The 130116-nt window shown below is 40.0% G+C and overlaps 3 protein-coding genes across 13 annotated transcripts in view; 1 reads left to right on the forward strand and 2 right to left on the reverse strand.

Annotated features, from left to right (window-relative positions):
- The window catches only part of AIFM1 (apoptosis inducing factor mitochondria associated 1), a 28766-nt gene extending 1666 nt beyond the window's left edge, over positions 1-27100 (reverse strand). Inside the window, exons 1-14 of one of the 2 annotated variants that reach the window (XM_020889702.2) lie at positions 26807-27100; positions 18606-18736; positions 15517-15616; positions 14447-14571; positions 14197-14327; positions 12544-12634; positions 8027-8111; positions 7377-7453; positions 6369-6477; positions 5497-5604; positions 5078-5166; positions 4481-4621; positions 2727-2869; positions 1153-1277 (exon numbers count right to left, since the gene is read on the reverse strand). In XM_020889702.2, coding sequence (XP_020745361.1) covers positions 1153-1277; positions 2727-2869; positions 4481-4621; positions 5078-5166; positions 5497-5604; positions 6369-6477; positions 7377-7453; positions 8027-8111; positions 12544-12634; positions 14197-14327; positions 14447-14571; positions 15517-15616; positions 18606-18736; positions 26807-26912 — 1561 coding nt within the window. In that variant the 5' untranslated portion in view covers positions 26913-27100. Of the gene's footprint in view, positions 1-1152; positions 1278-2726; positions 2870-4480; positions 4622-5077; positions 5167-5496; positions 5605-6368; positions 6478-7376; positions 7454-8026; positions 8112-12543; positions 12635-14196; positions 14328-14446; positions 14572-15516; positions 15617-18605; positions 18737-19917; positions 20061-26806 lie in introns of both variants that reach the window. The other variant, XM_020889701.2, reaches the window with a different exon arrangement.
- A 5026-nt stretch (positions 27101-32126) lies between these two features.
- Positions 32127-42555, forward strand: RAB33A (RAB33A, member RAS oncogene family). 2 transcript variants are annotated; one of them, XM_070462290.1, is made up of 2 exons: positions 32127-33247; positions 41967-42555. In XM_070462290.1, exons 1-2 carry the CDS (start codon positions 32978-32980, stop codon positions 42420-42422), a joined length of 726 nt encoding a protein of 241 aa, XP_070318391.1. In that variant the 5' UTR covers positions 32127-32977; the 3' UTR covers positions 42423-42555. The 2 variants fall into 2 exon arrangements, with proteins under 2 accessions (XP_070318391.1, XP_020745396.1); XM_020889737.2 differs by having other exon boundaries at positions 32306-33235.
- Positions 42556-59678: 17123 nt separating this feature from the next.
- ZNF280C (zinc finger protein 280C) lies at positions 59679-121033 on the reverse strand. 9 transcript variants are annotated; one of them, XM_020889710.2, is made up of 18 exons: positions 120886-121032; positions 112688-112733; positions 112518-112571; positions 104964-105104; positions 101968-102077; positions 93887-93998; positions 89633-89742; positions 87900-88120; positions 83758-83915; positions 82970-83070; positions 82057-82203; positions 75803-75934; positions 71422-71741; positions 70811-70951; positions 66036-66098; positions 61969-62087; positions 61484-61520; positions 59679-61358 (listed from the first exon to the last, which is right to left on the reverse strand). In XM_020889710.2, exons 3-18 carry the CDS (start codon positions 112546-112548, stop codon positions 61349-61351), a joined length of 1953 nt encoding a protein of 650 aa, XP_020745369.2. In that variant the 5' UTR covers positions 112549-112571; positions 112688-112733; positions 120886-121032; the 3' UTR covers positions 59679-61348. The 9 variants fall into 9 exon arrangements, 8 of the variants coding, with proteins under 8 accessions (XP_020745369.2, XP_020745365.2, XP_020745364.2 ...); XR_011485925.1 differs by having other exon boundaries at positions 61484-62087; positions 120886-121033; XM_020889706.2 differs by adding an exon at positions 106790-106854 and having other exon boundaries at positions 59679-62087; positions 112518-112564; positions 120886-121033.
- Positions 121034-130116: the final 9083 nt, after the last annotated feature.

The following is a 130116-nucleotide window of genomic DNA, read 5'->3' on the forward strand; positions in this document are numbered from 1 at the left end:
CACTAGAGACACTCTGGCCAAAGCAGAAGGCACTTCCAAATGGAAAAACCATAGTGCAAGTGTTTCCTCCTGGGTGGGGTGGTGGCAGCAGCCTGGGGAGAGGGTACTTTTGTCTTCTGAGAACCAGGCTTCAGGTAATACTGCCCAGTGGACAGAGCAGTGACCTGGAGTTTATAAGTCCCTGGGTCCTCCTCCAAGGATCCACTTCCCAGGAGAGGTCCAAATTAAGGAGTAATAACATAATCCACTTAGATTATACATGAACAAGACCCTCATATCCATATAATGTCTTGCTTTCTCCTTCTTAAAGAGCAATTTGTCCTTAAAATGCCTCTAATAGGAGGACACAGAGGTTAAATAACTTCAGCCAAGGTCACGAAGGGAGAGAGAAGAGGCCTGAGAGTTAATGAAAGAGATGTGTGTGGGAGAGACATTCATTTCAAGAGAGATGTTCTTTGCCTCCTGTCTAAAGAAAACCTGGTGTTCAGATCTGACAACTGGAACTAGAGGCAGTTCAAGAACTACCTGGGCTTCCCAGGTGGCCCTAAGAATCTGTCTGCCCATACAGGAGATATGGGTTCAATCCCTGGGTCAGGAAGATCCCCTGGAGGAGGGCATGGCAACCCACTCTAATATTCTTGCCTGGGAAATCCCAGGAGCCTGGTGGGCTACAGTCCATGGGGTCGTGAAGAATCAGACATGAATGAGCAACTGAGTATGGAAGAAGTACTCAGCCCAGTTCTTCTCTGTCCAAGGTACACTGTCCCACACTAAGGTTCTTAGGCCTAGTGCTTGGGATCAGCAGGAAGCAAAAAAGGGGGGGGGCATTGAAAAAGTACAAGTTTTCTTCATCACACCAGTCTTCCTAGTCCACCCAGAAAAACTAGACTTCCAGAGTAATTGAGTTACCTACCGTCCAGAGTCTAGGATAACACCCACTGTATCCATCTATGCTCTGACCAGGATACCTGATTTCACCAGCTCTCTCAGACCACTAAAGAGTAAGGACTTCGGGTCTGGTGTATTTTAAAACACACCATGAAGAGTGGCTTTCAGACAGTTACCCCTGGCCAATAGAGAAAGCCCTTGTTCGGGAGGATTTGGACCACGGCTTCTCAATACTCTTCATGAGAAGAGGCTGGGCTTCCTTACCTGACTGCTCTGTGGCAGATTTGGGGTTGTCCTCTGCAGTTGCTTTTGCAAAAACACCGACTGTGGACAAGCTACTGTCCACCAGACCAATCGCTTCATAGCCAACATCGGGGCCCAAATCACTCCTGGGGAAGGAGAGAGAAGGTGTTCTGTCAGAGGACTGTCAAGAATGATGTGGCAGAATGTTTTCTCTAAGACAACAACCGTGCTTTCGTGCCAACCAAAGAACCTGGTGGCAAGAGAAATCCCAAAGTGATCTCTCGCCTGCTAGGGCATCTGGGGACAACTGTGGGAAAGCACGATTATCCCAAACAGTTTTAATTTTTCCTTAACAAGCCACTATGCATATCGCAGATCCACACTGCGATCTATATGTTTTAAAATTTTATCATGTGTTTATACCATACACCACATCTGGGGTGGGACGGCATCCCCACATTTACTATTCACTACTTCCCTTTACCTCTTTTCAAAGCTGCCTTTTTGAAACTTTAAAGAGTGCTCCATATTTTGGAACTCAGAATGTGAAATATTTTGTGGTTTTATTAACTGATAAACTTCCTTACCTTACTTTGTATTGTATTATTTCCTCTTAGCTTTCATTTTCTCAAAGCTGAAATGCTTTTCTACAGAGGCACCTTGGCTCACTTGGTCATTTTATTTTCTTTGTTCTTCTTGGAAGCTTTTCCTATCATCATCATGCTAGGAAGTTCACAGAATATTGGTGGCAGAGGCACGCCATGGTTTTGTAATCATCTCAGCGACTTGAGCTGTTTTGTTTCTGGGGCCCTATATTTTGTTATCTTCTTGGCCACAGAAGCTCTTTGGACTGGTGTCTTCAGGGAACAGTCTACAATGACTTCTTGGATTCTGTTCCTGGAAACTGATAATTGTAGAGCTATTCTTTTCCTAAGTGTATTATCTTACACATGTTGACCCTGAGATCCATCTATTATTTGTTTTGCTGCCCACTCATGAAACTGTGTGTGATCATCCTGAAATGTACTCCCATCAGCTGAGAATTTTCTCAACAGGAACGGCTTAGAGGTTTCTGAAACCTTGAATTTTTTTTTATGTATCCCATCTCTCAAATTAAGATGAGTGTGGGCCAAACAGGGCCAGCTCCAGCACTCAAGAATATCCATTGCTAACTTTTCACTATCCAGAAAGCTGCCTATATTTGTCTGACTCTTAATTGCTTATTTCAAGGGTTATATGAGTGGGCTGTCTTTGGCAGTAGGTTGGGCTCCTGAGAGTCAGCAGCAAAGAACAAAGAAAATATACTTCTGTCTGTATCTAAGAGCACACTTCTGTCCTACATACTGTAGCTCCAACTCTGAGCTATTTTAGCAAAAGTTCTAGTGCCATCTCCATTCATTCACCTGTTCAAACTTAGGTCGAATGGAACCCTTTTACCAGAAGATGGCTCAGGGATAGAATGCACAGACATGAGATGTAATTTTTTTACCCTCTGTATGAAGCTAACTGGCCCACCAGGAAACCAAACCACATGACTCTGGCTCCATTAATTCTGTGTTCTAACCGATTGAGTCCTCAAGGCACAAAACTATTACCAGAACATTGACTGATGCCAGTACGGTTTAGCAGCTCCAGTCATATTCTCTCCAGCCAATCTTCCGCTCACAACAGCATGATCATGGTGCTCTACCCGCCTCCTACCCAACTTTATATCGTAGAAACATGCGGCATCTCCTGCCTTTGGAGACAAATATGTTACATGAGCACATGATTTTAAAAAAGCAAGTTAAGGACAGAAAATAAACTTTGGGGGTTCAAAAAAATGCTTGTGACGTTAACTAACATTTTCCATCCACAGGTCGGAATCATACCTACAGTATCAAAACAGGTACACTTCCATTTTTAAAAATACATCAGATGCTTCTCCAAAGCTAACCTCAGTCCTGCATGCTCCAGCTTGCACTTATTTCTTCTTGTTCTGCCCTTTAGCAGAAACAGGGTATTTAATAACCAGGATTTGCAGAATATTTTTTCCTGTGTGGAAACCAGTTTTTAGATGTGACTGCCTCTTACCTAGAAATCTTTTCCAAGGTGAGATTTCTTTTTTGGTCATTCAATATTCATTCATTCATTCAGCAAGTACTTCCGGAGTATTTACTCTGTACAGAGCACCATACTGTCTGAGCTGCAGAGACATGCCTGACACAGACCCTGCCCACGAGGAGTGCACAAACGCTGAGGAAGGTATGGCACTGTTGCACACGATGGTGTGCCACACAAGAGGAATGCAGTGAGTGAGTTCAGTGTTTCAAACAGAGAGAGACCCCCCTGGCTGGAGGTGAACAAGGCCAGCTTCACGGAGGATGTGGTGGCATGTTAGCTCTCACTCTTTGTTCATCTTTGTGGCTATTCAGACACCCCCAAAGCAACCTAAAAATCCAACACATGAGCAGTGGCGAGATAAACTCTGAGATCCACCAAATGGAGTATTATACAGTCATTACACTGTTCACAGAATTGGAAGCAATGTGGAAAAAACTTACATCCAATGTTAAGTGAAGGAGAAAAGAATACAAAGGTTTATATATAGCATGCTTGCCATGACTGTCTACAACAAAGAAAAACACCTATGTGCTAGGAAATGAAGGGAAGGAAATAAACCCAAATATTCGTGGTTGCTGCAAAGGACTCCCTTTCTCCTTTTGGGCTGCGTTTTCCACACAGAGCATGTATTGCTTTCATAACAATTGTGAAAAATCCAGTACATTGTATCTTTAAAAAAAAAGCTTTAAGGGAAAAACACCCTTCAAAGTTCCTACGTCCTTGGTTGCAGAGTCCATAATCAAACACAATACACTTGTTATGATCTAACAATAGGGAAATTACCTCATGTTCCTACATACTATAGTCTTGTTTGTGTTGTAACAGATTTTTAAAAACACCTAAAAATAGTACTCAAGGAAAATGAAAATGGAGTAATTTTCCTTTCCAGAGAATGCTACAAAACTGGACTCGTGTTCAGGCAAAAGGAACAGCAGATCAGTCTGAAAGCTGCACACACGCCCGTCAAGGGGATGCTGATGGCTGCTGCCAACAGCGGAACCGGGAGAGGCCTACTTCTGTGGCCATGTGCGCCATTCACTTCCTTTTCCAGAAGCTTGTGGCGTGAGGCCAGACCTGATCCTGTAAACCGAACAGTTCACAAGCTTCTGCTGTCTACCCTCAGCTTCCAAACACAGAGACCCTATTTTAGAAAGCTGCTGCTGAATCTCTGAGCAACACCGGGCAGACCTGCGCCCAGGCCCGAGCCAACGCACTGCGTCTGGTCCAGTCATCACCGCACACTTACCACCCAGATGTTAGAGCGGGCCTGGAGCTCTGCGTTTACCCGGAAGCCACCAAAATCAGAGTCTATCTCTAATCCACCAGTCTTGGCCAACTCAACATTGGGCTCCAGGCCCACGGCTGCCACTATGTGGTCAGTTTCTACCTGAGGACAGAAAGAATTCAGTCAATGATCACAGTTTCCTCGTATACCTACGGTTGGAGCAACTGTACATCACGTCATTAAAAGTTGGGGCTTTACCAAAAAATCACTGATTTTAACTCTGATAAAAAGGTTCTAAGTTAAATTTCATAAAGTGTCACCCCTGCACACGTACATACCCCCTTCCATCTGAACAGAAATCTGCCACCCTAGAAGGTCTCAAAAATGTGTGATACACACAGGAAGGGGCTATGGGAAATGGTTCCCGGGTGTCTACGCCGGCTCCCATCATTCTTATTTTAGTAGAGGACAGTTCATTCAGAAAATTATGACAAGTTAATGGCGACTGCCAAGACAACTAATCTATGGGTATCAAATGAAGGAATAAGAATGAGGAAACAGGGCAGGGCAGGGCAGGGCAGGGTTGGAAGGTCTGGCAGCCTGTCTTCCCCTCCTTACCTTCCGGCCATCTTTCAGCTTGATGAGTAACCTGCCACCGCTGACTCCAACTGATTGCACAATAGCACTGGGCAGCACCTTAACCCCCTCTGTGAAGGCAAATGAGACCTGAGGCTGAGCCTGTGTGCCCACCACCTTCACAACAAACGAGAGGCATCCCCCACAAAATCAGGACTTGTCAGCACACAGGCGGCCTTAAAGAGCCACCGGCACCCACACCCACAGTTCATTTCCGGCTCTTCCAGGAATCTGCTGCATCAGATTCATAACACCTACATGAAGCCAGCTGACAGAATGGTGGACACTTCTCACCTGGCAGCTGGTAAGGCTTATGTACAGGGGGTTCCCAAAGAAGCAAACTCTGCCAGTTCTAACTAACTCTAGACAAGAGTGGGAGCATATGGAAAGAGTGTCTCTACCTCGTTGAACTTTTTCCATGGTCCAGTTGCTGAGGTATTCGGGGAGGACCTTCCCCATATTTCCTTTCTCAGGGAAAAGCTGAATCACTTCTGTGCCTGAGGTTCGAGCTGGGAAGAAGAAACAGAATAGGTAAAGTAGGAGGCAAAGGCCAATCCCAGGAAGAGAAGTAAAGGGACCAGCGGTAGCCATCCACTGCACACAGGGCAAGGCCGTGACCTGGGCCGGAGCACACATTTCTGGGCCACTGGGGCACAAGGCCACTCACACGGCAAACACAACAGGTGCCAGAACCTGTCCCTGGATTCAGGGACATACAGTGAACTCAGTGCACCTACACCTAGGCTTACACAGTGCTTTCCAAGCTCTGAATAGTATGCACCCTCCTGAGAAGATGCTATGATTTCACACAGCTGAAAAATCACGCTAAGAAAAAAAATGATTGCCGTGAAACATCTGAACTGGAACTCACAGATCAGTCAAGCTGTGAACCATCATGTGTCAGAAAGAAGTCTTTGACTTTTACGGGGAGCAGCAGTTCAAAGATACATGCAGTTCTTTAGTCTACATTGCCCCTACCATCTTAAAAACTCACTTTCCTTAATATTTTATTTCTAAGGAGTTCTGGCCTAGAGGTGAGAGGAAAGGAAAGAAAGTGGCACTGCTCAGCTGCTTGGATGACAGCCTTTCAATCACTAAGGTGACCCACATCAGACCTAAGCTCCGTGATTAGTTTTTCATCACGTAAACCTTAATTGACCCCTTTCTACTGATGCTAGCAAATGCATCTATGAAAAGCATGTGCTATAAAACCAGAGAAAGTAAAAGAAAAAAAAACAGAGAAAGAAAATGGAGGTCACTCCCCAATACTCACCCTTTCTGCCAAGAGCACAGGCCAGTTCGCTACCAAGAAAGCCCCCACCAATAATCGTAATCGACTTGACTTCCCGGGAAATCTTCTCTAAGGTTCTAAAATCTTCGATCTGTAGAATCACACCAGTTTATCCATTGATTTCTCAAAGGGGTATACAATGATAATACTAGGAAATATTTTCTGATAAATCTTTGACAACAGTAATTTGCACATAAAATCTTCTCCTTGTATGAAGTGGCTCAATTACAGCTTCTATTTTATTGATGCAAATTTCTTTCTCCAATGTAACACTATTAGTAGCTCTCAACTGGGGACAGGCATGCCCCCTCTCTCCCAGGGAACATCTGACAATGTTTGTGACATTTTTGGCTGTCACAGTTAGGGTGGGGAGGTACTACTTGAAGCTAGTGGGTGGAGTCCACAGACACTGCTAAACACCCTACAATGCACAAGACAGCCCCTCACCACAAACAGTTATCCAGTCCAAAATGCCAAGAGTGCCCAGGCTGACAAACCTTGTTGTATTAAGAACTTAAAGGATAGTAAAAATCTTTTCAAATACCTATAGAAGTAGCTGAAATTTTTCAGTTTTCATAAGTAGAACATGGTGTTAAGAAGCAACTCCTTCCTCTTTTTCACTTAGGTACTCTTAACTTTTCTCCCCAGTCTCCACAATAGCATTTGTAGTGAAAAATGCCAAGAGGCTCTAAGGAGTTCCAATGACTCAAATGCATCAGAAAAAAAAAAAAACAACTGTGGAAGGGAAATCGGAAGGAACTATAACAAGCAATAAAAATCGCTAAATGTATTTTTCACCTAGGAGCTCAAAACTCTTGAGTGAGGTATTTGAGGTGCAGAGAGAGGAAGTGATTTGCTCAAGGCCAGATAATAAGTCTGTAGAAGAGCCATAGATAGAACCCGGATCTCCCAATTCCCAGGTGGGTACTTGGGGCCACAAGATTATGCTACCTCTTCAAAACCGACAAAAGCACTAAAGCTGACAATTACCTTTCTGAAAAGTGTTGTTCTACTCTTCACCTCTGCTCCAGCCCTATCAATGGCAGAGAGACTTCTTGGAGTGCCTCCTGGAAATCAGAGGAGAAAAACCCTTTAGCCCAACAAGCAGGAGCTGGCCCAACAGCAGCATCAACTTGCTACAAGGCTTTGTTTTCTTCCCACTCGTCCCCGCAGCAGGCTTTTATCAATTTCCTTTGAAAAGCAGATTTGAGAGTCTCTCTTCAAAGGGCCCACCCTCCCTTTATTTTGCTCCCATTCTCTTCTACGTTTTCATGAGGATTCACCAGAAAGCACAGTCATGTTTGTTGAAGCAACTGCTTCAAACCCCTCTCTTGATTTCCGGTTGAAAGTGGCAATGAAGCCATGAGGTTATATCACTTTCAGGGCAGAGGGCAAAGGTGAAGAAGGGCAAGGGAAAAAAAGGCAATCCTTTTCAATAGCCACCCCTGCCTTTAGCAGAGGGAACAGTAAGGACTGTCCAGAAGGGCTATTGCTCAGATGCTTGTAGTTAGCTAGCCACGCTTTGCATCAAGGGAAGACATCCACTTCAGAGTCTGGGTTTCAGTTTTCTTAGTAATGTCTTTACACTAAAACTTGAGGGAGCTCTATCAGGGAATGAAGCTATCTCCAGAAGTACTCACCTGTTGCAATCAAGCACTTTTCATAGGTTATTTGAGAGCCATCATTAAGTCTTGCCACATTGCCTCTCACATCCAGCTGTACTACCTGGTCCCGCCAAACATACACACACAGAAAGGGATAAATTCACTTTAAAAATTTTTATTGAGATATCACTCACACAACATACAATTCACCATTTTTAAGTGTACAATTCAGTGGGTTTTTAGTATATTCACAAGTTGTGCGACCATCATCACTATATAATTCTGGAACACTTCCATCACCCTCCAAAAAACCCTGTACCTGGCAGTCATCAGCCCAATGAGAAGAGTTACTTCTTGACCTAAGGTGATCCTTAAGAAACCTAATCACTGGTACCAGTTTCTTCAAGGAGTCATAATTTCTTAAGTGGCCAACATCACAGTAAGTTCTTAGTGTCCCAAAGCTCATGCCCAATTTGTGGGAATGGAGAAGAGGGACAGACTTTTCTTCCTGCCTCTTTGGAACGCTTCTTTAAAAAAAAAAGTGGCAGTGCTGGGTCCTAGTTGTGGCCTCCAAACTCTTAGTTGTGGCATATAGGATCTAGTTCCCTGACCAGGGATTGAACCCGGGCCCCTTGCATTGGGAGTGTGGAGTCTTAGCCACTGGACCACCAGGGAAGTCCAGGGACCCTTACTTCTCTGTTAACAACTCTCTCATATCCTTGACATTCTTAAAGGATGCTTTCTCCCAATTTCTAGCTTTCACTAAACCTGAGCTCCCCCCACCAGCAGAGGACAGCTCATATGTACAGATTGCTCACTCACCCACACTCCTCCCCATCACGAGGAGAGGATTATAGCTGCTGATGGTTCCGAGTTACTTTCACACCCTCATCCCCTCTGGAGGACACTGACCTATATCCCCTACAACTCAAGTGTTATCTGGCCTGCTCTTGGTCACCCCTCAGTCACTGAAGTCCTTGGCACCTGGCTCACATTTTCCCTCTAAGCCACATCCAAATCCTCTCTTATAAACTTCCACATCAAATATCTCACTCTTTGGCCACAGTCTGCCATCCTTCCAGCTTTCTCTCAGTCCCACTGGTGGCACCTTTCCTTGCTGCTGATTTTCTCCATTTACCCTGTGGGCTGTTCCATTCCATCTAATCTGGGCCAATGGTAGATCTCTCAAACCCTGCTCTTGCCAGCATCCTTCATTTCCATGCACCCCGCTCCTTATGATTAAGAGCTTGAGTTTTGCAGTCAGGGAGACTAGGGTTTCTGGCTCCTCTCTGCTCCTTACAAGCGGTGAGACCATTCATTCAAGACATATTTATTAAACACCTAGTATGTGTTAGGCTTCCCTGGTGACTCAGATGGTAAGGAATCTGTCTGCAATGTGGGAGATGTGGGTTCGATCCCTGGGCCGGGAAGATCCCCTGGAAAAGAGAATGGCAACCCACTCCAGTATTCTTGCCTGGAGAATTCCAAGGACAGAAGAGTCTGATTGGCTATATAGTCATGGTGTCACGAAGAGTCAGACATGACTGAGTGAATAGCACTTTCACATGTCAAGTGCTGTGCTAAGTGCTGGGGACACAATGTTGGAAAAAACAGATACCTTGCTGCCTTCAGAGTGCAGCAGCCAAGACAGATAATTTAATAAGCACTATAATCAAACGTGAGAAACACTCTAATAAGGACAGGGCAGGTAGTGCTAGAAACATGTGACAGGTGCACCGAGTCAAGCTGTCCAGGAGGCCATGATATAAACAGATGGGATGGGTGAGTAGCTACTAGAGCCACCTTTGATTTGTCCTGGGTAAGCTCCCTCCTCAATCCAACCCCTCGACTCAAACCTCTCAGGTAACCCACCTGGTATCCTAGTTTACTGCAAACACAAGTGAAGCCCTTAGATGTGAGCTTCCTCAGCTTCCCATAATGGTTCCCACCTCCTAACCCCTGAATACGGACTTCACTTCCTGTCTTCCAGTTACTGGGATGAGGTGGCCTTTCTGTCTCGTTTCTATGCCTGACTTATACCACTTCCTCTCTCTCCTGTTAGTCAGCCGCTCATTCCCCCATCTCTCTTCCCCCCCACCCCCCATCTCTCTTGTGACATCTTCTACCTTAGCCCACTGACATGTTTAAGTCTGCCCCATCCTAAATGGCCCACTTTTGATTCCTCTTCCAGCTGTTGCCCAATGCCATCCCCATTTTGTCATTTAAACTTTCGGAAAGAGTAGTTTCTCCTCTTTTCTAACTTCACAATGATATCTGAACAGCTAAATGTAATGGGTCATTTTAGAATTCCTTTGTTAGCAGATTATTTTGCTGTGGTAATACTCTGGCTCACGTCCTCCTTCTTGAAACTCTCTCCAATCCTGGCCCCCGCCCTGGGCTCACCTCATCCTGCCCTTTTAATACTTCTTTCCTAGTCTCCTTTTAGGACACTTTTTCTTAAGCCTGTTTCCTGAAATTTGGGTTCGGCAGGGCTCCATCTTTGCTTCACTCCTCTTCTGACATGACTACCTCAGTTCTCCATGGGGGGGCCTCACCTACTCTCATGGTCTCAATTCTGACTCGTATGTGGACGATTCCCCAATCCATATCTGAGCCTCCTCTGAACATTACAGTCGTGTATCCAACACTACCCTTAGGGCATATCCACACAGATATTCCAGTTCATACTTAACAGTCCAAGATGAAATGTCATGTCCCCCTTAAACTAGGTCTTCCTCTTGCAATGTCTCTCTCACCTGGGGGTGTATTACCATCTACCACACAAGATGAAAATCAGAAAGTCATCTTCGCCCCTCTCCTATGTTCTTCCTCCAATCGGTCACCACCACACCCCACCAAGTTTGACTTTATGCTTTCAGTCTGTTCCCTACTCTTCATCACCTTTCTGTTAGGAAGCTATACAATGATGGTATTAAGAGCTTGGGCTCCAGAATCCGAATTCTCCAATCAGAGAGATCTGGGGCTCAAATTCTGCCTCTACTACTTATTAACTATGTAATCTCAAGCAAGAAACTTCACCTCTTTTAAATCTCCATTTCTTTCTCTGTAAAATGGAAATATTACTAGTACCCACCTCATAAGATTATTGTGAAGGATAACGTGATGTAATTAAACACACATAAAGCATTTTAACACTGTGCTTACTTCTTCTTAATCAGCAGCACTACTGCCCTTATGTGGACTCCCACCATCGCTCACGTGGATTATTAAAAAGTCTTTGAAATGGTCTCTTTCTAGTCTGCTTTCTCTGAAATCCATTCTCCTCACAGCCAACCGAGTGATTACTTAAAATTCAACCCAACTGCTTTATATTGTTGTTTAAAGCTCAACAGCTCCTCAGGGCCAATGCCATAAAACTCAAGATCTTTCACATGACAGAGCTCGACCATCAGGCCCCTGCCTAACTTCCTGCTTTCTTGTCTCCTGTCACTCCTTAACTTTCTGCTCTATCAGTCCCGAGCTGCTTGTGTTTCCCTGCACCAAACAAGCTTTTTCACCCCCTCGTGCCTTTGCTTATGTTATTCTTTTTCACTTGAATGCTCTTCACTTTTCTCTAATCTGGTGAATGCTACTTCATTCCATCATATTTCCCATTCTATAGAAGGAGACTGCCTTCTCCAGGAAGCTTTTCCTGAAACCATCATTATACTGGGCACACTTCCCAGGAATTCCCACAATATACCGAATTTGTTTCTTATTCTAAATCTATGTTATGATTATCTGCTCACATTTTTGCCTAATACTGTTAGCCCCTAGAAGGCAGGGCCTGTGTGCTACACATAGGGGATACTTAATAAAGTCTTCTTAGCAACTTATCCACCAACCATACCCATCTTCTCCACTTAACATCCCTGTATAGGAGAAATGAACCTGTCCTTATCAAAGGTCAGTGCCTCCACTCAAGCTTTGGATCCCACCTCTTCTGGGCCTTGCTCCTTCTGATAGCCCTTAACTCTCTACTGGAATGTTGCCAGTAGTTTACAGACACACTCTAGACCTCCCTCCTGTTAACAAACACAAAACCAAATACAAGCAAACAAAACCCTCCCTGAACCCTAAATGCCCTCCAGTCACTGCCCACCCCTGTATTCAGGCACTCACCTTTGTAAAGTCCAACAATATTTTCCATGCTGATGTCATGACTGAATTATTTTTACTATCCTGAATAATATACATTTGCCAATCTCCTGTCATCAATAACCCCAAAGAAATGTTAGTGTGGAAAAACAGGAGGAAAGGCAGAGGAGCCAATCAGAAGAAGGAACAGCCTCAGAGTCATGGTCCCCAGTGATCTGACTTCCCTGGGAAGGTTTAGTTAGCCTGCTACTCTAGGCTAGAGACAGTGCTTTCCCCAGGGAGACACACTAATTAGTACAGACTGGCAATATTAAACCTTAAAATGACTTGCTCTTTCTTTGATGAACTACAGTGACAGACAGATGGAAGTGGTAGTGGGAATGCAAGTCACCATCCTTGCTGCCCTTGTGTGCACATAGGTGGAGCTTGACTAAGAAAGCAACCTACTAGCTCACCTTCTTTCCAGTGAGGACGGCCACACCACCATTTTCAACGTGAGGCAGGTCCTGAGCAGAGACGTAAAAAGAAGGTGGCTGGAAATATATGCTGTATAGAGAAAAGGGAGAAAGTTTTATGGACGTGGAATGGTTATCAAGTTCCCCCAGAGGTTCAGAAAAATTGGTTCCACCAAGGAAAGCTTTCAGGAATATTTTCTCAAGCAGGTGTCCAAGGGCACTAAATCTTGGGCATGGGAACAATCTGGATACATTCTTGGCTCCAACAGCTTTGCAGGAGGGATGGTTCTGGTATCTAGCGGGTAGAAGCCAGGGATGCTGTGAAACATCCAACACTACGCAGAACAGACCCCTAAAGCAAAAAATTATCCAACCCTCAATGTCAACAGTGCCGAGGTTGAGAAATTGTGCTCTGCATTTAGGTTCCTTTCAAAGTCAGGACTAGAGGAGTGGCCGAGGAACTGGTACTCACATCCACCCACACAAGCTGTCCAGGATGGCACTGATCACTGGACAACTTGGTCTAGCTCCTGAGATGATCTCATCCCAAACAGTAGATACTGTCTATGAGGGATTAATTATGGGATGGGTAACCTGGAAAACTCCATGGGCAGAGGAGCCTGGGGGAGGCTATAGTTTGTGGGATCGCACAGTCAGATGCGACTGAGCACAACAACCTAATTGAAGGGCTTCCCAGGTGGCTCAGTGGTAAAGAATCCACTGGCCAATGCAGGAGATGCAGGAGACGTGGGTTCGATCCCTGGGTCAAGAAGATCCCCTAGAGGAGAAAATGGCAACCCACTCCAGTATTCTTGCCTGGAGAATACCATGGACAGAGGAGACTGTTTTAGTCCAAGGGATGCAAAGAGTTCGACACAACTAAGTGATTAAGCATACACACATAATTGGAAGTATGCATCCTGCTTGATAACAGGACATGATACGAGTGAGGGAGGCAGGTAGATTTCTAAAATTTAGTCCAGTGTCAAAGGGATCCACTAACGAGGAAAAAAACTGATACCCAAGAACATGGTACTGGACTCAGGAGATCCAAGGAGCCTTTTAAAGGAAAGGGCTTCTTGACCTGGATTCCTAAGTCTCTCATGCAAAGATTTTTTTTTTCATTTATTTTTATTAGTTGGAGGCTAATTACTTTACAATATTGTAGTGGTTTTCATGCAAAGATTTTAATAACAAGTTTCTTCCTTAGTGTTCCCACTGTATCCCTGCAATTCTGAATGTTTCCTGGGGCGTCAAAGAAAGTGCCATAGAACAGTGTCTTTTGTTCTGCTTTTATGGGACATGCCTAGGCAAGTTTGAGGATGTGACAACACAGGCTGAGCTGCTCTTCAAAGTCTGATACAAGGTTCTGGGAACAGGGGCATTAGTACTTCAGAGGCCAACATTATAACTTCAGCTATTGGTAGCACTGGTTAACAGAATCCAGGACTCTTGCCACTACAGCCTGATGTTCACTCTAAGCTGTACACGCGCTCTAAGCGTGTACTGCAGTGGACTCCGGAGTGCTGCCAAGTCACCTGTCTTATGTGCTGTGTGCAGTTTCTGCTAAATCCTGTCCTATTATCTGTGCTGAAGAGACAGTGCAACCAGCTGAAGTTGCTGGTTGAGCCCATTTTACATAAGTGAACAGACCTTCGCTCTTTTCCATTCCATTGTTTGAATCGCAGTGTCTTTGTGACATTCGGGTCATCTGAAAACCACAGTTCTTTTGAAAGAGGAGGTCTCATGTAAGGCAGCTCAGGATCTTCAGATACAATCAGTACCTTTGGACACAAAATAATGATACTTATCACAGCCAAGTTGTTTAAGAGGCAAATGTCAAAGTGCTCACGTTGGCTAAGTGCTCGTGGACCACACCTTCCATGTCAAGCGTGTGCCTTACCCTGGCTCCAGGATCCCGAGCCCGGATGGATCTGGCTGCAGCAAAAGCAGCAGTGCCTCCACCAATGAGCAGGAATGGAACGTGACTTGGTATCCTAACTTGGGGTTCTGGCTCTCCTTCCAGAGCTATAAGCAAAAGATCAGACAAGGTGAATATTTTTTAAGTCTCAGATGACTCCTTGCCACTACTTTAAAAAAATCACCTTGAACTTGACTCAATCCTTTATATAAAAAGCTAGCAAAACACTGCAACTACATTAATCTTAACAAACGTCACATCTTCTGAAACGACAGGAAAAGGAAGCGTCCCCGTGATAAGTGAAGGATACTCAAAAAGAGGTGAATGATGTGGCCAATGACACTGACTCACTAAGCCTCTCAGAACTAGAACCTAGCTTCAATGTTTAGCTATTTCTCAAATATACTAGAAAGTACATATTAGAAGGCTTCTGCCCTGCCCATTTAATTTCTTAATGGCCAACAGGAAAATATCAAGTTCAGTTTCACCTTTTGTTAGTAATAATGGGGGAAAACTGAGCAGATCAACTGGGGATTAGTAAACAATGTTCAAGAATAAGGAGGTGTTATGGCAGAAAGCGATAGAAATGGGCCTACCTGGAGTTGTGGGGTTTATTAAAGGATTAAAACATCCCTGAGAAATCAAGCCAGGAGTGTGGGATGGAAATGATGGCTAGCACTATATGCTTTAGGCAAACAAACACATCTTGAACAACTCCGAACTCCAAAGGCTCACAAGGGGAACAAAACAGACCAAAAGAATATCCTCACTGGGGGAAAAAAGGCTTTCATCTCTTTTCCAATAAGTATCTTTGCCAAGCTTGCATTTTTTTAATTTAAAGCTTGCCTTTTAAGAGTTTAATATAAAGAAAAACAACCAATCACTAATCAATAAGTTTATACTCTAATCTAAATTACAGTCAAACACTTGTAATATCATAGTTTCTGGAAGTTTACAATCTCACAGTATCATCATGTCAAAGAGATACCTGCAAAGCACAGCAAATTGTCTATAACTTTCGCTTTATATATTAAGTCTCAAATCATACTCACCAGAAGATGTGGCTCTTTTCTGTTTCTCTTCTGGTGTCAGCCCTAACCCTGAAATTCTTTCATTGTATCTTTTTTTGTCATCTTTTATTGTCTTGTAGGCCTGTAGACCCAAACATGGAGAAAATTTATTTCATCATACAGCTAGCTAGCACACATCATAAGTAACATTCATTATCTTTCAATTAAATGAGAAGCTTTTGTCTATACGAAGTTAGTTCTTCTGTGTTAGAATCACTAAGGCAAAAATATTTTCTTAAGAAATAAAAAAATATTTAGTGTGTACACACTTGGTGTGGAAAGAATACAGGTAAGCAGATGAAAATGTTCCAGTTTCAGATTTCCTTAAGCTCTATGTCAAGAATTTTCCTCATGTTTAATTCTGAAGGTACAGCTGAAGAAAAAAGAAAAATACTTTATATTGGAAGAATAAAGTGCTAGGAAGAGCTAAACTTTATAAAAGAGGTTTTGGACTCTGCTGGATACTAGCTGTGAAACCAATCTATAGGGTCCTGGGTAGGAAGCTGGGCCATAAGTTCTCTTGGAAGATGTCCCAGGTTATCTAAGTATCACAGGACTTAGATAACACCCTGAAGCATGACCACCAGTATGCCTGTCTCATAGAATAACCCATCTTTCCCTCAAAGGCCTATTCTTTAATGACACTCAGATACTTAATGGGCAAACATCTCACTTAAACAACCATTGTATTTAAAATATACTATCTTCTCTATCCTTTCAAATTGAAGAGCTCTTTTTTGAATAGTTTTCTTTTTTTAATTCAGCATCAGAATTTATTGAAGATCTTTTTAAAAAACAGTAGGCAAGAACAACTTGTTTTCATGATAACACTTTTGCTCTTTTTGTACCCCACAGGGTCAACAAGACAGGAATTTAAGTGACCATATGTCAGCTGAAATCCCACATTATTAATTAACTGGAGGAAAAAGTAAGGGTAATCAGAGGAAGTAGCATAAAATATGTTTTAAGAATAATATAAAAAAAAAAAGAATAATATGAGCCCCTTACAGAGCAACCCACTAGGCAATGTACTGCATTAAGGAATCTGAAATCTCAGATTTGCACTTGACATTTATCAGCCTGGAAACATCTAATATACAATATGAATGGATTAGAAAATTAAGTGCTGTATGTTAAAAGATAATGGTTATTCCTTGAATTTACCACTAAATTCATCAAGTTCATAAACTGAATTCAAGTAACACTAATTTCAGGAAGAGTTCTTTTTTTAATCTTGGCAGCAAATATTATATTCAAGTCCAGCATTTACTCATTCCTTAAAAAAATATTTATTTTAAGAAAGGGATTTCTACCTAAAAAGATGGCTTAAGCTGGTCACTGTGAGTGAACAGAGAAATAAACTTGGGTCATGTTCACACTGAGACAGATATCCAATAATAGCCTAGGCCCTCTCACACCTATTGGCTTCACACATCGGGGAAGAGGAGACCAAGAAATACCTTGAGGTTTACTGGGGAAAGAACAAGAAAGAGGTTTGTCATATATTTAGCTTTTAAGTAAATGTTCTGATATAAAAATAAGTTACAGACCTACTAAATAAAAATTAACTTTTCCCCCAAGTGTCTCTGTCTCCCCAGTCTGCAGATTTCCAGTCGGTGACATGAATACATGTCAGGTGACAAAAAAACTACAAAATTCTGAAATACGTTAGCAGACAACTGTTCTAAACAGATGAATATAATGCCATCTATTCCAGTTGAAGGAATATGAAAGGTAACAGTTCATTTTCTGAGTGAGGCAATGTGGTCCTATCAGTTGAACAATGGCTCAAATACTAAATCTCATTAAATACTCTGAAGGCCACTTTCGCTCTGTGCATGTGTGTGTGTGCGCACGTGCACGCTCAGCAGTGTCCGCCTTTTTGCAACCCCATGGATTGTATGTAGCTCACCAGGCTCCTCTGCTCACTGACAAATCTAAGTCACCTCAGATCATGTTTTAAATGATTTAAAATGTAATCTAAAACAAAACACAATAGTTTGATAAGTTGCAGGTAGACAAAAGCTTATCATTTAACCTAAAACCACCATAATACAGCAGTTTTTATTATTACCAGTGTTGGATAAACACAGAGGGCAATGAGGCATTTAACTGAATGGCTTGAGAGGAACTTGTGCTTCACAGACATTTCTAAGACAAGAGGAAGCAACAGTATGAGTGGCCCTGTCCTGTGGCCTGGCATTAAGAGATCTGCCTGGCCAGCTCTGTGCAGGCCATCCAACTCTGGTGCAGCAACATGAACCAGAGGTTTAATGGGTTTCAAATGTTACAAACATACCAGATACGAACAATTTAAATCTATTTCTGAATGAATGGGGTGGAACTGATGGGAAAAGTTGAGAGAGCTATGAAATGGAAAAGTTAAGGTTTAGGGGGTAGTATCTAAATAATGAAAGAGAGGCATTTAAGAAAGCAGTTGACACAAATGCATTAGCTTATACTACTTCAGCCACTAGTTTGACCAAATTACAGATTACAAAAGGGACACTGCCAAATGAATTCAGTTGAAATAGAGGCTGGGGGTGAGTGTGGAGAACACTGCAATTTCTATGGCTTTTTGGACCTCCTCAGAAGCATTCAATAAAATGCCCTTTCACAATAAAAGTAGGGTTAATTTACTGTTTCCCACAAAACACAGAAATTATATTTTACCTAAAATAATTCAAAATGGATGGTGTTAAGTCACCTTTACTTGCTTACTCAATGTTTACTCTTTGAGGCTATCTTGTTAGGTATGCAGCACTAAAGCACAATATAATTTTGCATCATAAAAAAAGAATTATGAAATTGACAAAAGTTTCAAAGACAGGGTTGATGATGAGGATTTATAGCAATCATTAAATGTATGGCTTTAGATATTTCCGGTAAGACTTTAACAGTTTGAAGAATGAGATTTAAGGACTCCCTAGTGACTGACAATGTCCCTTTAATAAATACCTAGAAAGCACATGCCGTGAATGTTTCATCATGTTCTAATGGATCAAGTTTTCATTAGTGCCATGGTCTCACCCACCCTACCCCCAAAATACATTTGAGTGTAAGTATCTTACATAATAAACTCCTGCCCCAGTGACTGTTGCTCCTACAATTAAGAAGTATACTAGGCTGCTGCCATCTTTCCCAGAAGCACCTGTAGACGCTAGTGATCTAGAAGGGGGTCCTAGGTGATGACACTGCACAACTGTAGGTAAAGATAAGGCCAAGAAAGAAACAAAGGGAAATAGAAAAAGCACTAAGTATTAATCAAAAACATTCAATATAAAGGCAGGGAAGTGTTTTTGGTTACCCTGTGCTAAAAAAGAAAAACAAGTGCTGTTCCAGGATTGGAGGAGAATGTGTATTTCCTCAAAGTCTGTCACCAGATAGAGCTCACCTAGTTTTCACTCTGATTCAACTCACAGCTGGCAAGAGCTATCTACTTTCCTTGTGTATTTGGAGTTAGGTCAGAGAATGATCATCTAAGTGACTTCAAATAATTTTCATGTCCCCCCCCCTTTTTAACACAGTGATTGAGTAACAAAGATAAGTTCACCCTCTTACCAATGTAGAAAGAACTAAAATTGTAATGTCCAACCATTTGCTCTCAATAAGTAAAATAAACAGTTTCCTTCAATCAAGGGCGTTACTAGGTGTTATCTAAGTTGGTTCACTCAACCTTACATGATCCAGCTTTAGACTGATCTGCTTAGTCACAGTAAACTCTGCCAAGTTAAAAAAAAATGCCCACAGAATAATTCCTCTGTCACCAGCTAAGCTGATCACAGTTCATTTAAGGGGATATTATTGTGGTAATACTACATAACAGTTTAAAGCACATTTCTCACCTCACACAAACTCCATCCTAAACCTGGAGATACTAGACCTACTTCTATAATTTAGTCTTTGGATGAGGTTCCTGGATAAGTTTTCCTTTCAGGAATGCTGAACTGAAGGTTATTGTTTTTAATTGTTTATCATCCCAAGCCAAGGAAAAATACAATATTTGGCAAATGGGTCGAAATCAAATATTGTGCTAAGGAGCTGCAATGAATTTTGACCTTATTCATAGGTTAGTGCATTATATCCAAAAGAAAATGTACAATTCCATAGATTAGTCAAATCTAAGGAAACGCAGAAGCTTTCAAGTAAAGAGTAAAAAGACAAGTGCAAAGAGCAAAGATCATCAACGAGAGATTAAATTTCAGTCATTCCCAAATTGGTTCTCACAGACTATTAGACAATAGGCACTCTAAAGAAGGCTCTTTGGAAATTCTTCCAAAAAGAGAAAGGGGAATTAGTTGTAAGTCTTAAAGCAGAGTAGTACTGAGTCTATTAATGGGAGCTGTTTGGCAGCTTCTTTACACGAGCTGCTTTTCTACTTACATATGCACCAGCTCCTATTGTTGATAAGCCCACAATAAGGACTAATACAGAATTATCGATTTTGCCCCCTGATGGACCAGAGCTAGCCATTTGTCTTGTCATCTGGAGTTCTAGAGGAACATGCCATCGCTGGAACAAGTTGCCTAAGGAACACAATTTATTAAGACACACACACATACAAAAATAAAATAGTTAATACATGTTTATGACTAAACGTCAATGCATTGCACAAGTAAAGACTTAAATGCACATTGGGCTGTGTCATATTCACTGTCAAATGACCAAAGGGAAAAAAAACTTAAAACTGTACACACAAATACAACAGATATCAGAATGTACACTCTAAAGTTGTTGGAGTTTTACAAGTATAATTTAATGCTGTCCAGGGAGGAATTTATAGCTTCCAGAAAAGGTAATGAAAAACACGGGCAGTTCATCCAATACTTCTCTCTTCATATCTTCACCATAAATGAAGCAAACACGGAGAGATGACTGAATAGACAGATATAACAAGTTAACTACAGGCTACCTGGGACACTCTAACAATCACTTAAGGAGTAATTTAAATGGCTGGCTCAAACCTTGCACAAATAGACTCCAGCAACACACTCTAACCAGAATAGAGTTTAGCCTTGCGTGAAAGGTAATGTGTCCTGGAAGACAGAAATGCTAAATCCCAGAAGAAAACCAGGAAAAAAAATTAGGTGAATTTATCTCCCCCAAAGAACTGAAGAATTTTGGATTATATTTTTTAGAATGACAAAATTCAAAATATCCTCTGACTACTTGGCTCTTAGTCCTCCAAAATAATACAAAGATTATGTTGATGTAGAAACTCGGAATGGCTATTAAGAATCTGAGGATCATAACAACGCTCACACATGGAAATGTCAGAGTTTCATAGACTTCTTTCTCCAGGAGGATGCTGGCATTTTCAAATGAAGGAAGAAGGTCCCAGCACCTTCCCTGCTTCTGACAGTCTTCATGTTGACTACTGACCTAGAACAGGGCTTTGCAAATTTTTTCTGTAAAGAACCAGATAGAAAATCTTTTCAGCTTTGAAGGCCACACAGTCTCTGCTGTAACTACTTAATCCTGCTGATGTTGTGCCAAAGCAACCACAACATAAAAATGAATGGGTGTGATTGTGTCCCAACAAAACTTTGTTAGCAGACAGTGAAATGTGAATTTCAAATAATTTTCAAAAAATCGTCTATTAAAAAATTTTTTGAGCCATCTTAAAAATGTAAAAACCAATTTTAGCTCAAGGGGCATAGGAAAGTACGTGGGTTTGGCCTGTGGGCCGTAGTTTGCCAATCCTGATCTAGAGCACTGGTTCTAAAACTTGAGTGGGCATCAGAGTCCCCCAGAGGGTTTATTAAAGCATGGAAGGCCAGACCTACACCACCCCCACCCCAGAGTCTCTGAGCTGGAGGATCTGGGATAGGGCTCAAGAAATTGCATTTCTAATGAGTTCCGAGGTGATACTGATGCTGCCAGTCTACACTTCGAGAATCACTGGTCTAGAGGCAAATAGGTATGTTCTGATCTGACCAAGCTTTAAAAGACAAACACAAGAGCGCCAGTAGCTGGTCTATATGTACTTGTAGAAATTAAAAATAGAGAGCTTTTCCACAGCTTTCACAATTACAGGGCTCAGAGGGATACAAACATGTCCAAAACACAGCTGCATTCTCTTACCTGAAATCCTTGGGAACATGGGCATCCCAGAGCTTAGAATTATTAGGTGGGAAGTATATAATGCATATACCATATAGTAACACTCAGCACAATAAGCGGCAGCAACCCAGTCACACGCATTAATGTTTCTATGACCGATCACAATGAAGAGAATAAACAAAAGATTCTAAGTTAACTTCTCTCCAGTTCAGGTTACAAAAACTTGACAAATGAGTTCCAAAAATTTGATTTTTTAGTCCTATTTTTATTTCTAAATTAGAGATAAGAAACTATGGATCTATATTCTTAGAACTGGAAATGTATTTTTCTCTACTGTTCTTATTTCTTACCTGTTTTAGAGTCTTTCATCACTGAATAAAGTTAAATGGCTTATATTTGCGAACAACAACAAATCATGAAAATAAAAACATGGGCAAGGGTTGAGAAACTTATCTCAATCTGGGCAAGCTTTGTTCATAAGTCCATAAAAATGATGAAGCATCAGAAATAGAAACTGACAAATCTCAGAGCTTAGAAAATGAAACTGGGTAGAAAAAGTTCCACATGGTTAGATATAGTACAATGAATGTAGTTGTCTCTTACCTCTGTCCCAAGTTTTTTTTTAACCAAAAATAAATGTTTTTAAAATTCCATTTATTCCTCTAGAAGATCCTAAATCTAAAAACCATAACAACTTTGTTTTAATATAATAATTTAAGTTCAGCAGTTTTTGCCTCAATTTGCAAAAAAAAGACATTTAAAAGCAAACTGACTTTTAAAAAAGGAAATGGGTTTACATTTACACTATTGCTTGAAAAGAAATATAACACAATACAGTCATTAACAAACCAACTTTTTACATATCTAGTGACTTTAATTTTGTAAAAGATGATAATATGGTATGGATGTTCATATTTCCCTCCAATTTTCTTTTACCTATAAAATTATTCCCACACCGTGCCGACCACAGCCTCAGTTTTAGGAAATCTTACATAAAGACTGAAACATGCCTTTTCACTTGTCTTACTAATGTGGGAAAGCCCCCTTACCCCTTGACTTCTCATTGCACCAATCTACTTATTTTAGATTTTCTGTAGTTAGACCACATGTACCAAAGTAGAGCTTTCTTCCTCACACTTATGATTTTTTTTTAAACTGATCATTTATACATAATAATATGATTGCCATTTTTGCGATAATTAGAACCTCTACCATGTCATATAATTATCATTTCTTTGGAGTTGTTGGAATAATTAAGATCTAGTTTCTTAGCAAGTCTGATATTATAATACAATATTATTGTCTATATTCATTATATCATGCAAGGATTCAATTCCTGTAGGAGTTTGCTCAATAAATATTTCATGAATTAATGAATAAAATAAAGAAATAGAAATTCATCCCAGTTCTACTGATAAGGACTGAACATTTTGAAGAAATTTTTGCAAAGAAGTTTTGAATACCACAGGCTAGCATTAGAATAGTACCTAAATCACAAATTCACTGCTGTAGGTTTCATAATCTCCTATTTTTCCATACACCCAGAAGCCCTTTTCCACAAATACATCCATACAATTGAGGCACCCAGAAATTTCAAGTGGTTGGGAGGTCTAATATGCTCTTGAATCTTGTTTTCTGAACATCAAACTTATTCTTCTGACATGTCTAAAACACAGGATCAGACAAGCCTAGGTAATCTGTCCATTGCAGCTAAATGCCTCTTGTGTGAAACACTCTGAGGAAAGGCACCAGAAGAAAAATGATTTTGATGACACACACAAAAATCTAACTCTATTCTGCAAAGTGAAGTCCTTCACAGTACTAGGGCTCAGTCACTGAGAATTTACCATGTACCAGACTGTACAAAATGCTGAGGACACAAAACTAAATGTGACACAATTCCTGTCCTTGAGTAGTGTACAGTTTAGGAGGGGAGAATGGCGATAACTATTCTGAGTATCAGAAAAATGGGCTTGACACAAATCACAAGAGATTCAAGGTCGCTCAGTTTGGCTTTTTAATCCTTAGGTCAGTGGAACAAAAGGGAGTCATTATTCACTCAGAATAGCAGTTTCCAAACTTGCCTGATCATTCGAATTATATCAGCAGCCTTGTTAAATATAAATTCCCACGGCTCTCTTTCAAAGATTCTCATTTGGTACAGCTGGGGTTGGCCCTACACTTTAACTTATTCGACCAGGCAAGTTTTGGAAACATGAAAGTTGCAATATACAGAAACTCCCTTAAAATAGTAGCAAATGTCTAGAAGAAAAGGTTGACTTGCTAAAATTTTCTTCAGGAAAGTTCTGTCTCAGCAAAAAGAGTGGGTAAAGGCTTGTCTTCTAGGCTTCAACAAAGTATCATTTGGCAGCGTCCAGGAAGTCTGGATCATTGCCCACAAGGAATACAGTTTCTTTTTTAAGAGGGTGGAAAGTGTTCTGAACAGAGCAAAATGTTCAAACATTTGACCCTCAGGTCCGGATCCCGGGTCAGTGATGAGTTTGACCATATCGATAGCACAATGTTTGATAACCAAATAAAAAACTATATAACAGAAAACATCTATTACCTACCTAACCCATATGCTCCTCAATTATGAATGCTGACACAAAGTGGTTACTATAAATTACCTTCAATCATTTCTGGAAAGAGGCAGAGCGTCCAAATATAGTAAATAACCAGAGAGTAGCAATGATCGTTTTAAGGCACAGGGCAACATATAATGCAAATGAACTGGACAATAGTGACAGATATGGATGACATGTTCCAAGGTAGGTTTCTTTTTTTTGTGAAGTTCTAAGTCCTCTTTATTTTTTTTTTCCATTTATTTTTATTAGTTGGAGGCTAATTACTTTACAACATTGCAGTGTTTTTTGTCATACATTGAAATGAATTAGCCATGGATCTACATGTATTCCCCATCCCGATCCCCCCTCCCACCTCCCTCTCCACCCCATCCCTCTGGGTCTTCCCAGTGCACCAGGCCCGAGCACTTGTCTCGTGCATCCAACCTGGGTTGGTGATCTGTTTCACCCTAGATATACATGTTTCGATGCTGTTCTCTTGAAACATCCCACCCTCGCCTTCTCCCACAGAGTCCACAAGTCTGTTCTATACATCTGAGTCTCTTTTTCTTTTTTTGCATATAGGGTTATCGTTACCATCTTTCTAAATTCCATATATATGTGTTAGTATACTAAGGTAGGTTTAAAGTTTGCTATAATCCTGGCAAAGAACTAGTGAGGAGGGAGGGGAAAACAGGAAGGGGAGATGGCCTATCTACAAACATGCCTCTCCCAGATCTATGTAAAAACATACGGTAAACGCTACTATGGCCAAAAGAATTCAGATTAAGAGCAATTAGTCATTAAGCCACAAAACAAGGTTAATTCCTAAAACGACAGAATCATTTCTTTTTGAAATTGTAACCCCACCCCCACCCATTGCTAAAGACAATAAGGTTATCCTCTGGTGCTTGGCCAAAGGGCAAATAACTGTATACAAAGAAAAGGATGGATCTGTCAAGAAGTCAGAATATACTCTACAGCAGACTGCCTTAAAACAAAGTCATGCAATGGAAAAGAACACTTTTAGTGAGTATTCCTCAGTAGTTCTAATATCACCAACCATCTCAAACGTCTCTTAAATCAATTCACCTTTGCAAATCCACACTTAATTGATGAGAACGTTTGTTCAGACTTCAGAATATTGGCAAAAGTTGTGACTTTTAGGCAAAATAAGTACACAGTTTGAAAGCCCAGTGTGGATGAAAATCGTCAGTTTACCTAAATTTCTGTCCAACTTACCTACAGCATCCTCAATTCAACGCACAAAACCCATACAGATGACATCATAGACAGGATGTTAGTTTTTCAAACCTAATCTAGTTTTTCAAACCTCTGTTAAGGCAGAAGTGTTTTAAGTTTCAAGAGCAACACTCCTTGGGACATACCTCAGGTACACCCATCAGGAAACATTTTCTTGAGGGATAGCAACTGGAAAAACTATTCAAATGTACAGTTATAAAGACTCTCACAATCTAAGGGAAATATTTTCCACTTTTTAAAAAGCACCCAGCAAGCAGTTCCATGTTGAAAAGGCCTCAAGGCAGTTCTATACTGACACTGCTAATGTGAATATCCTTGGGTGACCATTCAAAGATTACTGATGAAAAAAAAATAAACCAACAAAACCAAGCACCTTCTACTGGTGGATAATTCTTCACCCCCTTGAAGTTGTGCAGGTTGAAAATTGGCAGGTTCAAGACAGGTTTAGATAAATTCAAGGATATCCGATGCCCAATGAGCTTAAAGGGGAACCAGATTTATCCTTAACCTTTTGAGATCAAACTTTAGGAAGCAGTGTGGAGTTGGGGCAAGAGTATTAAGGACCTAGAGGCTGGCAAACTATCCTCTGCTCTACCTATTAATTAGGTATATGACCTTGAGCAAGTAATTTCACCTCTCTGTACCTCGGTTTATTATCTATAAAATAAGCGGGTTGAATTTTACCATGAAATCCCTTCCAGCTCTAAAATTTGCTGAAACAAGTTCATGGGCGGGCGGCAAATACAATGCGTTCTGCAAACTGTTTCTTCGAAACATTAGAGACCATCAAGAATTACACTGACCAGGCAACTCAACTCAAATGAATTCTGGGCCAACTCTTTCCGGTGGCTGGCGCACAGCGGACAGACTTCTTACTTGCATTGCACTATTTCTGCTTCCCAAGGGGACTCAAACCTGTGACTCTCATCTGGGGTTTGGAAGGTAAGCAGGTTATATGCTCATTTACAGAAGAACTGAGGCGCAGGGCTTGTGTCCTGCTTCAAGTCTCACAAATCGATAAATGACAAAGTCTACTTGACCTCACTGCTCTAAAAAGGCGAACTGGGGGTGGCCGGGAGGTGGCACTGGGCAATACAAGACAGCCAGCTCTTCTGTTACCCCTGAACTGCCAACCCTCACAGGAAGAGGCCTCAAGCCGACTACCGGGCTCAGATCCTTTGAAGGTCAGGTCGGCACGGCTTGCGAAACTCACGGTCTGGATCCCGCCAATTCGGAATTCACACGATCGATCGTGAGTGTGTTTAGTTTTTTTTTTCCCCAGGGATGGGGGTGGGGTGGGGGAGCCCTGAGCGGCACAGGGAGCCCGTGGAACCCAGGCCCTTGGTCTTCAAGGTGGGGGTTGCCTGGGATGGGTCAGTCACCTGGGAGCCGGTTCCTCTGCTTCGGGCCTCGGACGTACACTGTCCGCACCAAGGGCGCCAGCTTCTGCTTCAAAGCACCCGCTGCCAGGCCTACACACCGGAACATTTCGGCAACCGCTCCCCTGGACCTGCTCCTCCTCTCCTTTCTTCTTACGCACGTACCAACGGGTCAGACACCCTGGGCCCTGACCCGCTCCCCCAGCTCTCTTCACACGCACTCTACGCAGACTCCTCCTCCCAGCTCCGGGTGTGCATTGGCCAGCCAAGCCGGCCGGAGCTGGAGAAGGGGAAGCGCGGCCGGAGGCCTACTGCGCAGGCGTGGCGCTCCGCGCAGCATTGCGATTGGCCCGCACGGGGAGGAGCTGGGCGCAGGCGCCTAGCTGTCCGAACACTTGGCAAGACCCCAGGCGGAGTTGCTTGCAAGTTTCCAAGGGCTGGGGGCACTGCGTTCCGCTAGGCGAGCTCAGAAAGCTGTCTGAGGAGGGGCCGGTGAAGCCGCTTTGCTGGGCGGTGGTGGCCGCTGCTGCCGCTGTGTCGATAGCGGGAACCTGTAACGGCACCTTACAAAGCGTGGCCCCAGCACAGTTTGTTCTTCTGTTTAAGCCACTGATAATACTAGGTCCTAAGCCTTCCGGTTTCTCTGACGGTAGTCCACTTCCAGTCTTTGCGGAGGTCCAGCCGGGGCACCTGGCTATGCAGATTCGGAGTGGACTTCCTTCTTTTACAAGTTGCTGGCGCTTTCCCACCCAGCCCTTGTTTCCTGGAGGACGAATCATTACGTGCTCTCTTTCCCAAATCTGTCGTTGTGCAGTTCTGTGTCTTAGACGCTGTCCCAGGTGCTGCGGATAGTCTCCTGCTTGTTATGGCTTCCATGCTTGAGGGCAGGATGCTGGCAAAGAGTTCGTGTTTCACAGACTTTCTGTGAGAGAAATCCTAAGCGGGATTTTAAGAATTATGGGAGGAGTAGGATGAGGGACTGAGTGTAAATAGGTGTTTTGACTCCACCAAATGTAAAAATATATTTTTGGCAGTATGCAAAACATACCTCTTTTTCAAAGTTTTGAGTTACATATTTTTAATTGGCATATAATTGGAAATATAATTGCTTTACCATATAAATAATATAGTGCATTTAATAATGAAATATTATAAATAACAATGAAATATAATACATACAATAAAGTAAATTTATTATATGAATATAACATTGGAATATAATTGCTTTACAATGTTGTTAGTTTCTGCTGTACAACAATTAAATCAACTATATATATATATATATATATATATATATATATATATATATATCTCCCCTCCCTCTTGAGCCTCCCTCTCCACCCCCTTGAGTTACATGTTCATTTAACAAGTATTTATTGAGCATTTGCCACTTGGACTGTGCCATGAAAGGAACTCTGGGGGATATGAAAAGTATAGGAAGTGGTCACTGTCTAGTTGGGAGATGAGATATATTGGTCATTTAAATAATAACATCTGATGTAGTGCCAGAGCAAGAGAAAATAGTACAGGATGGAATAGCTAAGGAAGGACTTCATGTAAAAAGTGTTACTTGAGCTCTGTCTTGAAGAATGAATAGTAAAATTAACATAGAAAGTGGAGGAGACAGAATGATGTTTCAGATGGTGAATACTTTGGACCAAAAGTAATATTTTCAGTGGTGAAGCATCATTAAATTTGGATCCAGTCTGCTCCAGGTTTGAATCCTGGCTCTGCCACTTGGGGCAAGTCACTTATGCCTCACTTTCCTCATCTACCAATCCCATAGGGTTGTTGTGAAGATTAAATGAACTAATATTTGTAAAGTATCTTAGAGGAAGCACCATGCCATTTAAAATGCTTGGAAGAATAAAACAAACAAAACCCACCACATTTTCATGGGACAGTGGCAGTGAGTACATACTAGGAAGTAAATAAGGACAGGTGAATGTGGTGGGGCCAGATTCAAACAGGCAAAAAAGTTTGGCCCTAATATTGTAGGTGATGAAATTATCATTTTTAGTGGAATTAGGGATCGAGAATGAAAGTACAACGTCATTTTAGGAAGTTTAACCCAGGAAACAATATTTATTGGGAGAAAATGATTCAGGGTCCCCATCCTCATTAAGAATAGGTTAATGTCCAGAAGTGCAGGTAATAGTTGACTTTTAAAGTAGGGCTGTTTGAGGGGGATAAATATTGAAAATATCAATTCCCCAATAAGGTAAAAAAATTTCTATTTATTTCATATTTAAAGGCCTTGCACACATGTACCCCAATGTTCATCACAGCACTGTTTACAATAGCCAGGACATGGAAGCAACCTAGATGTCCATCAGCAGACGAATGGATAAGAAAGCTGTGGTACATATACACCATGGAATATTACTCAGCCATTAAAAAGAATACATTTGAATCAGTTCTAATGAGATGGATGAAACTGGAGCCCATTATACAGAACGAAGTAAGCCAGAAAGATAAACAACAATACAGTATACTAATTCATATATATGGAATTTAGAAAGATGGTAACGATAACCCTATATGCAAGACAAAAAGAGACACAGGTGTATAGAGCAGACTTTTGGACTCTATGGGAGAAGGCGAGGGTGGGATGATCTGAGAGAACAGCATTGAAACATGTATATTATCAAGTGTGAAACAGATAGCCAGTCCAGGTTGGATGCATGAGACAAGTGCTCAGGGCTGGTGCACTGGGAAGACCCAGAGGGATGGGATGGGGAGGGAGGTGGGAAGGGGGTTCAGGATGGGGAACACATGTAAATCCATGGCTGATTCATGTCAATGTATGGCAAAAACCACTACAATATTGTAAAGTAATTAGCCTCCAACTAATAAAAATAAATGAAAAAAAAGGCCTTGCAGACATTGACATTTATTACTATTTCTAAAAGTCAGTAATGAACAACGGTTGATTAAATACAATGTTAATCCTATCTGGTGGTGAAAGAAACTTTGGAAAACACTCAAAATCTTGACAATCAGGTACCTCTGAAAACAATTGAGTGTATTTGAAAGACAATCATTTAGTGATGCAACATTAACACAAAAGGACATTGTGCAGGGCTTCCCTGGGGGCTCAGTGGTAAAGAATCTGCCTATCAATGCAGAAGACAGGGGTTTGATCCCGGATCCAGGAAGAGCCCACAGGCCGGGAGCAGCTAAGTTGTGTGCACGACTTTTGAGCCTGTGCTGCAACTGCTGAAGCCCACATGCCCTAGAGCGGTGCTCTGCAACAGGAGAAACCACAGCCATAAGAAGCCCGCGCACCACAACTAGAGAGTAGCCCCCACTCACCACAACTAGAGAAAAGCCCAGGCAGCAAGGAAGACCCAGCACAGCCAAAAATAAATAAAATTATCTTTTAAAAGGCATTGCACAGCTTAGTTATTAATACTTTTGCAATAGGTGCAATGAGGTACTTTTCTTGGCCTCTTAATAAAATACCATTTTTTTGGGGGGGGGGGAACAATGTACACATATTGAGTAACTCCAAAAATACGAGTGAAAGTTCCTCAAAAATCTCACTTCACAGACTTTTTATTAGGGCATGTGCCCATTTTGATATACCACATTCCCAGAAATCAATGTTTCTACCTTACAAATATAATGAGAGCTCTGACTCAGTGACAAGTTTTTGCTGGAGGCATGAGTCTAAATAATCTTATGTGGATGTAATATTTTTTATATCTCTCAGAAAGTTAGCATTAATTAGGGGTATAATGAGCAGAACTTACTTTCACTCTTACCTCCTGGATATACTTGTGTGTGTTTGCGCGCATGTGTGCTCAGTTGTGTCTGACTTTTTGCGACCCCATGGACTGCACCCTGCCAGGCTTTTCTGTCCATGGGATTTTCCAGGCAAGAATACTGGAATGGGTTGCCATTTCTTTCTCCAGGGTATGGATGCCCAGGGATGGATGCCAGATCTCCTGCATTGGCAGGTGGATTCTTTTACCACTAACCACCTGGGAAACTTAGTTAATAGTTCTCTCTCTCTCTCTTTTTTAAAATAGCTACTCTTCTGTAGATAATGATCACCAGGAGCATTAGCTTCAAATACAGAGGAGAATTATCTGGCAAGCTATTTAGACATCAACCAATCAAAAACAAAATACAATGAGGATTGCTATTCACACTATACAATGATAATAGGTATTCATAATGATGACCTTGGATTAGTCAATGAAGATTAAATCCTTCTCGAAATGGTTTTAACATTGAATAGTATAATCTAGAGTTTTAGAAATGGGTGACCCACATATGTGCTAAAAGAGTTAGCTATAAATATATCTGCTAACTCAACTTAAAAAGTTTACTAACTAGAAGACTCCATTTTCCCAGCCATTTTGAGTAACGTGGAAGTGGCTGAGCAGTCACATTGCAATTTGCTTACAGATCTGTCACTGATACTCTGAATTGTTTTCTTTATGGTGGGAATGGATTTAGTCCTGTTTGTCTCTTCTGCCGCTCAACCTCACACCCAAGTAAGATGGCAACTCACGTGTGCTTCCTGGGATCCCTGACCTTGATGGCATTAGCAAATAACTCGGAAGTCGGTGCTCTTGGTATGTGTCATTAATACCTGAATATTTCATATGCAGGAGGAGGGATAAAGTCTTAAAAGGAAATGTAAACGGGCACATTTTATTGTATGTAAGTTGTACCTCAGTAGAGTTGATTTCAAACAAATTCTGAACCTGCAAATCACTTTTGGCAGAGGGAATTGGTCTTGACCAAGATGTGTAATGCTTATTAAGCCTTGGGAAGCTGCCCCCAATACCGTAAGAAAGTTCTGTTCATTTATCATCTTCCAAGCATAATCTAGGCTTCTGGCAAATTAGACCCAACCACTTTGTTCTACATTCAATTGCAGAGGGGTGAACGCTCCTAGGGGTTTCCACTTCCTTTTGAAACTCCACCATCCTGCAAGGTTTTGTGATTCTATGGAGAGCCCAGGAGTGCAAGACACTGTGAGGTTTACGCCATGTCCCAGGATCCCTCCACCTGAACCTGTCACGTTTAGCCCCGGAAACAAAGTCCCCTTTTGCTGAAGCTGCCAGCACTAGCTTCCCCCTTCTCTTACCCCACCTACAGGCCCGCTGCCGCGGCGGTCCTTCCCCATTGGCCAGCCAAACACAACCGACAGTAGCAGCCAATGGGAGCCACTCTCCTGAACATTCAGAGGATGGGTGCTCGTGGTGTGATGAGGGGAGGTTGGCGCCTGGCACGCGCCCCCCTACATCTGGCAAGTCTGTGACAGAAACAGTAACTCGCCCTACACACGCACACCCGTGCCCCTGCCTTCCCCTCTCAGCTGCGCGGGCCCCCACAACCCCTGGCGCGTCTTGGCAGCGCCCTCCCCGGCTCCCTGGGGCGCGCGAGCGCACCTGCTTTCTCAATAAGACAGAGCATCCCTTTATCTTAAGACTTGGGAGGGGGCCGCGGAGGCGGGGCGCAGCTGCCCGCCGCTGGAGAGGTGAAAGAGGTGTCTTCGCCCCACATCCCACCCCCGCCGAGTAGTGTCGCTCGGAAGCCAAAGTGCTCTAGAGACGCCCGAGGGTGCAGCTCTCTTTGTCTTCCCCAGCTGTGCTCCCAGCCCGCTGACCCCGAGCGCTCTGAGAAAGTGGGAGTGGGGAGCCCGGAAGCTATAAAATAAATGGGGGCAAGGAAAAAGGAAGACCATCCCGAGCTGGTGTGTGCGGATCTCCCCACCCACCCTCTCCTCCTTAGGCTTCCTCCCTCCGGTGTGTCCCTGGGGTCCCGGCAGGGGAGGGTTTATGCAAAGGCGCGGTGTTGGCAGAGGCGGCCTGGGGGGCGCCTTAGGATCGCAAGCCTGAGGACACAGGCGCAAGGAGAAGGCTTGCCGGCTCTCCTCCATCTCTCCTCCCCTCCCCGGCTTTTGTGTCGCTGTCTCTGAGCTGCTAGGAGGGTGCGCTGGAGGAGGGGGGCTGGGGTGAGAGGCACCCCCTTCACGCGCGCGCGCGCGCACACACGTTGCCGGCGCACGCACACACGCGCGGGCACACACTCACAGACACGCACGCACACACATACACACGCACAAAGCTCGCTCGCCTCGAGCGCACTAACGTGGCCGTTTTCTTTGTGTGGAGCCCTCGAGGGGGGTTGGGGCCCCGGTCTGGTCCGGGGGAGATGGCGCAGCCCATCCTGGGCCATGGGAACCTGCAGCCCGCCTCGGCCGCTGGCCTGGCCTCCCTGGAGCTGGACTCGTCGCTGGACCAGTACGTGCAGATTCGCATCTTCAAAATCATCGTGATCGGGGACTCCAACGTGGGCAAGACCTGCCTGACCTTCCGCTTCTGTGGGGGTACCTTCCCGGACAAGACTGAAGCCACCATCGGCGTTGACTTCAGGGAGAAGACGGTGGAAATCGAGGGCGAGAAGATCAAGGTGATTCAGACGGTCAGGTCCAGAAAGGGAGGGATCTGGGAGGGGGTATTGCCAGAGGTATCGCTCTCGTGGTTGTAAATGTCCAGCGTGTGGTTGTGTCACCGCTTGCTGAGCCTAAGACCCTCCGCAAGTCCTCATCCCCTTTCGCCTCTCTCAGTGGCCCAGTTCCCACTTCACCCCCCCCTCTTTTTTTTTTGAGGGCTGGAGGGAGTGGTTGCATTCATGCCCTTTGCCCTTGCCTGACAGCTCCTGCCAGGAAAAGCCGGTTCAAACCCATCCTGGACCCTGAGCCGGGAGCAGCGGCACCTGTGGGCAGAGGGAGGCATGAGGGATCTCCGTCCTGGTCTGTGGAATGGATCCCAAAGCACTTCACATATCTTGAGGTCTCTTCTACCTCCTGAGTGCCAATAGGTTGCACAAACCTGCTTTGGCTAAGCCCTCAGGCCTTGGCAGTGGGCAGGCCGCGGTGGGGGGTGGGGGGGGACGGAAATCCATAAAGAATGAAAAGTACTGTATTTTAAATTAAAATTTATAGTTGAGATTAGGGCTGGTTTGGAATAGGAGTGGTGTGCAGTTGTTCTGGCACAAAGCCATGAGCCCTTTGAAAGAAATTGACACAGGGTTACCTGCCGGCACTTCATAACAGATAAAACTAGTTCTTTTGGAAGAGCACCCCTCAAATGATAGCTTCTTTATTTGTCTGGGGTACCTAATGCCTGTTACTCATTCTGTTGGTATTGTCTTCAGTGGGCCTTTGTAAAGATGCAGAGCGCCTTATGTGAGGGCTCAGGAAAGTGTCTTGGTGCCCCCCTCTCATTAGTTTGTCAATAAGTACAGATATTCTTGTCTGACCATTTGTGCTCATTTTCAGGTCAGAAAAGGTAGAAACTCAAGAGGACAGGAATATTTCAATGTGCAGAAGATGGAGGGAGGGAGGACATGGCAAGGGCAGCTTCATGTGTCAGGGGAGCAGAGGGGGCAGGGTTATGGGCAGAAAAGACACCTCGAAAGGCACTGGGCACTAAAGACCAACTCCTCTAGAGCCGCAGCTGGCCTTTCTCAAGCCTGTGGTCAGACACTGTCAGGTGAAGTTAACCCTCCCTTTCCATTGGGCAAACAGCCCAAATGACCCCAGGACGTCTCTCCTGAGTGATGTAGAGAGAAGGGCTGAGTAACTGGGGAGGGTGATGAAATGCTCTAAACCGTACAAGATTCCTGACTCCTTCGTTATTAAAATGAACAGGTTTTAAAATGGCTTCAGAGACTGGTCCAAGGCACTTGATGTCAGGAAGATAGGCAGCTCAGTACTGATAAGGGAGTGCTCTTGAGAACAACTGACTCCAGGATCAGAAAAATAGGGTACTGTTTTGAAATAGTGATCTTTTTTGCCCCTCTCATTTTGCCAGGCAGCAGGAGGGGGGATGGGGGGTGGGGATTGCTACATTTCCTTTTAAAAGTCAAAGTAGGTATCTGTCTCCATCCTTCCCTAGGGCTCTTATGTCAATGTCTGTTTGGCCAGGACTTCTTTAATGTAAGGTTCTAAGACTCTGGAATTTCTAAAACATGCCTCTTAAAATCTAAAATAGAAATATACTTATGGGTGTGTTCTTAAACCCTCAAAACCTTTTGAATCTAATGCTATCGCTTGTTTAACATCATGTCACATTGAGCCAAAGAGTCGTTTACATTTAAGAGAGGGGTAAAGAAGTCCACTTGAAATTTAGATGAAGGAAAAAGGAAGTGTTTGGGAGTCTAGGAAAGGAGAAGACGGGGAGAGGAGAGGAGGAAGCCAGAAAGTGGAAGGTGAAAACGAGTGGAAGAGGGTCACTGCCCAATGGCCTTGGGGGAAATTTTGCAAAGATTCCTTCCCTTCTAACATCCAGTACTTAGTCAAACTGGATTTTACAGTGTCCGCCAAAGATTCCGGACCTTTTCCCAGAGGGCAGAGCCTGTGACAGTGTGACTCACAAGAGATGGAGCCCAGCACAGCACCACGTGCAGATAAGTGCTTAATACAGGCTTTTTTGGGAAGATGATATTTTCAAGAGGACGAAACCTTGTGACACTGCTCACGGACAAGCCCTGTGAGAACAGACTCTGAAGGGGCTCAGGGTGAGGTGTGGGAGGCGGGATGGGGACCCTGCCTCCAGCAACGCTACTGCAAGCCCAGGGCCCAAGCTGCCAGGTGAGACCGGAGTGTCTTTGGGGAGATGGCAAAGCACAGCAGCTAGCAGAGACACTCCAGGGGAGACAGTTTTGCCCCAGACTCTGGCTGGCCTGAGGTGTCTCAAGGAACGGGTGCCCAACACATGTTAGGAGGTGACTGTCAAAGGCTTCTCTTTTGGGGAGAGAGAGAAAAGTCCCCAAACTGAGGCAGCCCTAGACCACAGGTTCAGCAAGAGAAGGCTGTTAGGCTCTAAAATGGCAGTGCTGGGACTTCCCTGGTGGTCCAGTGGTTAAGACTCGGCACTCCCAATGCAGGGGGCCCAGGTTCAGTCCCTGGTGGGGGAACTAAGATCCTGCATGGCAGAAGGCATGGGCAAAAACCAAACAAACAAACTACAACACCAGACAAAATGCCAGTGCCATCTGTAGGGCCTTGAAGCCCCATTTGGTGTCGGCAATCTATGTGTCTGCCACCCCCTCACGACATTTATAATCCAGTATTTCCTGATTCACAAGAACATCAAGAAAAGCCTGCAGCGAGTCAGCAATAATCATAATAACAATAACATCAACTTCTATTTATTGAAGAAACAAAGAGCCCAGGCTAGACACTTTCCATGCACTATCTTGTTTGATCTTCTCAGCAGCCCTATGAAATTAGGACTATTATTACTGTTCCTGTTTTATGGATAAGGAGACCAAAGTTAGAGAGATGAAATAACTTGCCCCAAGGCACATGGATCTGAGCTTCCGTCTTTGACCCTGGAGCCCCAGCACTGCGCCATCTCACTGTCCTGCCTTCCCTGTGATAGGGCCAGCTTTCAACCTCAATTTAGAGCCCACGCATTTTGTCACTGCTCTCTCCTCCAGTCAGGCAATATCTGGCTGGGAGGGATTGTGCGCAGGGGGAGGTAGCATGCCAGGCAGCCAGCCTCATGGGGTCCCGGGGGCCCAGGGTTTCAGCCCCTGGACCCATGAGCCTTCAAGAACGCCCCCTTCAGCTGCACTGCAGGCATTGTGCTGAGTACCTAGGTTTTCCTTTCTGCCCCTTGAGTGTAAGAATCAGAGAATGTTCAGAGATGGATGAGACCTCAGAGCATCTCTAATCCAACTTCCTTGTTTTATAGAGAGGAAACTCAGGCTGAGAGAGGGAAAGTGACTTACCCAAGATCACCCAGGGCCCGGCCTACACCTCAGGTCTCCTAATTCCCTTGTTGGTGCTCTTTCCACACACTGTGCTGCCTGGCTTGGAAAAGTCCGTAAATCCCCACACTGGGCCAGCCCCGTGGTCCATCCAACCCACAAAGTTACCTGGGACAGGGATACGGTGAGACATCATAGGGGAAAATTGACAGGCCTTATTGACATCAGCCTAGGAAGGATGGAGGCCTCCCCCAACCCCCAAGGGAAGGGTGGAACTTCCTTGAATGAACATTAAGTGTCTGTCGTCTTACAGGTTTAGCTAGCACATATGGTCCCTGTCTCAGTCTAAAAGCATTGGAAAATGCCAAATAGGACTGGGTGTTTGGGGGTGGGGAGGTAGTAGAAGGGAGGCTCAGTTCTAATTTTTGAGCCCCTCTTTGTAGATTTTCATGGAAGCATCTTCTCCTGTGCAGTTGGGTTCCTCCTGCACGCCAGGCACACCCTCTGCCCTAGCCTCTGGAGCAGGCATTCTGTGGTCAGCCGTGGCTGAGGGCAGGTGCCGCTCAAGACTGTGGGTTTCTCTTCCCCCGAACTCACTTGGAAAAACACCCTCGTGTGTGTTACATTACCGAGTGGATGGAGGCTGAACTAAGTGTTCCCTCAGAAGCTGCCTGCAGTCAGAATGACATCATGTCTTCCTTAGGGCTTCTGAGCTTCTATCTTCTGCCAGTTAGCTTAATGGTTAATTAGCCATCAGTTTGGTCGTTTCTCTGTCTCCATTGCTGCCTCTCTTGCTGTGTGTGAGTTTCTTTGTCTCTCCGTCCACATTTGCTATTCTCTGTGTCAGCCTGGCATGTGAAGCTGGGTGTATCTTAGACGCAGATGGGATGGTCCAGCTCGCTGAAGAAAGACTTGTCTTAAACTTTCCCTGTGACCCCCTCGGGCATCCTCCAAAGATTACAGATATACTTTCTCCCTTTCTCCATTTCTACCCTCCCCCACCGGCCTCCAACAGAAGGATATTCATACCTCATACCTCATGTGTAGAAAGATACCAGATCTCTTCTCTAGGGAGAAGAAATACCTGAGTCACCTAAGAACACATGCAGGGGGTGAAGGATTTGCTCAGGCAGCCGGAGCCCCAGGGAAATGGTTTACAAGGCTAGAGGTACCTTTGGCAGCTCCCCTGTGCCCCTCGATGCTCCTCCAGTGTCCCCATCACTTTGGGCCCGACCCCAGCCACCAGGGCATGCTGCTGGCCTTCCTCTCTCTTCCCCCTCCCCACTGATTGCCTTTGCCTTGGTTCTAGCTCATCATCAAGAAGCCAAGCTAAAAAAAAAAAAGAAGAAGAAGAAGAAGAAGCCAAGCTGTCTCATCTTGCTTTCCAAGATGAGAACCAATGGATTAAAGGAGCAATGCTACTAGGACAGGGCTTATGGGGCCCCTGAGACAATGGCAACAACTAATATTTGCAGAACACTTTGTGTTGTGCGAAAGATCTTTCTCGCATGTTATTTCCTTTGCCTAGTCATTGACTTAGTTAGTGAGAGGAGGGGCTGGAACCCGCGTCTCCCAATTCCATATCCACTGCTGCATTTCCAAGGGCACCCGCTCAATGAGCTGTCTGGCCAGACTTGGTGGTGGTAGTTTTGGGCCAGGGATGAAGGGGGACTGTATTGGGCACTGTGTCCTGTACTTATGAGGATGCTAATCCTCACAGCATCCCTACAGGATTGCTGTGTTTATCCTTAGTCTCCAGAGGAGAACACTGAAGATAAAGTAACTTCCCTGAGGACACCTAACTAGTAGGACATGATTGGGCTGGGATTTGCACCCTCGTTGGTTTGACTCCACTAAACCCCACTGGTCTTTGGAGAGAAAAAAAGGGGTCTGGGGGCATGTGTGTGGTTTAGGGGCAGGTGCCAGTGCTGGCCACCGTGTGGATGCTGTGCCCATGGCGGGAGGGGGGGACTGGGTGAGGGAACGCCAGCTGCCAAAGGGGGAGGAGCTGCTTTCACTGTCCAACAGAGGCCGGGGGTTTATGAGGGTGCCGAGAAGGACTCGGACACCAAACCCCGAAACAAAATGAGGTCATTCCTGTTCCAGAGAGCCTGACTGTCGCGTTCTCCCTTTGTGATGGCTTGTGAAGCTTTCAGCACTGGTTCTTGTGATTTTCTGCTGTGAGGAGACTGCTTCCTGGCTCCCCTCTCACCACAGAGAGGGGTTGGAATTTCAAGCCCCCCAAATCAAAGGTTCAAGTCTCCACAGGCTTGGGTGGCGTGCATCATTCTGAAGCCCTACCTTAGAAAAGCCAAACAGCCAACCTACTCAGCCCCAAACACCTCACACACTCCCACCCGTGTTCCTGCTAGTGGCAGGTATTTTTAGAGTCCTGAGCTCATGGTGTTAAAGCATCTGCCACACGCCTGAGGGCTGGTAGGGAATCAGCCTTATTCAGAGGCAAGAGTTACGACTACAGGAGGGTAGGGCTGGGGAAACCTGGAGCCAAGTGGTAAGGATATTCTCTGGTGATACTTGCCCTCTTTCCACTGACCTCCATTCCTCTCTTGGCCTCTTTCTTCCCGCTCAGAGCACCAGAGAGGTGGAAGAAATGAGAATCCCTTCTGTCTGTGCTTGCTGAAGCAAATCAGCCTTTGAGGACTTACGTTTTTCTGGGTAACCAAAGTCGAATGTTGTCTCTGAAATCCTTGGCAGATACCTAGGATGTCAGATGGATTGTAGTTTTGGTGACTCAGGCCAATACTGATTTTTGATCATGACGACAGTATTAATGACAAGCATGATGATGAGGGACCGGACGCAGAAAAAGACTGCTCACAGTCTATCTGGAGGGGTGCCAAGAACACTGATGAAATGACTAGAGAACAAGTATGCGTGTGTGCTCAGTCACTTCAGTCATGTCCGACTCTTTGTGACCCCATAGATTGTAGCCTGCCAGGCTCCTCTGTCCATGGAATTCTCCAGGCAAGAATACTGGAATGGGTTGCCATTTCCTTCTCCAGGGGATCTTCCCGACCCAGGGACTGAACCCAACCAGTCTCCTGCATTCTTTACCACTGAGGTGGATTCTTTATCACTGAGCCACCTGGGAAGCCCAGAGAACAAATAAATATATTCTAAATGGTGAGGTAGAGACTCAAAGTATAATAAACATTCCTAGGGAAAGAGAACTGAAAAATTGGAGAAGGTTTTAGGAAGAAGGTGGAATATGAGCTGAGCCTGGAAGAATGGGTGGGATTTGGATAGAGCAATTTTGGGGTAACCACTGATATAGGGGAAGGTGGACTAGTAGGGCCAGAAGTACAGAGGACAGAATGAACCAGGTGTAGCTGAGTGCTGGAAACTAGGTTGGGTGGGGTCGAATTGTGGGAGACAGAAACGTTTCCATTTTGATGCCATATGCAGTAGAGGGCTGTTGGAATTCGCTGAAGAGGAGGATGACACGCTGATACAAGCAGGGATTTAGGAAGGCTGATTTGAAAGCAGCATGCAAGAGCCACTGGGGTGAAGGCATCTAGAATCCAAAAGTCTTTGCTGTAATCCAGAAGTGAGGAGAGGAGAATCTGACCAAAATACATGGAAATCTGAATGGAAGAAGGTGATGACTTGAAGATCATGCCAAAGGAACATGGCACCCATCTCCATAAAGGAGATGAAGAAAGTCTGGATGATGAAAATTGATGCTCAGAATGATGACTCTAGTGCCCTATAAGATGTTTACCCAGCAAAAAGATTTAATTATATTTATTAGATTATATTTACTGACTGCTAATTCCAAATAAAGGCTATACTTCATTTTAAGAACTGTAGTAGTCAATTAGTGACTATAACCACATTCTCTTTCATAACTTAGAATTGTACAAGGCCTTGGGACAATTGTTCTCAGCATGATTTCCCTTGTCCAAGACTTTGGATATATAAAGGAAACTAGATTGGGCTGAATGTGTGTAGACTCCGGAGCATCCCCTGGGAACTGTATCTTTATGTATGTTGCTAATTGGCCTTTATCCCAAAAGCTAAGATGCAGAAGAAAATTCCAATGAGCTAATTTACCTTTTACCTCAGAAAGAAGTGAATTTAAAATAAATTGAGCCACAAAGTGAGATTTTAACACTGACTTTATTTTCTTTAAAAAGTCAAACAAAAAAATTTAAAACCCCAAAGTGATCTATACTTACAGTAGAAAATTTGGAAAATACAAAAAAGGAAATAAATATCACCTAAAATCCCACTGTTCATAAATAACCATTAATATTCTAGTTTTGTACACTTCTGATCTTTCCTATGCATATGTCTATGTTTAATTTTTTTAAAAAAATATTAGGACCATAGTGTACAAAATATTTTGTATCCTCCTTTTTAAGCTTGCATCTTGTGAGCATTTTTACACCATTTATTCTTTCTTTTTTGGCCATGCTGTGCAGCTTGTGGGATCTTAGTTCCTTGACCAGGAATCAAACCTGGGCCCTTGGCAGTGAAAGTGCAGAGTCCTAACCACTGGACTGCCAGGGAATTCCCACACGATTTATTCTTTGAAAAGAGTATTTTAATGGCTGCATAATAACCCATTGTGTAGATGGGCTTCCCTTGTGGCTCAGCTGGTGAAGAGCCCACCTATATAGATACACACATGCATTTTAGCTGTTTATCTCCTAGTGAACATTTAGGTTGTTTCCTGTTTTTTAAAAATTGATTAAGATCTTTGTACAGAATTTTGACCACATCTCTCTCTCTCTCTTTTTGCTTCCCCCTCTAGTTTTATTGAGATGTAATTTGATGTACATCACTGTATAAGGTTAAGGTATAAGCATAATAGTTTTAGTTACATATGTTGTGAAATGATTACTGCAGTAACTTATTAGTGAACACCCATCATCTCATACAGATACAAGAAAAAGAGAAAGCAAGAAAAGAGAAAGTTTTTCCTTGTGATGAGAATTTTCAGGTTTATTCTCTTAACAACTTTCATATATACCATACAGCAGTGGTAACTATGGGCATCATGCTGTATGTTATATCTCAACTACTTATTTACATTATCTGCTATTTCTTTTGTATAGATTTCTGGATGGGATTCTAGGCTCTAAGAATATTGTACATTTTTAAGCTTTTGATAATATTGCCAAATTGCCCTCCAGGAAAGTTGACCAATCTACACTCCAGGTTTTCAACTAAAAACCTTAAGATTTTAAACTCAAAATCTCAAGAAAGACTTAATAAATGCTGGAAGAAACTTCTCTCTCTACTTTGAAAAAGACTATTCTGCCAATGTGTCAAAGAACCACTTCCTGTGTCAGGGCTTGTCACCTCATTTTTATAATGCCACAGAACCATGTTTTCTCCTATCTCTATTTTATGTTTCCTTTTTTGACTCCAAATATCGATCGTTTGTGTCTTCCAGGTTCAGGTGTGGGACACAGCAGGTCAGGAACGCTTCCGCAAGAGCATGGTGGAGCATTACTACCGCAACGTGCATGCTGTGGTCTTTGTCTACGACGTCACGAAGATGACATCCTTCACCAACCTCAAAATGTGGATCCAAGAATGCAATGGGCATGCTGTGCCCCCACTAGTCCCCAAAGTGCTTGTGGGCAACAAGTGTGACTTGAGGGAACAGATCCAGGTGCCCTCCAACTTAGCCCTGAAATTTGCTGATGCCCACAACATGCTCTTATTTGAGACGTCGGCCAAGGACCCCAAAGAGAGCCAGAATGTGGAGTCAATTTTCATGTGCCTGGCTTGCCGATTGAAGGCTCAGAAATCCCTGCTCTATCGTGATGCTGAGAGGCAGCAGGGAAAGGTGCAGAAACTGGATTTCCCACAGGAAGCTAACAGTAAAACTTCCTGTCCCTGTTGAAGCCAAATGGTGTAAATACAAGAGCAATCATCACTAGAGGGTTTTTTTCTTTCCCTTTTTTCCGTGCCTGCGTAACACTGACACCTGCTTGTTTCCACACAAATTGATATTAAAATAAAATTTGTATAGATTATCACATGCCTTCGTGTCTTGCTTTCTTCCAAGAAGACATTTCTGACTGTGATGAGCAGAAGAGGCAGCTCACCCTACTAGATAGGCAGCCGTTCTATCAGTCTTCTATGCCGACTGAAATGCTCATACTTTGAGTCACTTCTTCAGGACTAATTCATTCTCTCATATGGTGTCATCAGTGGGCAGAAGCACCCAGAGGGGGTGGAATACAGGCCAGGTATGTGGTTCTTGAAAACCAATGCAAGGGGAGGGATAGAAGTTCTAAAAGGAGACATTGACTCATCATTAGTTCCTACGTTCCCTGGATGTTGAAATTAGGCTGCTCTTCTTTTATTTCCCCAAATTTAAAAATACAAAGTGTAAGCTACCCAACAGGCCCAGTTCTTTCCCACGCCCTTAGCTCCCCATCTTTCACCGAGCAGCCCTGGGTACCAAAAGTATTTCTTTTCCCCTGCACTTTCTTGAAGAGGGCAGGGTTCACATTAACATCGATCTATGATGCCCCCAGCTCTTTGCTGGGTGCTCTGGAAGAAATACAGCAGGAGGATCCATCCTCTACATTCAAGGACCCTCTGATCTAGTTGGGAGAACAAGGTACATGCTGAAACTACCTGGGAACAAAAATTAGTCCAGAGTTTTACCAGGTGTAAGACTGTGCTATGGAAATTGAGAGCATTATGTATTCAACATCATGGAAGGGTCACCAAAAAAAAATCACTGAACTTATTTTGGTTGTTGAAGAAAGTGTAATGTTTGGATTGGTAAAGAAGAGGGGAGTGGGCAGAGGTAGGGAGGCAGGAATGAGCCTGTGGCTTGAGCAGGAGGGCAACTAGGAGTCTGGCCTACTGACAGCTGAGCAGCCCTCATGGGGAGCCAAGGCTGGAGAGGCGCATGCCCCAGGTTGGGCAGTTTATTGCTTTTTGAGCCAATGGGAACTTTTGGTCTCTCTCTGGCAGAAGTCCTATAGGTATTTCTTGTATGTCAGGTCCTGTGGATATGATAGCTCCTCGTCCAATGGCTAAAATAACTAAAAGTCACTCTGAAGGCATATCCACAACAGCCCCAGGGAGATTTTTTGGCTTAGGGGTGCTGTTGAAAGCAGCTCTCTCGTTGGAAGCCCAAGAGGAGGGGAGAGGGTTGAAGACAGACAGCTGCTGAGCACTGTCTTTGGTAGGCAAATGCAGCTCTGCCCCCTGCCCCGACAGCAAAGGGCCACAGACGTGTTTCCCAACCAAACAGCCTCTTTCACTGGCTAATTCCCCAGCTAGCCCAATTCCCACTTGACCTCAGGCTCAGCCCAGCTCCCACTCTGGTTCTCATGACCTGGTTTCTGCCTGGATTCTGGTTTTTGGAGTCTCCCTAGTAATCTTGGTTAAGGCCGTGTTTCCTGTCCAGTTGTTGCCACCCCTAACGTTCTGCCTGTGAATCTCACCTGAGGAGCTGGGGTCCTGTTGTCTATGGGTGAGCTGCTTGCTGAACCCTCGTCACTGTGCTTCTCCCCAGTGAAACACCCCAGGACCTTGTCTCAGACTTCAGACGCCAATTCCTCGTCCAGGATACGGACGGCTGTTGTGATGTCTTTTGGCTCTTGTGACTTGGCTGCAGGGTCAGGCCACCTCTCAGTGACTGCGAGGACACTTATCCATTCACCCTAATGGGTGCATTTTAGTCTGAGTCCTGGCCCACCTTGATCACTCCCCTTTCTGCTTTAACAAAGTCAAGATGACAATATTCCAAAACCTCTCTCACCATCAGGATTGCCTCTCTTAGATCCAACACCTTTCCAGCACTCAACAAATGTTTACTGAGTACCTACTATGTGCTTCTGTTCTCAGCCCTGGGGATAGATAGGTGAACGAAATAAAATCCTACTTTCATAAAGGTGACAGACACTAAACAAGAAATGAGATATATAAATGAGATCATTTGACAGAGCGATAAGGACTCTAAGGGCAATAAAACGGGGTAAATGGACAGAAAGTGTGGGAGTTGGGGGAGGGCAACATATTGGAGTGCTTACAAGAAGCATCTTTGAAGAGGAGACATCTGAGATGAAACCTAAATGAAAGTAACAAGCCATGAGTGAAGAGAACCTCAAGCAGAGGAAACAGCTAATGCCAAGACCCTGAGGCAGGAGTTAGTGAAAGTGAAAGTGTTAGTCGCTCAGTTGTTTCTGACTCTTTGCAACTCCATGGACTGTAGCCTGCCAGGCTCCTCTGTCCATGGGATTCTCCAGGCAAGAATACTGAAGTGCATAGCCATTCCCTTCTCCAGGGGATCTTCCCAACCCAGGGATCAAACCTGGGTCTCCTACATTGCAGGCAGATTCTTTACTATCTGAGTTACTTTGTGCATTTGAGGAACAGAAAGGAGGAGGGTGTGGCTGCCACTTTCACACTGGTTGAGCCTGAACTTAAAAGTCAGACTCTGAAAACTGCCCCCAGACATTTACATTTTGGTCGTTCCAAGGCTCTGGGAGTTTCGCTGCCAAAAGCAGGCCCCCTCCGCTCCTACCTGCCTGTATCCTCTGCAGCTCACCTGCCCCATCCCGGCCCTTCACACAGGATGATGTTGCTCTGGCTTGGAGACCTGGGGACAGCCAAGAAGTCCAGGGGCTCCCCACAGTGGCCCCAGGAATCCTGAGAAGCCCCAGTCTTCCAGCCCCAGAACTTTCTGCTGGCAGCAGCAGGCCGGCCTGGTGGTCCCCAAGTCTCCCACAGATTGAGCAAGAGGACGTGTGAATGGGCTGTTACCAGGATGCACCCAGAGGAAAGGGGACACAGGAATCCAGAGAACGGTGACACCCTTGTTGCTGTGAGGGTGATAAGGAGCAGGTGGCTTCAAGGGATGCAGGCTTCTCATTCAGCCCCAGTGAGGCTCTGAAACAGTTCATGAAAGCCAGAATCTCCCCTCTACAGTTCCCCTTCATTTTCTAGGCCTGTACCCTTGAGTCTTCACCTGTGCTACAGAGACAGGACCCAGAGAAGTCACTTCCAACATTTCAATACTGACTGGATGTCAGGTGCTGTGCTGAAACACTTTATATTCTTTCACTAGCTCATTTAATGTTCCTTCAACCCTATGAGATAGGGGTAATACCTTCCATTTTACAGATCAGAATATGGGTGCTGACCTGTCCAAGGTAGTAATGTCTTACTTCTTGTCTAGCCTCTTTCTATGATATTACACCATCTTTCAAGTCCCTTCCAAGCTCTAGGATTTCTCCCCTTGTGGGGATGGCAGGTTCACTCCAGTCAGTACCCCAACCCAGGGAGGCTTGAACAGGAGGCCATTCAGTATCCAGGAGGCCAGAGAAGGACTTCCCTCCCTGAATGAGACACCCCTGATCTGATCCTCCAGGAAACCCGAGTGCCGGACAGAAGCATCAGCTCTGGGCCAAAGGAGTCCCTGAGATGCCCTTGGCTTGGACAGAATCTGGGAACCACACAGATGGCCGGGCTCTGCATCTCAGCCTTTGGGTCTGTAGAATCTTGTCACTGGGACCCCCAGGACCGCTCCCCCACCAATATCTGAGCATGTGCTCAGCTCCCGACTCAGCCTGAAGACGGGCTCTGGCTGAGCTCAATGTGACTGAGAACTGTCAGGAAGACCTTTCAGTCAGAGAGACAGAAGCTGCTCTAAGCACCGCCATCTGGAGCTGTGCTGGGGAAGAGATCCGGGCCCTAAGTGTAGCTGCCTGCAGCCCACCCTGCCCGAGTGCAGAGTGGGGATGGAGGGCTTGGAGACGAGCTGAGAGCTCCCTGGGAAGCAAGGTGCAGCTTCTCCTGTCACTGTGAGTGGCAAGTGCAGTGGCTATTCTCTGATCACATCTGACGGTATAGGGACTTTCCTGCTGGTCCAGTGGCTAAGACTCCACGCTCCCAATGCAGGGGGCCCAGGTTCAATCCCTGGTCAGGGAATTAGATCCCACATGCCACAGCTAAGGGTTTGAACTCCACAACTAACAGATCCTGCGCGCTGCAACAAAGATTGAAGATCCCGTGTGCAGTAACTGACTCAGCGTAGTCAAATAAATAAATATTAAAAAAATCCCTCAGAGGGGACAGACCACCCTCCACATTCCCTCAGTGGGAGGGGCCTTGCTCCCTCAGGAAGGGCTGGTCCAGGCCCCAGTGCTTTACGCCTACTTCTGACTCCATGACTGCTCATGACCCTATGGGCTCTTGCTACAGTAGCAGGACTGAGATGGGAACACCAGAGATTGCCCTGGATTAGTACGTCCCCAGTGCTGCTTCAGAGCTGACTGCATGAAATCCCTTGGCAACATGTTACAGTATGGATTCCTGGGGCACCAGCCTAGACATTCTGATGTATTAGATCTGGGGGCCACACCCAGGAATTTTTTTTAAAATATGCATAGTTGATTCTGATGTGCCTCCAGGTCTCTGTGTCTCTCTCCCCCTCCACCCCTGCAGGCATCCTGATAAATCCTAAAGTCTACAACTACCTTTCCTGAGCCATGCCTTGAAAATTAGTGATCTAGGTCACCACAGAATCCAGCCTGGTGAGATGGATCCTTTCCTAGGCTAAATGAAACTATTCCAGACATAGTAAATGTCCTTGGGCTGTCTGTCTGAAATAGAAGACAAGAGCCTCTTAACCATAAGGGGAAAGTGAAGAACTAATTTGGAGCATTAACAGCTCAGCATTATGAGGACCACTCTGGACTCAAGACTGATAATTCAATAGAGATTGCATGTCTGCTGTGTGCCCTCTGCTGGTAAAATTAGTGAAGGCTGCAAAGTGCTGCGTTCTGCTTAGTTGCTCAGTCGTGTCCAGCTCTTTGCAACCCCATGGATTGTACCCTGCCAGGCTCCCCTGTCCATGAGGTTCTCCAGGCAAGAATACTGGAGTGGGTGGCCATGCCCTCCTTCATGGAATCTTTCCAACCCAGAGATCAAACCCAGGTCCCCCGCATTGCAGGCAGATTCTTTAATGTCTGATGGGTGCTGACCATGTCCTGGTGTGGAAGCCCATACAGAAGGAGTGAATCCTGGTCCCAATGTGGGCACTTGGACACCTGGAACTAGAAAGGCTACTAACTCAAAAAAAGTTTGAGGTGTAATAATGATACATAAAAACTGAACATATTGACTTTCTATAATTTGATGTTTGGACATATGCACATACACAGTGAAACCATCATCACAATCAAGGTAATAAACATATCCATCACTTTTTTTATTTCGAACTAATCTTCCCTCATAGCTAAGTCAGTAAAGAATCTGCCTGCAATGCAGGAGACCTGGGTTTGATTCCTGGGTCGGGAAGATCCCCTGGAGAAGGAAATGGCAACTCATTCTAGTATTCTTGCCCTGGAGAATCCCATGGACAGAGGAGCCTAGCAGGTTACAGTCCATGGGGTCGCAAGAGTCAGACACAACTTAGTGATTAAACCACCACCACCACCATCAGTTTTTGTGTCAAGAACGCTTCCTCCAGTACTTTAAATTTGTAAAGAGGATCAGTTCAGTTCAGTTCAGTCACTCAGTCATATCTGACTCTTTGTGACCCCATGGACTGCAGCACACCAGGCTTCCCTGTCCATCACCAACTCCCGGAGCTTGCTCAAACTCATGTCTGTTGAGTCAGTGATACCATCCAACCATCTCATCCTCTGTTGTCCCCTTCTCCTCCTGCCTTCAGTCTTTCCCAGCATCAGGATCTTTTCCAGTGAGTTGGCTCTTCCCATCAGGTGGCCAAAGTATTGGAGCTTCAACTTCAGCATCAGTCCTTCCAATGAATATTCAGGACTGATTTCCTTTAAGATTGACTGATTGGATCTCCTTGCAGTCCAAGGGACTCTCAAGAGTCTTACTCCAACACCACAGTTCAAAAGCACCACAGTAAAGAGGGTAGATCTCATGTTAAGGGTTACTCTTAGAAGTAAGCTACCTTCTTAGAAGTAAGCTACCTTCACTAAGTCACTGGGCGGAACTCTCCTAAGGGAAATTTGTGACCCCTGGAGAACTCTCAGTCTGGCGGCAAGGAGGAAGGGGAGACATTGAGAAGCATTTCACCCGTCCAGGGAGATAGATATTGAATCTAGGTAGGTAAGTAACCCTGGAAGCCTGAAGAGAGAGCCCTGGGTGTACAGAGAGAATCCCCTAAGCCATGACACAGTTGAAATAGACACAAATGGACCTCATGACCTGAGCTGACTCTGGTTGGTACTTAATCTCTTCTCCAGCAATAAAATAAGTATTGTGACCCGCTACATTTAAAGTACTAGAGGAAGCATCAGATAAAACTGTGGATAAGAAACCTGGCTTATCTGATCCTTACCCACCAATCCCAGGTGGAAACCCTGACGCTGCAGATAGAGGGGAATTATCCAGGTATTGGGGCTTCCCAGATGGCACTAGCGGTAAAGAACCTGCCTGCCAATGCAGGAGACATAAGAGATGCAGGTTTGATCCCTGGGTTGGGAAGATCCCCTGGAGGAGGGCATGGCAATCCACTCCAGTATTCTTGCCTGGAGAATCCCGTGGACAGAGGAGCCTGACAGGCTACAGTCCATAGTGTCACACAGAGTTGACATGACCAAAGCAATTTAGCAGGCACACATGCACCCAGGCATGTCGGTCCCTCCTATCCTTCAAGGGAGATTATTCCATGGGAAGGATGATGTCAAATCTCACCCAGTTTTCAAGCTCTCTACCTCCAACTCAAATAATGACAATTATTAATGGCAGCTAAACTTTATGGTCTACTCTGCACTGCTAAAGTACTCGGTTATGTGCTTAACATGGACTATCATGCTTGATTCTCACAGTAACCTCTGAGGCATGGAATGATCAAAGTCACTTGCCAGGCTCACATCGCTGCCCAGTGTCAGAGCAGGGGTGACCCAAGTCTAACTGCAGAGCCAGAACCACATCGCTAACTTCTCTTGTCTCTGTTTCTCTCAAGCCTGGGAGGAAGCTGTGCTCCTGGGCCTGAGATGAAGGGCTCTACTCCTGTTGCATCCAGGACAAAATAGTAGATTAGTTGGGAGCTGATCCTATATGCCAGGGCTTGACCTGGTGATATCACTCTTGGCGCAGGGCCAAGTCCAAAACTCGAGGGTAGGGACTGAGCAGATACCTGAGGATCAAACGGTCCTCCTAGGAGGCGGGGGAGGGCAGGAGGATGGAAAGTCTAGACATGCGCTGGTTCTAACAGTTGGAACTTTAAAAAATAGATGTTTTAGAAGGGCTTCTAATACCATTTGAGAGATGGGAAGAAAGGACTTTTAAGAACCTTTCCAGTTCTCCATTTGTATGAACAACCCTGAGAATAGTGTGATTGTACACTAGCTTTTTTCAATGGCCATGTGAGTTTTAAGCCAGTTGTGAAGATGGTCAAGTTTTAGGCTTTTGGATAAGGGTTGCTTCCTTGACTGCAGATCAGAAGTAAGCTTCAGAATTGTGCAAATCTTCCACTAAAGAAAATGCAACATGACACTGTAAAACAACTTCCTGCCAATTAAAAAATAAATTAAAAAATTGTTTTTGTGCATGACAGTGAGACAACAAAAAAAAGAAAATATTCAGATTCGACCAAAGCCGAACAGGGAAGATGATTCCATTTTATTTTCAGAATGACAAGTGACCTCAGTTTGTTCCTCTGTAAAATGGTGTTGAAAATCATCTTTACAGGCTTTTTGAAGATTCAAATAACATGTGAAATGTACTTTATGGGTAAACATTTGTATATTATACTTTATTCAATTCCCCTAATATCAAGGGCTTTAGGAAGAAAAAATGGAAGACTTCAGGTTCTTCCAGATTTTTCAGTTTTTAAAATAAAGCATCGATAGGACTTTCCTGGTGGTCCAGTGGTTAAGATTCTGTGCTTCCACTGCAGGGGACACGGGTTTGATCTCTGGTATGGGAATTAGATCCCATAGGCATGGCCAAAAGATTAAAAAACAAAGCAAAACAAAAACAACATCATAGAAAAATAACAAAAAATAAAGCAGCATTGACTATATTTTTCTTTTAAATTATTCGGAATTGAGGTAATTTAACCACAAAGTCACTTGAAAGTTACTGAAATAACTAAATCAACTTTTAAAATCACTTCAAACTGTGGCATTTAGGACGAATCAATAAATAGACAACTGATTAAGTGGCCTAATTTTCTAAGCTTGAGATATTTACTGATTTACTCAAGGATACTTAAGATACTGTAGATTTGCTAGGTAGAAATGCCCCTTTCTATTCCCAACATTTTTATCAAGAAAAAGAAACTTGCACAACTTTAAGCATTCTTTCTGTTCTATGTTCAGCTCAGCTCAGTTCAGTTCACTCAGTCGTGTCCGATTCTTTGCAACCCCCATGAACTGCAGCACGCCAGGCCTCCCTGTCCATCACCAACTCCGGAGTTTATTCAAACTCATGTCCATTGAGTCGGTGATGCCATCCAGCCATCTCATCCTCTGTTGCCCCCTTCTCCTCCTGCCTTCAATCTTTCCCAGCATCAGGGTCTTTTCAAATGAGTCAGCTCTTTGCATCAGGTGGCCAAAGTATTGGAGTTTCAGCTTCAACATCAGTCCTTCCAATGAACACTCAGGACTGATATCCTTTAGGATGGACTGGTTGGCTCTCCTTGCAGTCCAAGGGACTCTCAAAAGTCTTCTCCAACACCACAGTTCAAAAGCATCAATTCTTCAGCGCTCAGCTTTCTTTATGGTCCAACTCTCACATCCATACATGACTACTGGAAAAACCATAGCCTTGACTAGACGAACTTTTGTTGGAAAGACAAGGTCTCTGCTTTTTAATATGCTGTCTAGGCTGGTCATAACTTTCCTTCCAAGGAGTAAGCATCTTTTAATTTCATGGCTGCAGTCACCATCTGCAGTGATTTTGGAGCTCAAAAAAATAAAGTCTGCCACTGTTTCCACTGTTTCCCCATCTATTTGCCATGAAGTGATGGGACCGGATGCCATGATCTTAGTTTTCTGAATGTTGAGCTTTAAGCCAACTTTTTCACTCTCCTCTTTCACTTTCATCAAGAGATTCTTTAGTTCCTCTTCACTTTCTGCCATAAGGGTGGTGTCATCTGCATATCTGAGGTTATTGATATTTCTCCCAGCAATCTTGATTCCAGCTTGTGCTTCATCCAACCCAGCATTTCTCATGATGTACTCTACATGTAAGTTAAATAAGCAGGGTGACAACATATAGCCTTGACATACTCCTTTTCCTATTTGGAACCAGTCTGTCATTCCATGTCCAGGTAGATACATTGGAGGAAATGGAGGGCAGGAAAGGAGGAGATAAGGGGCAAACAGAGCTGTTCCCAGATCTACTGAAAATATCCCTAACTTCTGAGAAAAGCAGGGACTTTTTAATCATTTCAAAGCTTTACTAAAGGAAAGGCTGAATCTGCCTGCAATGCAGGAGACCCAGGTTCGATTCCTGGGTCAGGAAGATCCCCTGGAGAAGGAAATGGCAACCCACTCCAGTATTCTTGCCTGGAGAATCCCATGGACAAAAGAGCCTGGCAGGCTACAGTCCATGGGGTCACAAGAGTCAGACATGACTTAGTGACTAAACTACCAAAGGAAAGGCTACTTTACTGCTGGTATTTACAATGACACTTTTTCATAAAATTACTAGTATTAGATAAGCAGCCGAGATCCCTGGAAATGAATTCCCAGTAATAATCATTAAAAAGTTTCCTGTAAACATGGGATTCTTTTGGCACAAAAGAAATGTTTTCCTCCAAAGCAGATTGGATTCTGCACTCATTTTTTAGTGAGTCAGTGTCTTATCATTGTCGTGACAGGAAAAGCCAGAACTACCCTCATTTCTGACATTAGAGAATTATAGCACGTGTAACTGAAGCTCAGTGATAAGATGTTATCCACCTCACAGTTTGGAGGAATGTATCGCCTGACCTGGGAACTATAAGCCAAAGTTACAGATCACCACATTGCTGATGGATTGCTTCTAAAGCTGTCAATGAGAAGATTCCACTGATGTGTATTCCCACGGTCTCCTTCCAGCAGTAGTAACAGAGTAACAACAATGGAAGCAGTCATGGCAGGGGCAGCAGCAGAAACAGCACTAACATTCATGGGGTATTAGTGTAAGCAGCTGCATTTATTGAGGGCCTACTGTTTTCCAGGCCAGTGCCAAATTATTTATTTCTATATATGCCTTGCATATGCACACACACACACACACAAACACACACCTTTCACTGATGAGGAAGCTGAGGCATGACAAGTTTAGGTAATTCACTGGAGGCCACACAGCTGGCTAGGTTCAAACCCCGGATTTAAATCTAGGACTATCTTATTGCAAGGTTGAACTCCCTTCACACCACCATACAATCCAGTGGTATGGAAAAATAGATAATTTTTCAGTATGAAGGATTAAAAACAGTAGGCTCTCCAAGTTGGTTGATGCAAGCAAGATTTTCCAGGTGGTCGAATACCAAAGAGACAGAAGTGAGATTGTAGAATGATCTCAAAATCAGAGAATTGAGGTGTGTGAGTATGAGTATGAGGAGAACCATGGTGTGATCAAGTATAAGGCAGTTTAATTTAGGGGAAATGCCCTAATACTATTTATAAAAGACAATTATGACCCAGACCTAGGAGTGTTCATACATGTTACCTAAAAATAGAAGTCTGGTGAGTTTGAGACACCAAAAGCTAATGGTACCTTCAGTACTGTATGCTTCAACAGTGGTTCTCAAGAAAGAATCATTGGGTAGTAGGTTAGGGAAAAAATGGTACTAGGTTATGAAAAGGTACTAGGTACTGGATTAGGAAAAGAAAGTTGACCAAAATGATTGTAAAAGTGGTGTTGGAAGGTGGAAGTGAAAAATAGGGGGGAAGACTAGGGCCATTCAATCTGAATAAAAGAAGGTAGAAACAAAATCAGGAAGGGTCGTAATAGACTAACAATAATAGTAACAATGATGACTTACATTCCTGGATGCCAATCACTACTCTAAGTGCTATATACACATATTAGCTCATTTAATTCCCTTAACTCTAGGAGTAGGTAGTGTTACTTGCATTTTACAAATGAGGAAACTGAAGCACAGAGCCCAAAGTCAAAAATCTAGTCATTGGCTGGGCAGGAAGTCCAATCTAGGCAGTTTGCTGCAGGCCCTGGGCTCTTAGCCACCCCACCAAACTGCCCTTTTAAGGTACAGGGAGGCTTTACTGTGGAGTTCAGGATTGAAGCTCATAATCTTAGTATCAAGGAAAATCTCTTGAAGCTGTTTACGTAGGAAGTAAACTTTATAGAACAAGAAACTCAACAGATAAAAATCAGCTGAAGATAGTAATAGTTTCAAGAACACACTTTCTGAATTCACTTTCTTCTAAGAACAAATTACATATAGGTATAACCAAAATATAATAATAAAATCCAAGAACTTCAGAACAATTTACTACCCACATTTTATAAATAGTGCAACCGAGGTCAGGGATACAGCCATTTCCCTGGTGTCCTCACATCACTAGCCACTCCTCAGTCTCCTCCGAGGATTCCATCTCATCTCTCTGCTTTATCTGTGGACCTTGTCCATTCTCTACCTCTACTGTGTCCCTTGGAGATCTCACTCTTGTGACTTGAAAGATTTAAATGTTACTGATAGCCTGGACCTGTCCCCTAAACTCCAAGCTCACACATTAGAATGTCCATGACATCCCCAATTGGATATTTAATGGGCATCTCAAATTCAAACATGCCCCAAATCAAAGTCCCTACCTTCCCTCCCAAATCTGCTCCTCTTTTAGCCTTTTCCATTTCAGTTAATATCAACGTCCTCTTCCCAGTTGCTTAGGCTACTGATTGTGCTGTTCCCCAAACACTTTTTCTCTCACATCTCACATCTAAAAACCATCAACAAATTCTGTTGGCTCAACTTTCACGATCTAGCCCTAACTGAACCACTTATAAACCTGCACTCTTACCATCCTAACCCAAATCCCTGTTATCTGCCACCTGGGTTATTACAATAGCTTCCAAGCTGATCTCCCTGATTCTGCCCTTGGTCCCCCTCATCCTATTCTCAAGTCAGCAGTAGAGTGATCCTGTTGACTGTACTTAAGAATTTTTGTTTTTCATTGAGGTATAAAATACTCCTGTATTCATCTGGAAAGGGGAAGCCCTCCTACGCTGTTGGTAGGAATGTGAACTAACAACCAGTATGGAGATTCCTTAAAAAACTAAAAATAGAGTTACCATATGATCTAGCAATCCCACTCCTGGGCATATATCTGGAGAAAACTCTAATTCAAAAAGATACATGCACCCCAATGTTCATAGCAGCACTATTTACAATAGTCAAGACATGGAAGCAACCCTAAATGTCTATTGACAGATGAATGGATAATGTGAGGTACACACCCACAAACAGACACACATACACAAACTTGGATATGATGCAGCCATAAAAAGTTTGAAATAATGCCATTTGCAGCAACATGGATGGACCTAGAGATTACCATACTAAGTGAAGTAAGTTAGACAAAGAAAGACAAATATCATATCACTTATATGTGGAATCTAAAAAATGATACAAATGAACTTATTTGCAAAATAGAAATAGACTCACAGACAGAAAACAAATTTATGGTTATCAAAGGGGAAAAGAGGAGGGATGAATTTGGAATTTGAGATTACAGATACACACTACCATATATAAAATAGACAAACAAGGATTTACTGTATAGCACAAGAAACTATATTCAATATCCTATAGTAACCTATAAAGCAAAAGAATATTTTAAAAATATACACATAAGCATATATATATATATATATATGTGAATCACTTTGCTGTATCAACTACACTTTTTTATTCAGTTCAGTTCAGTTCAGTTCAGTCCCTCAGTCATGTCTGACTCTGCGACCCCATGGACTGCAGCACGCCAGGCTTCCCTGTCCATCACCAACTCCTGGAGCTTGCTCAAACTCACGTCCATCAAGTTGGTGATGCCATCCAACCATCTCATCCTCTGTCGTCCCCTTCTCTTCCTGCCTTCAATCTTTCCCAGCATCAGGGTCTTTTCTAATGACTCATTTCTTCTCATCAGGTGGCCAAACATTGGAGCTTCGGCTTCAGCTTCAGCATCATTCCTTCCAATGAATATTCAGGACTGATTTCCTTTAGGACTGACTGGTTTGATCTTGCAGTCCAAGGAACTCTCAAGAGTCTTCTCCAACACCACAGTTCAAAAGCGTCAATTCTTCGGCACTCTTTTCGGCACATCAATTCTTTCGGCTTTCTTTATGATCCAACTCTCACATCCATACATGACTACTGGAAAAACCATAGCTTTGACTATATAGACATTTGTTGGCAAAGTAATGTTTCTGCTTTTTAATATGCTAAGTTTGTCATAGCTTTTCTTCCAAGAAGCAAGCGTCTTTTAATTTCATGGCTGCAGTCCCCATCTGCAGTGATTTTGTCTCCCCCCACCCCCAGAAAAAAAAGTCTGTCACTGTTTCCATTGTTTCCCCATCTATTTGCCATGAAGTGATGAGACTGGATGCCATGATCTTAGTTTTCTGAATTCTGAGTTTTAAGCCAGCTTTTTCATCCTTTTTTTTAATAAAAAAAAAAACAACAACAAAAAAACAAAACAAAAACATTCCTTTGTTCAAAATCCACTGATGGCTTCCTACCCCAGAATAAAAATCCAATCTTCACAATTGCCTGTAAGGTTCTATAGTGCAAGGTCCACATCACCTCTCGGACCCCATCTCCTACTACTGTCCTCCTCCCCTCAACTCTCCTGCAGCCCCATCAGCCTTGCTGCTCTTCCTTGAGCCAGGCATAACCCCACTTCAGGGCCCTTCTTTTTCTTCCTCTCATCATTATGCTAGCTGTATGTTTTTACTAGGTATAAGTTAGGTTAAGGAGGTTTCCTTCATATTCCTAGTTTGCTAAATTTTTTCTTAGAAGATTCACGTACTGTAGAATTAACCATTCTAAAGTGAACAATTCAGTGGCATTCAGTACACTGACAATGTTGTGCAACCCTCATCTCTATCTAGTGCCTGAACACTGTCATCACCCTGAAGCAGTTCCTCCCGCTTCCCTCCTCCTCATAGTTCCTGGAAAACACCAATCTGCTTTCCATCTCTGGATTTGCCTCTACTGTATGTATTTCATATAATTACATAATGTGACCTATGATTTTTTTCACTTAGCATCATGTGTTTTGATGTAGCATGTGTCATTACTTCATTCCTTTTTATGGCTAGATAATAGTCCATCGTATGAATATACAAGGGCTTCCCTCACAGCTCAGTTGATAAAGAATCTGCCTGCAGTGCAGACCTGGGTTCAATTCCTGGGTCAGGAAGATCCCCTGGAAAAGGAAATGGCAATCCATTCCAGTATTCTCGCCTGGAGAATCCCATGGACAGAGGAGCCTGGCGGGCTACAGTCCATGGGGTTGAAGAGTTGGACAGAACTTATCGACTAAACCACCACCATGAATATATTAGAATTTATCCTTTCATCTGATGACATTTGGTTGGTTTCCCTCTTTGGGCTATTGTGAATAGTGCTATGAACATGCAGGTACCACTGAGTCACTGCTTTAGAGTCTTTCCACCTAGGAGTGGAATTACTAGGTTGTATGGTAATTCTGTTTAGCTTTTTGAGCAACCACCAAACTGTTTTCCACAGTGCCCAAACCATTTTGCATTACATCAGCAATGAGTGAGGATTCCAATTTCCCCTCTGCTGTCCTCTCTCTGGAATGCTCTGAGAGATACCCAAGTGGCTCACCTCCTCACCTCCACATCTTTAACTCAGTTGTCACCCTGTCACGGAAGACTGTCTGGGCCACCAATTTAAAATTGCAACCTCCCAACTATTAATCCCAGAGAAGGCAATGGCACCCCACTCCAGTCCTCTTGCCTGGAAAATCCCATGGATGGAAGAGCCTGGTAGGCTGCAGTCCATGGGGTCGCTAGGAGTCGGACACAACTGAATGACTTCACTTTCACTTTCATGCATTGGAGAAGGAAATGGCAACCCACTCCAGTGTTCTCGCCTGGAGAATCCCAGGGATGGCGGAGCCTGGTGGGCTGCCGTCTATGGGGTCACATGGAGTTGGAAACGACTGAAGCTACTTAGCAGCAGCAGCAGCAACTACTAATCCATACTATCCTCCCGTTCTTTTCTCAATAGTATTGTTCAGTATCTAACACAATATATACTTCCCTTATTTTCTGTTGTGTCTTCCAACACTGAAAAATAAACTCCACAGGGGCAGAGATTTCAGTCAATTTTACCAGCATCTAGAATAGTGTCAGGCACACAGGAAGTGCTCAGTAAACATTTGCTAAACCAATAAACGAGGCCCAAAGAGGTGTTTTGGCAAAATTTGAGGAAACAGAATAAGAAACTCAAGTCTTTGTAGTTGAGTTTATTTTTCCAGTAATAGTGATAAATTGAAACCGAGTCAATTACACCTTTTATTCAGCTGTAACCAAGAAACACTCGTGTGAGATGGCTATTTCTGAATCAGGTGAAAGAATTATTGAGACTAGCCTGAAAGTAAAGGGATGAGACTGTCAAGCTAAAACTCATTAGCATCAATTAAAACCCAACTGACTATAATAAGCAAGCTTAGTACTGAGATATTTTATTTAAATGAAGTAAAAAAAATGATGATATAGGACACAGAATTTTAAGGGCATTATACTTAAGAAAATGAACTTAATATATGTTCTGGAAATAGAATCCTATGGAAGAACACAAAGATGCACCCCTGAATAAAATAATTACTATAGCAAGAATGTGGTTTTCCTATTTGTGAACTACGACAGAGGCAGAGAAAATCTATATAAAAAGAGAACCTACATTAAAACCATGTTATTCCTGGGCAAAAGTTTAAAACTTGGTGTAATTAACTTATAAATTATGCACTTGAAAACAAACTGGTAAATTTTGTTACATAATTTTACGACGATTTTCAAAAAGTAAAAAATGGGTATAAAGATGGTAAATGAAACATCTTAAGATACAAACATGGAACTAAAGACTAGACTATCACCAAGTCCACCCAGAAACAAGCAACTTTTGGAAATTTTGGAAAGCCATTTACAGCAGAAATCAGTCTGGAAAATCAAAAATAGTAAGTTCAAGTCTTTTGACTGAGTTACAAGGAGTAGACTACATTAACAAGTGATCACTGAAATTGGCTTTCAAAATGTTTCTGCTATAGGTTGAGTATTTGTGTCCCCCTTTTCCCAGCCAAACTCATATGTTGAAACCTAATCCCCAGTTGTGATGGTATTGGAGGTGGGGCCTCATCAGGTAATTAGGTCTAGAGGGTAGAGCCCACATGATCAGATTAATGCCCTTTTAACAGAGGCCCCAGAGAACTCTTGTCCTTTCCACCACGTGAGGACACAGCAAGAAGACAACTGTCTATGAACTAGGGGAAGGGGTCCTCAACAGACACTGAATCTGCCAGCACCTTGTTCATTGACTTCCAACCTCCAGAATAATGAGAAATACATTTCTATTGTTTACAAGCCACCCAGTCTATGGTATTGTTATAGCAGCTCAAACAAAGTTTCAAATTACAGTTCAAGTTCTAATGTTAAGAGGGAAAAATAAAACTCACTCATGATTGAGTAAAAATCACTCACGATGAAAATTCTGAGCCTGCCCACCTTCATGCCAGTCTTCAAAGTTCTAAAAATTACAGAAGTATACATGGATGGATGACGGATGCGTGTGGGTGCTTGTGTGCAGCTCTCTGCAATCCCATGGACTGTTGCCCACACCCCACCAGGCTCCTCTGTCCATGGGATTCTCCAGGCAAGAATACTGGAGTGGGTTGCCATTTCTTCCTCTAGGGGGGTCTTTCTGACCCAGGGATCGAAACTGAGCCTCCTGCATTGGCCAAGTGGCTTCTTTACCACTGGGAATCCCTAAAGTACACATAGTGAGCTTTTAACTGTGCTGAAGGAAAAACTACAAGATGGATTCAATAAAGTGCTGTCTGTAGGCCTTCCTAATCAGGCTTCCATGTAAGAAGTAAAGAAATGCTCCTAGATATATGACAAAATCTACAACTTTTATTCGAAGTTCTTTATTAGAAAATAATTCCAGAGGCACTTTCACAATAAAATTTCAAAACTTTTATTAAAAAAATAAGTAATAACATCAAAACTGTTCAGCAAATCTATATTCAATGTAACCAAAATAAACAAACACCAAATTTAAAAAAATATACATCTGTATATATATATGGGCAAGAAACAAGTGCAATTTTTGGTCCCAATATTTTCTGAATATATTATCTTTATCCAAAGGAATTACATTAATGGCTAAGATAGTATGCATTAGATGTACAGAAATGCAACATTAAAACTCGTTTTAAGGTCTGTAGAAAGTGTTCTTTGCCAATTCTTCATGCCTTTGAACTCACAATCACTAAGATAACAATAGTTCCAAGATAGACAGTGGATGTAATAACATCTAGTGCTCTGAATAATTACCAAATTAAGAAGATGCCAATAGGTAGCTACATAAAATTTGTAGGGAATTCAAAGGATTTTTTTTAGTTATTAACGAAAGAAAATGAACACAAAACAAGTTTTAAAGACAAGAAAGAAAAGAGGATATAACAAAACAGACATTAATAAATTTGGCAAAGACAACATAAAACCAAGATAAAATTAGACTAAAAAAATTTAAAAAATTGAATATTAGTATTGCTGAATGTGTCTAGGATTTAGTACTGGCAACAACTTTAAATAACAGTAAAAATAACTGATGTTGGAATTGTAATTTCAGAAAGCTGTTTTCCAAGAACATGAAAGTAAAAGTAACCTTGGTTCCCTATATAACCAGTTTTTAATTCCCTGGACTGCATGCACGTTAGAGGAAGATAAAAGGGCAGCAGCCAGAATGATTAAACTTCAACTTGGATGTTGAAGCATTGATCTGATGGGCTTTTCTTGGTCAGAATCGACCGATAAGCTTAAGATCAAGAACCAAAGCCCCCAGCAGAAAGTTGTGCTCTATTTGGTAGGCCCTGAGGTCATCTCTCGCCAAATTAGCATCAGTCTTATGGGAGGCCAGTCATGAAGGAAGGGACTCTCCCTAAGATTTGATTTCTTAAGGCCAAAATCTAGAGGAGGTCTCACAGTCAAATAATTCACATTCCTTGGAAAGAGAGAACAGGCATCAGACGTGTCCATCGAAGGGGGACACTGACCAGGAATACCCTGGACTTTATTTGAAATTTCTGTGTTGCTTCTGCATCTGAAAAATATGAAAAATAGAACAATGACAGACAAGGAATGAAGAAAGAGATAACTACCTTACCTAAAAATGTAATGTAATCTCCTAAGAAACTAACTAAGAAACCGGACAAAACAGACAAGAAAGGTGAACAGTCACATCATTTGGAATGCAGTATTCTGAAAGCAAGTATAGTGGAGAAAAACACGAATTATTTTAAGCAAAGCAAGAAAAGACCATAGCAACAGAAGTTATTTTTGAAGACAGCCAACAGGAAAAAAGCATATGTTAAGATATGTCAACCTGACACAAAGATAAGGTGGAATAAGAACCTAGTCCCATTTGAAGCTGAAAAGAGCTGAATAATGAGAGCTAATGTCATGAACTTGGCTGCTTAACTGCCTTTTGTATGAGAAAACACTTCAGAACTTTGAACTTAGGAAACTGCCTTTGTGTAAGAAAACACTCAGAACTTTGAACTTAGGAAATTCCAACTTGTCTTGCACCAGGTCACGAGCTCCATAGAGCAGGAATCTATTTCAACAGAGGCTTTAAAAACAAAAACAAAAACAAAATACTTTAATATTTTAAATTTCTGTTAGTGATACATTCAGTAAATGCAATAGTGCTTCAATCCATCAAAGAAAAATGCACTGAATGAATATTAAACTTACGCAGGAGTGGGTTCAAGAGCTGAGGTACTTTTACGAACTGAAATTAGAAAGAGTTTTACATTTAAAATAGAATATATGAGGAATGAGAAGGGGGAAGGGAGGGAAAGGATAAATTAGGAGTTTGGGATTAGCAAATACAAACTACTATATATAAAATAGATAAAGAACAAGGTCCTACTGTATAGCACTGGGAACTATATTTAATATCTTGCAATAAACTGTAATGAAAAGAATCTCTCTATATATATATGTATAACTAAATCACTGTGTTGTACACCAGAGACTAATATAACATTGTAAATCAACTATACTTCATTATAAAATAAAATGTTTTTAAAGAATGTGTGAGGGAAAAATAAAAGAAAAAAAAAGAATGTATGAGGAATGAAAGTATTATTTTAATATGTAAGAGCCCGTACTGTGGTTGATCAAAAACACTGGAATAAATATCAGAGATCTAAAGTAACACAATTTTATATACGTACTATTCTCCATTATAACTCGGCAAGTGTGAGTTTTGTGTTGACTCAAGTGTTTAGCCATACGATCGAGAGCAGTATAATCAGCAAAGAAATCACATTTAAGGCACACTGCAGTAACGCCCCTATGAAAAAAAATAAGAAAGAACAGGTTTTTGTCCTTAAAAAAAATCCATACACAAATTCAATTATTATTTTTCTATGTAATAACTTGATTAGTTTTTTTGTGTGTGTTGTGACCACCATTTCCAAATTTTGTCATATAAGCCCGATATATATGAAATGGTATGTCTCTAGAAAATGGCATAACCATGTCTAAATTATGTGAACGCTTAGTGTTCTATCTGCTGTTCTTTAGTCGCTCAGTCGTGTCCAACTCTTTGCAACCCTGTGGACTGTAGCCCGCCAGGCCTCTCTGTCCATGGGATTTCCCAGGCAAGAATACTGGAGTGGGTTGCAATTTCCTTCTCCAGTCCCTCTCATGTGTTTTCTAAAAGCTATGAGTGAAGAGAGAACTAAAACCCAATCAGGACTCCACTAACAACTTGTATAACTTGTGCAAGGCACAATTTTTCTCTGCCTTTGCCCATCAGCAAAGCAAGATTCATCCATTCAATATACATTTGCTGAGAACCTTCTTTACATACTCTGTACTACTAGTATGTATCTGTGTTACAAACGTAAGAGTGAACAAAAAAGGATACTCTGTGAAGCCTACAATCTAATGTCCTATTTAAACGATGATAAAATCAGAGAAGAAATGAGGTCTTAAAAATAAATTATGTAAACATAAATAAATCATGCAATTATTATTATTAGCTTATTAACAAAGCATAAATACACTTTTGCAGTTCATTTTAAATTTAAATACTTCAAAATTAAGTACTTTACCCACATAGGAATAAATTCATAGCATAGCTTAGACTAACTTCTCTCTTGCAGCTCTACTCTTAACAGCCTGTTGTATATTTTCACTGAGTTGTCTCATCAGAAATGATCTTCATCAAACTAAAGTCATATACTTTCCTCCTTACCTGTGAAAAGTCATTCATTCCTCCTGACTGGTCTCCTTAATGCCATGCCCCTGACACAAATGCTCAAAACTGTAGCTATTTCTGACTCTTTTTTCCTTAAGACAGTCACTATCTGAAAAACTTTATAACATGCAATATTAGCAATTTATTGAGCACTTACTCTGTGTAGGCTGAAGGTTTTAGATATATCATCTCACCTATATCATGTAACAACCCAAAAAGGTAGATGTTGTAATTTTAACTTTTTTTTATAGAAGCCAGGTTCAGGTTTAGTAACTTACCAAGATCAGGACCAGGTCTGAAACTGAACCTTTTGATTCTAGCGCTCATATTCTTAAATGTGGCATGATACCACTTCACCACTTCAACCCAGATATCTTATTGAATCAGTCGTAACTACTGCAATAGTCTTAATCAGTCCATGCACCTCATGTGGGCGTCCCAGGTGGCTCAGTGGTAAAGAATCTGCCTGGCAAGGCAGGAGACACAGGAGACTCTGGTTTGATCCCTGGGTGGGGAAGATCCATGGAGAAGGGAATGGCAACCCACTTCAGTATTCCTGCCTGGAAAATTCCGTGGACAGAGGAGCCTGGCAGGCCACAGTCCATGGGGTTGTAAGAGTTGGACATGACCGAGTGACTAAGCATGCACACATGCATGCACATGCCTCATGTAGCTACGACTCACCTTGTATACCCCTCCAAATTGATCTTCCTTTAGTATCCTTGATTTTACATAAAGCACCAATGGTTTTTCCCAACATCTTCAAATTAAGTCCAAATTCCCTAGGCCTTTCCAAGGATTCCACAATCTGGATCTAAGCTCAAAACTATTCCCAGACTCTGAACTTAGTACTATGTTATATGAACTTCATGCTTCATCCAAACTGTACTACTTGTCATTCACTGTGCATATATTTTGCTTTTTTCCTTTCTTAATTTTCATTCATGCTCTTTTTCCAACTAAAATGCCCCTGTGCCTCTTCTTATAAGTAGAAACCTCTCTTTCTCTTCAAATCAGTAACTCTCATTGCACTTATTACAAACCTCCCTGTATTAATTTCTGTAGTTACTTATGTTCACGTCTTATAAATTGTACATTCCTTGAAGGCTGGTACCAAGCCTACTTCATCACTGCCATCTTCACAGAATTTGCTACCTTGTGTTATACATGACAGATGTACAGTGAATTTAAAAATGAACACTGTATTTTAATAACAATTATAAATTTACTATTCTTAAAATTTTAAGTATGAAAACTCCCATACACAGAAAATCACCGAAAAAAAAAAAGAAAATCACCAATTTTTGGTTTAAATTTGAGACTCACCTAGTTGAGAAAAAAAGTCGTACGATTAAATCTAAGAACCAAGTGCACAAACTCAGTTTGACAATAGTGAGATAAAAATCAAATTAGAAAAGGGACTCCAGAGAGCTCTGTCATCCTCATTCCACCACCGGAGGAGACAATGAGAAGGTAGTCTGAAACCAAGAAGAAGGTTCTCACCAGAACCTGAACCTGCTGACACCTTGACCTCAGACACCTCCGGAACTGTGAGAAATAACTTTCTATTGTTTATAAGCCACTCAGTCTTTGGTACTTTGCTATAGCCACCTGAACTAAGACACGAACCTACCTTCAGGACAGAATTACAGAGATTCACATGTGACACCACACATATGAAAGTGTTTGGTAATTTCCAATTTATTTTCTTTATTATAGGATGGAAATAAAAAGGGGTGCAGAAAAAAAAATCAAATTAAATTCTCATCCTTAGAATTAATAAATCTTTTTCATTATTATAAAAAATTTTTAGTAAATGTTAATATCTAAAGTTTATTAGTATTTCCTAATTCCTTGAATTTACCAATAGTTTTAAAATTGCACTGATATATTTTAAAAAATGGAATAAAACTTTCCTCTTCCTATGAGCTATTATTAGTCTATCATCTACACACTCCACATATGTCACTTTCAATATTAATTTACTTAATAAATATTTACAGAATGCCTACCATATGCCAGGCCACTACTGAAAGCCCAGCAAATTTCTGGCATAGCCAAATATCCAAATCATACCACACTCTAGTGAGAAGGCACAGACAGTAAACAAGAGGGTGAAATATACAATCTATTGAACAGTAAAAAGTTGCCATGAAGTAAAAACAAAGCAAGAAAGGGAAATAGGGAGCGTCAGGAGTGGGGCTGGGGAAAGGATGGTATTTTAAATGAGGAGGTCAAGGAAAAGCCTCACTCATTGGAGTAGAGACCTAAAGGAGGCGACAGAGCTAGCTACCCATGCAGATATCTGGGGAAGAGCAAACGAGGCAGAAGAGATCAAAATATAAGATCCTGAGTCACAGCATCCCTCTTCTCCTCTTCCACTAACCCAAAGCATTAAAACAAGTGTTGGCTAAACTTAAGTCTATGTCTTAGCCTGATGCTCTTAATATAAAGATCTTGCCACTGGTATCTCAAATAGCAATGATAGCATGAACAAAATAATTAACCAAAGGAAAATGGAGTGAAAAGGAATTAGAAGAATGTGAAAAAATGGTCCTTAGTGAATTCTAAGCTAAGTGTGTGTGGTAGAACCAACATTAATTATCGATCCTTTAAGAAATGTTCACAATTCCTCTGAATAGTAAACAAGTTGTGTATTTTTATTTCAAAAATAAAAGTGTGACTGAAATGTTGTGAAGTAATTAGCCTCCAACTAATAAAAATAAATGAAAAAATAAATAAAGTGTGTTAGTCACTTTGTCAACTATCTTAAAAGTTTTTAAAATATTCAAATATTGCTGGAGAGCCTTATTTTTTAATTTTATAATGCAAATTCATGAAAAGTTTCATCTTAATGCCTAATATAACTGAAACAAAGTTTAGCTGGAGAATATTAGGTAATCCCCTCTTTGATCTAAGTATATAATGAATAGAATTCTATTATGTCCAGTAGCAATCGTTTCATTTTCCAAACTAGGCATTCCAGCATCAGGTTAAAAAGTACTATAGAGAATAAAAAAAAGATTAATTAGTTACCTGAGAGCTCTAGAATGTCTCTTAAAAATATAAAACCGTTTAGTTGTCTGGTTGCTATGAGAGCTGGAAAGACAAGAGACAAATGAGATTATATGGTAAGTCATTAATTAACTTTATGACAATTTTTCAAGCCTATGCTTAGTTTCCTAGTTTTGAATAAGAGACCACAATTTAAATTATAAAATTCTATTAGCATCTCTGTTTAATTCAAGATTCTTATCTTACATTTCATGTTATCATTGTATTTTCTAACATGTTTCCCTGAGAATAATCTTAAATGATTATACCTCACTGCTATAAAAAAAATAACTTGAGATAAACATGCAAAGAGCATCAAATTAATTTTTTCACTTAATAAGATTTGAGAACAATTTAAAAATTATTTGCTAATGATGTATTTTGCTGTAATATAAACTGTTGTGAATAATAATTATTACTTTCTAATCTTAATATACTTAGCCTGGGGAAGAATATGAATGACCCTGGAAGAAACTGTTTCTTAGGCCAAGTGACATTACCATCAGCAAAATGAAATACTTAAAGAATCTTCTGCAATTACTGGAAAAGCTTTTAAAGAATATGAATTAAAGGAAGTACATGTAAATCCATGGCTAATTCATATCAATGTATAACAAAAACTACTGTAATGATGTAAAGTAATTAGCCTCCAACTAATAAAAATTTAAAAAAAAGAAAAAAAAAAGAAGCAGAACTTGAGTTAAAACATTACTTCCTCTATGCACAGAACAGAAAACCACTAACCAAATTTTGCAGCCAATGCTAACAGCTTCTATACTGCCTTTTAAGTTGATAAGGAAAGCTTTCCTGTATTAGAAAGTCAGGCAGAATTAGCCAGGATCCTTGGTGGCTCAGAAGGCAAAGAATCTGCCTACTAATGCAGGAGATCTGGGTTCGATCCCTGGGTCGGAAAGATCTCCTGGAGAAGGAATGGCTTCCCACTCTAGTATTTTTGCCTAGAGAATTCCATGGACAGAAGAGCCTGGTGGGCCACAATCCATGGGGTTGCAAAGAGTTGGACATGCCTAAGCGACTAACACTTTCACTTTCTTTTGGCATAGCACAGTATTACTCAAAGTGTGGTCCATAGGACCAGAAGCATCTGCATCACCTGGGAGCTTATTAGAAATACTGAATACAAAGTCTCAGCTCCCACTCCAGACCTACTGAATTAATCTCTGGTGGTGGTGCCCAGAAATGAGTTTCAGTAAGTTTTTCAGATGATCCTTCACAAACTAAAGTTTGAAAAGTACTAACCCTAGCTTGCACTGACAGACCCAAACTAGGCAACACATCAATTCAATGGATATCCTCAGACACGTGGTAACTATCCATCAACATACCATGTACACATGGGAAAAGAATGACTACCTACCCTCCCAAGAAAAAGTCCTCAGAATAGGTGCCATGGTGAATACAAAGAATCACTCTGTCAAGTAGGTAAGACAGACACATATTTAATATGAGGCAGAATAGCTGAACAGTACAGAACTCAAAAAAACAGTTGATTCCTATGAAGGGCCACAGTGATCAGATACTTCACAGAAGGTAAAATGAGAGGGAAGGAGAGGCGCATGCCAAAGAATAACAAAGAATAAGGAAAAGTCACTCTATGGCATATGGGACAAACTATACACTGGGGAAGGTCAATTATTTTGAGGGGCTTGACTTCTGTCTGGTATGGTTAGAGTTTGTATGGGTTGAGAATAAAGGTACTTGACCTCTGAGAAAACGAAGCTTCTGTATGTACACAGCTCAATCTTATGACAAAAGTCCACACTGAGTCAGAGTGAGGGAGGGCATCCAATTCGGGGGAGGTACTTGAGGCAACCAAGGAAGCACGGCAAGAATGAAGCAGCGGAAACACAGAGACTCACAAAGCCCTCAGAAGAGCGAAGTGGGGGATTTCAGTTCTGTATGAGCCGGACGAGAAGTGTGCCTGACGATGATGCAGTGCAGGCTTGGGGCTCACTGGAAATTAGAAGTTTATGAAGGAAGCCTAGGGCCAATTGGGGATATTTTGGGGGTAGGATGGGGCCAGAGGTCCCACAAGACAGTTGAGGAGCCTATGGCAAATGGGAGAGGACAGAATGATCCATGAACTTAATGAATACAAAGACAATTTTCAATTTAATCTCTTATAAATTCAGGGCAGAATTAAAGCCCTGTTGGAGCAGCCATGTGTTTGGCACAGAATAAGAGACCACTATTCCCCCCAGGAGCATACTGAGAGAAAGGTTGGCTGGAGTCTGGTTTGGAACAACTGAGGCATAGGTGCAGAAACACTGCAGTAGTTTGTGAGGCAGAGTGATAAATTACAGAAAGGTAGATTTTCAGGAAGCCATGATGAATGGTGCCATATCAAGAGAACACCATAGGCTTCAGAAACTTAAAAGTGTATTATTTCCAGGTGATGCTCCACATTTATGCAGACGATGCATTGAAACAGACTGAGCTTAAAGGGGAGGGGGTAATAATAGCTTGGATCCTAGACAGACAAAAATGTTTGACTTATTTGTGTCCCGTGATCTATCAAAAAGTTTAGGACGAAGAGTTGGATCTCAGGAAAACTTAGCATTGAAACTGGAGGATTTACAGTTGAAAGGTAAAATATAAAACTCTCAGAGTGGTTAATGTACCAAGAAAAGAAATGCAAAGAGGCAAGAAGAGCTGAAGAAAGAAAAGGTAACGAAATAGGAGGAGCAAAAAAGAAAAAAACTGTGGTAATCATTTAGGAGAACTTGAAAAGAGTTTCAAAAGTGAGTGATCGAAAGTATCAAATACTCTTAAAGAACTCATAGAAGAATAAGAATGAAAGCAGTGAATACATCTAGTGATTAGGACATGACTGATAATCTTGAAAGGGGCAGCTTGAACTGATTAAGATGGGAGTGATATTCAAATTGCAAAAGGTAAAGAAATGACAAATAAGAATACTTTTTTCTTTTTTTATTTTTATTTTTTTTATTAGTTGGAGGATAATTACTTTACAATATTGTAGTGGTTTTTGTCATATATACTTTTTACAAATGTTGACAGCGAAAGGAAGACAACAAAATACGCAAATTAGAGGCAACTCTCCCTCATACTAAAAAAAAAAACCCTGAAAGTATTTGTAGGCAGAAGGAATGTGGTACAGAGAAAAAGATGAAATGAGGGTGCATAAGATTATGGAGGAAATGGAGGAGATGAAGGGCAAAACTAACTTTGAAAAAGTGGACATGTCTTTTTCTGAGATTAATGTCTGGATGAAGGGAAGAAATGTGAGGTACAAAAAGGTTAATCTTGGGAAAAATGAAAAAGACCTCTGAGTAATTAGTGGGCAAGGTTAACAATTGAGAGACTAGAAAAAAATCCTGATGTTGTAGACAAAAACAAATAAGTATTCTTAAGACAAGACAGGACCACATTAAAATTAAAGGTGATAGATTCAAAGCTGACTAAATCAAGCACAGTCTAGAACTGAGCAAAGAGAAAGATCAAAAAGTTGGTAAAAGAGTCAAGGATAGCAAGGTAAGCATGGCTGAAGATGTGAAGGATACTAGAACAAAAAACAAAGCAAGATTCACAACCGATGACTTTGAGGCTGAAGTTAACTATAAGATTGGATTTGGTGATACTGGACTGAAAGGAGGAGCCAAGACTAAAAGTCTTCAAGTAATGAGATTTCAAAATGAACGTATATTGTATATGATAAGGTAACATTGGATGGTGGCATTTTTTAATGCCTTAGAGGTGGATGTGAAGTGCTGGCATTGAAAGCCAAGGTACGATGAAGGGGAAAAAAACACTGAGAGTTAAGTGCTGAAGGCATTAAAAATTGTGGGCAAATCCTTGAAAGTGGTAGCTAACTATGACCATAAAGTAACACAGAGGCAGAATAAAGGTACTTGACCTTTATTGTTATATAAGCTAATTATATAAGAAACCACTTTTATTGGTTATATCTTATTTCTGACTTAAACAGACCTACCTCCATTTGAATAATCAACTTAGCATATTTATATCTGAACAATTTTTATTTAGAAAAATCCATACTGCAGGAATAAAGTACTAATAAGACTCAAACGAAAGTAATGTGGGCTTTGAAGTGTTTCTCTAGCATAGAGTACAGGGTAGGTGCTCAAATAATGTAAAATAATTGATATATGAAAAAGAATTCCAACAGTAATGTAATGACTGGACTATTCCTGCAGTCTCATTTCACATTTCATCAAATGAATGCAAAGATGGAGGCCTTGAAAAACAAATGGACAGACAGATGGGTTAGAGGGAGAATGAGCGATAAAGAACACAAGAGAGTGAGCATGTGAGCACTGATGATGTTCCCAGCATTTCTGACAAAGCTGAAGTCTCTAAAAGAGATTGCTTTGGGGATCCCCTGGTGGCTCAGCTGGTAAAGAATCCACCAGCAATGTAAAAGAGATTGCTTTGAAGTGAGGGACACTGCATAGTTACATGCACTTATTTGATAAGATATTTTGGAACATTTGAAATTTTATGGACCACTTTTTGAAAGACTTAGAAAAATAACTTCCCTACTAAACCTATTCTAATTTCATTAGCTTAACTGTTCCTAAAAATTTGTCCCACTAATTTCATGAGTTATTATGCTGGAAAACAATATTGGGTAATATCCTAGAAGCTCCCTGTTGCTAGATCTTTTTAGATCCTTGATGTGACAAAGTGGCTTTGTTTTCAAAAACCAAGTTATCTTGAATGGTAGTTATAACTGGCTGTGTACATGTTTAACTCACCTCAGCATATGGTTTACAAAGGCTTTGTTACAGTTAGTGCTGTATTTGCAAAAATCACAGTGCATAAATAATGAAAAGTGGCTTGTAAAATCTTTTATTCTGGAATGACATTCAATGCACATGTATACTCCCCGACGAACCCTTATGGAGACAGAAAAAAATGATAAAAATATATTGTAAAACCAAAAAATAAGGTAAAGACTTATTCATGTTTTATTAATTGGAGCCAAGACTTTTAAATTAAATCTTTAAATAGAGACTTGGAATTTGAAAATCTGCTTTGAAACAATAAGCTAGAGTAAGTAAAAACTCTAATATCAGCTAATGTTTCCTTGGAATAAAAAGGATCACATAAACCAATTCAACTATCATAAGATATAAGCACAAATTATAAGATTAGTGTAGAAGATGGCAATTATAAAATAAGTACAGTAATTCAAAGTTCTGTTCAGCAGTAGTAAAAGTATCTTTTTATTATTTTCTTGGCCTTTATGCCAGATAAGTGATTATCATGTAAATGTGCATTATCTGGTGATATGGTAAGCTATATTAAAATAACCTTGAATATTAATATTGAAATAGGAATGTGTATCAGGAATAAAATATATTACCTTAATTTCTTCAAAGCTATGCTGAGTCTACTCTTCCTGTGGCGTTTTTTCTTTGGCTTGTAAGAGGTTTTTGCTCTGCCTTTACCTACAACTCTACCTTGCTTACTTGTACCAGGTTTACTTTCAGGGGATGCAGTTGCATGAAACTTTTTTGTCTTATATTCACTTGCACTAAATTTTAGAGGACTTCCAGTAATTGTACTTTTGGACCTTGGAGATGAGGTCTGAAGAGAAGTGCTTGCAGAACTACTGGAAGGTAGAATATTCCCGGAAGGTGATGGTCCTGAATGAAGAGTTCCAATTGAAGCTCGGAGAGTCACCTATAAAAATAAAGGTAATATATACTTTTAGAAAATTAATCATCACATTAATATTAAAAAAATCACACATCATGCAAAGCATAATTGGTTTTTGACAAAGGTGCCAAAATAATTCAAGGGGAGAAATAATAGTCTTACCAACAAATGGTGCTAGGACAGCTGGATATCTACCTGCAAAAGAATGAATTTGGACCCTACCTCATACTAAATACAAAAATTAATTCAAAATGTATCAAAGACCAGATTGTAAGAGCTAAAACTGTAAAACTCTTAGAAGAAAACATAGGAGTAAATCTTCATGACCTTGGGTTAGGCAATGATTTCTTAGGTATGATACTGAAAGCACAAGAGACCCAAGAAAGAACAGATAAATGGACTTCATAAAAATGAAAACTTTTGTACTTCAAAGGACATTGTTAAGAAAGGGAAAAGATGACCACAGAATGAGAGAAAATATTTGCAAGTCATATCTCTAATAAGGCACATGTATACAGCATAACTTACAACTCAATAAAAGACAACCCAATTAACAAATGGGCAAATGATCAGAATAGGCATTTCTTCAAAGAAGATATACATATGAAATAAGCATGCGAGAAGATGCTCAACATCATTAGTAAGGAAATGGAAATCAAAACTCCAGTAATACATCACTTTAGACCAACTAAATGGCTATAATGAAAAAGACAGGTAGCAACATGTGCTGACAGGATGTGGAGAAATTTCAGCCTTCATATATTGCTGGTGGGAATGTACAATGGTACAGTAGCTTTGGAAAACAGTTTGGCAGTTCTTTAAAATGTTAAACATAAGAATTATCATATAACCCTTATGTGTTCCAGTCGTAGCAATTCCACTCAAGGGAAATGTTCATACAAAAATCTGCACATGAAATTTCCTGATAGCATTATTCATCATAGCCAAAAAATAGAGACAACCCAAATGCTCACCAATTGATGAGTGAATAAATAAAATATAGTATATATATAGTATATTCATATAATGGAACAATATTCAGCCATAAAGGTACATAAGTACTAATACAGCCTTAAAAGAGAATGAAGCACTGATACAAGCTACAGGATGAACCTCATGGATGAACCTCAGAAACATTATACTAAGTGAAAGAAATCAGCCATAAAGGACCACATATTGTAGATATTATATGATTCCATTTATATGAAATGTCCAGAATGGGAAAATTCATAAGGACAGAAAACAGGTTAAAGTTTGTCTGTTGTCGTGGAGGGGAAATTGGGAGTGACTGCTAATGGATATGGGATGACAAAATGTTCTCAGATAGATTGTAGGGATGTTTTGACAACTCTGTGAATATGCTAAAAACCAATGAATTGTATACTTTAAATGGGTAAATTGTATGCATGGTATATGAACTACATGTTAATAAAGCTGTTACCAGAAAAAAAATCACCGCCATACAAAAAGTTATATATCTAAGTATAAACTACAATCAAAGAAGTCTCCAATTTATTCTAAATTGTTGTTGTTGTTCAGACACTGAATCATGTCCGACTCTTTGCAACCCCACGGATTGCAGCATGCCAGGCTTCCCTGTCCTTCACTTATCTCCTAGAGTTTGCCCAAACTCATGTCCAGTGATTTGATGATGCCATTCAACCATCTCATCCTCTGTTGCCCCCTTCTCCCTGCCCTCAATCTTTCCCACCATCAGAGTCTTTTCCAATGAGTCAGCTCTTATTCTATGGTCACACCAATTAAACGAAATTCACCTCAGTATTTATTTACTGTTGTAATACTGGTTTTGTATTGATGGCATTTATATGTTAACAGAAATATTAATAGGTCAAAAGAGCTCATCCTATGGCTCTTTTATGTTCCGATATAAGTGAATAGCTATATTTGCAAATATAGAGGTCAAAATTTAAATCTCAAATCCTGAGATAACTCTGGAAAGGCCTGCATTACTCCTTGGTAACTATAAAACAGATCTCCAGAATCCTATGTCACACTCGAAACATACAATATTGTACATCAATTATACTTCAATTAAAAAAAAAGAACCTACACCCCTCTAAAAACAAATGAACAGATCTCCAGTAAATGTGACCTGCTCTCTCTGGGAGTTCATCGAGCAGGATTTACGGTTCCACAGGTTACTCTGGCAGTTACCGCAATTCATCATACAGCATGGAGAGTTTAATTAATACTCAGAATTTTCTGAGAGGGAGCTAATAAAAAAATTATCAGTTAATATTCAGAAAAATAAATGTTTGATTATACCCATTTGGTTAATAGTGAAAAACAGTCACCTAGTAACATTTTCTTTAATAACTTGATTTACTACTGCCATGTACGTAAGGAACAGCAAATGAGGAAGGCCTATGAAATACTTGTGGCTTAGTATCTACAAAAAGTGCTGAAATAGGAGTCAAAAAACCTGAGGTTAACTTTCAATACTACCTCTTCCTAGCCATGTGACCTTGAGTAAGTAACATCCTCTCTAAGCCTCCTCATCTGTAATACGGGAATAATACCTGCCTTCTCTACCTCATTGGTTTGTTCCAGGGATTAAATAATAGAATGAATGAAAAAGCACACTGAAAACTTAATTCTGAAGTGCTACCAAGTGGGGCACCGAAGAATTGCTGCTTTTGCACTGTGGTGTTGGAGAAGACTCTTGAGAGTTCCCTTGGACTGCAAGGAGATCCAACCAGTCCATCCTAAAGGAAATTAGTCCTGAATATTCATTGGAAGGACTGATGCTGAAGCTGAAGCTCCAATACTTCGGCCACCTGATGTGAAGAACTGACTCATTGGAAAAGACCCTGATGCTGGGAAAGATTGAAGGTGGGAGAAGAAGGGGACGACAGAGGATGAGATGAGTGGATGGCATCACCGACTCGATGGACATGAGTTTGAGTAAACTCCGGGATGGACAGGGAGGCCTGGTGTGCTGTAGTCCATGGGGTCTCAAAGAGTCAGACACTACTGAGCGACCGAACTGAACAAGACACTTAGTGTCATTTTTAATAATATTGTACTATACTAATTATTACTATTATTATTAATAAGGGAAGATATGAGAGAGGATTGCACTGCTCATACTAATATTAGAATTCTGTATGTCTTCTTCCAGCATGGAATGAATGGTCTATAGGGAAAGATACTGGATAGCTTCTCTCCCTCTACAGCTTCAGAGCACTGCTTTCCATTATTTTAATGAACTCAAATAGCAGACATACTCACATTCAAAGGTTAGTACTCAAAATATGTTAAGTGTTTGGGAATTATTTCACTTTGGATTATGTCTCTCTCCATTGGAGCAAACAGTCAAAAGCTGACTTTATATAAAGAAGTGAGAGAAAACAGATGTACATAAGGCAAATAGGGAAAATGAAATTTGTAGTCAGATGTATGTTTGCTCACTTAACACAGCAATGTTAATCAAGAGAACTTGCTTCTCTAAGAGTAGTTTCAGTAATACTAACTTCAACAAACCATGGCATTCAAGGCATTATAACAGATGTTGGAGACAAAAAGATAAATTAAACATGATTCCTCACCAGCTGAAGCAGACATATAAGCTGCCAACTGGAAAAGCTCAAAAACAGACTATAGGATATTGAAACAACACATTGACTCAGTCTACAGTTAATCTAGTTGCACTCACTACAAAGGAATATGCTCCAATATAGCACATTTCAATCAACTCAAAAACAATGGGTAGAAAATTGTCTTTCTATGCATAAGAATGATAAAACCTAAAAAAAATTTTGATGACAACCAGAAATCAATTTTTAATATTATAAGGCATTTATTTCTATTGTCATATAATGTTAGAATACAACCAATTTAAAATTCACTTTTGGGGATGCAGACATAGAGAACGGACTTGTGGACACGGGAGAAAAGACAGGGTGGGACAAATGGAGAGGGCAGCATCTACGGCTGATTCATGTTGATGTATAGCAGAAACCAACACATATTGTAAAGCAATTATCCTTCAATTAAAAATAAATAAGCCAAAAATAAAAACTGTAAAAAAAGAAAAACACCAGGGGAAAAAAAGCACAGCTCACTTTTGTACCAGGAGGCAATCCGTCTAGCTCTTTAGGCTTTAGAAATGTCCGATGTTCAAGCTTGTGTTCCAGTTTCGCCTTGTAGGTCAAAAATTGCAGTCTGCACTGTGTACAACGATAAATTGCTTTCCTCTGTTTACAGAAAATATTAGAAATAATATTAGAAAGAATAATTTCTACCACCACAAATCCCAGGATCAGAAATTGCTCTTAATTCTAACCGCTTAAGAATTTAAAAGCCAAAATTTTACCACATCGTTTCATAAATACCAAAACATTTCATTTTTAAAAAGTACTTCTTACATTAGTATTTGGGTTTCAAAGTATTTGTTATAATACAGGTAATCAATATGATAGTTATATCAATTATATTACAATGGAACAAGTCCTATGCTATTTGTAGTATGAGTTTATTTAAATATAAATGTGAAGAATAAACTATTCAAACATATGATACTGTGAAAATGAGCTAGCTATATTACAACTTATTTTTGGAAAGATCAATAATTTGTTATTTCCATTTGTTTTGCAAGTTGGTAAAATAAATTGAACTTTCTGAAATTAAGCAAATTTAACCAGATAACTCCCTAAAGAGTCACATTATAGGAACGGTTGTATAAAGCAATGTTTGTCCAACAGAACTTTAAACAGTGATGACTTTTATAGCTGCACTGTCTGAAGTGGTATCCACTGCCACATGTGGTTATTGAGCACTTGAAATGTGGCAAGTGCAACAGAGAATGGAGTTTTACATTTTATTAAATTTTAATTTTAAACTAATTTAAATTTACATAGACACATGTGGCTAGTGACTATGATATTGGACAGCATGGCTATGGAAGCATAAATCAGAACAACTGATCTGAATCTACTATTTGAGAACTCCTTGACCATGTTCCTTCTCAAAGCTGGTCCTTTTATTATTTTACCAATAGGAAACAGGACCCAAGAGAGATGTAAGGCACTTACTCATAGCTACTTACTGGTTTTTCTACTACATATTAGCAACTGTAATTTTTATGTACATGCACTCGTCCATTAAAAGATGCATTTTATATTTATTTGTAAATTTGAAACAACATACAAATACCAAAGAATGTTTTCTCTAGAAGTGTGTTTCCACAGGCTCATCATTTCCACTTAAAACACAAGTAACCATTTAGGAAAATCCAATGAGATCACATATATGAAAATATCTAGACATTACTGGTGCATAACAGGCACTGGAGAAATACAAATTCTTTACTAAGTTCAAAGCACTATATAACTATAATGTATTTGTATTACTATTTTGGTTTCATCTTATTTAGAAGTAATATTAATTGCATTATATCATAGCTACAGCCAACATAAACAAATTCACCTGTATGTGCTCAAGAGAGGGGAAAGAGGGAAAAAAAAAACTCAGTCAAGAAGCGGATGGCAAAACAGCATGACAGAAAATTGCTCAGATAAGAGCTGCCGGAAATCTCTTCTCTGTACTTATATATCTCATCTAATTTCATGATTTCAAATAGCATTCATCCAGCTGCCTACTCAACATCACTATTTGATATCTAGCATGCATTTCATTCACATGGACAAAATTAAACTCCAGATTTTCCCCCATCCACCCTGCAAAAAATCTGTTCCTTCCCTAGTGTCTCCAGTATCTCAATATACGAGAATGTCACTCTTGCAGCTGCTCAGGATGAAAGAAATTGGTCACTCAACTCTTTCTCTCAACGCCCCACACCCACTCCATTGATAAAACCATAATCTTTCCACTTTTCGTCACCTCCTACCACTGCCACCAGATCAGTCCAAGTCACTCACTTGGACTCTTCATGGTAGTCTCCTACCTTTTCCTGGTTTCTACTCTTTTCTCCCAACAATCTCTTCTCTCCATGGCTGCCAGAATGATCTCGCATGTGCTTAAGCATGGCTTTCCGTAACACTCCCAAATCCTGACTGTGGCTTCCAAGGACCTACAATATCTTCCCCACATTCTCTTGCTACAACCTCATTTCCTACTACTCTTCCTCTCACTTGTTTACCATGTGCCAGACACACTGGCCTCCTTGTTGCTTCTTGAACATCTAGATATATGCTCACCTCACTGCCGACTGGCTCCTCTGCCTGCAACATTCACTTCCAGATGGCCACATGGCTTACTCCCTTAATTCCTCTGGAGAGACTTCTTTGACCATCCCATATATATATATATATATATATTTTTTTTTTTTTTAAAAAACCTGCTCTTTCACCTCTTAAGCCCTGGTATTCCCTTGCCTCCTGTATTTCTTTCCTATGGTACTTATCATGTGCTTGAATACACATACATTCAGACATAATATGCATTCTCATTCTGTTTCTCCCCACCCCCATAATGCCAATTTCAGAAGGCACAAATTGTTTTGCTCACTTCTGTAAAAGTCTCTGACATATATTAGGCACTAAATAAATATCTGTTAAATAAACAGTGAGGCAGGCAGCAAGAGAATGACAGTACATACGAGAAGCAGGCACATTAACTAGTTCGAAATATCTGATATTCCATTCATTGAGCATTTGCCCAGAGCCCTGAGATGAGGACATTAATTGAAGATTCCCTTAGTTGAACTCAAGTCTTTCATATCTCTTTATTACATGTATGCTTGTGATGTGCTAATACAGTACATTTTTAAAATAACATGATGTTCAACAAAAAAATGGTGACCTATCCCAAGGACAGAGAAAAAAACTGTATTGAACTTTTTGACAAAGATATCATATTGTCTGGGTGATCAGAGGGTCTTCAAGGCTAATTCTGACTATCTGTAATACCTGCCTTTAGATCTAATGCCAGTAAAGAATGACTCTGAAGTAAAAGTTTGGGCCATAGGTCAATTTTTGGCTTTGCCAATTATTAGAGAATGTGATATTGGGAAAATTAACTTAACTATCTCTAAAGCTTTGTTTCCTTGTATGTGAAATGGAAATGATTACATACCTGCTTCATAAAGTGGTTGTGAGGATTAAAAAAGATAATCCAAGTAAAAGCACTAGTGACTGTCACACAGCAAGTGATAAATATATGTTAACTGCTTGTTATTACTATAAAGATCTAATGAGGCTATTTAACACAAGTGAAATCCTTCATTATTTCTTAAAAGTTGTACAAACTATTGCTGGTTCTAAAATCACTCAATTCATAATAACATATTATTTTAAGGAAAAGGTTACAACCAAAGTCTTAAAAAAGAACAAAATGACCCATATTTATATAAAGAACTTAACAATTCTTATTGTCTAAAATTGCCCTAATAGCATCTTAATTACACAAGCTTATAAACTTGCTTAGCTATAATTTTCAAGTCTTTCATGCACAATTATACAAACTGCAAATACTTTGAAGGATGTCTGATGATCCTTATTAATAGATTCTTTCCTCTACTGATTGTAGACTGCCTACCTCGTAGGTATGCCAAACTTATAAAACAAATGGGCACCCATGGTGTATCAGTACTCCGTGGTTTGATGACTCAGTAGAAGGACTTATAGGGCTTAAAAGTTGTTATACTCACAGCTATGATTTATTACAGTGACAGGCTACAGAACAGGAATATAGGAAAAAAGTGCATGAGGTGAAATCTGGTGGATACTGATACCAGTTTCCAAGTGCCCTCTCCCAATGGAGTTGCACAGGACACGCTCATCAATCCCCCAGCAACCAACTGTAGCAACAAGTGTGAAGTTTTGGGGGTTCTGTTTTGTTTTCTAAGGAAGATATTTTGAGTCTAAAAGTCTGGGTTTTTTATGAGCTTCAGTCACCTAATCTTCAGACTCCCAGAAGAAAAGCAGGAGGTCACCACAATCATATTATTGCACAAATGAGCTAGAAAAGCTGGTACAACATGCCTCAAGGTTTCAGGCATGTAAAACACTTAATCAGTTAATAACAGAAGCTCAGTTTCCAAGAGTTAGCCAAGGGCCAGTTATACAAGTAGGCCCTTCTGAAAATGTGCATGATTTGAGCAACTCAGACTTGCTGAGTTAACACTTTCCTATATATGTGGCAAGTTAAGACACACAACTCACAGTACGAAGACTGATTACAGATTGGGTTAAATCACGTGGGAAACACAGTCCACATAGCAGGCCCATCCATCTCTTTACCTTTCTAAACATCTATTACTCTTTCCACATCCACACCTCACTCTGGAGCTTAGTAAAGCACAAGAAAAAGAGTTACGTTAAAAGTTTCACAATAAAATAAAGCTACTGCTTTATATCTCTTTGTCGTTAAGTCTCTAAGTTGTTTTTGACTCCTTGAGACCCCATAGACTGCAGCACCCCAGGCTTTTGTGACCTTCATTATCTCCCAGAATATGCTCAAACTGATGTTCGTTGAGTCTTTCTTTCAAAATCAAAGGTCAAAAGATAAAACAGAGACCATCAAGATCAGTGTTTCACAAGCTCTATTCCTCAAGAGATGTTAAAATGTATTATGCAAATAAAGGATTTAATGGTTAAATAAGTTTTGGAAACAATATATACCATTTCTTTGCTTGGAAATTTATGATCTTTTAATTATTTTTTAGCACGTGAAAAGCTCTGAAAAATTCTATTAAAAATAAAAAGCTATTTTGTAAGTTCAGCCATTTACTGAATTTCTTTTTCCAGGAACAATTTTAGAGTAGATCATCTATCTACTTGATATCTGATGGAACACTGCTGGGGAAACTTGAATAGAAAGATTTTGCTATAGGTTTGTAACAGTGAGGTGACATACCAGGACCAAACAAAACAAAACAAAACAAAACAACAAGTGTGCTGACACAACAAAGGTGATCCTGAATGTATTTGGATACTCTATTTTTATAATTTTTTTCCAATTAACACCTACAAGTTGATTTCATGATCATCTAATGACTGGAACTGAAAGCAACATTAGCACAAGTGCTGAAAAAAATGGCCATGATAATGCATTTGATAATAAGAAAATGTGATGAACTGATCAGTCAGTGAGAAGAAAAAACTTGATTATGTAATCAGATTGAGTAAATTCAATGACTTCTGATTTTGGCAAATGTGTGACTGCTCTTTCAAACACTTAATAGGCTCACTGTTTTATCAAAGTTTTCAGTCCACATAAAGGATGGTCTAATTGCGTCAGGTAAAGAACCAGCAAGCATAAAATGAAAATTTAAGGGAAAGGAGCAAGCACTAGTACCAATATCCCAGAAATTACAAAATAGAAGGGTCCAAAGTCATCCAAGAAACAAGTTACAACCTAAACACAGTTCTTTGTCATAGTTCACAACTACAAATGTGTTACTGCTGTTTCCTTCGTCACTGGCTGCTACAAGAGACCATCCTGGATCACTGATGACAACCACATGTCTTATAATAAAAAATGGGTGAGAAAGTGGAAATAAAGTTTGAAAAGAGGAACGCAAAAGATTATGAATCCTCAATCTTATCTTCCTCAGTTAAAACTTTATCCTTTTCCTTGATCTTGATTGTGCTGTGCTAGTCAGTTGCTCAGTCATGTCCGACTCTTTGCAACCCCATGGACTATAGCCCGCCAGGCTCCTCTGTCCATGGGGATTCTCCAGGCAAGAACACTGGAGTGGGTTTGCCATGCCCTCCTCCAGGGGATCTTCCCAACCCAGGGATGGAATCCAGGTCTCCCGCATTGCAGGTGGTGTCTTTACCGTCTGAGCAACCAGGGAAGCCCACGGTCTTGATTAACTACCTTTAAAATCATTCCTAGTCTCACCATTCTTAAACCCTTGAAATATCCAACTAAATTTTCCTCCACTTTAGGCTGCTTAATTCTACTTACCTTTTAGAAATTTCACCATTACTGAGCCTCATCACCACCAGGAAGCAGACAAGGAAAAGCAGTGAAAGCTTCCCAAGTATTTCAGCATAAATTGTAAATTAATTGTGTTATTTGGAACAACTTTGCTTTCCTTCTGTTTCCCTGGTGGCTCAGACGGTAAAGAATCTTCCTGCAATGCAGGAGACCTGAGTTTGATCCCTGGGTCAGGAAGATCCCCTGGGAGAAGGGAATGGCTACCCACTCCAGTATTCTTGCCTGGAGAATCCCATAGACAGAGGAGCCTGGTGGGCTATAGTCCATGGGGTCGCAAAGAGTTGGACACGACTGAGCGACTAACACTTTCACTTGCTTTCCTTCTAGAACGAAACTAACCAATGTTCTAAGTTTTAGATATATAACCTTTTCACTAAGGCAAAATGAACAAATGAGAACTGCTGCATCTTACCTGATGCTTCATGTAATGATTCATGTAGGAAGTTGCCATCCTACTAACTTTGAGGCAAAATGGACACAGCAAGTTCTTAGTATTTTCATGGGATGTTCTAAAATGAGTTTCTACCTCAGAAAATAATGATGATCTATACTGGCAAACCTAGAAGTATACAGAAGAGTTAATTAAACTTGCAAAATTATAAACGATATGCAATTATATAAAAGTAGGAACAATAATTCATTTGTTTAGAGTAATATTATGTACTACAAATTCAGCTCTGCTGCCTATATAACCACGGATCCTGATACTACAAGTTAATACACATGATCTCTGAAACAGAAAAATTGTCTTGCAAAGTTTAGGGATGTATTTCTAAACATCCATAGCTCCCTTCTTCTTTTCAAATCTACCATCCCCCAGCTTGACTTGAATTTTCAAGCTCTGACACCCCTTGATCTATAAAGTTCTTCCTGTTACATGAAATGGAGCATTCTCTTCTTTGGATTTTAAATAGCATACAGGTTATAACACAGGCAATTTCTCTTTATCTTGCTATCTTATTGGGAACCACGTCAAATTTTGGAAAAATACCGCCCTAAAGGCCTTGAGTTCCTCATAACTAACAATAATTCCTATTTCTCTAGCATGTCTGTGGTCTTCCCTACAGGGTAAGAAAGCGTGTATGTTTGTCTTTCTCTAGCAGGGCTTTTGTCTGCCTAGTACAGGGGTCAGCAAACTATGACCCAAAGATCAAATCCAACCCACCACCACACATACATGGGTTACACCAAGAGTTTCAAATACTAAAGGGGTTCTTCATTTTGGTAACTCATTTTTATTTAAATGGTTTTAAAGAATCAAAAAAGCAGTACTATTTCCTGAAAACTAAACAAATACCTAGACACACAATAAAATGTCTGTGTACCTGGCAAACATATGGCATTTCACCAGGTTTATGAGTGTTCTTCATATGTTTCAGAAGAATATGTTCTGTTTCAAACGATAATTCACAGATTTTACAAATAGCTGAAAGTGGAAAAACACACATTACACCATTTTAAGGATGTATATAAATCAAAGATTCAATCTGTATATCCACAGCGACAGCAACAACAAATAATACTAGTAGTGTCGACGGTAGTTCCAACAATTCACAGTTGTTAACTTTGTGATGCTGTTCTAAGGACTTTACTTATTATTAGTTTGCTTTATTCTCATACCATCACTGAGAGCAGTACTGTTAACCTTATCCCCTTTTGTCAGATAAGGGACCTGAGGCCCAGAAAGATTAAGTAACTTGCCTGCCATCTCACAGCCGTTTTAAAGAGGCAGAGCTGAGATTTGAATTCAAGCTGTCTAACTCCAGACTCTGTGATTTTACCTATTGCAATAGGCAGTTACTTTTCTTATTACAGTATAAGTGAAAACCACCTATTTCGTATTTGCAAACTAGGGCATCTGAGTTTTCTAATTTGCCACCTATGTACAATGCATGAGTTATGCCAAGGATATTTCAATTTACAAGCAGGACTTCAACTTTAGTAAGTAATTGTATTGAAAAGTTTATACAAGTTAAAATATGCTTTCAAGCTTTCCCCAAATTACAAAATCTACTTCTTATTCTTATTTTTCCAACAGAATTCTTAAGGATGCCTGATAGGTTAGCTAATCAAAATTATTCATGTTCAGGAGTTTAATAAAACTGTGACTTACTAGGAAACTCAAGGCGAGTATGTGTACTCTCAATGTGACACTGCAGTTGAAATGGTGTGGGAAACTGTCGGTAGCAGTGCTGGCAGGTGGTGTGGTTTTCCCAGCTTTCGCTGTTTTGCTTCTCAAGTTCCAAATGATGCTTCGTGTGGTTCATAAACCTACACATGATAGTCAACAGGTGCAAATATTCAAATGTATAACCAAAGACCAATCTCACAAATAAGTATCTGAACTTACATGTTAAAAATGCAAGTGCATTACTCACAGTAACACCTCCAAAGCCATCAATCCTCTCGATCTTTCACACTTGCAATTCAATTTATTTGCTCTTTTACAACTTATAATTCCAAAGGCTTTACAATAGCACTTTTTCTTGTTTTTCTGATATAATGCTTTAGTAGTTCAATCAAGAAAGAACACATATGATTTAGCTCTTCCTTGAAGCTGGAACTCAGCAATTTGTTTCCTCTAGAGCTGCTGGATATTTTCTACACTTGATAACATCTGACTCTGATCTCTGTTAATTTGTTAAGGGACCTTGGTTTTTTATCTCCCCCAGCTCCATTTCGCTGACTTGTGAGAGGCTTTCCTGGACTGCAGTCCCTCCGGCTTGGTCATGGTGGGTTTGCTTCAGAGCCTGACACCAGTGCTTTCACAGCCATCTGTCGTTTCCACTGGTAAACCGCAGGGACACACTCATATTCACCACAAACTTGTAATAACTTGCACTTATTTCTGGTGGGCCACACCGTAAGTTGAGGAGGGACAGAGCTCTCAGGTGGCACCCTGATTATCCTTCCAGCCTCATGATAAGACCTTCCTTTGGAAGATGTCAGAGGACCCTGTGGACTCATTTCAAGTCCTCTTGAAAAGTGTGCACTTCAAATAATCACTTTCATTAAGTGCATCAGTAAACAGTTTACATCTTTTGTTTTAAAATAATCCATTAATATAGTTAATACCACTAATTAGCTTCTTCACCATTATTTCAGATTAAAATTTTTTTGTAAGGAAAAACAGGCTTCTTTTCTGTATGTGAAATACTATCTACATTTTAAAATAAATACCTAAATGAAGGGAACTTTACCACCAAAAGCAGCTACCACCAAAAGAATGATGAGAGAAATCTCTTGATGGCCTCAGCGATATACAATAGCTTTCAGGTGCTTAGAAGACAAATTATTAGTATTTTTATTTGTGTCTTGATTTCTAAATGCATGTAACAGCAATTTTAACACCTATAACTACAAGAATCTTTTTATTTAATGACATGTTTAGTTATCACAAATGGTTCTTTCTAACTCGCAGATTGTTCCCTCTGTAGCACTTACTGTCCATTCTTCAGTTCTACATTCTGCTGTCAGATTCCCTAAAATGTTTCTTATGAGAAGTAACTATGACCTTCAATGGCACAGAGTACAATATAAACAGGCTTATCTATTTCAAAGGGCTTACTGCGATGTTTTATTGAATTTCAAAGTAAAGTTATTTAATCAAAATTACAATCTTTAGTCTGGGTCAAATATTAACAGCTAGTCACCGAGTCCCCAAAGGAAATAATCATGAAATGAAGTAATAATGTCTGTAACCTAGACAATAATCATTATGGAGGTTTTAACATTTATCTCTTCACATCTACAGAACATCACTTCTATTTAGAGCTGCTCATGGTTTGCTTTGAAGTATCGTTTATTCCTTCTTTCATTTTAACATCATCTCTATTTAAATCTTTTAAAAAATCCTAGTCTTGCCTAAGAATTTACATTTAAAGGTCATTAGCCATTAACTTTTCAGCTCGTAACTTCAGTAAAATTTATGTGTGTAAATAATATTGGGAATTCTCTGATGGTCCAGTGGTTAGGACTCCACACTTTTCACTGCAGGGGACACAGGTTCAATACTTGATCACGGAACTAAGATCTTGAATGTCTCACGGAACACCCAGATAAAAAAAATGTTAACCAACTAGCTATTCCTTAGTTATTACCCTGCCCTCATCAGCAGCTCACACTTCTTAAACCAGCAGATGGAGATATGAAAAAAAGAAAACCCCTCGTGAGTCTATTCTCAGAATAAAATAGCTCTAACTGGTTTTGGTGTCACTAATTGTAGGAAAAAATATCCTACAATTTTTTGACAGGGCTGAGAGGAGAAATCTTGAGCTATGAACATCTACCATCCTTTAAAACCATCAATGTGCTGTCCTAGTTTTTAATCATTAAGGTAAAATGTTATTTAATACATATAGCATCTTTGGCTATCCAATGTTTCCTGGTTCCGTTTCACTTACTAAAAGTATGTCCAAAATGCCACAACATTCCTAGGTTTTTACAAAATATGCTTAGTTTAAAATTTCTAGATATTCTGATAATCTAGAAATCTGTAGTCAGTCTTTTGAAATGAAAACAAAAAAAACAAAACTTCATGTTAATATTAAATGGACTAATCTCATTAAACGAAAGCCAAAAAGCTAATGATGGAAGAACTTCTAATATCAGATGCATAATATTTCAGCTTTGCAGGTGGCGTTAGTGGTAAAGAATCCACCTGCCAGAGCAGGAGGTGCAAGAGACACAGGTTCTATCCCTGGGCTGGGAAGATCCCCTGGAGAAGGAAATGGCAATCTGCTCCAGTATTCTTGCCTGGGACATCCCAAGGACAGAAGAGACTGGCAGGCTACAGTTCATGGGGCTGCGAAGAGCCAGACATGACTGACTATACACATACACACACGTAACAAGAAACTTAACTAGTGAACCACTTTCCTATGCATTTTGCCAAATCTACTAACATTATTTTCTACTGTATTTTACTATGAGTGATAATATGGAAGGAGGTCACAAAGTTCTATCATAACACTGTCTCAGTGTTATATCTCAAACCACAACTTCTCTTCTATTAACCTACTGGGACCCTTAACAACCGATAGCTGGTAGCGCTTGATAAAAAGAAGTAAAGAAGTGTGAAAACTCATATGAATAATATATGTCAAAGGTCTCTCAAAACTATAAAGTGCTGTCATAAATGTAGCACTCACAATTGTTTTAGGCTTATATTACAGTGTATTCCAGTGTTTTCGTAAGTACTTCATTTTGGACCCAAGAATTCACCAGAAAATAAAATAAATGCTAGGCTTAGAAATGACCTACCTATAGAATATTTAGCGATGCTAGTTATAAATGATGGTTTTCAAGGGTAAACATTTTTAAAAGTTGATATGCATGTGTGTCACAATAGAGGTACAGACATACATATACGTGTATGCATCTCACCTAAGGGAAGTGCACTGATGTCTGCAATTCGCTCTGCAAAGTATAAAAAATCAGATAGGTCTATGGATAAATAGATATGTAGCAATGTACATATAGTGAAATGTTAATGGTAGAATCGAGGTGATAAATATATAGGTATGTTCACTAAAATTTTTTCAATTTTGCCATCTGAAATTTTTTATAATAAAATATTGGAAAAATGTCAGGATATATAGCCAATTAAAAAATACTAATCAATAAGTCTTGTTACTCTCTCACTTAGGATAACAGATATGTAATATGCCATATAACTCAAAGATTGTAAAGCACAAATTTCTAAAGTTTAAAGCATACATATATTAACTCTTCAGAATTCCACTGAGAGTTAAATCTCTACTTTGAAAATGTGTTACATTATAAAATCAAAGCATACATGCTGCCTAGAACTAGTACTTTAAAGAAGATTAAAAAAATCACTTTCTCAAGGCCAATGTACTAAAAACTATAAATATGAATTGTAAAATTAGAATATTAAATAAGACAGACATGGAGAGGTCAAATTGGATAAAGTGGTTCTTCCTGTGATAGGAAAAGTAAGACCAGAAGCAGTTAAAAAGTAAAAATATCTCATGGAAATTCCTAGTCGAATGATAGAGAGAATTTCCCCTAGCTTGAAATAAATTTTGTCCTGTCTTAAGCTATCCGAAAGAAATACAACTAAATGGGTCCAAGCGTCAAACTCCTAAACATGTAAGAAAGGATGAGCTTTTCAACACGAAAATCTGCTTTTATTCTCAGTAAAAAGTTAATACTGCTTATCTAAAGGAAATATAATATTTACACCTGTAGCACTCAATTTTCAAATCGAAATAGAAATAAATATTTACATACCTAACATTATTTTTAAGAATTTTCAAGCAACTGTGGCATTTAAAGGTTGTGTAAGTCTTCTCGTTTTCATCCACAGTTCCTTCATGTTTTCCATAGTAAAAGTTACTAACTAACATAATCAATTTTCTTTTCTCTCCACCAGTCGTATTTCTATTTTCAGTGCTTGAAAGCTCTACTTTAATCATTTCCAAAAATGCATCTACCAGGTCTGGACAACAAATCTGAAAGAGAAAAAAAAAGCCTCATTTATATTTCTTTTAAAAGTGAGATACAGGCTCACTCATGTGGAAATATAGTCTCCCATAGTTTTAATTACAAACAAACAATAAAAGCTACAAGTTAGAGAATGTTTGCCACTTTCCCTAGGTGCAGAAGTATATATAATATGCTATGACTTCTGTATAACAACAAATGAAAAATAAGAACAGTCACACGTGCCTGTATATGCAGAAAGAAAATCAAAGAAGATACAAAACAAGTTAATATTTCCTTTATGAGTTGTACTGGGAACTAGGCAAACAGGACCAGGGGTGATGTTTTTCATTGTATTCCCTCTTGTGCTTTTTGAATCATGTGACCATATTACTCCCAAATTAAATAAAGATAACAAATTCATTTTCTTTTCTTTTCTCTCTCCATTTATTATGCAAAACATAAAAACACCAAGTGTCTCCACACAATATTACATAAATAGAAAACCTGAAAGCACTGTAGAAGTTACTTCTTACTTTTAAAACCAAAGCCCAAAGTCCAGTTAACAGAAGTCATACTCAGGGAGTTAGGAACAGTGATAGAGACCAAATACAGTTTTGCCCAAGAATAAAGAGACTGTATTTGGAATTCCAGGATATTTCTTTTCTTTCTACATTTTGTTGGTAAAATGTTGAATTTGAACAACAGCAAAAAATGCCAATCTTTGAAACAGTGAGCAACAACTTTCCCTACATAACTTCCTTTCTTCTCAATTTTCTTTCCTGCATTATTTTCTACACTGCCATTTTTCTTGCTTCCTTCCCTGCTTCCTGCCATTTATACTGGGCATACAAAAAGAATACAGACTATCTTTTCACAGATGCATAGAACGGTGCAGTATCTACTAAAATATTTTTTAAATATTTTCATTTAGCACTTTGAAAATTACCTAAAACTTAATTTCAAGAGATTCTTACACCAATATAAAGCTAGAATTAATTTATAACACTACACAAACTGTAATCCGTGAGTTAAAGCTATCATTTCATATGAAATGCACCACCATAAGGAGTTTATGTCTGAGTGCTCAAAGTTAAAATGCAAAGCTAAGATTTTCACTGAGTAATGTGACATACATATATCACCGTGGACAGAAAATAATGTAAAAAAAAGAATCAAATTACATGGAAGATTAAGCATCAATAAAAAGACCTGCTTTATAAGAAGTCTGAAGAATGGCATGATCTAATCAATAAAATATTCTGATTAGTATATGATTTCATTAAAAATTAACTATAATATGTAGTGTATATAAACTTAATTTTAAAAATTTATTTGGAAGGATTTTAAAAATCTCTTATAAAGGTATCATTATGAATATCAATTTTTACTTAAGTTATATGAAAATACCAGTGAGAAGCTTTCTTATCTAAATATCTGGACAAATTAGCATTTACTATACATCAATCCTTAATATTTTAATACTAAAATTTTCAGAGATTTGTGAATATTTTTAAAAATAAAATTTCAAAAAGTTTTACCTTCATGTGATATTTCAAAGGATCCAAAAGATTGAACTGAACATTGCACTTCGGACAGGCTCTTACAAAAAATGGTCCAGTTTTATTGGGAGTTGGTGAGGTTTGTGCACCTAAAATAAAGGAGTTTTATGACTCAAATTCTTCTTTTTTAACCTTAAATCCAACCAGTAACAGCAGTTTTAAAATTCATAATAATTTGATATTTATGTATAAATAATACAGCTTCTTTTTTATGCTCTCTATTTACCTTTTGACAACATGACACAGGAAGGAGGAGAAATTAAAGACAATGAAGCACAAGGATTTATTTCAGAAACATGTTCGCTGGTCTTTGGCTTTTTTGGATTAACAGTGTTTACTTTAGAAATATCAGAATGTTTTATTTTAGACAGAGTTTCATCTAGACCTACAATGATTAAAATAGTGGGAAAGGTATTTGAAGGTGCTTTAGCATAGAATACTGCTTACAAATGCTACTAAAATGGCCTTATACTTAAAATTAAGTAAGAATACTTTGGAAATAAAGGTAATAAAACTGAACTATGATATCATACAACTGAAAATAAAGAATGATCAAAATTTGTATGATCAACAGGTAGAAACTGCACAACAGTCATTATGGATAACACAGTTTGAAAAATTCATGTGATGTATTCTAATCTAAAAACATAGAGAAACTCCTTAAGATACTTGGAAAAAGTCCCAAGATATCTAATGGAAAACTGAGTTGATTCTTTTCCCACTTAACAATCTGATGGGTAGTTTACACTATATAATTCCTACGGGCAAAGTAGAATCAACTAATCTCGAATATCTTGAATGTCAATACCTCACTTATTCATATGAAAAGGTTTGGAGTTAGTATGATAGCTTTCAAACTATGTTTCCCTGAGCCTAATGGTTCCATTTTAGGGAATACAGTGGGCACAGATAGAGACATTGTCCTTGTATTTTTTTAAATTATATTTTTACATAAAATTTTTGTTTGAATAGAGATTTCATTGCTAAGAATAGCTTTGAGTTTGAAAACCATAACCTTAAAGGTTAAAGAATTATGCGATTGAGGGTATTTGCAAAAGTGGGGCTATTTAGGCTGTAACCAGATCCAGAAAAAGTGCCTTTTGAAAATAACACATAATTGGGCTTTCCAGATGGAGCAATAGTAAAGAATTCGCCTGTCAATGCAGGAGACACAGGTTCAATCTTTGGTTGGGGAAGATCCCCTGGAGTAGGAAATGGCAACTCACTCCAGTATTCTTGCCTGGAAAATTCCACGGACAGAGGAGCCTGGCGGGCTACAGTCCATGGGGTCACAAAGAGTCCAACATGACAGAGCGCACACACACATACTTTGTGATAAAGATTCTAAACCTGCATGTAACTCAATGCTTCCAACTCTACACTAATAAGAGAAACAGAATAGATAATATGCCAGAAAGAGAGTATTGCAACAGTGGGTTCCTCTGTCAAAGCTGCATTTCATTCTTTCAAATAACACAGAAATGCTTCTTTCCCATCTTCAAACATGTGATTACTGATAGTTTTATTGCAGGTACTTAGAACTAATTTCTGTGTAATCACACTAGCATTCTTCTCAGATCCTCAGGTTAACTGAACAACCAATGGGCGCTGCTATTTGGACTTGGCAACCAGTTATCCAACAGGCTGTTTTATATATAATAATTTTTACAGCATGCATAAATCGCCAAAATAAATAAGATCACTCTGAGCTCAAGTTTTAAATTCTGATTCAACGTATCTCTGTTGGCTTTGGCTTGTGCTGTTCACTATCTTCAACAGAATCAATAAAAATACTATTCTCCTTCTTCAAAATCAAGTTCAAATCCAGCCCTCTCCAAGAACTTATGGTCATCCTAGACAGGGGTCCATTAAGCATGATTCTGAACATATAGTACATATTATCATAATTATCATTCCAAGGCAGAAGACAGATGGGTTCCAGGCTAGGGATTTATAACTGACCCCCTGTTCACACTTGCTGGGGTGAGAAGAAGATGAGCTCCAGGCTGGACATTCATTACTAGCCCTTGTTTACCGTTCCTAAAGCAAGAGACAAACAGGCTCTGGGACCACATATTTATAACTGGACTCCTATCTATACTTTGAAATCTGGACTCCTATCTATGCTTTGAAATCTAAACCATGATATAAAAACCAGCAACAGGAATTGGGTAAATAACCAGACACTGGGCATTTTTATGGCAGGGACAGAGTGGACTAAACCCTGTTAAAAGATCAGGAGGTCATATATTTCCCATCCTCCGGGCAAGGGAGACATCTCACACGTACAGAAAGGCTCCTTGGGGGTCAAAAAGGAGAGGGCACCACCCCAGAGTATGTGATGCTAAGGGCCTCTGGGCCAGAATCCATCTTGGGAAAAAGTTGCTAATGTATGTTGAGGAGGGCCCTAGGATAGGTCAGGTGTGGAAAAAGAAACCAGAAAATTGGCTAAAGGTAAACAAAGACCCAGAAGAACTGACCTATATAAATGATTTAACCTCCTCTTTACTGCACTCCTCCTTACGGGGACACCCACACTCTTTCTCTCTGGGTGTGCATCTCTGCCTTGCTTCCATCTCAACTAAACAAACAGTTTATCTATGTGCTCTCTGACTTGTTGCTGTGCTGTCTCTAATAATAAACTTCCTACCTGCATATTTTTGCCTCTGTGATAACTGCAGTTTTCACTGGGGGACAAAGATCCAGGGAAAAATAGCTTCTAGCCCTTGCTGGTCTGGTGGCTAGGATTCCTGGTTTTCCATCCAGGCTACCCAGGTTCAGTTCCTGGGCAGGAATTAGATCTCACTTCATGCCACCACTCACTGCTGCCTCATGAGTAAATTCTAACAATGTTTATTGTCTTTTAAAGCTTTAATGCATTTCTCACTTTTCACTTACCTGAGCCTCAAAAAAGCCCCGAGATAAGGAGAGCAAGAATCAAAATTATATAGCTAAATGGTTGATTTCAGGTCTGGAGAATGAATGCATTACATGAGAAAATAAAAATATCTATTTTAATAATATGAGAGAATTAAGGTGTAAAGATATTGGTTAGGTGACTTAATAAAGGCTGCAAAAACAGGGGATCAAGCCTCTTTCTAATCAACTATAACCCATTTACCATCAAGGCAAAATTTCACTCTTGCAGTATGATAACTTAGTGAGAGTAGAAGCTTTAAGAATTCAGATTTTTTTTCCTATGATTAAAGACTATGGTGCTTCATAAAATCAAAATTCAGACATCTATTTCATCTCCTTATTTATTTTGGTTCTTGGATATTTTACTAACTAGATAAGTGATGCCTACATAAGTGAATATCAAACCGAGTCTTGTCAAGGGAAAATATTTTTGGCACACATATTACTATAAATTCTATTTTGATTTGGTAAATACATACTAATTTGTTTGTAAACAATGTAAACAGTCACAAAAATTTCTGTGTACTTTTCTTCACTTAGTGATATACATTTAATTTGCTAACATAGAAACAATAACTGCTTTGATAATAGGGAATTTTTCAACTAGATAAAACTTCTTCATGGTATACTACTGTATAAATCAAAGAACTGTAATTCTTCTTTAACTGAAATCAACTATAACCATGTGCTTTTTCTCACACTAATGGTCTTCCAAGTAATCAATTTAAAAAAAAAATTACAGTATTAGGGTACCAGGGACTTCCTTGACTCACAGAAATTATTGAATTTTTCAGTGCATGGCTGGCTCCAAGTGACAAAGTGCTCAAAGAATATATATTAGCCAATTTAATAAAAAGAAATAAAATATTCTATCATGAAATATGATTTTATAGAAAATCACTCAAGAAAGGTATTCAGGAACAATTAGTGTCCCTAATTTGCATGCATATATGCTCATCAGACACTCTGTGACTCTATGGACTGCAGCCCGCCAGGCTCCTTTGTCCATGGGATTCTCCAGGCAAGAATACTGGAGTGGGTTGCCATTTCCTCCTCCAGGGGATCTTCCTGACCCAGAAAGAGAACCCGTGGCTCTGAACCTGTGTTCAGAGACCCTGAACCCATGTCTCTTGTGTCTCCTGCATTGCAGGAAGATTCTTTACCCACTGAGCCACCTGAGAAGCCCTAGATTTCATTTTACAATATGTGAAAAATGTAACATGAAGATATAGGCTTAAAAATAGAAATTCACTGCATATGTATATTCATCAAGTATCTTTTTTACTATGCTTGGAAAAAGTGCCAAAACCAAACCTTCCGTAGAAACTGTTGATCCATCTTGAGACAGTGATATTGTACTCTGGCTCAAGCAGAATGTCTCTGAAGACTCATCTGACTCAACATGTGATGAATTCTTTGCAAAATCCTGCAATAAGTTATAATTATTTTTTTGACAAAGTTTTATAAACGTAAATTTAACTGTACATCAATACTGTAAATATACACCTAACGATTCAATTACTAATAAGTTATAAAACAAAGATAATTATTACCTGCTGTCAAAATTAGCATCTACTGAGTAAAAAGTACAAGAGAACTCTCTGGATTATATTTGTAATTTTTCTGAAAGTTAAGTTAGTTTTAGATAAACCGTTAAAATGAAAAAATAATAATATTACTAGCAAAGTAAAGGTTATATATTGGTACAACTTTTCTGCAAGAAAATTTTGGCAGTTATCTACTGAGGGCTTTATAAGAGTTTATATCCTTTGAGCCAATCATTCTAAATATTTCAATTCCAAGCATTTATATATGCTAAGAAAATGAAAATATTTAGTGGAAAATTATTTATAATTGCAAAAATTGAAAACCTGTATGTCCAACAATGGTGGAATGGTCACATCAATTAAATAAACTATCATGCAATATTATGATTTTCAGAAATAGCCAATGACAAAAAGAAATGCTTCCAATATAAAGTTTGGTGGGAAAAAAGGTACAGATACGTGTATTTAAAATATAGTCCTGATTAACAGACTCTATATATCATACTAACCATCCATAGAAAACAAAATTCTCTTGTTTCTTCTAAACCTCCCCCTGCCCAACACCAAACCCCAAACATATTATTACCTTTATCATGGGAATATAAGGATCTTGCTTGAGTGCTTTGTGCTTACAAGTTGAGAGACAATCAGGTATTAAGAATTTTATTTTGCTACTAAGTTTTCTGTTGACAAAGACTGACTGTTAAGAAGTTATGGAGACATATCGAAGTTACACAAACCATTCATTCCTAGAATTTGAGGCATAACACTCAGATTTCTGCATTTCAGCCTTAATACCTATTATATAAAATCAATAATAGCCATATTACTTAATTGTAACCAAGCACAATCTTACTCCAAGGTATTTTCCCCAAATATTTGGAGAAATATGGAAAACATTCACCAGCAACTCCACAAACAGTTCTTAAACAAAAGTTCTTCCAAAGTTCATGCTTTAAGTCCTTTTCTAGGTGATAATTCTGGTCAATTAACCACCATCATTTCAGAGAGCAGACATGTTCTTAAACCAACAAATAACTTGTTAAAATAATTCTCCAGTTGGGATTTTTTAACATCTCATAAAGCAGTTCAGAAAGATACCAAATACATCGGTAAGTACAAAAGGTGATGGACTGGGATTCAGAAGACCTGTCTATTTATTTAACTGTGGAACCTTTGCCAAGTCACTTCTGAGATTCAAGTTATTCTTCTGCAACTGAAATAAAAGTCACCAATTGTTGTCTACTTAAAATATACTTGCCTCTTTCACAGTACAGACGGTCCCAGACCTACAATGGTTCAAACCTACAATTTTCCACATTATGATGCTGTGAAAGTGACAAGGATTCAGCAGAAACCGTACTTGGAATTTTGATCTTTTCTCAGGCTAGTGAGATGTGGTTTGATACTGGGCAGTGACAGCAAGCCACAGCTCCCAGTCAGCCACGTGATCATGAAGGCAAACAAACAATATACTTAAAACCATTTTGTTTTTCACTTTCAGTACAGTACTCAAAAAATTACATGAGATATTGAATACATTATTATAACAGGCTTTGTGTCAGATGATTTTGCCCAACTGTAGGCAAATGTAAGTGTTCTGAGCACATTTAACATAGGCTAGGCTTGGTAGGATAAGTGTATTAAATGCATTTTCAACTTGTGATGGGTTTATTAGCATGTAACCCCATCGTAAGTCAAGGAAGATCTGTACTACTAGTATTCTATTAAGCAGTTGTCACAGCAGTACTAATGAAGACCTAAAATGATCTCCCATATTTATATAAATATTTACATTTATTTATACAAATAAATAGGCAAATTAAAGTTAAGTATGGTTAAGTAAGGTTCCCAATACAACCCAGCTTGTTATTGATGAAGCTGGATTTAGAACCCAGGTTAGCCTTATTACAAAGTCTGTGCCTTAAACGATATCACACTTACTTTCTCTCTTAATTTTTTAATGTAGGTAAATATAAAATACTTATTATTTAAAAATTCTTAAAAATAATTAGCTTCCAAAAGCAAAAATAATATATTGAACAGTTTAAAATATATCACATTTACTTTAAAAGGAATAATCATCTCCCTGCCTGCCCCAAAGAGTTACTGAGGTTAAAGACAGTTTTAAAAATTTCAGAGAAAATCCCCTTAACACAGGATTCTCAATTCATTTGAGAATATATGTCATCCCCAACTGTGGCTACATAATCACCTGGAGAGATTATTTTTTTTTAATCTATTATGCCCAGGTCTCACTCCAGACCAACTGACAAAAATCTCTATTTTTAAAAAGCTCCCTAGGATTGGGAACCTGATTAAGGAGCTTTGATTAAACAACTGTGTCCACAGAAACAAAAAATTCTGAGTTTGGATGAGCTCTAGTTTCTTATTCTTCCTCCCTGAGTCCAACAAAGGAATGATTTTCATATAACTGCATTTGTGTTTTTTTTTACAGATTTTCTTGACAAGGACCATTTTAAAAATCTTTATTGAATTTGTTACAATATTGTTTCTGTTTTATGTTTTGGTTTTCTGGCCAGGAGGCATGTGGGATCTTAGCTCCCTGACCAGGGATCAAATCAGCACCCCCTGAATTGGAAGGCAAAGTCTCAACCATTAGGCTGCCAGGGAAGTCCCTAACTGCATTTAAATAATAATGTTTCCTTATTTTTTATGTGTGTGGTTTGTTTTTCCTTCATTTTTCCTCTTTTTTTGGCCTTGTTGTGCAGCTTATGGGATCTTAGTTCCCTGACGAGGGATTGAACCCAGACCACGGCAGTGAAAGCACCAAGTCCTAACCACTGGACTGCCAGAGAATTCCTTGGTTTGCTTTTTCTAAATGCCAAACTGCTTATTATAGCATGAGAAAATTACTGAGTTCATCTGATTCTAGCTAAAATAAAATAATTTTTGCATTTCTTGTAGTCTGCAATCTTTAGGTACACCTATTCTTAAGAACAGTCTGTGGAAGGACTTCCCTGGTGGTTCAGTGATTAAGATATGTCCTTCCAATAAAGGGAGTACGGGTTTGATTCTTGGTCCAGGAGCTAAGATCCCACAAGTCTCTCCCCCAAAACCAAGGCTTTGGCCCAAAATAAAACAGAAATAATTCTGTAACAAATTCAAATGGTCCACATTAAAAAAAAAAAAACAACAGCCTGTGGGTACTTAGAGGATCCAAGTTTGAGATCCAGTGGTCTGGGTAAAGGTTCTTATTTTAGAAATGAAGAAAGTGAGGCTCATAGAGGTTGTGACAATGCTCTACTTAGGAACAAAGACAGAATCAGCATTAGAGTTTCATTCTCAATCCAGGTTCCTTGGAATATTAGTCCAGGGCTCATATTATTACTGATGATAATTTCAGAATGAAGATATTAGCTTTCAAAAAATGTTTTGTTTTTTTTTTGGCTTGAAAGGCCAAATTTAATCATTGGCAAGAATACTATCAGTTTTCTTTCATGAGAGGCAGGTTTTGTGTATTTCTGAGTACTGAAACACTGTGTGTGCCAAAGAGATCTTAAAGGTGGCCTCCATGATTTCCTCCTGATATTTACACTTGTCTAATTTCCCCTTAAGTGTGGGTGGGACCTGTGGTTGCTTCTAACCAAGAGAACTTGGCAAAAGTAACAGGATGTACATGATTACGTTATAAAGCCCATCTTTCCCTTGCTGGCTTTGAGGAAGCAACCAAGTCATGCTAGGAAAGCCTACACAAGAAACTGAGCACAGTCTCCAGTTGACAGCAGCAAGAATTGATGCCTTCAGTCTGACAACCCACAAAGAACTGGATACTGCCAACAACCATGTGAGCCTGGAAGCAGTATTAAATGATACTCCAGCTCTCTCTACCTGAAACACTGATTGCAGCCTGACCCAGCAGAGGATCCAGTTAGGCCATAACCTAACTCCTGACTCACAGAAACCATGAAATAGTAAGTATATATTGCTTTAAGCTGCTAAGTTTGTGGTACTATTGTTATGCAGCAATAAACAACTCCATGGTGCTCTGTCAGTCATCCTTTCAACTAAAAATTGCATTCTATTTTAAATAAACCCACCCAGTTCAGTTTGTGATTCATTCTCACAAGTACTTTTCCTCAAGAGAAACTTCATACTGCAGATATAGAAATGCTTTATGCATACTACCCATTTCATCACACACAATATTTTAAAAAGAAGTGTATTCAAAGGTCAAAAGTTAATAATATTAGAAACAATTTATCACTTCTTCAAGGATATTCTTAAGTGAAAGTGAAATTTTTCTATTGTGAGTGCTTGGTGATCACCAATCCAAAAACTACTAGTATAGCTGGGTACCACTGCCTTGATTCATATTAAGCCACCAGCAGTTTCAGTTCCATTGCCTTTGCACCACTAGCGCAAATGTTGACAGAGGTAAAAAGGGCAAAGGTCTTAGTGTTACTAAGACAATGGTTTTGACCTCACAGGCCCCCTGAAAGACTCTCAGGGAACCCAAGTGGTCTGTGAAATACACCACTGCTCTAAGATAATGCTTCTGTTTTTAAAAGCATATACTTAAATGTACATATGAAAGTAAAAGTGTTAGTTGTTCAGTTGTGTCTGACCCTCTGCAACCCCATGGACTATATTCCACCAGGCTCCTCTGTCCACAGAATTCTCTAGGCAAGAATACTGGAGTGGTTGCCATTTCCTTCTCCAGGGGATCTTTCCAACCCAGGGATGAACTCAGGTCTCCTGCATTGCAGGCAGATTCTTTACTGTCTGAGCCACCAGTATATACTTAAATGTATGTATGGATGTGCATATTTAAAAAACTTTGGGTTAACCTGGATTGAACTCCCAGATCCATCATTACTGGCCATGATGAATCATTTAGACTCTCTGAGCCTCGGTTTCAACTATAAAATGGGGAAAATAACTGTGCTTACCTCAGAGGGAAGTCATAAGAATTAAAACAGATTAAGTTACATATAGCATTTAGAACTAAGACTAACAAATGTTAAATATTACCACTATTGATTATTTCAGTTAAAAGTAATACACCACATTAACAAATTGAAAGATAAAACCATATGATTATCTCAATAGATGCAGAGAAAGCCTTTGACAAAATTCAACATCCATTTATGATAAAAACTCTCCAGAAAGCAGATAGAAGGAACATACCTCAACATAATAAAAGCTACATATGACAAACGCACAGCCAACATTATCCTCAATGGTGAAAAATTGAAAGCATTTCCCCTGAAGTCAGGAACAAGACAAGGGTGCCCACTCTCACCACTACTATTCAACATAGTTCTGGAAGTGTTGGCCACAACAATCAGAGCAGAAAAAGAAATAAAAGGAATCCAGATAGGAAAAGAAGAAGTAAAACTCTCACTGTTTGCAGACGACATGATCCTCTACATAGAAAACCCTAAAGACTCTACCAGAAAATTACTAGAGCTAATCAATGAATATAGTAAAGTTGCAGGATATAAAATTAACACACAGAAATCCCTTGCATTCCTATACACTAACAATGAGAAAGCAGAAAGAGAAATTAAGGAAACAATACCATTCTCCACTGCAACAAATAGAATAAAATACATAGGAGTATATCTACCTAAAGAAACAAAAGATCTATATATAGAAAACTATATAACACTGATGAAAGAAATCAAAGAGGACACAAATAGATGGAAAAATATACTGTGTTCATGGATTGGAAGAATATTGTGAAAATGACCATACTACCCAAAGCAATCTATAGTTTCAATGCAATCCCTATCAAGCTACCAATGGTATTTTTCACAGAACTAGAACAAATAATTTCACAATTTGTATGGAAATACAAAAAACCTCGAATAGCCAAAGCAGTCCTCAGAAAGAAGAATAGAACTGGAGGAATCAATCTGCCTGACTTCAGGCTCTACTACAAAGCCACAGTCATCAAGACAGTATGGGACTGGCACAAAGACAGAAATACAAATCAATGGAACACAATAGAAAGCCCAGAGAAAAATCCACGTACATATGGACACCTTATCTTTGACAAAGGAGGCAAGGATATACAATGGAAAAAAGACAACCTCTTTAACAAGTGGTGCTGGGAAAACTGGTCAACCACTTGTAAAAGAATGAAGCTAGAACACTTTCTAACACCATACACAAAAATAAACTCAAAATGGATTAAAGATCTAAATGTAAGACCAGAAACTATAAAACTCCTAGAGGAGAACATAGGCAAAACACTCTCCGACATAAATCACAGGATCCTCTATGACCCAACTCCCAGAATACTGGAAATAAAAGCAAAAATAAACAAATGGGACCTAATTAAACTTAAAAGCTTTTGCACAGCAAAGAAAACTATAAGCAAGGTGAAAAGACAGCTTTCAGAATGAGAGAAAATAATAGCAAACGAAGCAACAGATAAAGGATTAATCTCAAAAATATACAAGTAACTCCTGCAGCTCAATTCCAGAAAAATAAATGACCCAATCAAAAAATGGGCCAAAGAACTAAACAGACATTTCTCCAAAGAAGACACACAGACGGCTAACAAACACATGAAAAGATGCTCAACATCACTCATTATCAGAGAAATGCAAATCAAAACCTCAATGAGGTACCATTACACGCCAGTCAGGATGGCTGCTATCCAAAAGTCTACAAGCAATAAATGCTGGAGAGGGTGTGGAGAAAAGGGAACCCTCTTACACTGTTGGTGGGAATGCAAACTAGTACAGCCACTATGGAGAACAGTGTGGAGATTCCTTAAAAAACTGGAAATAGAACTGCTATACAACCCAGCAATCCCACTGCTGGGCATACACACAGAGGAAACCAGAACTGAAAGAGACACGTGCACCCCAATGTTCATCGCAGCACTGTTTATAATAGCCAGGACATGGAAGCAACCTAGATGCCCATCAGCAGACGAATGGATAAGAAAGCTATGGTACATATACACAATGGAATATTACTTAGCCATTAAAAAGAATACATTTGAATCAGTTCTAATGAGATGGATGACACTGGAGCCCATTATACAGAGTGAAGTAAGCCAGAAAGATAAACACCAATACAGTATACTAACACATATATATGGAATTTAGAAAGATGGTAATGATAACCCTATATGCAAGACAGAAAAAGAGACACAGATGTATAGAACAGACTTTTGGACTCTGTGGGAGAAGGCGAGGGTGGGATGATTTGAGAGAATAGCACTGAAACATGTATATTATCAAGTGTGAAACAGACTGCCAGTCCAGGTTGGATGCATGAGACAAGTGCTCAGGGCTGGTACACTGGGATGACCCAGAGGGAAGGGGTGGAGAGGGAGGTGGGAGAGGGGTTCAGGATGGAGAACACATGTAAATCCATGGCTGATTCATTTCAATGTATGGCAAAAACCACTACAATACTGTAAAGTAATTAGCCTCCAACTAATAAAAACAAAGAAAAAAATTAAAAACAAAACTATGAAAGTATGTTTTCAAATTAAACAGCAGTAACGACCTTGGAGAAATCTTCCCAATTAAGAATACCCAGTTCAGCTTACTATCTTAAGAATTTTGCCATTATGCAATATTCATTACTGATTATACTTTTTAAATCACTTTTAGACAGCATAGTTTTCAATATTATACCAATTTGAGCATACTATCTGATTTATTGACAGGTTGAATAGTTAGTTCCTGCTGCTATTATTTTGGGTATCAGTTGCACTATCATAAAAATGGTGACATTTTCTGACAGTGATTATGTTTCTACTGGGTTGATAACTAGCTATGATAGTCCACAATTCTAACTGGGTATTATAATATCTAAATGTGTCCCTGTGCTTAATTGTGTAGTTTTAAAAACACTTACAAGTAGAGCCAGGTTCTGAAAGGTATCAGGGCTATGTGAAGATTTAGACTCAGGATGAAATCTAGGAAAGGCAGCCTCTGGACTTGATGTCGAGTCTTCGAGTTCCTCACCTAAAGGCATGAAAGCATCAGCAATACCTGTATTTTAAAATTACACAAGTACTGACTATTTTTATTTTCTTTTTTTTTTCTGACTATTTTTCTACACAACCAATTCTACTGCAATATTTTACTTTAATTTTAAAGTAATACAATAATACTATACCTTGACTGACTGTTTCATTCTTTATTTCCTTTGAAAATGAGCTGGGATTACCCCTGTTCACAGTATCTATGAAAATTGTATTTATTTAAATTTTTTTATTTCAGTGAAAGTATATATTATAATAATAGAAAAACTTCCCCCAAAAAATCTATATATAAGTAATACTTGAAGCATATTGATTTCTTTTAATGGTGACAGGGTTGTATACAAACTTGGGTTACTGTGACCTGAAATCAAGCCCTTTCCCAATCTCCATGTCACATTCACACCCCTAAAAGCCTGAAAGTTTCATCATGGGCAAGCTGATGGATTAACTGTACCACTGCTCTTGACTACTGACAGGAATACCATCATAGACTAAATTGAATCTATAGAGTTTATAAAAGTAGCTCATATCTACTCACTACACCAAAAGTCAATTTGAGCCTAATGTGATCTTCTGGATCAGTCTAAGACTGCTCACTGTTGTATGCATGCGAACCCATAACTTCTAGGTTACTGAGGAATCAAATGAAAATTTGGAATAGAGATTTACCTAAAATTGCTAGTCAAGAGAAGGTACAAAGCAGAAAAAAAATCCCCTAAGACATCAAAAAATTTCCCTTTTGCACTCCTAGTAGAAAATAACTAGATCTCATAAAATAATTGTATAAAGAGTCACACAAAAGTAGGGCTGTTTTACCATATGAAGTGCTCTATGACTAAGCACTATGAAAGTCTTTTAGAAGAAAAATCTGTTCGTTCAAATAAACTGGTATTGTTTTCATTTAGAAATTCAAGATATTTATCCAAGCCATTAAATAATTTTTATAGTACTTTTTGGTGACTGTAGTCCATCAAACACAGTTTTTATTCCCCCTTTTATAGACTCATGTTTCATATGCTAAAATATTTTATGACTCACACACAAGACATTAATAGAATCATTTAAATTCTGGGTTATTTAGAAAAGAAATTTCACCGGGGTCAAATGTCTTTTTGACAGAATCACTACTAATACACATTATTCTAGTTGAGTAATAGTTATCACTAATTGATATATATTTGATGTCAATAAGATGATTTGAATAACTTTTAAATATGGTTAATACTTCAGTATAAAAATCATCACAGTGACTAGGAAACATTACAATAATTTAATATTCTGCTTCTCTATCAGCGGCAAATATATCAACATGCCTACTTCATTGAAGTGGCACTCTACTTAGCATCTCTCAGTTTGCCACAGGAAGTGATACTGAGAATTAAACTAAATTATTCTACCTTTGATAACTGAATAGAAGTGCTATTCCAAGTTTAGAGACAGAGAAACAAGAACTAGGCCTTCAGAAAATTAAAAATCTTTCTCTAAACCACACCAATATGCACAGCCATAGTAAGAAAATATTGGTATGCTGGCTACATTCTTCGGTAAATTCTCCTGGCTTAACAGAGGTAAATATAATGAGAAAGACTGTTTCTTCATTCACCACTGAAACTAAATGTTATTCCTCTGAATTTTACACAATTCTAATTGACCTTTTTGTTGTTGTTTGTTTTAGCATTAGCCACTCAGTTGTGTCCGACTCTGTGGTGACCCCACGGACTCCGTTTGGACTTCCCTGGTGGCTCAGATGGTAAAGCGTCTGCCTACAATGCGGGAGACCCGGGTTCAATCCCTGGTGTCAGGAAGATCTCCTGCAGAAGGAAATGGCAACCCACTCCAGTATTCTTGCCTGGAAAATCCCATGGATGGAGGAACCTGGTAGGCTACAGTCCATGGGGTCGCAAAGAGTCGGACACGACTGAGCAACTTCACTCACTCACTCATAGACTGTATCCCACCAGGCTCCTCTTTCCATGGAATTCTCTGGACAGGAATACTGGAGTAGTGGATTGCCATTCCCTTCTCCAGGGGATCTATCTTCCCAACCCAAGGATCAAACCCACGTTTCCTGCATTGCAGGCAGATTCTTTACTTTCTGAGCCACCAGGGAACTGATTGGACATTTAACAAGTGTCATTAATATCTTCATTTTTACATTATAACAATGTCAAATCTAATTAATAGAAATCCACAAAGGTATCTGACATTCTCCCAGAAAGCCATGAGGATTAAGTGTGCTGACTGCCTGCATCATCCTAGTATACTGGCTGAAAATCAAGTCACTGTATATTCTTCATGAATATAATCAGGACTTGCTGAAAGATGGGTGTGGCCAGAAGCTACTGCTCATGTTGATATACAAACCAGAGCCTTTTTATTTTGTAGACATAAATCAGAAAGACACTAATGAGGCAATTGAATGGGTGTCAGAAACTCCATCAGAGACTAACACAAACTTATTTAGTAGTCTGATGTTTTAAAGCATTCCAACACTTCCTTTTCTAGGTACATTTGGGCTTAGGGGAGAAAAAGAAAAATTAACAGATAACAGGTAAATAGATGACTTGGCTCCAATAAAATTATGATTTCTAATCTCAAAAGGTCTACAATGCTGTTAGGCAATCTTAACGTCTAGGTAACTCAGTTAACATTTTCCTTTTCTCTCATATATTTTTACCTCTCACACCTCCTTATTCAAGTTCCTAACCACATTCTCCTTTTGATTCTCACAAATTCTTACTGACCGCTATATTCTCCCCTCACGTCCAGCACCTTATAGTATAACAAGGACATATAAGACAGTCCCACATTTTCCACTAGGAACAACATCTGTTAAAACTTTGCTTCACTGAAAGTAAATGCTTACTTGAAGCAGATTTTGAACCTGGTATCGCTCCAACAAAGATCAGCTCATCATCATCTTCCTCCTTAGTTTCTACTTTCTTCTGCCATGGTTCCAACTCTTCTTCTTCACATTCCATAAAGAGCTCTGACATTTTGGATTTATCTAATTTTCAAAAAGAGAGAATCAAATTTTATTTTTCTAAATATTTTCTTGTAATCCATAGTATGATATTTAAGATGTACTTTACTAAGTCTAATAGCAATAATTGAACTGAAATTTTAAAGTCAGAAACGGTAACAAAAATATGAAACTCAGAACCCAATCTCTAAGATCTAAACTAGTAAAATTAAGCTAACTAGGAAGATAATGGGTGACAGTAGTTATTTAGTGGCTAATAAATTTTAGGAACAATCAAATCCAATCAAAGTGAGTTTTTAATTTTATCGCTAGAATATAATTATATTCACAAAAAGTGTACCTAACTCTTATCTGAAAAAAACCCCAGATACTTCTGTATTATAATAACAAAAGGGAGATAAACTGAGAATAAGTAGCAACAGGTGAGAGAGATACTAGGAAAACTGAACCAGATTCAGGGATACTAGGCACAGGGCAACACAGGGATGAAGTGCTAGAACAAAAATAGGATAATTAAGTGAAGCTTATTCCATCCCAATGCAGCATTTCTCACTTGAAGAAACTAAGTAAAGAACATACTGTGGGTACCACCTGTCTGTAAGTGCTGACCAATCACAAAGACCTACCAGGAAGCACCTTAAATGTCTCATTATTAAATATTGGACAGACACCGAATAAGCACCAGAAATATGATTAAAATCTCCAATGTGAAAGACCAAAGCAATAAAACAGGTCAAAGGACATTAAAACACAGGTAGTACTGAAGACAAAAAAATATTAGAGATTATAATCAGCATTTTAAAGATGTAAGACAGGAATGCTATAAAAATTAACATTCAGAGCTAAAAGATTAAAAACAAAAGAGCCAAAATTCAGTGAAGAAAAATAAATTGCCAAAATTGAGTAAATATCCCATGCCATGGGAAGAAAAATAAAGTGCCAAAATTGAGTAAATATCCCATGCCATTGGCGCACACACTCATGGTGCAGTGCTAAATTGCTTCAGTCATGTCCGACTCTTTGTGACCCTATGGACAGTAGCCTGCCAGGTTCCTCTGTCCCAGGGATGCTCCCGCCAAGAATACTGGAGGGGGTTGCCTTGCCCTCCTCCAGGGTATCTCTCCAGCGGCTCCCACAGTGTAGGTGGATTCTTCACTGCTGAGCCACCCGGGAAGCCCCAAATAGCCCATAAGGGGAACTAAATGACAAAAAAATATACCTATACCTATAAATAGATATAAATACCTACACCTATACCTAAAAATATACCTATATAGAGAAGAAAAATTTGTGATAAATCAGTTTCAAAACTACAACTCACCTAAAAGAAGTCCCAGGAAAAAAAAAGAAAGAAAAAGGACAGGAAATAAAATAAAAGGAAAAATACAAGAAAAAATTCCCAGTTCTAAAGGACATAAATTCTCCAGATAAAAGGACCCACTAGCACCTACCACAATAATCAAGAAAAAACCTACAGTAGATGGACAAATCATGAAATTTCAAAATACTGGAGATAAACAGAATATCCTAAGATCTGAGAGAAGAAAGTTAGAAAAATGATTTTTAAAATCTTAAGTGAAAATAATTTTTTCAATTTAGCATTCTATACCCAGACAATTTTTGTCAAGCATAAAATTATATACTTTCATCAAGAATTTTAAAAAAAGAAAGAATAAAGATTAGCAACGAGGAGTTGCTCCACTCCGTACCGGCAGGAAGCGACATATTGGTGTCTCAGGTCTTGCTGACGCAGCACGAGATTCCCGTGATGAACCTGTTGGACAGCAAGGTCAACTACTTCAGCCCATCACTGTCTGTGTGGAACCTGGTCTCTGAAAAATAGGACTCACTGGGCCAGTGCGCAGACTTCAGGAGCTGCCTACCGGCCCAGGACGCCATGATGTGCCCGTTAGCCACAGGCCATGATGTGCCCGTTAGCCACAGGCCACAGGTCAGGGCCGTGCCTCCACCTGCTGGGGAATCAGGCGGCCTAGCTCTTCTCCGTGCCTTACACGGGGCTACAACAAACCACCCTAGTTTACCTGGACAGTCAGGTCGCAGCAGCGCTAATCCTCCGCTCCAGCCTTGAGTACCGCCACTGGCTCCGCTACGCACAATATGTCCTCTCACACGGTAACGCCTCTACACGACGTTCCGCTCTCGCACGGGACGTTCTCTCTCGCGGTATTTCTACTCTCGCGGTACCCCTCCCCCCACCTCGAGGCACCCACTCTCTTGCTATAGCACCACTGGCCTCTCTTGTGGTACCCACCTCTCTTGCAATACACCCCTCTTTTGTGGTACCGCCCCTGGCTCCGCTATGCACGGTATGTCCTCTCACACGGTAACGCCTCTACACGTCGTTCGCGCTCTCGCACGTGGCGTTCCCTCTCGCGGTATTTCCACTCTCGCGGTACTTTCACTCTCGCGGTACCCCTCCCCCACCTCGAGGCACCCACTCTCTTGCTATAGCACCACTGGCCTATGTGCAGGATGTCCTCTCACCCAGTACTGCCTCTACACGCGGTACCCGCTCTTGCGTGGTACGTCCTCTCTTGCGGTACCCACCTCTCTTGCAGTACACCTCTCTTTTGTGGTACCGCCCCTGGCTCCGCTATGCACGGTATGTCCTCTCATACGGTACCGCCTCTACACGTCGTTCGTGCTCTCGCACGTGGCGTTCCCTCTCGCGGTATTTCCACTCTCGCGGTACTTCCACTCTCGCGGTACTTTCACTCTCGCGGTACCCCTCCCCCACCTCGAGGCACCCACTCTCTTGCTATAGCACCACTGGCCTATGCGCAGGATGTCCTCTCACCCAGTACTGCCTCTACATGCGCTACCCGCTCTTGCGTGGTACGTCCTCTCTTGCGGTACCCACCTCTCTTGCAGTACACCTCTCTTTTGTGGTACCGCCCCTGGCTCCGCTATGCACGGTATGTCCTCTCATACAGTACCGCCTCTACACGTCGTTCGCGCTCTCGCACGTGGCGTTCCCTCTCGCGGTACTTCCACTCTCGCGGTACTTTCACTCTCGCGGTACCCCTCCCCCACCTCGAGGCACCCACTCTCTTGCTATAGCACCACTGGCCTATGCGCAGGATGTCCTCTCACCCAGTACTGCCTCTACACGCGGTACCCGCTCTTGCGTGGTACGTCCTCTCTTGCGGTACCCACCTCTCTTGCAGTACACCTCTCTTTTGTGGTACCGCCCCTGGCTCCGCTATGCACGGTATGTCCTCTCATACAGTACCGCCTCTACACGTCGTTCGCGCTCTCGCACGTGGCGTTCCCTCTCGCGGTACTTCCACTCTCGCGGTACTTTCACTCTCGCGGTACCCCTCCCCCACCTCGAGGCACCCACTCTCTTGCTATAGCACCACTGGCCTATGCGCAGGATGTCCTCTCACCCAGTACTGCCTCTACACGCGGTACCCGCTCTTGCGTGGTACGTCCTCTCTTGCGGTACCCACCTCTCTTGCAGTACACCTCTCTTTTGTGGTACCGCCCCTGGCTCCGCTATGCACGGTATGTCCTCTCATACAGTACCGCCTCTACACGTCGTTCGCGCTCTCGCACGTGGCGTTCCCTCTCGCGGTACTTCCACTCTCGCGGTACTTTCACTCTCGCGGTACCCCTCCCCCACCTCGAGGCACCCACTCTCTTGCTATAGCACCACTGGCCTATGCGCAGGATGTCCTCTCACCCAGTACTGCCTCTACACGCGGTACCCGCTCTTGCGTGGTACGTCCTCTCTTGCGGTACCCACCTCTCTTGCAGTACACCTCTCTTTTGTGGTACTGCCCCTGGCTCCGCTATGCACGGTATGTCCTCTCATACGGTACCGCCTCTACACGTCGTTCGCGCTCTCGCACGTGGCGTTCCCTCTCGCGGTATTTCCACTCTCGTGGTACTTCCACTCTCGCGGTACCTCTCCCCCCACTCGCGGTACCCCCTCTCTTGCGATAGCACCACTGGCCTAGGCGCAGTTATGTCCTCTCACCCAGTACTGCCTCTACACGTGGTACCCACTCTCGCTCGGTACGTCCTCTCTTGCGGTACCCACCTCTCTTGCAGTACACCCCTCTTTTGCGGCTCCGCCACTGGCTACGCTATGCACTGTATGTCCTCTCATATAGTACCTCCTGTCCACGTGGTACCTGCTCTCGCACAGTACGTCCTCGCACGCACGGTATGTCCTCTCGTGCATGCGGTATGTCTTCTCGCACGGTACATCCTCTCGCACGGTACGTCCTCTCACAGTATCTCCTCTCTCATGCTACCCCGTCTTTCGCGGTACCTCCTCTCAGGCGCATTACCTCGTGAACAAAGGGTTTGACTACCAACTCCCGGAAATAGTGCAAGGACTTACTGGGGCTGGATCACACTTCCACTGAAGTCAGTGGGAGTCCACAGAACTTCAGCTTCCAGCACCTGTTCACTGAGTGCCAGGAGCTCAACCTCCTTACAGACAAGTAGCCTGCTCCCCACTTCCCCCACACACAGAGGGCAGGGCTGCACTGGCCACTGATGCCACAGGAGGTGAGCTGTCCTGCACAGAGCCTCTGTCCTAGGCAGCTCTGCCCACAAGTCTTCCCTCTTTCCAGGGCTTGGAGTGGGGTTGGGTCCCTGCCCTGCTGCCCCCAGACCAGTGATGCATGCCCAGGCCTGCTATCTCCAGCACGGCCCCAGGCAGACCCAGCCCAGACACCATCAGGGGTGCCAGGCTGCTTCACCTATGATGAAACAGCCATTTGTGAAGAAAAATACCCAAGACATTAGCGGATTATATAGACAAACCTGAGACCTATGTAAAAGGAAAGCCTATTCCAGCACACAGGCTATTTTTGTACTAGAATTTGTTAACTTGTAATACGGTCAATAATCAGGATTTCCTTATATAATCAGGATTTCCTTATAAGTCACTCGGACATTGGGCTTCCCTGGTGGCTCAGATGCTAAAGAATCTGCCTGCAATGTGGGAGACCTGGGTTCAATCCCTGGGTTGGGAAGATCCCCTGGAGGAGGGCATGGCAACCCACTCCAGTATTCTTGCCTGGAGAATCCTCATGGACAGAGGAGCCTGGTGGGCTACAGTCCATGGGGTCGTGAAGAGTCAGACATGACTGAGCAACTAAACACAGCACTTGGACATTGGTCACTTGTAAGAAATTTAAACTCTAATTATGACAGCTTCATTGAAAAATAACTGTACTGAAATTAACTTGTCTATCTTCATTTGGTTTTAGTTTTTAGGTGTAAAAAGAGACTGTTTTGGGGGGGATGGGGCAGAGGGTGGGTGATTTCTTTAGTAAGTATAAAATAAATGGACATGCATTAGATAGCAAAAAAAAGGAATAAAGGCCAGCAACACCACACAAAATTTACCTCCCATTCACCCTTATTTTCTTAGGAAGACCATATCAAAATATGAGACTTAAGGAGAAAGAAAATGGAATGCAGAAAACATAACATCCAACATAATACAAAGACAAAAGAAAGTCCCAGGGCAATAGCTTTTTCAAGTCTAGAGAGCATCCTGCCAGAATAGAATTGAACATTACTCCCAGGAGGAATGTCTCTAGGAGACCAAACACATGCATGTGTGCATGCGTGTGCGCACGCGTGCATGCACACAAACACACAATCAAACTGTTAGATTATCTGACAAATTTTACCATGTAGAAAATCAAGTTAAGAGGTGACAGAAGGGTTTGAGAGGACTTGGCTATAGATTCTAGTAAAACTTAGTGAATTTTAAAAACCAAAAAATTTATTTAATTTGCTAGATACATCAGAAAACAATGTTTGTTATGTGGTCATCACAATAAAAACATCAAATATGACTTAACTAGAAATTGAGAAATAACTACATTGGGAGATGCTTAGGGGGTGGTTAAGTGTAAGAAAATTAAAATCCTGCTATTCCTTGAAGGAAATCATTAGATAATGGCAAAAACTGATGATTCAAGAGACAGCAGTATTTTAAAATTTTAGAAACATGGAAGTAATTACTTCTAAGAACTAAACTATTGAAAGTGGATGTTGTGAGAAAAAAAACAGGGAGTACAGAGGCCCAGTATGCACACCTCCTTTATTGCTTGCTCTCTCACTCTTAGCTAGATATATGGAGTGGGTTGTGGATGGGGTGACAACTTTGAAAAAATAAAAACAAACTAATAACACTCCAGGGTTCTGACTTAGATGATGATATCCTTTTTTTAAAATTAGATAATGCTATTTAAAATTTATATTTTATTTATTTTCATTTATTTTTTAATCTAATTGATTTTATTTATTTGGCTGCACTGGGCCTTCATTGTTACACATGGGCTTTCTCTAGTTGTGGTGAGCGGGCTTCTCATTTGTGGTGGCTTCATTTGTGGCAGAGCATGGGCTCTAGAGGGCCCATGTTTGGCCCAACAGCTTGGGCGAGCCAGCTTAGCTGTCCCCATTTTCCTGGACCAGGGATCGAACCTGTGTCCCCTGTTGGCAAGTGGACTCTAACTACTGGACCACCAGGGAAGTCCCTCACTGTTTCTTTTTTTTAATTTATTTATTTTTAATTGAAGGATAATTGCTTTACAATATTGGTTTCTTTTCTGCCATATATCACCGTACATGTCTAACTCCAAAGTAAGCTCCTTTGAGAGTAGAGAACATAGTTTCTTCTCCCTTTACATTTCCTCCTATACACAGCAGTCTATTGGATATGCAGTAAGCACTTAACTGGCAATATAAGGTAATTGGTAATTGGTAATATAAGGTAATATGGTAATATAAGGGCTAAGAAACTAGGCAAAGTCAGGGAATGCCAAATTAAAAAAAATGAGAGACCCATGTATACTGATAACAAAAAAATTATATCTGTGTTAATACCATGGTCTTAATATGTAGATACATAGGTCTTTCATATTCTTATTAACTGGGTTCTGACACTATCACTATATTCAAGATAGACTGCTGAGTAAAAAATTTTAAGGGCACATAATAGTATCTATAATATGATCTTATTTGGTAATAATTTATATTTTTGTCTACACATAGAAAAAAGTTTGTGATTATGTATACCAAACATATAGTTAACTCTGGAGATGAGGAAGAAACACCTCATTTCTATTTTACTGACATTTTTATTGTATGTAGTTCTTTTTTTATATAGTATTACTACAATCCTGGAAGAAGAAATGGCAACCCACTCCAGTATTCTTGTCTGGAGAATCCCATGGACAGAGGAGCCTGGAAGGCTACAGTCCGTGGGGTCGCAAAGAGTCGGACACAACTTAGTAACTACACAGATTACTACAATAAATTTAAGAGTTTTTTTGTGTTTTTTTTCAATATGCCCACCTCTGTCTCTCGCACATTTTCTTATGAAGCAAGGTTATCAATACAAGAACCAAGTAGACTAGTATCACTTGTAGCAGCAATACTTACTTTTTGGTTGAAAAGAGGTGTTGTCGTCCATCAAGTTGCAGAGTCACCTAAGCACTAACACATGACATCAATCAATTTCATGAGTCACTTTAAGTAACACCAAATATATTGAAACATGATATTTGGGTTTCAAAAATCATTGGGTCTAATTTCAATTTCCAGAAACTCACCATGTGACTCCAGACAAGGTAGCAAGTTAGGTCTTAGTTTTCTGCCCTATAAAAGTAAAGATACTTACTATTAGGGTGGATTTGTTAAATTAAATGCTCACACATTAAATATTCTTCTCTATAAACAGTTTACCTTTTGAGTTTGAGATATACATACTACTCACTTTCCATAACTGGTTCATTCCTGAATGAAAAATTTTTAAATAAAATCCTGAATATAAATAGCATTTATAACTTGAAGAAATCTGATAAATTATTTAATTACAAATAATTTTTGAAAGGCATCCTATAAAAATGAGTAATGACCCTGTAATACATGTTTTAGTAAATTTGAGTTTGAAATGCTAAGTAACATTAATTTTTAACTGTTATTCTTCACATTTCAGAAATATTATTTTTAAAATGCATTCAAAGGAAATTTTTAGGCTTTTTTTTGGTCTCTTACCAATGTTGACTGAAAGGAACAGAAAATTAGTTGGACACATTTTATCATAGATTAATTCATTAAAAAATTACTCATTTCCTTCTGCACTCAATGTAATGTGCTCAATTCTAGGGGAAAAATTGATAGATAAATCATAGTACTTACTTTCACAAGTTTATGATCTAATGTTTATGTTTCTTTGGGCTTTATAAAACATTTAAACATTTTCAAAAAACATTTAAATTGCTTTTTTAAAACAATAACTTCTGTTCTGAATTCTCATGCACATATCATATTTTTTTTACATAAAGATAAGTATGCTTAAAAAACTTCAGCTATTTAAAAAAGTTAAAACTTAAACATCAATAATCTGAAGTATTTAGATAAACAGCTAACTGATTATCCTCAGACTAGCAAAAGCAAGCTTTCTTGCTTCTTCCAATTCCAAATCATTTCCTTTAATCATTAGATCAAAGGAAAAAAAAAAACTTAACTCCAGAAGAAGTTACTGGTAGAAATGTCTGAATTACCATTATAAAATTCTCTAGTGAATTCTGTACTTAAATGTCCCTAGTTCTGAGGTGTGGCTATTGAAACCTCTGAACTGAATTATTTGAATAGTTATTGCTTATCCCTAAACTAGAGTTAAGGTTAATGCATATGTCAAGTACATAGATTCATGACAATTCTTGCTCAGCATTAAGGACCTACTGCTATGAAGAATGGAAAGTATTTTTTTAGAGTCACCACTGTACAGCCTTTGAAATTCATATAGAACCCTTTTATTAAATGATCATAAACAATATTGTTTGGTACAAAAGGCCTACATTAGTACTACATGTACACGTAGTCTATATAAACAAGTCATATCTACTGCCTATGACTACAGAGATAGCTTTTGAGGCCAATAGTAAGCCACCGAGGAGCCTCAATCAGTGCATTCATAAACACTCTCAGCTGCCACTAGAATCATAACTTTAAAGCTACATTACCCAATAAAGCAGTTAAGCTTCCCCAAAATGATGACCACAAAAAACTCTCAGATCATCACTTCAGAGCTTTGGTGGCAAGGCAAAGAATTCTATGAGAAATTAAGTCATTTGTTAGAGAAATGGAATATCTAGCAAAATATGTAAGGAGTATCTTAGCATTCCTATAATAGCAACTCCAAAGGGTCTCCACGTTCTGCAACTCGGAGTTGACACCAAAATAAGCAGAAGAGAACTCTCCACCTCAGCTACTGACTCAGGTAGGGATACTATGCCCTCTTGGAGCATAATCCATTCATGCTTTGGAGACTGCATGTATAAATAATTATAATTTATATATATATATATATGTATATATATATCTTGTTTCAGCTCTTATACCTCTAAAATTCAGCTATCTTTTAAGAGTTAATTCTACAAAAATTTAAAAAATCTGTGGATTAAAAGAATTACAATAGTAAATTGTTTGTTATGTGCATTTTACAAGATGAAATACTTGAAAATATCAAGATGCCATTTCACACTCACTAGGATGGTTTGAACTAAAAAGAATAGATTAATAACAAGTGTTGGCCAGCATATGGAGAAACTGGAACCTTCATATACTGCTGGTAAGAATATAAAATGATGCAGACACTGTGGAAAACACTTCGGCAGTCACAAACTTGGACTTCAAATTAACACTTGTTCTTGTTTCCTTAGCTAAGTCATGTCCAACTCTTTGCGACCCCATGGACTGCAGCACACCAGGCTTCCCTGTCCTTCACTATCTCCCGGAGTTTGCTCAAATTCATAGTCCACTGAGTCAGTGATGCTATCTAACCATCTCATCCTCTGCTGCCCTCTTCTCCTTTTTCCCCCTAAACAGTATGAAAAGGCAAAAAGTTAACACATAACCCAGCAATTCCACTTCCGGCAAGAGAGAATTGAACACGTTTGTCCACACAAAAACATGTAGATGAACATTCATAGCAGTACTATTGATAATAGCAAAAAAGTGAACAATACAAATGCTTGATTAATGGAGAAACAAAATGTGATATGCCTATACAAGGGAATAATATGGTCATAGAAAGAATGAAGTACTGGTACATACTACAAAATGGATGGATGAATCTTGAGATTACACTAACTGAAAGAAGCTAGTGAGACTACATACTGTATGATTTCATTCATATGAAATCTCCAGAAATGGCAAATTCATAAAAAACAGAAAATAGAGTAGTGGTTGCTTACAGCTGGGAGGACTGGGGAGTAAATGAGTGACTCCTAATGGATATAAGGTTTCTTCACAAGGTGATGAAAATGTTTTAAATTTGATTGTGGTGATAATTGCACAGCACTGTGAATGTACTAAAATCATTGAATTGTACACTTCAAATGGGTGAATTGTACATTATGTGAATTATAGCTGAATAAAGCTGTTAGGCATATAATAAGCTGATAGGATATAAGCCTGGTGGTGATGGAAAAAGACTACATGGAGAAAGACTACCTAAGAAAGACACAAACAAAGAATAGCAAAGCCATAAGATTACAGAGTAGAGAAAAAGAAGGTAGAACAGGGAGACATTCAAGTTCTGATGTGACACGTGTATATATTGCAAAATGATCACCAGAGTAAGTCTAATTAACATCTATCACTACAGTTGTTGTGAGTGTGTGTGTGTGATGAGGTCTTTTAAGGGCTACTCTCTTGCAGTGGCGTGTGTGCTCAGTTGTGTCTGATTCTTTTCAACCCCATGGACTGTAGCCCACCAGGCTCCTCTGTCCACAGAATTTTCCAGGCAAGAATACAGGAAATGGGTTGCCACTTCCTACTCCAAGGGATCTTCTCCACCCACTGATTGAACCTGCATCTCCTGACTTGGCAGGTGGATTCTTTTACCACTGGGAAGCCCCCTGCTCTCTTAGCAACTTTCAAATACCCAGCACAGTCTTATTAATTATAGTCACACCATACTATATTACATCCCCAGGACTTATTCTGTAATTAGAAGTTTGTACCTTTTGACCACCTTCACCCAATTTTGTCCTCCCCTCCCCCAATCTGTGTTCTGTATCTATGAAGTGTGTGTATGTTGTAAAGATTCCACACACAAGGGAGATCACAAGTTATTTGTCTTTCTTTGACTTAGCATAATGCCCTAAAGGTCCATTCATGTTGTTGCAAATGGCAGGATTTCCTTCATTTTAATAGCTGAATAATATTCCATGGAATAATGTGGAATAATATTCCATATTTTCTCCATTCAACGAAAGATGGACACTTAGATTTTTCCATGTCTTGGTTATTACAATAATAACATTATAATAATGCTGCAGTGAACATGGGGGTGGAGATATCTTTTTTTTTTCCATTTATTTTTATTAGTTGGAGGCTAATTACTTTACAATATTGTAGTGGTTTTTGTCATACATTGACATGAATTAGTCATGGATTTACATGTATTCCCCATCCCGATCCCCCCTCCCACCTCCCTCTCCACCCGATCCCTTTGGCTCTTCCCAGGGAGATATCTTTTTGAGTTAGTGTTTTTGTGTTCTCTGGGTAAACACTCAGAAGTTGAATTGTTTTATTATATCAGTACTCATGTTTTTGTCTATATTTACTACTTCATTGTCATCAAGTACTATTACTTTTACTGCTGGTACCTAATAAAAGAACAGAGAGAAACAATATCTAAATGATGTATTTGTACTAAATAAAGGGAAAAATAACAGTTTATACAGAGAAATGAAGGTACTGAAAAAGTTTAAATAGAAAATTCTTGCTACTACCTAGATAGATATGAATTATGGGTGTGAAAAACTCAACTGAAGTAGTTAGTGACTTTGTTTCATCAAAGTGTATTAGTGCTGTAAGGTTGATTTGAATAGTATTGATTTTGCAGTCCTGATTATTTTATGACTGTACAAGCATTCTAAGAATATTTAACTGTTTTAAGTAAGAGGGTGTCTGTGAAAATGTTTTCCTTATAATAGGACTTTATTGGTACTGCACTCAAATCCAAGAAACACTGTATCATACCGTGCTTTATTAGACAACTTCACTGGCACCTAAGAACAATTCAAACTCTCAAACCAGGTCTTGGGAACAAATCATATATAATTTAGAAGAAAAACACAGACTCATCATATTGTCTTTGTCTAAGAAGTTTTTATACTGTGGAAATTATTTTTTGAAAGCCTGAACACAGGTATATTTTGAGTCTATGCACGTTTTGAGCAGATCTTTAATAATTTTACTATTTCTTCCCTAATTTAAGTTTTCAACTTTTGTCTCAATTGACTTTCATAATTCATCTATATGTAGAAAACAACTACTTGACATTAAGATTTAAAATCATTAGCACAATATTTTGCAAAGCTTGTCTGTATTTTAAAACATTTTAACATTAGCTTTTGAGATGGACCACCATTCTAATAAAATATACTTTCTGCAAAGCAATTTTTATATCATATTCAGAGTAAAGATTTTATCTATAAGGAAATGCTTTTATTGCAATTCACATGTAAAAGATACAACTTGGAGAAAAGACTAGTGCATAGTGGACCTTTCAAAGCCAAATTATATAACAAATACTTAAATGAAGTTTCATAAGATATTCTATAATCACTAATTTCTAAAGTAACCTCAGGAAGTATATATTGTTAATTCACATTTTATAGGAGTAAAACTAAACCACTAGGGAAAATATCAAGTAAAGATATGGAGCACAATTATGGGAACACTAGACATAGGAGCAGAACAACTGAGAGGGAATTTGAAGTCTACCACTTTCTGGTTGCCAAACCTATAGGATATTTAATTGGTCTCTTTGAACTTAGTTTTTCTATCTGTAAAATGAAAACAGTAATACCTTCCTTGCAGCACTACTGGAAGATTAAATAAAGTACATGAAAAATTATTATACAGTAATTTGCCTTATTTTGCTCATTTCCTTCTTTACTAAAAGTCATAGAAGTTGGTGAATATAAGCACTAAAAAGAAACAAAAATTCTAGTTCATGTATAGAACTGTTAAAATAGTGTCACAAATAAAGAACACCAGATTAGTAGTTCTCAAACTTTTTATCTCAGGCCCACTCTTCATTCTTAAATCTTGCTGATGACTCCAATGAGCTTTTTGTTTATGTGGATTATATCTATTTATGCTTACCATATTAGAAATTGAAACTGAGGAAAAAATTAAATATATATTAACTTATTTAAAGTAATAAAAAGCCTATCACATGCCCATGTACTTTTAATTAAAATAACTATTTTCAAAAGCAAAAATCTAATAAGAATGACACTGATTTACATTTTGGCAAATGTTTAGGATCTGTCCTAATAAAAAGACAATTGGATACTTTTAGCAATTTCTGAAATGTATTTTTTGTTTTTCAAAGAACATACAAAGGAGTACACTATGTCTTATTAATACTTATCTAATAAAACTGGTTTCACTATTTTTTATCCTTATGCAATTATTTCTAAAATGACTTAAAATACAAAAGATGAAAGAAAAGTAGTCCATTGGACCCAGATGGTATGTAGGGATGGCTACTTTTCTTGATATATGGTTATTAAAAACACTTCTTAAAAGAAAACTGCTTTGCAAGGAATGAATTAAAAAGGCCTAGATACACTTTTGATACAAATCATGGAGAAAACCAAGTCCTTCTTAAGTCACTATTTAAAACAACCTGACTGAAAATCATGTATATTTTGAGTCCTTCTCTGAAGCAAAAAGAAAATTGTTCAGGGTTACATATTTAGTGAATATGTGAAATACTTCTGACCTTCAAAAAAACACTTTTGAAATAAAACATTTTCAATATAAATATCCAATAAATATCTTATCTGTCACTAAAACTATGGGCTATTTTCTATTTACAAAAATTGCTAATCATTTAGGTATTTTCCCTGTATAATAAGAACAACAGAAATATTTCGGTATGGTTCTAAATGTCCTCTTGAATAAAGAAAACAAATTGAAGAGAAGAGGAGGTACAGAAATATATATCCATTCCCCTTACTTTTTCCACTAAAAGAGCTGTTGCCAAGGAGTAAAACCCTAGGCTGAAAAAATTAGATTGGACTAGAAAACTGAACTGATGAAAATGGGTTGAAGAGAAGCTGAAATCTGGACCCCTTCAACATAGAACTTTTTTCAAATTTTCAACATACTTGGAAATAATATTATTTTAATACTAAAAAGTTGAAAAGATATGAATTCTTTTGTAAAAATTTTTACTTAAGTATAGCTTATTTACAATGTTGTTTTGATATGAAGTCTTAAATATTTTAAATATAAAGGAAAAGAAAATGGAAAAATGCTACCTATATGTTTTAGGTGAGTCTACTTGCTTTTCCTCCTTAACCACTTCACTCTCACAAAAAGTGGATCATAATATAGTGGACTGAGCATTGGCTAAGGAGTCATTAGACCTAGATTCAAGAATTAGTTCTATCACTCTTAACCGCAGGACTAAGGGTAAAATCTCCTTGAGGTTGTTTCCTCAACTTCAAAACAGTTCTATTAACACCCCACAGCCAACCTCAAAAGAGGTGATAGCAATGAAATGTATAAATGCAAGATACAAACTGTAGTGGGATTTGTACCCATGTTAACACATCAAGGGCACATAGCCTTAATTTTATAAGCAAATGGGTGTCTTCATAGGCTTAGTAAAGTTTCTGCTTAAGGAAACAGTTTGAATTTTCACTGTAACCCCCCAAAGCAGGACACATCACAAATGCCAAGACGAGAATTTTGTGGTTAAAACTCTACTTCTCGGTTTTAATTTTATGTTTAATGGCACTAAAAGACATTAAAAATCACTATTCAAACCTGAAAATAATAAAAGCAAAATTTAAGCTCACAGATTAAAAAAAAAAACCTAAAAAATCCTTGCAAACAAAGAGAACTCCTTGGATGTAGAAGCAGCTAGTTCACTTGACACTTTCTTCTCCGATCTCTCCTTTCAAAATAGCATTAAAACTTGAGATAAGTTAAGAGGAACTCCCTCCGTGTCTACAGAAAGATAAAACCTCAGAATGAGATAATTTTTTCCGTCTCATTAAGTAAAACCTGCAACGATCACAGTTAAAAAATTGTGTCTCTTAACTCCACGTTTCTCCTCAGGGCTCTTCTCTAGACAATAACGGAATGGAGCGCGATTTCTACGACGGAGGAGAGAGGTTCCTTTGGCAAGAACAAGGGTGTAAGCACTGAATGACCAGTAACCTGGGTGGGGGAGTCAGCACAGAAAGGAAGGGCCCAAGGGGGCCAGGAGCCAGAAAGTTCGGGACCCTCTCTCCCCTCTATTCCCAAGACTGAAGAGCCTAGAGGGTGGGCGGGTCTCGCCAAACATCGGCATCATATGTACAAAAGACCAAAGGGAGTTGCCTCCAGAAAGAAAAGCCAAAACCAGTCTGGGACAGACCGACACTTAGGCCCCCGAGGGTGAGGAGGGAGCAGCAGCAACCCGCGCGGCTCCGACCTGAGGGTGGCCAAACGCTGTCCGCCTGAGGGTGGCCAAACGCTGCCGCCAAGCAACTACCTTTCTGAGATGCCTCCCCCGCCGGGCTGGCGCAAGATGGTGGCCCACCCGCCACCGCGCCAAGTCCGTCCCCTCTCCCGCACCCTGGGCCATCCTGGAGACCTATGCCAGCATCCAGACCCTCGACCCAGTCCTCACAGCCGGGCCACCTCAACTGCCCTCGGAGCAAAGTGGCCACAGCCTCGCGGGAGAGCCCCTGCCTGCTTCCGCGCGGCGCAGGCGGGGGACACTTACCGCGAGCGGGGCAGGTCAGCCTGACTGGGACTCGGAGGAGGAGAAAGAGGTGGAGGGAAGGGAGGAGCGCTAAAACATTAGGCGGCGACTGCAGCCACAGCGACGGCCCGCGGCGACTCTCAGAGCGGAATGAGTGCCTCAGAAGAGGGCAGAAGTATATAACTAAGCGCGCTGCCTCATGGGTAGACGCCAGCTTCTCCCCCCGCCCCCCAAACATCCGGGTTTCTTTTCTAATTGACCAGGGAGGGCGGGCGCAGACATGTGCAAGGCTTTACACGTTCTCGAAGTCAGCGGTCCGCTGCTTGTGGGTGGTGGGCTGTGGGTTACAAGCCGTGGGTCAGGGCGAGGGTCTGGGGCTGAAGCAGATCACCTCGGTCAGCCCACTGTCCAACCCGCGTTGCAAACCAGAAATCAGGGCTGTGCATCAAATTTGAGCAGGTGGAAACGTGAATTCTAGGTCTTCCCAGTGTGTAGGAGCTGGACGCTCCAGTTTGAAAAGTACTGTAACCAAGAGGTGAAGACATAAACCAAATGAGTAAGAGGAATAATTATTTAAATAATTGATTAATTTAACTAAATCTGTTTTTAAAATATGATTTTGGTTGCATCTGTCAGTTATTTCTAACTCTGCCATATAGATGTCTATGATAATTAAAATGTTAAGAAAAACACCTGCCAAGATTCTGCTTGCAGAAACATACTCTAAACAATATATAATAGTATAGAAAGTTTCTTCTCCCAATTTTCCTCATAAGGTCTATGGCACTAGTGGTCATCCTCACAAGAGTTACCAAGACATAAAACTTTGCCTCAATAGTTAAGGAACTATTATTCATGTAAGTTCAATTAGCCACTGAACTGTACCAATTCTTCTATTTGAGCAAATGTCTTCTTTCTCACCTATACTGCTCTTTGCTACTGGTTCTGATAATAAGCCTTACAAGGAAAGACAGAAAGTAATTAAAATAACCAGCATGAAAAGTTTAAAGTTCCAGAATTTTAAAGTATTCATAGGTTGCTCCCCACTTCTTTTTAACTTTAAATTTATTTTTTAATTGAAGTATAATTGCTTTACAGAATTTTTTTGTTTCTGCCAAATATCAACATGAGTTAGCCATGGGCTTCCCTGGTGACTCAGCTGATGAGAATACACCTTCAATGTGGGAGACCTGGATTCGATCCCTGAATTGGGAAGATCGCCTGGAGAGGGGAAAGGCCAGCCACTCCGCCTGGAGAATTCCATGGACTGTATAGTCCATGGGGTCTCAAAGAGTTGGACAGGACTGAGCAACTTTCACTTCATTCCCTGGTGACCCAAACAGTAAACTATCTGCCTGCAATGCAAGAGACCTGGAAGATCCCCTGGAGAAGGAAATGGCAACTCACAGCAGTATTCTTGCCTGGAGAATTCCCATGAACAGAGGAGCCTGGTGGGCTCCTGTGGACTGGTGGGCTACAGTCCTTGGGGGGGCAAAGTCAAACATGACTGAGTAACACTTTCACTTTCATACAGGTGGCCTCTCCCTCTTGATGGGCTGATAAGAAAGCTCAGTGCCCTCTCCTTTGTTGTCAGTAGGAAATTTAAAACTGGGAAGTTTACACTCATGGCACCTTCTCTTTCAGTGCAGGTGGGAAATTTCAAACTCACAGCTCTCCAGCCCTCTGCCTCTTCCTTTGGTGCAAGAGGGAAATTTAAAACTTGCAAATCTACAGCTAGTGAGTCCCATCCCTTAGAGACAATAAAGGCCTAATGCACTCAGTCTGCCTCTCAAGAAAGTCCTGACCATTTTGGCCCCTGTGTTTTCTGTGAGGGTTCCTTGAATAATGAAATTTCTCTCAAATTCTGTATAAGTGTCTGAACCTGCACATCTAAACTAAAATTGGGAGGAGGGAGAGTCAATCTGCCTCGGAGGGATGAACCAAACCAAAATTCTAATCCAATTTGTTCTTTATTTTATTGAAAAATATAATAGCAAAGAAGATTGGGAAACTCTGGTCAGCAAATTTTCTTTCAAAAGGGAATGTACATAAGAAGCCAAATTATAATAAAAAAAGATGCCTTGTGAGAATGTAATCAGCACATGGGAAATTATTTGGATGATTTTGACTAGTCTATCCTTAAAACTCCTCTCCAGGCTTCTGGTTCTTTTGACCAACTGTCCCCATGTTCCTTTATTTCACCCAGGACTACCATTAATCAGGATTTACTCCTATATAGCCTTTTTGGGGGCAGTTTTTAAACTGAGATAAACTAAAGTAAAAATTCACCCTTTTAAAGTGTACAGTACAGTGATCTCTAATATACTCACAATATTGTATAACTATCTCCACTGTCTAATAAGAAAATTTCCATCATCCCCCAAAAGAAATTCCATACTTGTTAATAGCCACTCCCAAGTCCCTTCTACCCACATCCCCAGGAACAATTCTGTGTCTCTACAGATCTACCTATTCTGGACATGGCACATAGATGGAATCACAGTATGTAGCTCTTTGTGTCTAGCTTCTTTTACTTACCATAATGTTTTTGAGGTAGGTTCTTCACATACTAGCCTGTATCAGTAGTCCATTCCTTTTTAATGACTGCATAATATTTCACATATTTCACTGTATAGACATACCAATTTTTGTTTATACATTCTTCAGCTGATGGATATTTGGGTTGTTTCCAATTTTGGTCTATTATAAATAATGCAGCTATGGACATTGGTGTATAAGACTTTTTTAAAAAATAACTTTATTGAGATACAGTTCACATATCATACAATTCATTTATTTAAAGTGTACAGTTCAGTTTTTGAATCATAATCACAGATATCAATGACCATCACTGTGGTCAATTTCCAGAAATCCTCTACTTATTAACTACCATGCATAGTTAGAAAGTAGACTAGTGGTAGCCTAGGACTGTGGTGGGGGGTAGTTGGGGAGTGGGCGGGTAGGGACATGGTAGTTAATATGTATATGTAATATGTAATTACCCTCTCCTATAAAGAGGGTAATTTGAGTTTGAATAAAGTCACTGATTGCAATAAGTAAATAAAGCATTAACACTTAAACATTGTCCCACTTGCCTCATTTCTCTGTTCCCTTCCCAGGTGGCGCTAGTGATAAAGAATCCTCCTGCCAATGCAGGAGACATGAGAGACACAGGTTCAATCCCTGGGTCAGAAAGATCCTCTGGAGAAGGGCATGCCAGTATTCAGGGCTGGAGAATCCCATGGACAGAAGAACTTGGTGGGCTACAGTTCAAAGGGTTGCAATGAGTCAGACATGACTGACATGACTTAGCACATACTCTCAATGTCCTGATAGCAATAACTTTATTGAGCAACTACAGCCTCAGTATAAGAAGACTACTGATGGTTTATACCTAAATCACCTAATCCACAGCTTCATGGATACCTTTATACCTTGCATTGAGTTTGTCTACAAAGACAAATTTTCTTTCTTTCTTTTTTTAAAATAAATTTATTGAGTCATTTAAAGTAACTATTCATGGTTTGCTTGCTTTTAAAAAATATTTATTTATTTATTTTTGGCTGCTCTGGATCTTCATTGTTGCACATGGGCCTTCTCTAGTTTTGATGCATCAGTCTCTCATTGCAGTGGCTTCTCTTATGGAGTATGGGCTGGAGAGCACTTGGGCTTCAGCAGCTGTGGTACACCGGCTTAGCTGCCATGGCATGTAGAATATTCCCGGACCAGGGATGGAACTCATGTCTCCTTCATTAGTGGACTTCTATCCAGTGGACCACCAGGGAAGTCTGAGACATCCTTTCAAACTCACATTACTCTCGTTCCTATACTAAGAAGTGCAAAGTGAGCAGTTGAGGTTCCATTTATTTATAGGAGAGGCTTACTCAACACTATTAGTTGGAAGTAGATTTTAGATTTTGCACTCTACACAAAAGAGAGAAATGGTCAGTTGTCAATGCAAATGGAGGGGTGGCTACTAATAGGCAGGCTGATGGAGATTATGGAAAAATTAAATACCACATTGAAAAAGAATTGTTGATAACATGAAGCAGGGCTGCAGCAAGTAATTGAACAGCAAAGCAGGAGAAGAAAACTAGTTACTCAACTTCTCCTGAGTCATGTCATATTTACTTTCAAGAGAACTCCTACAACATATATTCAAATGTAAATTTTAAAAATCCAAATTCAATAGAAAAACATTTGAGTGTTGCATCTTTTGTGGGATAGCCTTGATTCCATTTTCCCTCCACTAGTTAAAAAAGGCCATTTCCAAGCAAAATGATGACATCGTGAAAGAAGTTTGTCTGCAACTCCTTTTTCTTCTTCCCTTTCCATGTCTCTTCCCCTATTGCCAATACACTCCAGTATCCTGGAAATTCATGATGCTTTTGTGTGTTTATGACACCTACCTGAGTTTGCCTTTTCCAGAGACTGTCTCTTTCTATGTCTTTTTATTCTTACCTCTTGCCCTTATTTTTCTCTGAAACCTCACCTACCTCTAGCATCACCTTCAGAGACTTGCTCTTTGCTAGGTAGGTATTGTAATTAGCTGACCTGGGCTAATGGACTGGTTTTATTCCTAAAGAGTGTTGCACACAGGAAAGCATGGCAATTCTTATGCCTTGAAAGTTGGCTATGGTAGGAAAATTACTGATCAAGGCTTACTTGTTCTAGGAGAACTGATTTACTAGCACAACACTGATTCAATTCTGTGGTTCCAGTGCCTATGGCCCAATGCTTAACTAACAGGTGTCTCTGGAAGCTCCTCATCTTCTCTTTAACTAAAGCAGCAACTCCATGTTTATATTTTGAACTTCTATCTAATATTTAAGTGAAAAAAATTTCCACTGTTACAAATAAATAACAAACATTTGAAAACTATTGCTCTAGACCAACTAACTAATTCTAAAAATGAGTCAATGGAAAATTGTTGTTGTTCAGTTGCTCAGTCATGTCCAACTCTTTGCAACCCCATGGACTGCAGCACGCCAGGCTTCCCTGTCCTTCACCATCTCCCAGAGTTTGCCCAAGTTCATGTCCATTGAATCAGTGATGCCATCCAACCATCTCATCTTCTGTCGTCCCCTTCTCTTCCTGCCTTCAATCTTTCCCAGCATTAGGGTCTTTTCCAATGAGTCGGCTCTTCACATCAGGTGGCCAAAGTATTGGAGTTTCAACTTCAGCATTAGTCCTTCCAATGAACACCCAGGACTGATCTCCTTTAGGATGGACTGGTTGACTCTCCTTGCAGTCCAAGGGACTCTCAAGAGTCTTCTCCAACACCACAGTTCAAAAGCATCAATTCTTCGTCACTCAGACCTTTTTATGGTCCACCTCTCACATCCATACATGACTACTGGAAAAACCATAGCTTTGACTATATGGAACTTTGTCAGCAAAGTGATGTCTCTGCTTTTAATACACTGTCTAGGTTTGTCATAGCTTTTTTTCAAGGAGCAAGTGTCTTTTAATTTCATGGTTGCAGTCACCATCTGCAGTGATTTTGGAGCCCAAGAAAATAAAGTCTGTCACTGTTTCCACTTTTCCCCCATCTATTTGTCATGAAGTGATGGGACCAGATGCCATGATCTTAGTTTTTTGAATGTTGAATTTTAAGCCAGCTTTTTCACTCTCCTCTTTCACTTTCATCAAGAGGTTCTTTAGTTCCTCTTCGCTTTCTGCCATAAGGGTGGTGTCATCTGCATATCTGAGGTTATTGATGTTTCTCCCAGCAATCTTGATTCCAGCTTGTGCTTCATCCAGCCTGGCATTTTGTATGATGTACTCTGCATATAAGTTAAATAAGCAAGGTGACAATATATAGCCTTGATGTACTCCTTTCCCAATTTTGAACCAGTTTGTTGTTCCATGTTCAGTTCTAACTGTTGCTTCTTTTAATAGAAAATTGAAAAGATTAAAAAAAGTTGTCCAATATCGCACAAAAGGCAGAGAAAAATGACAGGACAAGTACTAGAACCTAGGTCTCCTTATTTCCATACACTCACTTGTGGCTCAAATGGTAAAAATCTGCCTGCAACACAGGAGACCCTGGTTCAATCCCTGGGTTAGGAAGATCCCCTGGAGAAGGGAATGGCAACTCACTCCAGTATTCTTGCCTGGAGAATTTCATGGACAGAGGAGCCTGGCAGGGTACAGTCCACAGGGTCACAAAGAGTCAGAAATGACTGAGAGACTAAAACTTTCACTTTCCTTATTTCCAGTCTAATTAATACTCTTCCTATTTGTACTCAATGGTCACACATTAAAATTTTCCTGTTCTGTTTCTCATTGTATGAAAAAAACCAAAGATATCAAGTAGTACATCTGATTGAATAACCAAAGTTCCCAGTAATGTATGCTGACTATGAAAGCGGGGCCTTCTAGAGAAAATATCCTCTCAGAACATTTCAGTGAATGGAAGAAGTTGTATGCAAGAAGAAGGGAGAAGCAGCTGTAGAGATAGTGGGTATATAGTAATGATTACCATTGTAATAGTTTATATAACTAAAAACTATATAGCACTTGTCTTGTGCCAACACTGTTCTCAGCAATTTATAATATTGATTATTCAATACAAGTATATATTCTTTTTTATTATCCCCATTTACAGATGACACAAAGATGCTAGGTACTTTGCATTCACACAACTAGAAGGTGATAAAGCCAGGATTTGAACTCAGACATTCTGGTTCTAGTATCTGGAACCTTAGCCATTATACAGACCTACCTCTTCAGATGTTCAGCAAATATATGTTGAATGAATTAATGACTAAATAGATCATATATGCTGGAATCAGAGATTCTTGAGGACATATCAAATAACAGAGGAATGTCAAACAATGCTACCTTCATGTAGAAGTGCAATAGAGTAATTAGAATGAATCTCTCATTAAGAAAAAAAAAATCAGTCTTGTCATATAAATTTTGGTGGGAAAAATATAATTATGTAGGCCTCTAAGATCTCAGTTAAGTGTTTCTATGTCCTTCACATTTCTGATTGAGTCAGCTGGCAGTAGAGGGATCTTGAACAAGTTTCAAGGATGGTCAACCCACTTATATACAGTAATTTCTAGGAAAAGAGAGTTTCACACTCCTCTGCTAACTGTATGCAGAGACTGACTTTGTTGAAAGGTTTACAATTTTGTAAACAGTACTTTGCATTATGCTCTATGTTAAAGGGGGGATAGGGAAGGGCAGATACAACATTGACCATTCTCTTATGGCATTACCATCCAATTGGCAAACTAGGCTCAAAACCCCAGAAATAATTAGTGAGCAATGCAAGAACTCTTATGATCACGTATGTGGTTCAGACTGTCAAGTACAGTGAGAATTCAGAGAATAGGAAACTAGAGCAGATGGAAATAGATGTGAAAGACCTGGTCTTAAGCTGAGTTTAGACTAAGCAGAGTCTTACAGGATGAACATAACTCAATAAGACAGAGAAGAGAATTTTAGGTAAGATGAGAGCCATGAAGGAAAACAAAGAGACAAACAAAAATAATGCTTCAATGACTCAGTCAATGGACCAGTTTACTTAGAGCAGATATTATGCATCAGGGGTAAGAGAACTGAGTTTGGATATTTATTTATTCATTTACTCATTCATTCATGGAGTAAATGCTAAGTAAGCACAAGGTCATGTGTTGGGAATATTGTGAAAAACGGGACACAATCCTTGCCTTCAAGTTGCTTGTGTTCAAGTAGTAGAAACAGATTCATAAGTATAATAGTGCTATAATAGAAATATACTCCAAGAGGGCTCCTGACACAGCCTGGGTGTGTCAGGGAAGGCTTCCTGAAGGACCTGATGGCTGAGCTTAAATTATAGTGGTAGAGAGAAGAATGGACAAATCCTATAGGAGTAAGATCATGTAGCAGTCACATCAATAGTCCACTCCAATCTCCCTGTGAGAGAACCTGCTTTGGAGATCATTGATGACCGACAGACTCTAGCTATAGTACCTTTGAGTCCATTGCAGCTTTTCCACCAGGCCATTCTTCCCCCTGGGGAATTCTCAGACAATGACTGGGCACAGCAGGATTACTAGTACCAGTCCATTTCTGCCTATTATGAGATTCTTTTAATGCACAATTTTTGCTTGAGTACTCCACATCCGCCTTGTCCAAGACTTTCTTAGAACTGCATCCCATTATGAGGCTCTTCCTACTTGATCTTTCTTTCCTCTTTTCTTTCACAAGTGTCAGACTTGTAACATGGTTTCTAAGCTCTTCCCACCTCTTCTTGCTTGCTCCCTTTTTATCCTTTAAAAAAGGTTCTTCCAATAAATATTTTGCATGTCCAGTCCCATCTGACATCTGCTTTTCCAAGGGATTAAACTGACACAAAGCAGCAAAATATATTCAGGAGAACGAGAAATCACACAGTATTACTTGTGAGTAAGGGCCAGGGGAGGGAAATTAGATGAAGAGGTAGATGGGGGTGAGGGAGGGGTAGATGAATGAGGGCATTGAATACCTTGCATAGGAACTTGGACTTTAACCCTGTGGACAGACATAGGGAGCCATTGAAAATTTTTATGGAAGAATGAAGTGCAGATTTGTGATTTACTTTGATCTCTCTGGACTCAAAGTGGAAGAGACTTGAAGGAATTAAGGCTATATGCATCAACCAGAGACCTGATTTTAAATTGGACCTCTCCTGTTTATTATCCACATCTGTAAATATGGTAGTATTTGTAAGTAATTTACTCTGAGTCTTTGTTTCCTCATTTTTAAAATAGGGGAAAAGATCTACTCCACTGGACCGTTTTTAAATAACATATGATAATATAGGTAATATGTGCCTACCATAGTACCTGATAAAGCGTAGAAACTCAGTAACTGATATCTTTCTTTTCCCTTTTGCTATTATTTTACACCTGTAACTTAAAAAATTTAAAGTTTTTGTTAAGATAACAGAAAAAAGTCTAGATTCTTGAAGACTAATTAGGATGCCTTTGTGGTGATGTAGAAGGAAATAAAAAGGACAGTGACAATAGGATGGCAGAAGAGAAGAATTTAAGTAACATTTAGGCAGAAAAACTGAGAGGATTTGGTAACTGCCTGGTTGTGGGGATTAAGTGTGAAGATGGAACCTAAGATGAGGCCCAGTTCTCTAGTGTGGGCTTCTGGGTAGAGAATATGAGAAGAATAGCCAGTTTCAAGTTCCATTTAAGATATGTTTGGGTTGTTGCTCTGTGGATCATGAATGGGACATTAAAATGTCCAGCAATTTGTCATATATAGAAG

The sequence above is a fragment of the Odocoileus virginianus genome, unplaced genomic scaffold, assembly GCF_023699985.2.
Source record: "Odocoileus virginianus isolate 20LAN1187 ecotype Illinois unplaced genomic scaffold, Ovbor_1.2 Unplaced_Scaffold_2, whole genome shotgun sequence".
Lineage (NCBI taxonomy): Eukaryota > Metazoa > Chordata > Mammalia > Artiodactyla > Cervidae > Odocoileus > Odocoileus virginianus.

Coding starts and splice junctions, on each gene's coding strand:
- RAB33A (XM_070462290.1), top strand. CDS start 32,978: ATGGCGCAGCCCATCCTGGGCCATGGGAACCTGCAGCCCGCCTCGGCC. Junction 33,248..41,966: donor AGATCAAGGTGATTCAGACG/GTCAGGTCCAGA, acceptor TGTGTCTTCCAG/GTTCAGGTGTGGGACACAGC.
- ZNF280C (XM_020889704.2), bottom strand. CDS start 112,548: ATGGACGACAACACCTCTTTTCAACCAAAAA. Junction 71,742..75,802: donor GATTGCCTCCTGGTACAAAA/GTGAGCTGTGCT, acceptor TTATTTTTATAG/GTGACTCTCCGAGCTTCAAT. Junction 70,952..71,421: donor ATAGCTTTGAAGAAATTAAG/GTAATATATTTT, acceptor TGTCTCCATAAG/GGTTCGTCGGGGAGTATACA.